Source organism: Rhipicephalus microplus, chromosome 1, assembly GCF_043290135.1.
Source record: "Rhipicephalus microplus isolate Deutch F79 chromosome 1, USDA_Rmic, whole genome shotgun sequence".
NCBI classification, from domain to species: domain Eukaryota; kingdom Metazoa; phylum Arthropoda; class Arachnida; order Ixodida; family Ixodidae; genus Rhipicephalus; species Rhipicephalus microplus.
Genome location: NC_134700.1, coordinates 83365143 through 83509321, shown reverse-complemented (window position 1 = coordinate 83509321; position 144179 = coordinate 83365143). Strand labels below are relative to the sequence as shown.

The window sequence follows — 144179 nt, the reverse complement described above, 5'->3', positions numbered from 1 at the left end:
GCTAATTACAAAAACATGGTACGATGAATGCGATGACAAATTTAAAGACTAAATTAAAAAGCAGCCCTTTTGGCTGCAGAATAAAGTAGCTATAAATAGACCTCAGCGGAATAAGCACACATCAGATTACGCTTTGTTGCACGCTTGGCAAATTTTTTTAGTGTGTTCTACTATTCGGTATTTTTTTTACTTCTCTTGCTTTCCGGAACTGCAGCGATTTTTCATCTGCTGTTGGAATTCATGCTGCATGCCTTTATTATCCCGGAAATTTTCAGCAAGTTTCATTACGCGTATACGCGTAATTAGCCTTGCTGTATACAGACAAAAAAATGGGCGCCTGTATTGTTATGCCACAGGCATGATCCTCGTTCGGGAGCACTTCTTCCCACGAGAACCAGCGCACTTTTGGCAAACTTTTCTTGCCGGAAGATTTTCTTTTTTGCCACACACTGGTTCCGTATACATACTCTAGCCTTTTATGGGAGACACGCCTCAGTTTTCCCAAGTAACACTGACGTGACCGAACGTGACGCTACCTTTTAAACGCGAAGCATTGCTTACAACACTTCGGTGACATTAAGCGTATCTATCTATCTATCTATCTATCTATCTATCTATCTATCTATCTATCTATCTATCTATCTATCTATCTATCTATCTATCTATCTATCTATCTATCTATCTATCTATCTATCTATCTATCTATCTATCTATCTATCTATCTATCTATCTATCTATCTAGTCGCCTACGACTTTTAGCTCTCCTGGCCGTTTGGATTACGGTATCGATAGCAAACTTGGTATGGCATAACATGACTGTATGACGAGCATATTTAACTAGTCATAACATGAAAATCATGACATGTATGTCGCCCCGCCGCGGTGGTCTAGTGGCTAAGGTACTCGGCTGCTGACCCGCAGGGCACGGGTTCGAATCCCGGCTGCGGCGGCTGCATTTCCGATGGAGGCGGAAATGTTGTAGGCCCGTGTACTCAGATTTGGGTCCACGTTAAAGAACCCCAGGTGGTCTAAATTTCCGGAGCCCTCCACTACGGCGTCTCCCATAATCATGTAGTGGTTTTGGGACGTTAAACCCCACATATCTATGACATGTATGTCATGAATGTAATGATTTACATTTGATAGTCGTGCTGATCTTGTGTTGGTTTCCTTCACATGACATATTACAAATCTGGTACGGAATAACGCGACTCCATGGCGAACATAAGTGGTAGACCCAAACGCGGAGATTATGACATTAATGTCATGTAAGTCATGACAACACGCTGCGCTCCTGATGCGCTCGTGGCCGTTTCGCAAGCTTAATATGTAAACCAAACTTGGTATTACGGGACTCGAACGGACGGCTAAGGTAAATGACAAGTTCGAACATGATAATCATGATATGCGTGTCATGTAAAACATAACTACATGCTACGCTCATAGCGCACTCACGGCCGTTTTGCTAGCTCAACATATACCAAATGTGGTATCACGTGACGTGAATAGGCGACAAAGGTAAATGACACGTCCAAACATGATAATTAAAACATGCGTTTCATGTAAAACATCACTAGATGCCACGCTCAAAGGGTGCTCGCGGCCGTTTCGGTAGCTTCACATATACCAAATTTGGTATTACGTGGCGTGAATACAGGGTGAATGTAAATGACACGTCGAAATATGCTTATTAAGACTCGCATGACAATTTTCATTGATATGTGAAGTTTAACGTCCTAAAACCACCATATGATTATGAGAGACGCCGTATATAGTAGAGGGCTCCAAAAATTTCGACTACCTGGGGTTCTGATGCACCTGAAGCTGAGCACTCGGGCCTACATCATTTTCGCTCTACCGAAAATGCAGCCGCCGTAGCCGGGATTCCATCCCGCGACCAGTGGATGAGCAGCCGAGTACCTTGGCACTGGACCACAGCGGCGGGGCCATGCGTGTCGTGTAAAACATGACTACATACTACGCTCATAGCATGATCGTGGCCGTTTCATTAGCTCCACATATACCGAATTTTGTATCACGTAAAATAAATATACGAAGGTAAATGACACGGCCAAACATTATAATCATGCCGGGCATGTCATCTCTACATCACTACATGCTACGGTCATAGCATGCTCACGGCCGTTTCGCTAGCTCTACATATACCAAATTTGGTATCAGGTGACGTGAATAGACGACGTAGGTAAATTACACGGTAACATGACAATCATGACATGCGTGTCATGTAAAGCATGACTACATGCTACGCTCATAATGTGCTCACGGCCATTTCTCTAGCATCAAATATACAAATTTTGACTTTACGTCACGTGAATTGACGGTGAACACAATGGCCTGGCGCAAACATGATAACCATGATATGAATGTGATATGCGGCATAATTTACGCCCGCCTCGTAACGTTGTGCTCATTTTAAAGTATCATATAAATTTTCATCACTCGTGCTTCACATATCATCGATTCACACTGTACGTGAGATCGGCCAACTTTTATCGAACAATACTTGAATGCGTCAGAATAATAGAACATATAAAGAAGTGGTTGGCATCCTTCCACTAACAGGCTTCATTTGCCTTTACCCTCTTGCGATCATTTCATTCTCATTCCTCCTTATTTGTTCCCTGTGCAACGTTTCAAAATGGGTGCTTATTTGATCGTCATCATTGAGTTTCCTATCTGTCCCTGAATTCTGTCGTGTGCCTTCTTTCTCTTCCTTCACCAATAGGTGGGATGACAATCGTGGAATATAATCAATAAATGAACGTTTAAAGGTGCAGCAGCGATTTGGGACGTTGATCGGAGAGAAATGGGACCGAAACATTAAATACAATGAGTTATCTTAATAACCAGCAGTACCGAAGAATATGTAATGCAAGCAGTAGACAACAGGGATGAAATATCATCCCTGTTGAGGCATCTAAGGTGGTGAAATTCTTTGTGAAAATACTCTGTCTTCACGGGGCACCTGCGTGTGCGCAGTGAAGTGCTTTGTCTTTCATTTCGATCAAAGATCGATGAAGTGAAGCGATCGTCCTGTATCTACCTCTAGTGTTCTTGTGCGTATTTGCTAATGACAGCAAGGCTTTCAGTCAATGCCTTGAAGAAACATCATCCAGCTGCACCTGTCAAAATTAACCAGTCATGTTTTTACGTGATTAAATACGGCAGGCATACGAGACCAGGTTCCAGGCAAACTGTTATCTTCAATGGAAGCGGACGAAAAGGTGTCTCATCGGCGGGCCGCATTCGCAGATTGCAGAAAGATAAAGGAGAGGTTGCGAGGGTACATTGCGGAAAGGAGCATGCAACGAAATAGAACGGAGGATACCGGCGCAATACGGCGGCGACGGGAAGCTTGGATGCAATTTCCTGCGGCAGCGCTGACGACCAGACTCGCACGGGGAATCCTGTTACACGCACGCGCGTTAATGATGCCATGGAGTCAATTTTGCCTCAAGGCTGAATTGCTGCCCTGTTTGCTATTGATTTTGCGATCGTGTGTTTTTTTATCACTATTTTCCTAGCTCTTGCCGACACGTGCAGCTAGGCTCTCACTGCCTTCTGGAGACCCCGAATCATTCGTAGTGTTGCCTGTTCTGTCGCTGTGGTTGCCTTCTGCAGTTCTTAATTCTCCTCGAACCATCAACTGGCAAGTCTATGAGGAGCACGAGGCGTACACCTCCATTAAGACGTTAATCACGGCTTCGGAAAACACCTCTTGCACCCAAGATCCCGGAGGTCATGAGCAACTGCAGCTGCTTGCCCACTAACAAAATGGATAGTTGGACAAGGCTATTGGCAGTCATGCCTGCTGATTGAAGCGAATACTTCAATCAGCAGGCTTAAGTTTTTCTGAATGGTTTTAAATGAGAATGCATTATTTTAGTCGCGCTATGTCAGGCGTCTGGCCACGTCTGCGCGCCAGCAGCTGTTATCTATCCGCTCTCCCTCCCTCTCTCATAACATCAGCTGTGGGTGCACGCTCTTATCCTCGGCCCTAGCAACCGGAGCAGGTGGTGCGGGCGGAGTGGCGGAGAGTGAGTGGAGAGGAAAAGCGCGCGCTGGCATGAAAGGGCACATGCATTGCGGGAGCTTGGTGGAGCTTCCGTGTGTGTGGAGGCAGTGAAGGATAGGGTGCGTACAGTGCTTCTCCGCTTCTTCTCTCGGGTTCGCTCTCTTTCCTGTCTGGGCTCCACTCTCCCGTCTGCTCGCTCGTACGTAATGGAGTGAAACGCGCGCCTCTCTTTCGACCGTTTGCTGGCTGATGAATGTGTAAACAAATGTTTACGGTACAAATCAACGTCTCGTCGTTAATTGACGCCATTAAAATTACTATGTCGTGTACTTTCGGCTCAAGAAATGCATTCGCATTTCTTCACGATTCCCTTCGGAGAAGTGGGGGCAATTTATTTATAATCCCACCCCACTTTATTCAAACAAAGCGCCAGGTGAGCCCGAGTCCACATGAGGTTGAGCACCATGCAGGCTAATCGGTTTTCACTTGGAGTACTGAGTCGCTTTAGAAGTCGCTCATTTAGAAATATCTTGCACGCTTACCACTGGCGTAGCTAAAGCAGAGACGTTAAGAAGGTTGCATGACACCGCCACTTCAAAATTTTCAGTTTTGCACGTGTTCATGCACACATACAAACGCACAGACGAACACATATTGAGTAGAACTGGGGCTACGCCTTTCACCTTAAAAACATTTCCAGCTATGCCGCTATCTGGCGTCGGTACTTCGCCACCAGCTGCGTCACCACCGGTTGCCGCAGCTACTCCTTCGAGAGCGCCAGCGTCGCGTGTACGCACATGGTCGGCACGTTGCTTGAGTCACTTGTGGGGCTGAACTTGTAGTGCGCCGTGACACATCATTAAGTTTCATACCTGATAGAGGTACTGCTTGATTATTTGAGTTTATTCTGAAAGGGGGCTTGTAGAGCGCGCGTGACATTCGTCACTCCAACTGTATGGGTGGATGAATGCTGTAACGGGGTGGTGACATGTGTGCCACCAGGCTCGCAAGAAAAAAAACGAAAAGTTCTTTTATACCAGCCTAATGCCTTATTTACTTCAATTAAATTGATCTTATTATAAGAAACAAAGATATAAATATGTGTTATATCTCTTTGCCTCTTGAGACAGAATGACCTAATTTTCCCACTATGTCTGTCCTTTATCTCCTTTTTTCTGCCACCAATACTCTAACCGTCTATTACTTGCTTCTATCGTGGACGTGTTCCACTTTGCATGTCTGTCCCTGCAACCCAAAGCCTCATGTAAGCTTGTACCCACACATATACTTGGGTGGATATCACCACATTCAATCACATCATGCTCTATCGTTTTTTTCATGAACTCTTCCACAACCCGTGCATTGTTCTTTACTGAATCTTGCTTTATGACTACGCGTTCTAAAGCAATCCGACCTCGCTTAGCTTAGTAAAGCGAGGTCGGATAAACAGTAAAGCGCTTCCCCTTCAATTACCATAAAACCTCTCCCGATTTATTTTGTTCGTGCCCTTTCGGTAGTTACTGAGAGTCGGCTTCTTTTCCATCGCGGTTATCAAATGGATCCTCTCGGCCTATCTGACTTTTCTCTTAATGCTCCTTGTTGCGGCGTCGCCCACTCTGCCAACCGTATATTTACTGGTGAGCCTCCTAGTTCTTTTTCTCCACTTTGTGTCCATGCTCTTCCTAGCTGTACACATACCTGACCACCTTCCCTGTCCATCTAGTCTCCTTCTTTTTCTTAAGTCTCTCTTCAAATCTAATGTTGCTCTGACCTCCCCTTACTTCAAGGCCTGTCCATTCCACATTCCCGTTAACAGCTTCAATCATCGTCTTCCCGTTAGCGCCCAACGCGAGACGTCCCATAGTCCTTTGATTTACGTCCACTCGTGATTACACCTCTGACTTGATGCACACCACTGAGCTCCCAAAGGTATGCCCTGAAACCATTACGCCTTTCCACTGACCTCGAAGCACTTCATACCCATTATATCCTCATAACGCTCTGTGCTTCATTATTGCAGCGCTCCTATTTTCCTTTGCTGTCTATGTGTGTTTTTTTCTGTACCTCCATATGTCTATCTCCTTCATTTACGCATACCCCGAGGTACTTTTGAACTTACCTTCAGTATTTCTTGGCCTTATATTGAGACCGCCTGTTATTTGTGATCATTGAATACCATCAATCCACATTTTGTTGCACTAAATACTAGCCCTAAATCCTTGCCTTCCCTTTCACGTAGGTCTACCAGCCACTGTATATCATCTTGGCTGCCCGCAAACAGGACAATATCGTCTGCATGAAATAGATCTGGAAGCTTCTGCTTAACTATGGCGCCAATCAGGTTGTGTTACAGATTATACCCAATGTTGCTACCTCCCAGAGCGTTTCCCATCCTCCAGCTATGTTTAGATATGTACATAAAGCATGTTGTACAAACGAAGGGGTCACTTCTGTCGGGACGTGCAGTGTGCATCTCACCCCATGGCCCTTGCCAATTTCCTGCGTCCCTGACCGCCTCGGCTCAAACGTACCCGCTACAGTACCTACGACCGTTCGATGCGCGACCGCAGGAAGCGCGCGTATAGCCAACTGAACTATCCACGCATTTCTGAAAACGCCCTTCGAACGTAATTGCGGCGCACTGATTTCACTCGGTAACGAGGCAGTTACGTGCTTTGTTTTATGGGCGAAGCTCCTTAAGCCGTGGGTCGTGCGTCCACGATGTATGTAGTAGTAGTAGTGATGGTGGTGGTAGTATTGGTAGTAGTAGTAGTAGTAGTAGTAGTAGTAGTAGTAGTAGTAGTAGGTAGCCACTTCTCGTTTAGTTCTTGCAATATCTACTGGATGGCGGTAATTCTATTAGGTGAATATATAATAAATAAAGTGACATGGTGGTACTTGGAGTGTTCACCAGATGGACGGACGGACATACAAGCACATAGACGTATGGACGGACGCGCGAACGAACGAACGGCCAGACAGACAGATGCACCGACGGACTGGTGGACGCACGAACGCACGGATGCACAGACGAACGTATGGGTGCGCGTGCAGACAGACGCGCGGACAGACGGACGCATGGACTGACGGACAGACGCACGTACAAACGCAGGGGTGGATGCGCGGACGAACGGGTGCATGAATGGACGCGCGGACGGACTGTCGCATGGATGCACGCACGGAAGGGCACACGGACGGACGGACGCATGGAAGGACGGACGCAGGGAGTGACGCATGGATGGAAGAACGCACGAATGGATGGATGGGCGCACGGACAGATGGAAGCAAGAACGAATGGACCATCTTTCCTTCCTCCGTGGAATGAACGGACGGAAGTGTGGACTGACTGACGGACGCTTCGCTCACTCACCATTACTCAGTCCGTGGATATGCCGTGATTTTTCGCGTTGTGATAGCGTGCTCAGTGCAGTGCAGCTTTCATAAGCAACAATGGTGTATGTACGCCATCTTCTGATACGAGTGCGATGATACCGGCAACAAGAATGCTTGCATAAATCCGCGCTGAAGTACAACTGCGTCGACGGGTGAATGTCGTGCAAGTGAGTTCGGTGCAGCAATGGGTGTGCCAGGGGGGAGTGGGAGGCCTTCGTGCATTCACAGCACAAGCTTATAACTCTGTCTCTCGCGTTTGTAAAGTTGAGTGCATCGCGAACCAACTGGCTGGAATGCACACACTCATGCCGGACCGAAGTGGTCGTATCTTCACCGAAGTGACCTATCAGCAGGACGGTGCTCACAACACTACGCTGCGTGCGAAGCACGAATCCACAGGACGGTCGCCCACCCTCAAATGACGCGCCTTCGCTGCAACAGACCGTCAGCTGAAAAACAATTGAGTAAAAATACGTTCGGTTTCGCTTACACCATGTGCGAACTTCTGTGGTTAAAGAGGGATTTGCGCGATGCTCTGGTGCTTGCAATGCAGTGTCTCCGAAACGTGTCGTTGGTTGCTGTGGTGGAAATTGTGTGCCACCAGGTGTCAAAATAGCCGCATCAACATTTCTCACTGTTAAAAAGAAAGTATTCCCTGCATTATGTAGAGGTTCACGGACTAAGGATACGAGACAAATTACACATAAAAAATAAGAACCAAAAAGAAAGTACAGTTACTCAGTTATATTAAAAAATGGATGACTTCAAAAGTAATTTTCGAAGAATTAGAAACAAAAATCATGGTAGAAGCCGGAATTGGAACTTGAGAGGAAAAGAGTGTGAGCCATGCGCAGGTGATATCAAAGATGTACCGATGACCTAAGAGATCATTTTAAACCAATTTACAGCGAAGAACTCAAACAATATCCAAAAGAATTAGAGGACGTTCAAAGCAAAATCTTGGAAAGAATATTGCACTAACAGGACGATAACCATTTTCCCTTCCATATAAAATAGCGGCTAATAAAACAAAAACAAGAATATCGTTTTTCAGAGTCCAAGAAAGGACAACGGAGAAGAAACAAAGACTAAATAGGAAACCAATTGATATATATTACCACCACCTCTATAAAACTTAATATATCATTTCGGAAGGAAAGAAAACAGACAGCGTTGACAAGGCAATAGATGACGACGAATGCGAAAACATTGAACTGGCCGAATTGAATATTGACTACTTAATAGATATTATTAGAAGGAAGATCTGTTCAGGGCCCGACTAGATAACTACCGAATGTAGTCAAACATTCTACCATGCACATAACAATAATTACGATATTTAATGAACCATTGAAACTCAGACATTTCCCATCAGCCTTGAAGACATTGAAGGCCATACTAAGCTTCAAAAGCATGGATCACAGCCCGCAGGTGGCCCCGAAAATAACCACCGATTGCCATAAACTCCATACTTGAGAAAATATTACAGAAGCTTCTACGCCACCGACTCTATTATTACTTTGAGAGAAATAATCTGTCTCCGGATAACCGATTCGGATTCACAAATGGCAAATCTGAAATCAGTGCTTGGTATTAACTAAAACGAGGCATGGTAAATTCGCTAGAAAACTAAGAAAATACAATAGTAATCTCATTAGATATAACCAGCACATTTGGAAATATAATAGTTGATAAAGTCAAAAAATTACAATATAAAAATATCTAAGGATCTCAGACGACTTCTATTCCACATACTAGAAGATAGATCAATCATTAAAGAATTGGGGAAAAATAAAATACATTTAAAACATTGTAAGGGAGCACCATGCACAGGACTCACCCCTAAGTCCATTTTTATTGAACGCAATCGTTTCCTAATTGTTAATGGTGGAAATGCCAGGAAGTATCACAATATAAGTATTCGCGGATGATTTAACTCCAGTGGTTAGGGGCAAAAGTAGAGCTAAACTAGAAGTGGAGGCCGCGAATGCACTACAAATCATACGCCAATGGAGCCCTCGCAACGAGCTGAATTTCAGCCTGGACAAGTGCAAATTTTAAAACCTAGGGTCTGCATATAAAATAGACCTCGAGTTCTTAACACTAATGGTATTTAAACTAAAAGAGTCCAACAAATGAAATTTCGGTGTCATATTTTACAGCAATATTTCGTTTATGCCGCTATTAAAAGAGGTGAAGCAAAAAATCCAAAAGATTACGTCTGGTTTGTCACATTTCACAGACACAGACTGGAGATGACCCCAAAACACCTCCGACTAATTTATTTTGGAGACATTGAACGTATTATAGTATATGGCTCTCAAATATGATAGCCAGCATTATCATCACGGTATAAACGTAATATTGAGAAGATAAATTAACTGAAGAAATTTCAGAGAATCCTTCTATCAAAAATTGTTGAATCTTTTCACACAGCATCGAACGCTTCACTGAATATTGCCTGCAACATTCCCTCAGTACACTTAAGAATAGAAAGAAAGAACAAAATATCTAATACCATTCATGGAGACGCGAAATTTGTATTCAGTAATAAGGCTTTTGGAAAGAAAGATATCGCCATTAAAATTCGAGCATCACAAACGCATCCAGCAAAAAAAAAAAATTACTCTAAAACAACTGAAAAAGTTGATTAGAGCTTTTATACTGATGGATCTGCTATAGAAGACAAAATTGGAGCAGCCTTCGTCATGATAGAGAAGTCCGGCAAGACAATAAAGTATAAACAGATGAAACTACCAGAATATTCTTATAATTTCGAAGCGGAGAGAGTAGCCATCTACGAAGTCATAAAGGAAAAAGGTAGCTCAACCAAACTAATGCTTACCAAATAGCGGCAGACACTTCTAAACATCAGAAGCTTTCAAAAACCCAAACAACACGAACCCATTCATCCATCAATTCAGACTACAACTAAACCAGATGGAAAATATTATTGTAAGGCTCGTATATACGCAGGCACAGTGGGGAACTACAGGTTGTGAGCTTGCCGACCAATGAGCTAAGGAGGCTACCAAACAGGGCAAAGCATACACAATTCCCAGGACAATATCTTTCATCAAACACGAACAACGAAAACAAAGCAGAGACAAATGGAACAAGTATCGGAACCTGAAAGGCGAAAATTCATACACCTGTCACTGAATCAAAAACGTCAAACTCATCCCCAAGACTTTCCCACTCGATTACTGGTTAGTCCAGGCCGTTACACGACACAGCGTCCCCCCCCCCCTTTTTTTTTTAAAAGATATTTGCCATAACTGACCACGAGCAATGTGTGTGTGGAGTTGATGCATTATCGTTTGATCATTAATTAGAATCGTGTACACTAACATCGAAAGAAATTCAAAATTAAAAAAATGAACTAAACCACCTAACTCAAAACCGGAGATAATCGGGAAGGAAAAGAGAATTCAAATAATAAAAGGAATAGCGCAGATTGTGAAAAAATAGAAATTCCAAGTAGAATCAATACAATGGGTACTGCAAAAATTAAAAGTAACAGTCATAAAAAAAATCGGGAAAGAAGAAAAAGTAATCACGTGGCTCCCACCTAAATATTTCTTAGATACAGTCCATAGGACTAATCCCCTGCACAGAAACATCACGTGCTAAGTCCTCTCATCCTTGCAATGGTTTGTTGGTAGATCTAGACCTAAGAGTCTCTCTATAGATCCCAGACCAGAAGTTCCAATTCATCGATAAGCAGGGTTGTTGCTTGATTTTGACCTAAGAGCCCATCAATTGATCCCACACCCTAATTTTCAAATCATCAATAAGTGGGGTTGTGCTAGACTACGGGCACTAACCCCATCTCAAGATCACATACCTGAGCTTCCAACGCATTGATGAGTGGGGTTGTTGGTTGATCAAAGACAGTAAGGCCACCGCATCGATACCAGGCCTACTCGAATCCTAATAGAGGCAAACAGCAATAGAAAAAAAGGACAACAGGGCACAGTCGAAGGGTAAGTAAGAGTGGCAAAGTCCCTTCTAATTCGGGGGCAACCCACCCTATGCGACCACCTATTAACTTCCTTACACAAATATTTCCCACCCTGGCACCGTGAGGGGGTGTGTGCACTCATCCCCGGCTGGTATGTTTGGGTTTCGGATGCACTAAAATATCACGCATTTAAATTAATCCCAATTAGAATATAAACTCTCTTTTCCAGTTAGCACCAGTTCAAAACACCGGGAACCTTGAGGTGAAAGGGGGTAGGGCAAAGGAAATAACTTTGCAAATATGAAGGTCCGACTTCATTAAACAGGGCGAAGTCGCATACTATGAAACCACACAAAAATCTGACATTATATGGTTCTCCCGCTACTACCAGAGCAGAGGCAGTACCCATTGCCTCTGCTTTGGGAAATAACAATCTCTTTTTGAGAGGACAGGCATAGCAGACACTCAAGAAGCAGCCTGAGGAAAACGTCGTGGGAAAAGTACGGTGGAGCAAGCGAAATGAGAACAGAAGTCAGGCACAAAGTATAGGAGGCAAGAATGCAAGGGCACCATTTACCAAACAATAAAATACACCCCCACTCTCTGGGTCCGCTTCCGTGGCTTAGGTAACTTTAGGTTGTCGATTTTTTTTCTTTCGCTCTTTCTTTGGGGAGTGAGCAGCACAGTTACCTTCGTTTACTTTTGTAACAGGGCTTGATTTTATGCTACTATGAATTCCTCTGTTTCGCCAAGCGCCTCTCAATCTGTGAAAAATAAACTCGATATTGAAAACTTGCTAGACTGGCTTATGGGCACTCAGCCAGCCCTTCAAAATACCCATCTTAGCTCTACAGCTGGTGTACCATCCAAGCGAGTGCGCTTCTATTTATCCTTTCATGTATGCCCGACTTGCCTCATTAGTTCGTTTGAGATCACGGTTGTCGTATTAGTGGCGCCTTCTCAGAGTCACTCGCGCATCTTGTTCGTCGAGTAACTACCGGGCTTCCACAGCGACGACGTCTCAGGCGGACAAACAAGGCCCGAAGTAGCTCGTTTCCACATCCTCGTCGCAAAACTAAAAAGCTTAGCTGACTGCCACCTTTAACTTCCCGTATAGACACACGGCTCAGCACTCCACGTTTCTCGCTGCGAGCTTGCTTCCATTCGTGAAACTTTGCTCCACTGCTCACGGTGGCGTAAACGAGGGCACTTCAGCCTCGGATGAAGTAGAGTCGTTTAGCATCTCTTGAGAGCGACGGAACGAGCGTAGCTCGCAATTAGAGCGCGGCTGGGTGTCGTCCACAGGAGGATACTGGCTGCTGTAGAGCGAAACGAAAGAAGGGAACCTTGAAGACGTGCGTAGAGCAGAATGCGCCTTAAAATAGAGCGAGGCAGAAACAGAAGCAAACTGCCACGTAGTGCAAACGAGACAAGTTCTCTTGTCGGCACTCAACGGTTGGCTTCAGGTTACCATGCCGCTTGACTGTTTACGAAGTAGAGATTACAAATTGGACAATTGTGCTCATTGACTCACCCGAACAACGAAGCATTGGTGAAGTAAACTGTCACACGACCCAGTCTTCCGTATTAATGTGCTTTATGTGACCCCAAATGACTCAATTTTTAGGCCGAACAACAACGTTGCGTACTTACAAACTTAACAACACTTCCTGTCTCATAATCAGTCACCGGGTGGATTCATTTCCATCCGGTATATTTAACCCTTTCCGCCCCTGCATTCTGAAGCAGTACGCCTCAATGTTGCACGTTGAAGCACGAGGAGGTAGTGGTTGAAGACCCTTAAATCTGCAACCCACAAAGTAACACGGGCAGCAACGTTGTGGAGGGAGTACGCAAGTAGCAGGGCTTAAAAGGAAGGTCACTGGAGCTTCATGACCGTTGCGGCAATAGAAAGCGTCCACCTCCATTGGCGGACGTACAGGGTTCGATTCCGAGTAGTGTGGGGCACCTGTTGGCGTTTGTCATGTGCAGAAAAGCACTCCATGGTCTGGCGCTGGATTGTGTGGCCAAGTGTTTCGAGCAGGTGACCTTTTGCTTTCCGCTGCTTCTCCCTTTCAAACACAAGGGTGTGTCGTGATCACTTACGGGTTGCAGAAATGACGGTCTATTATAAGTTCAAACTGCTCTTGCTTTCTCGCCGAAAAAAATCCAGGTGATCCCAGAGACTGTGGTAATTAGCTCCATGCGAAGCAGTCACCGAATAGCACACTGTGCCGGATTGCTTGCTTTGAGCCTAGCGTTACGAGCTGCATTGACGTCTGTGTGTATAGTCAGTAATTCTGCCCATATAGTGAGATGGCCAGGTACGTCGAATAATCGTGTGTAAGGAATAGCTCATTGTAAGACGTAATGCCGGCACAGAGACATCGTGTTCACCACCAAGAAAAGCATGGTAGTGTGCACTTCACATGTACCTGTCGTTGGTATACTTGAGTAATGTTTGACTGTAGCTTTCAGAATCTGTGTGTACATAAGTAAAACTCTTTATATATATATATATATATATATATATATATATATATATATATATATATATATATATATATATATATATATATATATATATATATATATATATATATATATTGTTTTAATACTGAAACTACAATTATCATTGTATTCACATGATACCTTATGGGGTCATTTGTAGAATCACAGGCCAATAGACAATAATAGGGAATACACTCACGAGGCTGATATACCTAACGCTTTCAGTGATCGTTTTGCCACATGCCAAAATACGTCTTCTTCTAGTGTTCCACCCCTTTTTCCGCGTAGCTCTCAGTCTTTCTTCCTTCGTCATGCTTCATCGGAAGAAGTGTTTAATATAATTTCTTCCCTAAGAGTTACAGGACCAGGGCTGGTTTCTATCCAGCCTTGTAGAATAAAACTGGTTGCTGCGGATATATCAATGGTTGTGGCAGATACCGCTAACCAAATCTTCAAAACAGGTGAATTTCCCGAGTTGTGGAAACGTGGTAAAGTGATTGCGGTGTTCAAAAACGGTGCTCGTGATGATATTAACAACTACCGCCCAATTTGTATTTTGCCATTTTTTAGTAAAGACATTGAAAAGCTTCTGTACACTCGTTTTATGAACTATCTAAACAAATTTCATATTCCCTCCCCAAGCCAGTTTGGGTTTTAGGAGTGGTTATTCGACGTAACCGGCCTTAATCAATTAAACGGACAGCATTAAACCCTTCAATGATGAAGGGTTTGTCGTAGGAGCCATATTCACTGACCTAACAAAAGCATCTGACACACTAGTGCATTCCATTCTTCCCGATAAGCTGCAGTCTTTTGGTATCACTGGTCCACCATTAAACTTGTTTCACTGCTACTTGTCTGACAGACTGCAAGTAGTCTATAGAATGACCAATTTTCATTGAGTAAATTAATTAACTGCGGTGTTCCCCAAGGCTCTATATTAGGTCTTTTGTTGTTTCTCCTATTCATTAATGACTTACGCAATATGCTTACACCTTATAATTGTTTGCTGTATTCTGATGACTCGACCATTTATTCACCACATAAATCAGTCACCGCACTCCAGGACATACCTACTACAGATCTTTAAAACGTTCACTCATGGTGCATAAATAAGCAACTTAGAATTAATCCTGCTAAAACAACTTTTGTGCTTTTTCATAGCCCTCCAAAAGTGATTACGTCTTCCATACTTGTCTCATACAATAATTATGATACACCGGCATCTTATCATGTTAAATTCCTGGGTAATACTCTGGATAAACCCTTTAAATATAATATTCATACCAAATCGCTCATCAAAAAGGTTTCATTTGGTATCCGCATTATCAATAAGTAACGTTCATTCTTCCAACCTCATATTCTCATCTCGCTTTATTATGCCTATATTAACAGCCATTAATCATATTACCTGTGATCGTGGGGTAATACATATGTCATTCATATCCAACCGCTTCAGTACCATCAAAACAAGGCGATCAAACTAATGCCATTTAGGCCATTTCATTCCCATTTTAGACCCATCTATCAACAGTTGCGCATTCTACCATTTCAAGAGTTGTTTTATCACAGATTATTCCTCGTCACATACTGTCTTATTTGTCGTGAATTATCATTTGATAGTATTCCTTACCATGCCTTTGCTGACAACAATAATACTAGGTTTTCAGAGTAAACAAACTTTCTTTTACCCAAAGTAGGATTGGACTATGGTAGATTTACAGCACGATTCTGTGGTATTCATCTTTGGAATCGCATACCTCTTGATAGTAAATCATCTCGGTCACTGCAATCTTTTAACACAACATGAAAAACATATCGTTAAAGAAACCTCTTGTTCATTCGCAATATATTTATTTTTATCGTCACTTCACACTTTTTTCTTGGTATTTTTAGCGTTGTATAATGCTACTATTGCATAAAGTTATCTTTTCTTTTTGATATAAATCGTTCTGTTCTGATTGCGTTTTCAATTTATTCGCTCTTTTTGCTGCCGTTAGCAAAAACGCTTTTGGTGCCGTTAGTAGGGCTTATTTATAGGAGGTCCCCCTGACAGACTCGTACTTTAGGACCTCCTCATTCTGTATGTATCGTGTAACCCGTTTTTTGTACTAGCAATAATAATGAATAAACTTGAACTTTAACTTGAAACCGTTGATTGCCGTGCAGAAGGCCTGGGTTTGATTTCAGCGGAAGCAGTGGTTTTTATATTCGAAGCATCTGTTTGCCTACTGCAGGTACTTTGAAAATCTATCTATCTATCTATCTATCTATCTATCTATCTATCTATCTATCTATCTATCTATCTATCTATCTATCTATCTATCTATCTATCTATCTATCTATCTATCTATCTATCTATCTATCTATCTATCTATCTATCTATCTATCTATCTATCTATCTATCTATCTATCTGTCTGTCTGTCTGTCTGTCTGTCTGTCTGTCTGTCTGTCTATCTATCTATCTATCTATCTATCTATCTATCTATCTATCTATCTATCTATCTATCTATCTATCTATCTATCTATCTATCTATCTATCTATCTATCTATCTATCTATCTATCTATCTATCTATCTATCTATCTATCTGTCTGTCTGTCTGTCTGTCTGTCTGTCTATCTATCTATCTATCTATCTATCTATCTATCTATCTATCTATCTATCTATCTATCTATCTATCTATCTATCTATCTATCTATCTATCTATCTATCTGTCCGCCTACGTCTGGGTGCTCTCATGTTAGCCCCATTAAATTGGGGGAAACCAAAATTTGTATGGCAGGGCAAGATAGTCTGCTGACGAATATGACTCACTGCTCGTAACATGAATAATGTTTACAGTGCCGTCGCATACATCGTCAAACCTTTTCCGCCAGACAATGGCACATACTCTGTGCATTGGTATATGCCACAATAAATTGGCAGCTTATATCTCTCAGGGACTGCAGGAATACGCATCGGTAGTATTAACGCGTGAGCGTTAAGAAAAAGCTGACATCGTCAGCGCTCACCTGACGAATGCAAAAAATAAATGCCGGGGTCCTAGCAGAAATCAAACCCTACCATTCTGCGTGGCGATCAGGTATTCTACCACAGAGCCACGTCAGATCTTCGACCCTTTTTTACAAATAAACACTAATGTTCGTGAAAGGCAGTTCTGGTAGGAGTGCGGGCTATGTAATTTTATAAACATTACATATGCATTCCTATGATACAGCTGCCACGTCGGGTTAACGTCATTTGTAGCTTGGCGCAATTCCGGAAGGTGATATATCTATCAGTCTCCAGGGTGATCATCCTCGCGAGCACCAGCGCTTCATATCAGCTTACCGTTTCTGGTGTTGCTAATACTCATGATTTTGTTTGCGTCATTACACAACTGTAAGCAACTGGTTATATGAAACATACGCTGGCTGTTTAACGTATGCCTTTTCGTGCACTTGTTCATGTCTTTACCACGTTTTGCCCATTGAAAAAAATGCACCTCAGTGACTTTCCATCCACATGCTTTACATAACATCGATTTCCAAGGTACGTGGGATGTGCTTAATTTTCATTATTGGCTTTCATCAGGATATTTCACCATAAACGACGCCGAAGACGCCGAATCAGTTACTGCAGAACCATATTTTCCGCGACACGGACTCCCGCGCGTGGTGCTTTAAGACTTCCAAGTCCTGGTTGGTAAATAAGCCTGTGAATAAACCATGGCGCATACCAATCAGCACACATGCTCTGTGAGGGGAAGGCAACGTACACTAACCACGATGTTACTTCGTCCACTTGGGAGGCGGCCCTTTGCAGCCCCCTCCTGGCCGACCAATATCAGGTCGTCGAGCAGGACAGTGGTGCTGCCGATATAGTCTTGACGGTACCGACGTGGGAGCCACCCGCTACGCGCTAACGTGTGCTTTGCAGAACCTCAATAAATTTTCAATCCAACCGTCCGTTCATAACATATTACCACGGGCTGCGATAAGCGGGTATACGCCACACGTGACTGGTGGAAAGGATTAGAATATGTACTAGACAAGGGAAGTTGCAATATTTATGTGTAGCCAGACGGGTCGTGGAAGAGAGGCACCATTCACAAAAGCCAGAAACAACCTAAAAATCAATAAGCATATTTTCTATGTTTCGTGCCGTCACCTAACAATAGGCATATTTGTTATTTCCCTTGTCGGTCCGAAATCACCACATATGTGAACTGTACGCGAGAAATTTTATTAACCACTTGAATTCCACGAATACGAGAAAAAACAGTTCTAATGGGCAGTTACTTTAACTGCATGCCTGCGGATGATTGGGAAACCGAGCATTATCTTAAGTAATACCTTGCGAGGTTAGTATACACAATTCTTAATGACCCACTAAGAAACAGGGACTCAGGCATCTACACCATAAAGTATCGCGTAGATTTGAATTTTGCTCTCTGATTCTGGCTGGTCATGGCTTGTAATAGCTTATGTATGAACACTTGCTGAGCACGACACAAAATTTGTGAATAAGCAAAGATGTGTTACCCATCTGCGAAATATTTCCACCATGCGAGTAAGGGGCGGTGTTTTCTGGCTTTCCTGCCTCTTTTCTTTTTTTTATTATGCTTTTTTACACTGGCAAATACGCCAAGACAAAATTATGGCAATCCAAGTGTGCGCAAACGACTACATACTTATCCTTAATTGGGTAGTGAAGCTGGCAATAGAAAGCAGGCGAATGCTTTCTAGATTCAACGAACATGCAGTAACAAAGCTTTATTGAAAATGAGAAAAAAGATGCGGAATTACAGCGGACAGATGTCTGCAGAGAATAATGAAGTACTCATTAGGGGCGCAACGTGGCAGAAGGATGGCGCCTAGAAAAACAAAAAAAAACTTGCATATTGCTGCAAGACTGCAGATGTAGGGACGTATAGTCACCAGCCAAGGACAGCCTCCGGCACAATACTTCACTTTTTATTTGGCTGCCGCTGCGCGTCAGCGGTCGTGCAAGTTTGCAACTATATACCGCGTGAGGAACTTTGCGTGCAGTAAGACGACCCTGGGCTGGGTTAATTCATGTGGCTGACTGGCAACGTTACGCCACATGTAATGAAGTTAGCTTTCGCGAATGCCCTGCTCGGTAGCTGTCGCAGCTTGTGAAAAACACAACAGCACACAAGGATAATGAAACACTTTAAACACGCAAAGAAAGATGACCAGCACGTTAAACAAATGAACGAAAATCGTTTCTTGAATCATAATGGGGCGAACGCTGGTATCGAGGCGCGTTAAAAACGGCAGAGCGCTCATCGCCGATTCAATTTTCCTGTTTTGTTCGTCTTTACTAATGAGCTCGGCAGATGTTTGCGAAACGACGACCCACCCAGCGTTTTGTTTTTTCAGATAGGTATTTCTGTTTTTGAGCTCGGAGCAATGTGGCAAGACACGCTAGAAACAGTGATAACAAAAGGAAAACCAGGCGAAATGAGAAATGTCAGAGTTGCGTACACCTTTGCCTTTCATTCCCCTTAAAAACAAGTTGCCGGTTGTTTAAAAGCACGTATTCGTGCAAACATGGCCCATTATTTCTGCGTCATTCCCTAAAACAACCGAGATGGCGCTCCCATGGCTCCCGAGAAGTTATGTGTGCGCATTCGAAAAGCCATTGTGGTGGAATAAAACGGCGCAATACGATTCCAATCAGAAACGCGGGTCGTTTTCTCTACATCTCATCATGCAATGGTCGGCCGTTGTGTTTTGCCCTTTCTCTTGATCCTTCTCTCCACTGCTCGCCAAGTTGTGTGGAGCTTCCCGAGCAGGACTCGGGACAGGCATCGCGTATACCGTTTCCTTCCTCGTCGTTCCCACGTGAACGGCGCAATCAAAGTCATCATTGCCGCTGTATGCACCAGGGAGAACCGTCGTGGCATTTCCCGACCGACGCGCCCAGGGACTACGCGCCGGTGTCCTCCCCTCCCCGAATTAGACTGCCTTCCCGATCTCACTCTTCCCTCATATCCCAGACATCTACGACTGCTTTTGGTTTCTCGTCACTTTGCATAAAAAATAACTCGATTGTAGCCGAAGCCGGAGCAGATGTGCGCACCCTTGTGATTGCTGCTGTCGTCCCCGGGCATTCTTCGCTCGTTATTATTTTCGTTCTCTCTCCAGAGCCACCATTGCGTCGGTTATTTACAGCGTGATCGGGCGTTCCCTTTACGACGGATTACGGCAGCCGCCGTAAGCGAGCGGCATGCGTCTCCCTAGGGAGAGCTTTTCCGTTCCGAGGCGCCATCGGTGCTCGTCGTAAACCAATAAAAACGACACGCCGTTCTTGAAGTCTTGTGCGCAATAGGCTTATAGTCGATAGGACGGCCTCCTTTGTCTCGGACGTTGGCGCTGAAAATTATTCCCGCCGTCGACCGAGTGGCGCATACACCTGCACACGTGTACTTTGCCGCCCCTGTCGTGATTTTTTGCAGAACGGTGCGTCACATATATGAGCGCTCGTGCGCTCATACTAGAACCACTATATTTCCTAGGCAGGAAATTCGTTATTGTAAGACAGTGTTTTAAAGAGTTAGCAACTTGTTTTGTTTTGTCGCCTAGAAGAAAATGACTCATACCCACAAAGGGTTTAGCCACATTGTCTAATGTAAAGAAAAACTTAAGGCTGCGCAAAAAAAAAAAACAGCTGGATGGAATGCAACGTAAAAAAAATCCACAAGCTGAAATGATTTAAAGATTCATAGCTAAAGATCGGAATAAAAAAACTGAATTTTCTGATCAGCCCGTAACACTATCAGCGTAACCTTCCGTTTTCTCGTGAGAATTCAAGTAGCGCTGTTAGAACAGCACTACGACTTTTACCAAATTGACCGGCCCCAAACGATAACAGATTAGCGCTAGTAAACACTTATTCTAAAACACCAGTGAGGATTTCCAAATTATTCGGCGGAGTGGGCCGAAACGGCAAAATGGGAGAAGAAAGTGATCTATGGTTTCTGATTCATTGGCAATTGCACAGGTGCTAGTTAAAGAGAAGCAGTATTTGCGAAGGTAAAAATTTTCATCGCAAGATGTTTTTGTCTTTATTTTTTTTTATCATCACACTGCTGCTGCCTTGCTTTCTGTTATCATCTTCGACGTAATGTAGTCCTTGTCGTGGAGCTATGTATTGCGATTAGTGGCCGCATACAAGATTTCCCCTTTCAAGAAGGCCCTCTCCAAATAGCTTGATTGATTGATTGATTGATTGTCCCTTTTATTTTTCAGGAACCCACTATGAGGTATTTGACATGAAACGAGCGGCGCCTTGCTATATAAAGAAAGTGTTCGTCATTTTTCCGTCCTGAGAAACGTTCTTGGTTGGCTTGAAGTACCTGGTGAGCGAGGGAATGTCAGCAGCCCCCTGCCTGCTTCCATGATAAACTGGGGGAGTTAAAAATAAGAAAAGATGACGGTGTGTTTGGCGCTCTTTGGCCTGAGTTGCCCTTGCGCCACTAAAATCTACCATCATCAAGAAAAGATGACGGGAAGAGCGGGAGAGGCCAGACACCCAAGAACGATGAATATACCAGTGTTTACTCATCTCATTTAACACCCTCATACTTTCATCTCAAGGTATTCTTATTTACTAAACTATTCTCCAGCTTTTCGTGAAGGAGTTGTAAATTTGAATAAGATTGGCGCTAAGCGCACTGCAGAAGCCAAAATTATCCGCCTCTTTCATTTTTTTTTACCTTCACAGCACAGTACCGTAGATATTCCCGGCTCGATATCGGAAAGTTACCACTGTCACTAAAGCTAAAAGCGTACAACTGTTGTATTCTGACATTTAAAGCGTCTGGCGCTGAAACACTCAAAAACACGTCTCACCGGTGGTCAAACGGTTGTTACTGTGTTCGACTACTCACCCAAACGTTGCCGGATGACATCCCGGCTACGGCGGGCGCATTCCGATGGATGCACAATGCTGGAGGACCATGTACTTACATCTGGAGCATGTTGAGGATTACCAGACCACCAAAATTTTCAGAACCCTCCACTTGAGCATTACTGCTAATCACAATGCGGCTTTCAACTTCAATTTCAATTTGACTATTTTAAACATATATACAAAAAATTACTTCCATAAGTTAAGAGAAAACGAGACTCATATGTCTCCAGACGAAGTCTTTACACCAGACTTACATGTCCGACAGCAGGAACAAAAGTCGGAACGAAAGCAGGGAAAACGTAGAATCATAGAATAATCAACTCTTCATTACAGGGTGTGCAAAAAAAGAATAAAAATGAGAGACACACTTTGACATATTCATAACAGAAAGGTTTAACAAAGTGTAATGAAGAAATAATTGTATATGAAGCACATACAATACGAAGCAAAATGTAAACATCACAATTTTATTGTACATCATTGAAAACTTATATATTTGTACGCTTTCATACGTAAAAAACTAAAAATAACTATTATTATCAAGAAGTACAATAACAGACACATGTTAAGGAACGCCAAGCGTGCCATCGAATGAGAAAACCTAAAAATAAGTATTATTGCCAACATGGAGAATAACAGACTCATGTCAAGAAACGCAAAGCATGCCATCGATTGTGCATAACTTTGAGAGGCATAACGTTCGCAGAACGAACCACAGAAATAACCAACGTAGACCGTATCCTAGTAAACACTAAGAAAAAGAAATCTCACATCGTGAGAAAGATGATTAGATCCTCGAATGGACGTCAAGAGACGGCAAGCACGCCCGATGGGCCGCAAAGGGGTGAATGGAGCGAATAAATGAAGAAATCTGCAGGCATAAAATGCAGTCACATGGTCGGTTGGAATAAAAAAGAGAGAGAAAGAGAACACAAGGAGAAAGGCTGGGAGGTTAACCAGGGCTGAGCCCTGGTAGGCAACCCTGGACTGGGGAAGAGGAGAGGGAAAGAAAAGTTACAGAGGAGGAGATAGGTCACTGATTGGGCCGACACGTAACAGTTTCACCATCACAAACGATGAAACAGGCTAGTGTTTTTGAGAAAATGCAACAGTGCTTTCGTTGCCTTTCGGAAATTGGGTGGGCCATGGTCCCAATACTTTTTAGACAATTCACTTTTTAGACAGATCACTTCTGTCCACTTGATTTAAAACACTGCGCAGGTGGAGCCTCTCTTTTTGTATGCCGTACAGTAACATAAGATGTGTTCAATAGTCTCATCGAAGGCACAGTCGTTGCACTCCATGCTGTCGGCCATCCCTATCTTAAATGAGTAGGCATTGGTGAAGGCTAAGCCCAGACACAGACGGCACAACACTGTACCTTCCTCCCTAGAAAGACCAGAGGGTAGCCACAGTCGTAGATATGGATCGAGAGAATATAGTCGATGATGTGCGAACTGTGATGACTGCCACTTCTGGAGTGACATGTCCTGCACCAGCTTACTTAGGTATCTAGCCGAGTCAACCCTAGATGAAGGTATGGACACAGGATTTGCTTGTACGTGTGCATTTCTGGCTGCTTCATCGGCGAGGTCATTGCCGTAGATACAGCAATGACTTGATATGAAATGGAACACAACGCTGTGTGCTTGTTCGGTCGCATAGTGCAGCATTTGTTTGATCTCCCATACCAGTTGTTCGTAGCACCCGCGGCGAAGTGCCGACGAAAGACATTGTAGAACCGCCTTGGAGGCACAGAATACTGCCCATCCATTAGCCGCCTGTTGCTTGATATAATCGATGGCACCTCGCAGGGCAACAATTTCCGAACCAGTCGATGTGCTCACGTGACAAAGTTTGTAAGTGATATTGATGTGTCGCGATGGAACGACGGAGGCGTCGGTTGAGCTAGTCTGGGTGGTAGAGCCATCTGTGTATACACGTGGATTCTGTCAGCGTAGAAGGTGTATAAACAGTCCAGAGTTGCTGGCTTCAAGGCCAAGGTAGAAATGACTTTTCTATTTCTTATTCCTTGGACGGAAAGGCACACGTCGGGTTGTCGTAGGCTCCACAAGGCGGACGGTGAACGCGCCAAGGGTATAAAACCGGATGGTAGCAAAGCGCGGTGGGAGCTGACGACCTTAGAGAACGACGCCTGCGGTCGTTGTTCTGGCAGAAATGTCAAGTGGCTCGATAACATGCGTGAAATGTGCCGAATATGTGTTCTCAGCACGTCGGTTGTGACGTAAGTCGTAACCGGATAATCCCGAGCCAATATCACAATGTTCCAGGGTAGTTGAGGTAGTTGTTATGTTCCAGCGGTTGAGGTAGTTCGTGGTAGAATGAGACAAACACGTAGTGCCTGTGCTTGCACGCTCTGAAGTGTTTGAAGGTTTGTCTTGCAAGATTTAGGAAGCAGAGGAGAACTGTAGCGCAGTACACCAATAAAAATTGCTTGGTAAAACTGTAGCATGGAACTCAATGACGGACCCCCTCTTTTTCCAACGACGACTTTCAGGACGTGTACGATAGATATCAGTTTCGCTTTCAAGCTAGTCACATGAGGGCTCCAGGAGAGGACGCGGTGAACAATGACACCTAGAAAACGATGGCTACGCTTGTAAGAGTTGGGCTGGCCATTAATGCTTATCGGGTAACTTGTCATTGCCTAACACGTGAAGGCCACCAGTGCACATTTTTCTGTTGAGATTGTTAGGCCTTGCGTGCGAAGATAGTCAGATGCTTGCGATGCTGCCCTCTGTATCCTTGCTCGAACTTGTAGGCGTGTCAATGCAGGTGCCCAGACACAGATGTCATCAGCGTATATTGAAACACTGACTGTTTCAGGAAGAGCTTCCTCCAGGCCAAGCATGGCAAGATTGAAAAGAACAGGGCTCAAAACACTACCTTGCGGGACGCCACAGCACGTGTAGTGGTCTGAGGTCGGGCCATCTTCAGTATATAAAAAAGGATCTTCTTGTCGGGTAGCTTCGGATCCATCGAAACATTCGCCCTCCCAGTTCAATTAACAGCAGTGTGTCTTGTATAGCTTGATGGAAAACGTTGTCATATGCACCTTTCACATCAAGAAAGAGCGCAAATGCTAGTCGTTTCGTAAATTTCTGCTGTTGTACTGATCACACCAAATCGATGACGTTGTCAATCGATGAACGGCCTCGTCGAAATCCCACCATGGACTCGGCGTAAATGTTGTGCCGTTCAAGGAACCATTCCAGGCGCGTGAGAATCATGCGCTCCACGAGTTTTCCAACGCAGCTGGCGGGAGCTACAGACCGGTATGATGTCAGCACCAGAGAAGACTTCCTTGCTTTTAAATCTGGCACAGGGCAGCCCCGTTTCAATTCTTGAGGTACGATGCCATCTTCCCGTGACCGATTGAATAAATTTAGCAGTTGTCGTCTAGCTGCTTGGCCTAAGTGACGCAGAGTCATATACGTTATCCCATCGGGCCCTGGTGAAGAAGAATGCCTACACAGTGTCAGTGCAGCGTCTAGCTCTTCCATAGAAAATTGAGCATCCATACTTATATCTCGTGGACCGGGTATATCGCATAAAAGCACATCGGAGAATTGGACTGTCTCGCCGGTGATGTTCGCGCAAAAATCCTCTGCAACGTAAATTTCGCGGCATTTGAGACGAACTGCGAGAGCCTTGAAGGGATAACGTTGCATGGCGCCTGAGCAAAGACCCTGTAGAGTTCTCCATACATAAGACAATATATTGCGTGGGTCTAATGGCTCACAAAAGCTTTTCCATCTTTGATTCTGCAGCTGGTCTATTTGGTGTTGTATTTTTTTCTACATACGCCTTGCTACTATGAGATCAAGAATCGACTTGGTGCGCATGTATCTTCTCTCAGAACGTCTACATAACGCCCGAAGCCTTTCTAATTCAATGTCAAGCTCCGTGCGCTTCTGTGAGCGTATGAAGCGGCGCGTACAATTTTTCATTGCATCTGCAATTACTTCAAAGCCACATGAGGAATCATTTCTGCACGTGTCCTCCACTTGATCTTCATAACGTGTCCAGTCTATATACCGATCGACCGGCGAGGACGCAGTCTCTTGGCCATCAATGCTGACATAAGTCGGAATGTGGTCGCTAGCATGGGTTTCGATATCTGTAAACCACCGCACTTTTGAACTTAGGCCACACGACACCAGTGTCAGGTCGAGGCAGCTGCTGTACGTCGTTTCTCGCAGGTACGTCGGGCTACCATCACTGAGAAGGCGCAGGTTGTGGTCTGACACAAACGATATCAGTGAGCGCCCCTTCGAGTTTGTCCTCGAGCTTCCCCATATCGGATGATGTGCATTGAAATCATCTGTTATAATGCAAGGACCTGGAATAGCTGCCATAATGTCTGTTAGTCTCTTACAATCAAATGGACTTGCGGGGGATATATATACACCAATACGTGTAAAAGGCAACCGCTTCTTCTTCAGAGTAATGCACAGGTACTGGTTGTCGTCATGTGGCGGTATAGTATGGGCGAAATAAGCAAGGTCCTTGCGAATGTAAACAATAACTTTGCTGCTACTTCCATTTGTGGTTGAGGCAAAAGACTCGTATCCTGATATTCTTATAGTCGATGAATTCGGCTCACAGATTACCATTATCGGGAAGCGGTTTTTAAACATGAACTGCCGGAAGTCCGATATCCGGGGCCTCAGGCCTCTCACATTCCATTTAAATATGAATGCTTTTCGAATATTATCTGCTAACGATGGCTGTTTCCGTTGATAAGCCATGGTTCTGCTGCTAATCTTCTTAAACAATCGACTTCTGAAGGCTTGCTAAAACCAGGCTGATGGTATCCAGCAGCAGCAATGCACTTCGTGCTATTGGTGTTGGCACCTTCTCCATGAACACAAGAATGGTACTCACAAGGAAGCTCACCATGGCGACTATTTGTTTATCCTCCTCTGTTGGTTTAGAGAATTCGGACGAGGAGTGCTTCACTGCTGAAGTCTGATGCCCCTCTCGAATGGAGTGTAGTCGAGGGAGTTCCGGCCAGGCGTCAACTGTGTCGCTGTTGGCGGCTTCTTCATCCTTCGGCCCGACTGCGCTTGTTCTGGGAGGCAGAAGTGAAGGCTACTTTGAGCACGGTTCACGAGACGACGGTGTGTTGGATGTCTTGGAGCATCGTCGATGACGCGATCGTCGTCGTCTAATAGATGCGGCTGCTTCCAGGTGAGACGTGTGATCCCGAACCACTTTCTTCAGCACTGTCATTTCCCTTCGAATAATCGGACAATCCTTCAAAAATGCATCGTGAGGCCCGTCACAATTTGAACATTTCCGAGTATTGGATCGACATGCGCTAGTGGCGTGAGGTTCAGTGCATCTGGCACAAATGGTGGTGTTCTTGCACACACTGCTCACGTGACCCAACTTCGTACATTTTCTGCACTGAAGTGGCCTCTCTACGAAGGAATGAACAGCGTGCCGAAAGTGTACCACCTTCTATTGTGACGGGAGGGTTTCACCGCTAAATATGATCTTCACGCAACGTGACGTGCCGAGGCGAAAAACACTTGTTATGATTGTGCCTTCTGTAGCGGGCTTGATCAGGATTGGCAAGCCTGTGTTGACAATGGTCTCGTCAACATCATAAATTACTCCAGCGATGACTTCTTTGCCGAGCGGTATGTGAGAGCGGACTGCCACGCCATTGAGCTTTGTATCCTTGCGCAATATGTCTAGCGCAGCCGCGTGGTTAACGTCAATGGCTAGAACATTCTTGCGCGTGTTCACCCTGACGTCTTTGATTTCGTTTGGCACCAGTGCCTCCAGTTGGGCAGACACGGCTTGCCTGTTGAGGCGCCTCATATTTCCGTGCACTCTTAAAAAAAAGGTGGTAGTACTTGCTAACTTTGAGATAGTAATGGTTTGTCACATATGTTACAACCCTGGTAGTAAGCGCAGTTAGCAACGGCGAGGGTGGCAACTGTTGCTACCTCTGCTGTTACTACCAGCATTTAGTAACTGTTGCTACCCTAGCCATTACGACCCATGGGTAGTAACTTTTAAAGGTTTCAAGAAAAAAGTAGTAAACAATACTATTTCGTTTATTCATTTTGACATATTATTTCTTTACTGCTAATGTTGGTCAATCAATATCTCATTGCTAGACAACTTGGTAAGGAGGCGTAGTGTGTCATGAACGCGAAGTGTCTAGACCAAACAAATTCACAAATTTTTTACGTATACATGTAGTAAGAAGTAAGCGCGGGGTATATATAGCCCCTACTTAACAGGGGCATATCTGGCACAAGGGAGAACTTGTGTTTCAGGATGAATTATAACTCATTTAAACCTATAGCACTATATTGGACTACCTGGTTACGTGTGTTTGGCGACGTAGCACAAGACTTTTAATTAGCATTACTTATAAAAAATTATATGTTATATTTATTCATTATAAAAGGGCCACAAAAAGGCAGTATGTACAGTGGTTGGAGCAAGATACTGAACTCATTCTCAGTGCATTTGAATGCTTCACACGACTAATATATCAACGTTTAAAAGGTAATTATCATTTTTGGGGTTTGACGTGCCAAAGCTATGATAATATTTGGAGACACGCCGCAGTAGAATAACTGTGACTGTCCTCGGGCTAATTGTTACCGTCTGGTTATTTTGATCTGCCGGTCTTGATAATAGCGATGTAATGCACTAAATTTGTTGTAACTGTCTTTTACAACGCGTGTAGCACTTGCTTATGGTTCATTAACTTGTACTTCTCCGTTTCGACAATATCAGAATGACGTTTACATATGTCGATTGCGTAATTCAAAACAGAAGTATTTTCTTGATCTTCTGCGTCATTTTTCTGTTTAATGATAATACGTCGAGACGATTCCTCTCATAAATTATCAGAATCGCATTCACACAATATTTTGGATTAGATATTCAAAAGCCGGGTAGGAAAAAGGTAGTAACGGGGCAAGAAAGGCAGTAATGGCTGCAGTTACCACCTATTTCATTGCAGTTACTAACTGTTTACTAATGTAGGTAGTAAATAGTACGTTCTGTACGTAGATGGCTTCAGTGACCATAAGCTACTTCAAATAACATTTAGCCTCCCAGTCCACGTATTACATAGCACTGTTAAAAAAAATTCGGGACTATAACAGAGGTAATTACGAAAGTATAAATTATGAATTGGAAGCATTTACGATCAGGTTTCTCTTCCATCTTTCCCGTACCGATCAGTCAACGAAAACTGGATTCTCTTCAAAAACAAAATCTTTACCTTGGTTGATAAATATATTCCCCTAATTTCTATCTCTAAAGACAATAAAAATCCCTGGTTTAACAAAACGCTTAAGTCTCATAGATCAAGGAAGAAGCGGCTCTACAAAATTGCAAAACGCACTTCGAGCCCTTCAGATTGGGAAAAGTACAAGGGTTCTTTGAAAGAGTACTGATCTCTTGTAAGCAAAGCGAAATCTAAATATTTTACACACGATTTGACTTCCATGTTAAATACTAATCCGAAAAAATTCTGGCAAGTAATTTCCCCTCACAATGCTACCACATCTGTCAGTATACAAGATGCTATACAAGATGCTAACCATATGCCTCTATCAGATGTAGATAGCGCTTCAGTGTTGAACTCATTTTTTTCATCTGTGTTTACGTGTGAAGATCATTCCAGAGTGCCCGAAGTTCCCGAGTTTGATTATACATTCATGGAACCTATTGCCGTCAGCAATGAAGGGAATGCGAATCTTATTAGAAAACTTAAATTATCAACTTCTTCAGACATTGATAACATTAATTCTAAGGTGCTCAAAAACACGTCATTATGCTCAAGTAAAATCCTGTACCACATCTTCACGCAATCTTTATCAACAGGACAACTGCCGGCTGATTGGAAAATAGGTAAAGTAGTTCCCTTATTTAAAAGTGGCAATAGATACTCACCAGAAAACTATCGCCCCATATCACTAACATGCATTTGCTGCAAGATGCTTGAGCATATCATTTCTTCGCACATTTATTGTCATTTGGAAACCAATAACTTCTTTTTTGAGAATCAGCATGGATTTAGGCGAGGTTTTTCTTGCGACACCCAATTACTGGAATTTACCACTGATCTTCACTTCAATATCAATAATAATTTACAAACTGACTGCATTTTCCTAGATTTTTCTAAAGCATTCGACCGCGTACCTCATTCCCATCTGATTTCAAAATTAACAGAACTTCGTTTAGACTCGCTAACCTTATCGTAGATCCGTAACTTTTTGTCTTTTTGAAAGCAGTTCACTCTGGTTAATACCTCTTCCTCTCCAATTTCCGATGTCACCTCCGGAGTGCCTCAGGGTAGCGTCTTGGGGCCACTACTTTTTCTAATCTACATTAATGATCTTCCAACTAATATTTTTTCGTCAATACGGCTTTTTGCTGACGATTGCATTCTATACCGTTCTATAACTAGTACCGATGACCACCTTGCTCTCCAAAAAGACCTTAATCTCATTAACAACTGGTGTAGGGCATGGAAAATGACTTTAAATTTACCACAATGTAATGTAATATCCTTTAGTTGGAAAAAATTTACTGTTGAATTTGATTACTCCATAAATAATTCCAACGTGTCACGGTCGTCTTCGTATAAGTACCTCGGCGTTCATTTCACTTCTAATCTTACTTGGGCGGCACATGTAACCTACATATCTGCAAATGCATCAAGAACACTGGGATACTTACGTCGAAACCTACGAAACGCGCCAAATAACGTCCGCAAACAAGCTTACTTAACGTTTGTTCGCCCACAGCTGGAATTTGCATCACCCATATGGTCCCCCTTCCAAGCCTATCTCATTAACCAGCTAGAAGCTATGCAAAACAGGGCGACACGGTTCATTTCACGTATTTACAGTCGCCCCTCGAGCGTCACACAAATAAAACATGACCTTTCATTACAGCATCTAGACATACGGCGCACAGTTGCCCTCCTGTCTTTGCTTCATAAATATATTCACGCGTCCAGGCCACCACCCTTCCCACTAGCGGCACCATTGCGCATGTCTAAACGACTTCACAATCAGCGAAGCATCACACGCATCTTTGGAAAAACAAAATCATTCAATTCATCGGCTTTGCCTCTTGCCATAGCACTCTGGAATGACCTACCCGACGTCATTGTCAATTTAACTAATCATGAAAATTTTCGCGAGCAATTAATGATACATCTATCTCAATAGCATTGTATAACCTCCTTGAATTCTGTTTTTGTTCTTTGTGCTTTTTTGCGGCTGGAAAATTCTTGTTGTTGCTTGAAGCCCCTCTTTTTCATTTGTGCAACCACTGTTATTAGTTCCAATGTTATTACTTGCTTTGTATTTTTATTAGTTATTAGTTATTAGTTGCTCTGTAGTTGCTTTGCTTTGTAGTTGCTTTGTACTGTGGCAGATGTATCACCCACTAGCATTCTTTCCTATATACCCCCCTTACTCTATGCTTCGTAATAGAGCCTGTAAGGTATTTTTTAAATAAAAAAAATAAAAACAGGTCGCAAAAATTTAGTAGCGGTTGCAGGTAGTAACTGTTTACTAACGTAGGTAGTAAACAGGTAGCAAAAAGGTAACAACGGTCGAAGAAAGGTAGCAAGCGTTGCAGTTACTACATATTTGCTTGCAGTTGCTACCTTTTTACTAACTTTTTTTTAATAGTGTGGCGAGAACTGGCATGAACAGGACGGTGAATGCCTCGATACTACGCAAAGGTCTCATGGTGGACACACTAGAATCGGATGGCGTGCTCAGAAACCGTCTCTTCGCCTTTCGACTCCTCACTAGCTCGAAGGTGTCGTCACCAGACTCTTCACTGCTGGCATAATATATAGTTCATGGTATCGTCAATGTCAGTGTCGCTCTCGGCGCCATTGCGCTTCCTGGAGGTGGCTTCCGCGGGATTCGTGGGGTCTGGTGGACGCGTGTTGGAAGTGATTAGTATAGAGGCCTTCGTCCTGCTGTAGACATAAGCGGACGACAAGGACGATGATGATGGTGAATGAATGTACTCTACCAGGGCATCTTAAGGGCACAGATTTCGGTACCAGTCTCACAGATATGGTGTTTTCGTAATCGCGCCAAGTTGTCGCGCTATTCGATGTACCCTTCCGTGCAATTCGATGCCCTGATATATCACTTGACTAATTATGCCGACTGAATGAATGTAGCACTGAATTTCCACGTGGAAAGCTTTATAAGAAACGTCATTCATTCTTCAGGTGAGGAATACAATGGAGTGTATAAGACAAAGAGAATCGAAACTGTACGGTGAGGAAGAGGGCTCTTGCATAACAAAGCGAAAGTCACTATATATAATACCACGAGGAGAAAGTTTCTGTTTTAGCAGGCACTCTGCAGAGCAGTGACGATAGGCGGACTGTGTTAGGAACTGGTGTAGCGATGTAGAGAAGCACACCTATAGAGACTTCTAGCTGCATGTCATACCATGCTTCCAACGTCACATCTCGTGAGTAAAAATTGGCAGATCCCACGTACAGTGGGAATCGATAATATGCCAAGCACGAATGAGACATGTGGATATGTCACTTTAAAATCAGCATAACGTTACGAGGTGGAGGTAAATGATGCCGTACATGACTTCCGTGTTATGATTGTCATGTTTGGATGTGCCGTTTACCTTAGTCATCTGTTCACGTCACGTGATACCAAACTTAGTATACGTGGAGCTAGTGAAACAGCCGCGAGCACGCTAGGAGCGTGGTATGTTGTCATGTTCTTACATGACACGCGTGTCAGGATTATCATATTTGCACCAGTCATATATTTCGTCATCCATCGACGTCACGTAACACCAAATTTGGTAAGCCAAACGGCCACGAGCGTATCATGAAGGGCCCAATATACTCCAATGTAGCATTGATGTGTACTCAGATTTGGGTGCACGTTAAAGAACCCCAGGTGGTCAAAATTTCCGGAGCCCTCCACTACGGCGTCTCTCATAATCAAATAGTGGTTTTGGGACGTTAAACCCCACAATTCAATCAGTCAATGTAGCGTTGACGCACGCACACTGGGCACACGACATTACGTTAGCAAAACGCGAGCTGTTCATTATCTTGACGCCAGGCGGGACCAGCGACCGTCGCCGTCGCCCAATGGCCACTGGCGCGAAATGCGACATGCTGCATTTCACGCCGATTCATCTCCCTCTTTTCGTGACGGAGAGACGCTGGACGCGCTGAAACGCGCATACGTCAAAGCAACGCAGCGCGGTGCGCGCCCGCCTGCGAGTATATATCGCAGGACCGGCGCGTGGCGTGGCAACGCCGGCGTGACGCGAGGACATGAACGCCGGCGTGCACGGGCACCGCGTCGCGTTGAAATGTATTGGCGCCTTGACTGTGGCATGTAGTCATGTTCTCACATAACACGCATATCATGATTATCATGTTTCCACCAGTCACATACCTTTGTCATCCATTAGCGTCACGTAATACAAAATTTGGCATATGTGAAGCTAGCGAAATGGCCACGAGCGCATTATCAGTGTGGCATTTAGTCACGTTGTTACATGACACGTATGTCATGATTATCATGTTTGGACTAGTATCATACCTTCGTCATCCATTCACGTCCCACTATTCCATATGTGGTATAAGTGAAGTTAGCGAAATGGCCGCCTACGCATCATGAGCGTGGCATGTAGCCATGTTGTCATATGACACGCATCTCATGTTCATCATTTTTGCACCAGTGTCATACCTTCGACATTCTTTCACGTTCCGTAATACCAAATTTAGTATAAGTGAAGCTAGTGAAACGGCCGCCAGTGCACAATGAGTGTGGCATGTAGTTATGTTGTTACATAACATGCATCTCATGATTATCATATTTGCACAAGTCCCATACCATCGTCCTCCATTCACGTACCGTAATACCAAATTTAGTATATGTGACGTTAGCGAAACGGCCGCAAGTGCATCATGAGCGTGGCATGTAGTCATGTAGTTACATGACACACTTGTCATGATTTTCATGTTAGGGTTTGTCGCTTGTGTTCGCCATGCAATCATGCCATACCATACCAGTTTTGCAACATGCCACGAGAACAAAACCACCGCAAGAGCTGCAGAACCATGAAATGCAAATCATGACATTCATGACACACATGTCGCGATTTTCATGTTATGACTAGAGAAATATGTTCTTCATACGGTCATGTTATGTCATACGAAGTTTGGTACTGATACCATTATCGAAACGGCCAGGAGAGCTAAAAGTCGTAGGCCGCTAGATAGATAGATAGATAGATAGATAGATAGATAGATAGATAGATAGATAGATAGATAGATAGATAGATAGATAGATAGATAGATAGATAGATAGATAGATAGATAGATAGATAGATAGATAGATAGATAGATAGATAGATAGATAGATAGATAGATAGATAGATAGATAGATAGATAGATAGATAGATAGATAGATACGCTCAAAGTCGCCGAAGTTCGCTATGAAATGCTTCGCACTTAAAAAGTTTTCGAGTGGTAAAGTCTTATTCATCAATACAGCCCTACTGACTTTCTCTAAGACAAATCATGTGTACGCGTAATGATAACAGAACTATGCGCCATTATCGCATTATCAATTTTCAGAGACCTGGACGACTTCCTAAAATGAAATATACAAAAGTGTTGTCAGCCAGGGGAAAGATTTCAAAGTATATATGCGAGAAATTGTGGAAGAAGCCGCGAATGAGGCAGTCAAAGACGTGCACGAATTTCTTTCGAGAGCTTACGAATGACAGCTCATTCACTCACTGCCCATTCACAATAACCTACGCATATCTGCGTCAAGGACGCTATCGGGAGTCCGTGAAGCATCGCACGCTAAAAATAAATACTCGGATTAACGTGCCGGAACCGCAACGTGATAATGATGATGGTGTCGTGGGGGTCTGTTACTTGATTATATGAGTATACCATGTGTTCTGTAAAGTAGGCCTAAATCTAAGTATATTTCGCGTCCATGAATCAGGAGTATCACAGGAGGCGGTGATCAGGAGTGAAATTGACATCCTTGAGTGCCAGTGCACGGGGCGCTGCTCCAGCATTGATATTGTCTTTAGGGTGTTTTTTTTTTCTTGCGTACACGCTTGGATATACCCGCTTTGAGTTAAAAGGTACTTTATAAAGCGAGTTTAAGTCCGTAAGAGTTCCCTTTTGGTAAGTCTAATTTTTATTTTATGTTTCATACATGCGCAGATAAACTTTTTTCCACTACACGTACCTAATAGTGACAGATATTGTTATGATGAAGCTAGTAATTTTGTATAAAAGTGAAGTGCGGCTAGGAATTTTTTCAAGATTCGAAAAACGCATGTTTTCGGAGTCTTTCTTTAGTGAGCCATTTCTATGGTGGGGAGTATAGTTTAAAGAGCAACGCATACAGAAAAATTAATTACCATGCAATTAAGCACTCCAGGGGCATCAAGGACTTTTTGCAGGCTGCCTGGAAAATGCGGATCCTTTAACGCAGTAAGTACTGACGTGCACAGCGGTGCATTGTAGTCACCACAGATAAGCTGGTGGTTGCGCTATATATATAGTCACACCTTCGGGGCTGAGAAGTGTATCACATATCTTCGCGTGGTGGCTGAATACTTTTTTTTGTACTTCGTGGGTAAAGTATACGGTGAAGATTCATGAAGTAGCGTGCGGATGAAACAATCAAACCTTGGACCGTGGCGAACCACAGCGATGACAATCAATTCCGGAAGGCATACAAGGGCTCATCGACCACTTATTTCCCGGCAGTCCGTGTAAGCCCTTCGACAATATAGCGTGTGGGCACAGAGACAAGGTTACAACACGTGTGTGGTGGTACCGCAAGTCGCATTCGATTAGCCTACTTTACGTAGATACCGTTCGCACAAGTTAACCAGGCGAAGCTGTGACCCACTATAGATCGCTTTGCACCTTTAGTTGAAGAAAAAATACACGCGTATCTCCTAGAAGCGAATGATGACGAGTAGGCAAAACTACGTCATAAGGTACATAATGTCTACGTTGAAATCTACAACTAGTATACAGGATAGAGAGACGGATGGACAGGCGGACAGGTGGACAGAAGCACGGATAAACGGTCAGACCTATGGACGGACAGACGGATGGCGCAGGTGATCACGTATGGTGCTGTCATGTATCTGAGTGATGTACACATAATGTCGGTTATTTTTTTACTCAAATTTGTTTCATTTTAGTTGTACATGCATTTAATTTCGCTTTTGGTTTGGTTTAACGTGACAGACGCCGACATTGCTAGACCATAGGAGCTTTGCACCTAATAGCAAATAATGAGGCCAAGGAAGGTGTATTGAGCATTCATTAGGCTGCCTACGTGTATTATAATTATGCTGATATGGATACGAAGAGAGTGAAGCGGACGAAAAGACAACTTGCCCCGGTCAGGGACCGAGCCTGCGACCTCCAGATTACGCGCCCGATGCTCTTACTGGATACCTCAGCTACGGCAGCCGTCGCCCCCTAAGAAATTTTCTTCCTTCAATCATTTACACCTTTGGAACGGTTTTAACCTGCTAAAACACCCTCTTGCCCAACAATAATGAGAGAAATTGTCCTATAACGTTGCCTTCTTTCCATAATAAAATGGCCTCTTGGCTTTCCTAAGGATTAATTCTTTACCTCAACTCTCCTTCGGGGGGCGAGGGTGCAGGCTTGTCGAAATAGCTGCAGCCCATAGTTCGGGATAATGATGTAAGTTCGCTGACTGGAAATGCAGCTAAAGTAATGACGGCTATAACTTACAGTTGGTCGGTGTATGGCTGTGAAGCTCGAGTGGTTGTTTGCTTTGCTAGGTTTGTCCTTAGGACTGTGTGTATGAGTGACATTATATCACTGTCTTTACTTGTTTTTTATGTTTCGTTTGTGTACGTACAAGTTAAGTGTACAATAAACTTCCCTTTCATATACTGACGCCAATGCATGTTAGTGTAGCCTAATTTTGTTTTGTTTAGAAAAAATTTATTTACAGTATGTACAGAACACAAAGGCTTCATACCATTCCAGTAACAGGGCACATATACTTCGGCACATCTATATTTCACGATTAACATCACTACGTTACAGTGAAGACATTTGCTCTAATATACATGACAATGTTGGCATATATGTACACAAGAGCTCAATGCGATATCATTATACAATGGTATAACGATACAATAGATGCATTTTGTTTTAGGGGCGAAGCTCCTTAAAGTGGCATCCGTTTGTTCCGCGTAGTCGTAGTTGTAGTGTGTAACAAGTGTTACATTTTAACCTGCAAGGTGGTGCCGGTGGGAGATTTCTCCTGTGCTTTGTTGAACAATAGAAAATTTGTGGCGTGCGCGTTAACTAAAAGCCGAATGCCCCTGTCTCTCATTCCCAGTAGCAGCCATTGTTTACCTTTAAGGTAGTGCCTGGTAAGATTTCTACTGTACGTGATAAAACAATAAAAAAGTTTTGTTCGAAACGCCGTTGATTGATGAAATAAACCAACGAAAGACGCCAGATGTTTTTCTTCGGTCACAAGGTTGTTTGGACGATTGAAACACCCCTTCGATACGCGTGCTTACAGTCTTATTTGTTTTTCTAGTTTAAGGTTGGTAAAGAAACGGAAAAAATCCTCAAAAGCGTATAGTGGTTTATTAAGTGTAATTAAACGCAACCTTTATTAAGGCTGCGTTTTTCGAGGCTTGTGATGAGAAAAACAACGCAGAAATATCTTAATTTCTGCAATGGCTTGCAAGCGTGAACTGTACATTCTACAAAACGGCATCTTTGCGACTTGTAATATCCGTGAGGTAAGCGTATTGAAGCGGCAAGATAGCGTATTCCACTACAGCCCGTAGTGAGACATGCCCTCAAGAACAGCAAACGTTTCCTGATTGAGTCTACAGCTACCGAAGGTATAGGAAAGCTCGTCGGTCACAAAGAAGCAGCCTGACGCTGTTGAGCAGAAAAGATAGCACGAATGTCGTCAGCCGAGATCACGACGGAAGAGTCGCTGTATAGGCGCACAGAGCTAGATGAATCCGTTGGTTGGCTAAGTGTCTCGATATACCGGGCATTTAATGAATTTGCTCGAAAATCAGGGAAAGACGATATTTTTTTCGATACCATGAAAATCACCTCTTCTGCATTTGAAAGCGTCTTAAGGATGCTGAAAGACCGGAATTAGGATTGTTTAAGTTTTTGCAATAATGCACTTAGGCGGTTATGTCAAATAGGAAGTACTTCGTTAAAAGAACCTATCGCTGCTTTGAGATATCGAATTGGCCTGTGGTAATTATTGCAGCAAAAAAAGAACCTTATCCGTCGGCGGCATCAAAGCCGAAGCACCAACGAGCGCAACTAGAAGGCGACCACAATGACGTCGGCGTTAATGACTGCAGAGGCGTAGATCATCCACATTAGTTCACGAGGGCGCTTCATGCCTGCTTTAATTGTAAGCGCAGCTTACACACACCCGCACAGAGTGAAGTAAGTTTATAAATGATAAAAGGACGCTGAATCATTCTAAATGTCTCAAAACAGCATGGCAGTTGCGCTCTTCTATGTTTGGTTTCACTTTTGCCACTGAAATATTGAGAATTTCATTTCTTCTAAAGTATTACTAGAGACCACTTTATTTGCAATCTTAAAGCTAAAATCAGTTCTTTGCTCGAAGGACATCAATTTTCCCAACTCAGTTATTTCCCAACTCAGTTAGGTAACCACCCAACTCAGTTATTGAAAAAGTTCATAAATTTAACTTTCCTAATTTCTGCCCTAAATAATGTCCTTAGCAAGCTCAACTCTCTTGCGTCTGCAGAAGTAGTAACTCGAAAAGCATCAAACAAATATTGCGATTACTTCGGTATTTCAAAGCTTTAGACAGATTTTTTGAAACATCCGGAAAACTTTACGCAGCATAAAGAGACGAAGACAACATACGCAAACTACAGAATGGCGCTAGATTATGTCCCTAATGGGTCTTACGTTGTATTCGCCTCTTGGCTCCGCGCAAACCTAGTACACAGTGGTACGAAGGATACCGAGAAGTATGTTTACGCCCTATGTAGGATTTGGAGACTGGCAATGCTTACGAAAGATTCTAATTTTCTATGTTGATCATTATACACCCGCCCCGGTGGTCTGGTGACCAACTGCTAATCCACAGGCAGCCAACTCACTCGTGAGATCACCCACTCGGACTCACTCATCAAGACTCAGGTCCCACTGTGAGTCTGGATGAGTACCGCTTCGATTACTTTGATGTTCCCTTCGGGGCACTTGAGAGTTTAAGCCTGTCTGGTTTGTGTTCATGACAAAGTTTTTCCACTTATAATATTGTGTCCGAGTGAGTCCGGTCGAAGAAAATATTCGGGAGTGTGAGTACGGCTGGGGAGAATTTCGGTAAGTATCAGTTTGAGCGGGCCGCCCTAAGCGCAAAATGCGTTCCATGAGCGAGCCTCGAGCTCCACAAATATTCCTTGCAGGTGATGGGATCGACTAGAGGTCACGGCGGCTGCATTTTCGATGGAGGTGAAAGAGTTTGAGGCCCATGTAAACTGTAATTTTAGGTGCACGTTAAAGAACCAGAACCCCACGTGGTCTCACTTTCCACAGCCCGTCACTACAGCGTCTCTTATATTTATTTCTGGCTTTTGGGAGTTCAAACCAGTTTATTATCATCATTGTTACTATCGTTTACCGTATAATACTAATTTCTTTAGTAATCTTAAGTTTCTCGCTTCGCTGGGAAGAAAGGACCGGTAAGGCGAAAAAGGTTTTTATGGAATGCTACTTCAAAAAAAGCTCCCGAAATGTATTTAATCTAATTACGAACCGAGAAATAGAAACTCCGGAAGTTTAAATGATAACATGGTCGTCGGAAGTATTTTTCTTGGGGTGTGCAAATGATTGTTTCGTCGTGCCAGGGAGAGCGTGAAAGCACTGGTGTAGCTTGGATGAAGGCAAGCGCTGATGAGGTTTTAAGGAGGCAAGTGCCCCTTCTGCGCGCGCCCTGCCCACGTCCATGTATAATATTTATTTATTATTTATTCAGAATACCCCTAAGGGCCCTCTCACAGGAGGGTATTACATAGGGGGGGGGGGGGGCTATAACACATACAGGTACATGAAATAATTAATAGAACCAGAAAACACGCAAACTAAACACCATACAGCTACTAAATACATTAGAATAAATATAAGGTCAATATTCTTACCGCATAATCCTAAATAATCAGAAGAAATAATATGAGTCAAACAATAATAAAGCTAAAAAAGAATATTTTAAAATTGAACTACACAAAGAAGGAAATAGAGTCACAAGAGTACAATAAAACGCAATCTAGCTTACTACAAACACACGCGCCATTAAGCATAAAGGAAAGGCAACATCACCAAAAACACGTGTGAATAACTGAATTAGGCAAACGCAGCAATAAATAACACGAACTATGAACATACGCAGTTTCTACAAAAAACACGGTTTGCAGAAAAAAGAAAAAAGAGGGGGGAATACCGCAAAAGGTTCACACGCTTGCACTCATGTTTAGTAGGTTCTGAAATTCAGTGATATCGGTGACGGTTGCAATGTTTGAAGGTAAGTCATTCCACTCGGTTATTGTGCGCGGTATGAAGGATCTAGCATAATGAAAAGTGCGACAAGGGAAGCGTTCGATTTTAAAGGGATGATCGCGGCGCGGAAAGATGGCAGGGGGTGGCCTAAAGAAGTCCTCGTGAAGTGATGTGTGTTGGTAGAGCTTATGAAGTAGTGATAAGCGAGCAATTTTACGGCGACGTGATAAGAGTTCCAGTTCGGCACGAAGTTTCAATGAGGTGACGCTAATGTGACGTGAATAATCAGAAAAAAAATAAAACGTACAGCACGGTTCTGCAGGGCTTCGATGTTTTCAATAATGTAGTCTTGATCGGGATCCCAAATGACTGAGACATATTCTATTTTAGGACGTATTAGGGTGATAAAAGCCAGTTTACGCAAGTGCGAGGGGGTGTGTTTCAAATTACGTTTAAGGAACCCGAGTGAGCGATTTGCTCAAGCAAGGGTGACGTTAATGTGGTGATGCCATGACAGGTCAGACTGAATGTTAACCCCAAGGTATTTATAAGAAGTCGTAAGCTCCACTGAAGTATTATTTAGTAAGTAAGACGTTGGAATACGGGACGCTTTTTTAGTAAAACACATTAGCTTAGTCTTTGAAGGATTTAGTGTCATTTGCCATGCTGTGCACCACGAAGTTAAAGAGACAAGATCAGATTGTAGAGATTGTCGATCAGTTTCAGATGAAATGGTACGGTAAATGACACAATCGTCAGCGAAAAGCCTAACTTTAGAATCGACTGAGGAGGGTAAGTCGTTAATATAAATAAGGAAAAGCAAGGGCCAATCACACTTCCTTGGGGAACTCCAGATGAGACTTCAACAAAAGGAGAGTTAAAGTTATTGACAGACGTGAATTGTTTTCTACTGGAAAGAAAGGCTTGTAGCCAGGCGAGAACAAGTGGGTGAATATTAAGCTGCCTAAGTTTTAGTAAGAGCCGATGGTGAGGGACACGATCAAATGCCTTTGAAAAATCAAGGAATATAGCGTCAGTTTGAATGCCGGCGTCCAATGATGATAATGCTGTATAATTCCATCTTTCGTAAAACAAAAGACCTCGCATGCTTGCGTGGCACGACAATTCTTTGTGGCGCAGGGTATCTTAGCGACCACATCATAATCACTGGCACTAGATATCAAGGTAACAAAAATCACGAACTCAAGTTGTTTGCAAAAAAATAAATAAAAATGCTTTCTCGTCTCAATGGCGAAGCACTGACTGCGATTGCAACAAATGAAAATGACATATACGAAATGAGGCTAGCAGGTAATTCTTGTGGATACGGTCTCACGTAACTCTGCAAAACTTTGATGTAAGGGAATACAGCTGCTCAGGATAGAGAAGTGGTTTTCGTGCTGTCATTGCAATGTTAAGTGGTGTGAGCGCAGCATGCGTGAAGGCTCTACGAGCCGTTCGATGATGACAGCTCGTTCCCACCCTCATAGTTCGCGGTTGCTGCTTGAGTGATGCCCCCCCCCTCCCTTTCACCATTCACCACACCTAATACCCTGGCTTCCCTTCATGCTTCTTACGAAAGACGGGTGAGGCGTTTCCTGCCTGCTTGAAAGAGAAAGAGAGAGAGATGCGAAACTTTGTTTTTTTGTCCTTGCAGGGGTCAAGGGAGGTGGGTGCCAGAAAAGTTGTTTTACCGGCTCCCCAATATCTTATGCGGCAGCCAGACTATCATTCTTGACGGCATATTCGGTCAGACGGACTGCCAAAAGTTGGTCCTGCAACAAGAACTAGCCTGTGCTTGATCACGTATCAATAGCTGGCTTCGCACATGGGAGGACGTTATCGCATGAGCCCTCCTTGCGGCGGAGAGGGCCGACGTTTTTTTTTTCTGCTTTTGACATGGTCGACGCCAGCGCTCGTGTAATTTCACTCGCGGGTAGTACACACTGATTTGGACTTTATAAAAAAAATGACGGCGATGGTGACGCCAACCCCAACAGCGACGGCAAGAACCCGTCAAAAGTGTCTACATTAATTCTATCGTAATAAAAAGTCACAGCTTTGCCACAAGGGCGAAGCAATGGATGTGATAGCAACAAATTGGAAGGTCACATGCAAATTGGGAAGCAGGTCGAAATGCTCCCCGCGTTTCTAACCCGCAAGTGACGCACGAAACGTACTCTCAGGTACAGATGAATGTCATTAGCGTCTCAGTTGCTACTTCGCTGTGTCTGAAAAGCGCACCCTTTTCGAAAACGGAGACTGTGCAGTGATTGCAGTGACATTTGTGCGCCCGGTCACTACAACAGAATCGTTCCGATTAAAGTACAAGGCCAGCCAAGACGTACGATTGTCCCCACCGCGAGATAAGCGCGTGCTTGAGCGTCCACCCTGCCCCCTCTCTGCGGTGCAAAGTACGCGTGAGAAATAAGACAGCGTGCCGCCGCGTCGTGACGATGTGGCGACGCGCAATCTACGCGCAATCTCGCTGGTAATGCTGAAAACACGATAGTTCTCCCGTTATGGCTTCAGCAGTGGTAAATGGCCGATATAAAATGCTTGCAGTTTGAACGTCGAACAAGGTGCTCCTTCGTGGCTCAGTGGTTAACCCGTCACCCTCACAATTCAGAGATCCGACGTTCTAATCTGTGCACCGGACACTTATTGAATTATTTTTTCTGGATTATTTTTCTTTCTTGCGTTTTCATATATATAGATACATGTACATATACGGCGAGTGACAGCGACACTGGCGGCAAAATCCAGCTGAGAGTGTCCCTATAATTGCTATCGCAATAAGAAAATCCTGTTAGGGACCCTTGAATAAGGTGATATATAGGGCCAAAAAAGCAAAACTGAATTACACTCGATATCTTATTCATTTAACACATTCACAGAAAGTAGAGTTCTTATTACATCTCAACTAGTTCATCGTGCGCCAAGTCACGGAGCCACACTAAGTCTTCTGCATGGACGAACACAGGTACGGACACACAGATGGACGTGCGGACGCATGAACAGACGCACGCGCTGACGCACGGACGGTCACACAGACGGACGCATGGACGGACGGAAGCAAGAACGATTGGACAGACGGATGCTTCGTCCCACTCTCCACCATTCACTTCGTTGATATTCTGCAATTTTTTTCTTAGTTATTTATTTCATTTGCAGTTTTCTCAATTTTTCAGTCATGCAGAAGCTGATGATTTTCCGCTCACAACCAACGACGCCGACACCAACGGCGAAATTTCTGCGAAACGAGCTCCTTAACGCTGTCGCACTAAAATTGTACTCTGCCTGGTACTTTCGCACCGAGTGTCTGCTACGAGTGCTAGGCATGATTAGCAATTATAAGAAAGGGAGAAAGAAATTCACAGCATATCCACGGAGTGAATGACGATGAGTGCGCTGAAGCGTTCATCCGTCCGTCCGTTTGTCTGTCTGTTCGTATGTATGTTTCTCTGTCTGACCATTTGCCCATAAATCCATCTGTCTGTCTGTATGTCGGTACGTCCGTTCGTCGACTATACGAAATCGCCAACAATACAAAAACCACCAATGTCATCTGAGATATTATATTCAAGGACATACACAGAACGTCGTCTATTGAGCGATTCATAAGCTATAGGTGGCTACATACTACTACTGCTACTACTACAGAGAAAGAAACGACCCATACTATAACGAGCTTCGCCTGTAAAGAAATTTTATTTATGCAGAACGAAAGAATAGTCCTCCCTGGGTGGAGCCCTTAGTTCAAGGCCCCGTTGGCTCACGCCACACCACGTGCCCGCTGGACTAGCAGACGCTGCTCTTACGGCTCTGAGCTGGTCAGAGCAGCCTTCCAGGATTAATGCAAGGGTGAAGGAATAGGGCGGTAGCCAGGTGGCTGTGGACATTCCCAGGTGCAGTGGTACACCATGGGCTTCGCTCCGCAATAGGGGCAGTATAACGGATATCGACAGATGCGGTGCAGGAGTGCCAGCTTGAGCCTTCATATAGCGCTACGTTGACGCAGGCTGAAGGCAAAAATTTTGCTAACCGATAATGAACACATGTCGCAAAGTTGTTTCTCCCACTCTCTTTCTCTCTTAAGGCATGTCGTAGTCCGACTGAGTCTGAGTTGGAAGCCACGCTTTCCAGTGTTCATGTTCATTTAATTCCCGGCAGTACGTACCTGATAAAGTTGCTTCCGAAGACTGCAGTGCACGTGCTGTAGACATTCCACACTGTAGAGGAGAATCTTCACACACACACACACACGCACACACACGCACACACACACACACACACACACACACACAGACGCGCACGCACACACACACACACACACACGCACACACACACACACAAACACAAAATGGCAGAACCCACGTAGAGTGGGAATCGATGATAAGCGAAGCACGAATGAGGAAGCTTGATATGTCACTTTAAAATCAGCATAACGTTACGAGGTGGAGGTAAATGATGCCGTACGTGACTTCCGTGTCATGATTATTATGTTTGAATGTGTCGTTTACCTTCGTCATCTATTCTCGTCACGTGATAACAAATTCAGTATATGTGGAGCTAGCAAAATGGCCATGAGCACGCTATGGGTGGGTTATGTTGTCATGTTCTTACATGACACGCGTGTCAGGATTATCATGTTTGCACGAGTGATATATTTCGTCATTCATTAACGTCACATAACACCAAATTTGGTATATGTGGAGCTAGTAAAACAGCCACGAGCGCATGATGAAGGGCATATTATACTCCGATGTAGCGGTAACGCATGCGCAGGCTGGGCACAGCGACGCTACGTTAGCAAAATGCGATCACTCTATATAGTCTGACGCCAGGCGCGACCAGCGCCGTCAGCGCGGCCCAACGGCGACCGGCGCGAAATGCGACATGCTACGTTTCGTACCGATGCCTTACCCAGACAACACTGCTTCTCCCTCTTTTCGTGACGGAGGGACGCCGGACGAGCTGAAGCGTACATGCGTCAAAGCAACGCAGCGCGGCGTGCACCTGCGAGTATATGGCAGGACCGGAGCCTGGCGTGGCAACGCCGGCGTGACGCGATGAAATGAACACCTGCAACCACGCGCACCACGTCTCGTCGAAATGTATTGGCGCCTTGACTAGACTCCTCTGCAAGGCAACTTTCATATCATCTGAGCAATTCGAAGAAAGGTATATTATATGGTTCCCAGCCCACACCCGTGTGCGTCCCCCATTCCCAACCTCAATGAGGAAGCTCACCGCGTAGCGTAAGGTCTCACTTACCGCACTCGCGACGGAGCTTCACATGAGGTACAGAGGGACAGAATGTTTAGGTTCTGCGACATTACCCAATTTTACCAAAAGTCGAGGCCCAGATTTCCACCACCTAGCTCCACATAACACAGATCTCAGGAGGTTGACTGGAGGCGACTTCAAACTAGAACATTTCCCAACCCGAAGCAAGTAAAATCCAATCTACCCCGATCTATACCCAGATGACTCGTGTAAGCTATGTAGCATGAGGCGCGCCACCCTAGAGCATATGTTAGGGGAATGCACGTAGATCATCATCATCATCATCATAATCAGCCTGACTACGTCCACTGCAGGACAAAGGCCTCTCCCATGTTCCGCCAGTTAACCCGGTCCTGTGCTTGCTGCTGCCAATTTATACCCGCAAACTTCTTAATCTCATCAGCCCACCTAACCTTCTGTCTCCCCCTAACCCGCTTCCCTTCTCTGGGAATCCAGTTAGTTACCCTTAATGACCAGCGGTTATCCTGTCTACGCGCTACATGCCCGGCCCATGTCCATTTCCTCTTCTTTATTTCAACTATGATATCCTTAACCCTCGTTTGTCCCCTAATCCACTCTGCTCTCTTCTTGTCTCTTAAGGTTACACCTACCATTTTTCTTTCCATTGCTCGCTGCGTCGTCCTCAATTTAAGCTGAACCCTCTTTGTAAGTCTCCAGGTTTCTGCTCCGTAGCTAAGTACCGGCAAGATACAGCTGTTATATACCTTCCTCTTGAGGGATAGTGGCAATCTACCTGTCATAATTTGAGAGTGCTTGCCGAATGTGCTTTACCCCATTCTTATTCTTCTAGTTACTTCAATCACGTGGTTAGGCTCTGCAGTTATTACCTGCCCTAAGTAGACATAGTCTTTCACAACTTCAAGTGCACTATTACCTATATCGAAGCGCTGCTCCTTTCCGAGGTTGTTGTACATTACTTTCGTTTTCTGCAGATTAATTTTAAGACCCACCTTTCTGCTTTCCTTGTCTAACTCCGTAATCATGAGTTGCAAGTCGTCCCCCGAGTTACTCAGCAATGCAATGTCATCGGCGAAGCGCAAGTTACTAAGGTATTCTCCATTAACTCTTATCCCTAACTGTTCCCATTCTAGGCTTCTGAAAACTTCCTGTAAGCACGCGGTAAATAGCATTGGGGAGATTGTGTCCCTCTGCCCTACACCCTTCTTGATTAATATTCTGTTGCTTTCTTTATGAAGCACTATGGTAGCAGTTGATCCCCTGTAGATTTCTTCCAGAATGTTTACATATACTTCATCTACGCCCTGATTCCGCAGTGTCTGCATGACGGCTGATATATCTACTGAATCAAACGCCTTCTCGTAATCTATGAAGGCTATGTATAGTGGTTGGCTATACTCTGAGCATTTCTCTATTACCTGATTGATATTATGAATGTGGTCAATTGTTCAGTAGCCTGTTCTAAATCCTGCTTGTTCCTTTGGTTGATTGAATTCTAATGTTTTCTTTACTCTGTTAGCAATTACCTTTGTAAATAGCTTGTATACTACAGAGAGCAAGCTGATCGGCCTGTAATTCTTCAAATCCTTGTCATCTCCTTTCTTATGTATTAAGATGATGTTAGCGTTCTTCCAAGACTCTGGTACCCTTCCCGTCAGGACACACCTCGTAAACAGGGTGGCTAGTTTTTTTAACACAATCTGTCCTCCATCTTTCAGCAGGCCTGATGTTACCTGATCCTCACCAGCAGCTTTGCCTCTTTGCATGCTCTTCAAAGCTTTTCTGACTTCTTCTATCATTACTGGTGGGGTGTCATCTGGGTTACTGCTAGTTCTTATAGTATTAAGGTCGTGGTTGTCTCGGCTACTGTACAGATCTCTGTAAAACTCCTCCGCTATTTTAACTATCCTATCCATATTGGTAGCTATTTTGCCTTCTTTGTCCCTTAGTGCATACATCCGACTTTTGCCTATCCCAAGTTTTCTCTTCACTGCTTTGACGCTTCCTCCGTTTTTCAGAGCATGTTCAATTCTCTCCATGTTATACCTTCTTACATCGCATACCTTACGCCTATTAATCAACTTCGAAAGCTCTGCCAGTTCTATTTTGTCTGTTGTACTTGAGACTTTCATGATTTGACGCTTCTTAATTAGGTTCTTCGTTTCCTGGGAAAGCTTGCCAGTGTCCTGTCTAACTACCCTGCCTCCAACTTCCACTGCACACTCCGTAATGATACTCGTCAGAATATCATTCATTGTATCTACGCTAAGGTTGGTTTCCTCACTAAGAGCCGAGTACCTGTTCTGCAGCGACACTCTGAATTCCTCTACTTTCCCTCTCAGTGCTAGCTCATTGATTGGCTTCTTGCGTATCAGTTTCTATCGTTCCTTCTTCAAGTCTAGGCGAATTCGAGACCGCACCATTCTATGGTCACTGCATCGTACCTTGCCAACCACTTCCACATCCTTCACGATTCCTGGATGTGCAGTCATTATAAAGTCTATTTCGTTCTTATTTTCGCCATTAGGGCTCCTCCATGTCCACTTGCGGTTTTCTCGTTTTCGGTAGAAGGTATTCAAAATCCGCAAATTATTGCATTCTGCGAATTCTACTAGTAGCTCTCCTCTGGCATTCCTAGTACCGATGCCATAATCTCCTACTACCTGGTTTCCAGCCTGTTTCTTCCTTACCTTCGCATTAAAGTCTCCTATCAGTATAGTATACTGTGTACTGTGTTTTTACCTTACTCATTGCTGATTCCACGTCTTCATAAAAGCTTTCAACTGAAGCGTCATTATGGCTGGATGTAGGCGCGTAAGCCTGTACTACCTTCATCTTGTATCTTTTATTCAGTTTAATTACAATACCTACCACCCTTTCATTAATGCTATAGTATTCTCTATGTTGCCAGCTATGTTTCTGTGAATTAGGAACCCCACTCCCAGTTCTCTTCTGTCTGCCAAGCCCCGATAGCAAAGGACGTGCCCATTCTGTAGCACAGTATAGGCCTCATCTGTCCTCCTAACCTCACTGAGCCCTATTATATCCCATTTAACACCCTCTAGCTCCTCGAATAGTACAGCTAGACTTCTCTCACTAGATAAGGTTCTAGCGTTAAATGTTGCCAAGTTCAGGTTCCAATGGCGGCCTGTCCGGATCCAGAGATTCTTAGCACCCTCTGCTGCGTTGCAGATCTGACCACCGCCGTGGTCAGTTGCTTCGCAGCTGCTGGGGACTGAGGGCCGTGAGTTATTTGATACAGGACGCCAATACAGGATACAGGATACAATACAGACACAGGACGCCAATGCAGTCTCCCCAGAACAGCTTGGGGCGCGGTGGAGAGCCGCGCTGATCAGCTCAGATCGGGCAGATCATATATCGCCCATCCAGCGAGCACGGGAGGCGGCTGAGAGACAGGGTCTCTCCACCGCCCCTGGCGTGGCTTAGGGCCCATGCCTCAATCCGCTGGTTAAATAAAGTTTGCTCACTCACTTGACTGTGGCATGTAGTCATGTTCTCACATGACAAGCATCTCATGATTATTTTGTTTGCACCAGTCACATAACTTCGACACCATTGGCGTCACGTGATACCAAATTTGGCATACGTGAAGCTAGCGAAATGGCCGCGAGCGCATAATCAGTGTGGCATGTATTCATGTTGTTACATGACACGTATGTCATGATTATCGTGTTTGGACTAGTATCATACCTTCGTCATCCATTCACGTCCCGCTATTCCTTATGTGGTATAAGTGAAGTTAGCGAAATGGCCGCCTACGCGTCATGAGCGTGGCATGTAGTCATGCTGTCATATGACACGCATCTCATGTCTATCATGTTTGCACCAGTATCATACCTTCGTCATTCATTCACGTTCCGTGATACCAAATTTAGTATAAGTGAAGCTAGCGAAACGGCCGCGAGTGCATCATGAGCATGGCATGTAGTCATGTTGTTACATGACACACTTGTCATGATTTTCATGTTAGGGTTTGTCACTTGTGTTCGCCATGCAATCATGCCATGCCATACCAGTTTTGCAACATGCCATGTGAACGAAACTACCGTAAGAGCTGCAGCACCATAAAATCTAAATCCCGACATTCATGACATACATGTCATTATTTTCGTGTTACTAGCCAAATATTTGATTTGTGGGGTGTAACGTCCCAAAACCACCATATGGTTATGAGAGACGCCGTAGTGGAGGGCTCCGGAAATTTTGACCACCTGGGGTTCTTTAACGTGCACCCAAATCTGAGCACACGGGCCTCGACATTTCCGCCTCCATCGGAAATGCAGCCGCCGCAGCCGGGATTTGAACCCGCGACCTGCGGGTCAGCAGCCGAGTGTCTTAGCCACTAGACCACCGCGGCGGGGCTACTAGCCAAATATGTTCTTCATATAGTCATGTTATGTTATACCAAGTTTTATATTGATACCATTATCGCAACGGCCAGGCGAACTAAAAGTCGTAGGTGGCTATGTAGATAGATAGATAGATAGATAGATAGATAGATAGATAGATAGATAGATAGATAGATAGATAGATAGATAGATAGATAGATAGATAGATAGATAGATAGATAGATAGATAGATAGATAGATAGATAGATAGATAGATAGATAGATAGATAGATAGATAGATAGATAGATAGATAGATAGATAGATAGATAGATAGATAGATAGATAGATAGATAGATAGATTGCCCATGCGTGTTCTGGTCATTCCTGGGTAGTTGAATCAACCGTGGCATATACTCGCTTACCAGAGGCACACAACCACCCGCGGGTATGTGCCACTGTCTTGCGGGAAGTGTTTCACGATGTGCACAACAGGATTAGGCATTATTCATGTGTTGACCAGCACCTCATATTCATCATTAGCCGTCTTACCTTTCGAAACTACTCTTGGATCACGCCAAGTTAGGGGGTGATCACGGGACGACTAGATGTGGATGGACGGACGGACAGACAGACAGACGGGCACAGACAGACAGACAGACAGACAGACAGACAGACAGACAGACAGACAGAAAGACAGACAGATAGATAGATAGATAGATAGATAGATAGATAGATAGATAGATAGATAGATAGATAGATAGATAGATAGATAGATAGATAGATAGATAGATAGATAGATAGATAGATAGATAGATAGATAGATAGATAGATATGCTCAAAGTCGCCGAAGTTCGCAAAAAAATGCTTCGCATTAAAAAAAACGGCACAAATTTCTATGAAAGGAAAAGCGTGAGAAATGCTTACAAGCCGGACTCGGATTTGAAGAATCGCGTTTGAGTTGCGGAGCGTCTGCTATCATGGCAGCTCAGGGTGTTGTTTCACCACGCTCGCGACAGATACCTAGATATCACGGCATTCGCTGAACTCGCTGTGCTCTGGCGTACACGAACGCACCTTTCATCTCTCTCACAGTGCTTTAGTTCGCAGGGTAGTGTCACTATATGGACCCGGAAATGCCAAGTTATGTGTGGTTTCCCTGATTATCGCAGGCAACGTGCCGTTGCTACTACCGTCCCCTGTAATAGAAGTGTAACTGCGACTTTTCAAGTATGAATGCACTTAATAAGCGACCCTGAATGTGCCGTCCGTGGTGGGCCTCCTCCTCTCCCCTACAACGGCGCGAGGAGCGGAGAGGAGCGTTTAGCAACGGCGTGGTGACGTCACACACCACGTGATTGCGCGCACTCCGCCCTCCGCTCCGCGGCTGCGCGCGCCCGCGCAGCCACGACTTGCTCGATATCGGAAAGTCGTCATAGGTACGGATTGATTGATTGATTTGTGGGGTTTAACGTCCCAAAACCACCATATGATTATGAGAGACGCTGTAGTGGAGGGCTCCGGAAATTTCGACCACCTGGGGTTCTCAACGTGCGCCCAAATCTGAGTACACGTGCCTACACCATTTTCGCCTCCATCGGAAATGCATGTCATAGGTATGGATCCATCGCAGGCATCAACCTCGACTGCAATACCTCCAACAACGAGTACAACGGAATCGAATGCGAGCATTGCACGCGTCGTTGAAGATGTCGCGCCGGTTGAAGACAAGGCAGCGCGGCGAAGCGCCCGTGATGCCGAGCACAAGCGGGCGAAGCGGGCCGTGGACATAAACATCATTATAGTGCGAATTTACTCTCACATGTACGCGTAAACTGAACAATATTCCCCGAGAGGGTCTGATCGTTCCTGGGAATCACAATGTGACCACACGGGGGAGTTTACGTTTACTCACTGGCGAATGCCAACGGATTTTAACTCTACTTCCCCTCATAGCATCACCCCAGGCATTCGCACTTGACCATGTTCACCCTTGGGGAAATGCTTTGGAGTTTTTTTGTTTTTTTTAACACCACGTGGACGCGGCTTTCATCCAAGCCTTAGGAACATTAAAGCATCACTCATAATCATGCTAATAACATTCATTCATATTAAAATATAACTCCCCAACGCTCGCCTGTCCATAGCGTGGAACGTTGCCCTGCGTTCCGCGCTCACCTTGTGGGAAATCCCGGCAGACCTATAGAGGGTACACGTAATGTTCGTTGCGCTTCTCTTCGCGTTTCAATACTCGATGAAAAATTGTATACCGAGAACCAATATTTATTATATGTTTGTTGCAGCCAACTATGCTCGTGATTCACCATACGTGGTGTTTTAGAACATCAGCTACTTCTAGGGTTAAATTAGGACCAGGGGTGTTAATCATGGAGACGGCGATGTTCCGCTGTTGGCCGCGAGATCAAGCGTATCGCCGGCTGGCAGCTACTGGCTGTATCGCGCAAGTGTGGACTGCTCCGTGCATCGTCCGCTCGCCAAATCGTTACAGTGTACTACAATTCTAGTACACTCCTGTTTCTATGTGCGCATATCTCATGCACGTTCTCAATGAGTGGTTTGTCCAGTTATCTCAGCGCTAGTCTATGCTTGTACGTATGCCTGAAACGACGTACGAAAGCATTTGTTCTTGCTCGGCTGCTAATGCATTGCAAGAAGATAGGCGAGTGCAACTTTCCAGAGTGCTGTTTATTGTCGCCGTAGCCTCCATTCGCCGGAACAATTTCAGAGTGGGTGCCACTTTCTGTTTCAAGCACATCGCAAAATGCTTTTGGCATCCTACCAATGATTATGATTTTTAAATGGTGTGTGAATGTAGCGTTTTGGCGACTCGGTTGTAAAAAAAAAAGGGGGGGGGGGGGGGCTCTAGGCCACGCTCTCGTTTGCTGTTAGTAGGTGTACAACTACGGCAATGCCGTCGATTGATTATGCGAGGAGACTTAGTTATGTTTATCTGGCCGAGGTATACCTCTACATAGAAATATTACTATCACATAAACTATGGTATTTCGGCACTTAAATTGTACTTCAAATGGAGTGGCCGAGCGCAACCATGTGCTTTGATTTAAAAACGCTTTAAAGAGCTCAGACGTTCAAGATTAATTCATACGGTAAGCCTAACATTTATTCTTGTACGATTTGACTGAAAATCTCATCCGGTTTACAATACCTTGAGTGTTTATGTGGCATATTTAATGACCGACGGAAAGCAGTGGTAATTTTCGTTTTAAAAAAAATGGCAGCATATCCACGGAGTGAATGATGGATAGTGGGGCGAAGCATTCGTCCGTCCATGCGTCCGTCTGTGTGACCGTCCATGCGTCTGTTTGTGCGCCCGTCCCTGCGTTCTTTCATGCATCCGCCCCTGCGTCCGTTCATGCGTCCATCCATGCATCTGTTTGTGTGTCCGTTCGTTAATCTATTCAACACTCCAAGTCCCACCATCTCGCATCTTTTTATCATATATTCCTTATATAGAAGCACCGCCATCCAGCGGACATTCCAAGGACTAAACGAGAGGTGGCACACGCACACTTTCTTACGGCCTGCGCTTTGGGTCCACTTCCCACCTTTAACCACCTCGAGTTCATGGTATATTCTAGTTCACTGTATTCATGGCACTGCGACCAAACGCTCGCTAAACCTTTCGAAAACCAAGGAGGTTACGCCCAGCGAGTATAACGTAGCAACCTTTCCCTGTCAGATAGGGCTCAATTTACATGCCAATGGCTGCTAATGAGAAATGAGAGACAGGATAATTCGGCTTTTACTTTCTTACGGCTTGCGCTTCGTATCTACTTCTCATATTTAACTACCTTGAGTTCATTCATGGTATATACAAGTTCATTGTATTCATGGCACTGCGGCTCAACGCTCGCTAAACCTTTCTAAAGCTAAGGACGTTACACCCAGCGAGTATAATGTAGCATCCCTTTCTTGTCCGATAGTGCTCAATGTACATGCCAATGGCTGCTAATGGGGATCGCAGCGTGCGCGTTGACTAAAAGCCGAATGCTCATGTCTCTCATTCCCCATTAGCAGCCATTGGCATGTACATTGAGCACTATTTTTTATTATTAAACAACGCACAGAAGAAATCTCTCACTGGCACCACCTTGGAGGCCAAGTGTTACACCTATTTCGGGTATGTGCCACTGGTGGTTACATACGAGGGACGCCCAAGTCACGCCATAAGGAGCTTCTTAGCGTCTCACGTCGTCGTTAGCGTCTCACGGCGTCCCTGGGCTGGCGGGCGCCCGTCATGGCAAGCCAGCCCCCGAAGAAGGCGTTAGCCTTCGACGTAGTCGTCCCCGAGGGGACTAGTCCCGAAGACGTCGTTGACGCGACGTCTTCAATAGTAGGAATCGAAGAAGTATACTGCGTTCAGCACTTTGGAGGCCGGAACTACCAAGTTACCGTCAACAGTGAGGCCGCACTGGCCCAAATCGTAGACGCGTCGCACCTTATCATCCGAGGAGAGCGCGTCGCCATCGTACCCCTGGGACCCCAAGTGACCCAAGTGACCGTCCTGTTCCTGCCGTGCCGCGTACCCAGAGAAGTCCTCGCACAAGCACTCTCTCCCTACGGGAAGGTGCTGCACATCACCAGAGGACTCATGGGATCGCGCCCAACCGTGACCACTGGGACGCGATACGTCCGCATGGAAATGAAGGCTTCGTCACCGGTGCCCAACTACCTCAAGGTCGCGGGCCATCGAGTAACCTGTAACTATAAAGGCATCCAGCGAGTGCGTCGTTGATGTGGAGACAGTGGGCACTTCCGCATGAACTGCACAGCTCCGTTTTGTGGAAGGTGCGGCGTTTATGGCCACGACGGGAAAGGCTGCTCGCTGCCGTGTCGCCGTTGTGGGGACCCGCATGCCACCGTGGCCTGCACCATCAGGCCATCGTATTTCGAGGCGGCATCCAAGGATTTCCCTCCACTTCAACCAGAAACGCCATCTAAGAACAAGTGCGACGATTCGTCAACGCGAGCCGTGGTAACCGACCACGACCAATGTGTGCCAATCGCGACGCTGCACCAGACGCCCACTGCGTTCCCAACGATTCCGGGCCTAGTAATCCCTTCAGGTACTGAAAACTTAAGTTCCCCGCGTCCCGTGGCCATTTCTGAGGAATCGCAGGCCAAGCCCTCGTCAGACGAAGCGCCTCGTGAGGATGGCGTCTCGGATAGGAATGTTGCATCTGAGGCTCCTCGCGTTGCTGCTGTGTCGACAACAAGTTCCGGTGTCATCGAGGATTCTACATCTCAAGACGACGACGCCTGCATTAACGAGGACTCCAACAGCACCGCGAGTGAGGCACCCCTACAAATTGACGAAGACACCAGCCCCAGTGACTTAAGCCAGGACAGTGGAGACGTCTTTGTACCATCCTCGCTCAAAAACCCAGACACCAAACGCCACCGGATAACTACTCGTGACTTAGAAGCCCCCACCAGAGACAGAAGTCCCCTGCGGACTTCGACGCGATCCCGGAGGCCCCGAGCCTCCAGTGGATCGCCTGGCCGGAAAAAATGACTCAGCCACTTGCGGGGCATTGGCTCCCGCACCTGATAAAGGTACCCCTGCATTTGCGTGATCCTATACTATGTTTTCATTTTCCCCATGGCTCTTACTCTAAAAGTTATTACTTTTAACGTTCAAGGTTTCCGAAATCCACAAAAACAGGCTGAGGTATTGGCTTTTGCACGTTCAGTGCACTGTGATTTGCTGTTCCTGCAAGAAACAAATTTTTTCAAGCTTTCTGATGTACTCGCTTTCAAGCGCGCGTTCAATATTGATTGTTTCTTTTCGTACGCCAGCACTCAATCGACTGGCGTCGGAGTTGTTATTTTTAACCGAGGTCTTTTACGTGACCATCATGTTTCCTTCGATGCCTTCGGACGCGTGCTGGCGTTCGACTGCACCTTTTTCTCATTAAGAATAAGATTTGTTGCCGTGTGTGCCCCAGCGGCACGCGAGAACTTCAACGCGTTCTTCCAATCTCTTGATGTGTTTCTTTTAAATTCCCGACATTTGGTACTTTTAGGGGATTTCAATTGTGTCTTAGACTCACACGCAGACGTTCGAGGTCCGGGTCGCGGCCGGTCAAACTGGAATGCCAGAGAACTCGAACGTCTAGTGCAGCAATTGGCATTGAGTGACATTCATCAAAGTGTGCATGGCAGTAATTATGCCTATACTTGGCGTCGAGCAGCGTCGAGCAGCCGAATTGATCGCGTGTATGCATCCCCTAGTCTCATTACCTACGTTCACGACACCGGGGTAATGTCATTGCCACCGACACCAGTATACATTAGCGACCATCGGCCGGTTATGTTCTCTCTCCGCCTGCCAGCGGGGACGCCAACGTTTCACAGACCATGGCGTCTCGATTGCCGCGTCCTCCAGGACTCTCAGGCTACGGAGAAATTATCCCGAGCGTTACGCGCATCGCTCATTGGGGCCGATGTAGCTGACTGGGATCGCCTCAAAGAACAGTGGCGGCATCATTGCAGTGCGTCGGGCAGAGGACTTTGCACTCGTATGTCGAAAGATGCGTCATTGTTAATCCAGAAGATACGCATTGCCAATCGAGATCCCAGTCCTTCCACTGTAATGCGGGCATGGAAAGAGGAGCTCGTTGAACGGTACCAGCGTATTATGCGTGCTTCTTCACTCTCGGCTGCAGCTTGGCGCTGTAGACGTGCACCCTGTGCGCACCCTGAGGTGCTAAGGTATGCACGCAGAGCTCTGCTTTGTCCACCAGGCTCGCCTGCCCACTCGCTGAACTCTATCACCCCAGCTGCTGCGGGTACGCGTGACTTTCAGGAATTCACTCAACACTTTGAGTCAATGGCTAAATCTGGTGCTAATGTCTGTTACCCAGGATCCGTTTCTTCGCATCCTCTGCTGAATGATTTACCTCATGATTCCAACATGTCAAATGACGTCCTCCTATCACCGCCATCCGATGACGAAATCAAAGGCGCATTAGACGCAATGAAAAAGGGATCGGCCCCAGGGCCTGACGGACTTCCTGCAGAGTTTTATGCACAGTTCTGGCCTATCATTGGTCCAACTATGTCACGCGTCATTCGCAAGTGTTTCCAAGATATTACACTTCCAACTTCTTTCCACAAAGGCCGTATAACACTAGTTCCCAAGAAAGACCCAATGTCCACGCGACCAGAAGATTGGCGCCCTATTACCCTGCTCAATGTAGATTAGAAGCTCTTGGCTAACATTTTGGTGCGCCGAATCAGTCCATTTCTTGCAACATTAATCACTCCCCACCAGGTCTGTTCTGTTCCGGGCCGAGAAATACACACCCATACGTGGTTAACGCGGGACATCATTCAGTACACCATTAGCCGATGTGCGCAAGGACTGTTGGTTTCATTAGATCAAGAGAAAGCTTTTGATTTCATAGAACATGGCTACATACTAAATGTTTTACATGCATACGGATTCCCGGATAAGTTCATTGACCTTATCAACGCGATATACACTAATTTAGAAAGTACCCTTTACTTAGATTCCCGTGAGAGTCACGCATTTAGAGTCACGCGTGGGGTCCGTCAAGGGTGTCCCCTCTCCCCAGTGTTATTTATCCTTGCATTAGAGCCCTTCTTAAGGGCCGTTGAACATCACCCGCAGATTCGTGGCTTACCTCTACCCGGTAACACTTAAGTAAAGGTCGCTGCATATGCAGATGATATCACTCTATATGTACATAATGAACAGTCGCTGCAGCATGCTCTTGATACATTCCATGATTTCGGTATTATCTCCGGTGCAAAGTTAAACTTTTCTAAAAGCCAGTATTTTTTCATTGGCAACCCCAGCGGTCGTATCAGCATCACGTCGCCTTTACAGTGGTCTCCTGCGATTTCAATACTCGGAGTTACTTTCACTGTATTTGGTATACAAGATAGCATCTGGTCATCCGTTGTACAAACTCTTCTAAATGATATCAAAGCAGCCAGGCACTTCGAATTCCCCCTCTTGGAACGCCGATACTTAACTCAAACGGTGTACCTAGGAAAATTTTGGTACCTTTGCCATTCTGTTAAACCACCGCTCCACGTCTGCAGGAAAGTGCAAAGCTGCATCAGTTCATTTTTTTGGTCTGGTGGTACAGAATTGTTATCGCGTCCAGCGTTAGCTCAACCGCGAGATCAAGGCGGTTTTGCATTCCCTGACGTTTCCGTCGCGGCTTCTACATTGTGCCTCCGCACTCTATTGCGAATACTAAGCAATGATGACATGCCCGCTCAGACACTGGCTCGCTACCATCTGGGGCCATCACTACGTGTCTTCTTGCCGGATAGCCTAATAAACAAAGGTCCCCAATCAACTGAATTACCATCTTTGTATCGAGCCCTTCTGGCATTTCACCGACGTTTGGAAGCTACGTGCCCAGAGATAGAGGTGGCCGATTCTAAAGTGGTGGACACAATGGCCGCCCTTCTACGGCCCTTAGTGCCCCAGCATCGTCGATCTGTATTGAACCGCGCTTGGAAACCAATAACTGCCGCAGTGTTGCCAGGGCATCTCAGAGACTTTGTCTGGAGGTTGGGTTGGGGCTTGCTCCCCACGCGAGATCGGTTGCAGCGATGGCAGGTAGTTCGCACTTCCACTTGCCCCAACTGCGTCATGGTAGAGACCAATCGACATGCGACGTTTGAATGTGTGGTTTCCCGCCTTTTTTGGCGTGCGGTTAATGCTGGTTTTCGGGGACAGGGTGTGTGAACTTTCGTGTCCAACGGACGATTTCCGCGTAGCCGCTTCTCCGCTCTCTTAATAGTTGCGGGGCTGTTCAGCCTTTGGAGAAACCGATGTGAGGCCGTAGCTGCCAATTGCCGCCGGCGTGCCTTGTGGCCGATACTGGGGAGAATGAGACGAGAAATCCTCGCGTTCCTCTCCGAAGAGCTTTTCTTCCTAGGGGAGCAAGAGTTTCTGCGGCATTGGTCGTGCCCTTTCGTCAAGGTGGAACACGAAAGGATACAACTCATTTTTCGACCGACTTGGTGCTAAGCAGCGCCCGTTGAGTTGTTATATATGATTTCATGTGTTACAAATTGTGTTTCATTTAGCTCTATTGTATCATTATACCCTTGTATCGTGATATCACATTGAATTTTTGTGTACATGTATGCCACATAATCATGAATATTAGAGCAAATGTCTTCACTGTAACGTAGTGATGTTAGTCGTGAAATATACATGTGCCGAAGTGTCTGTGCCCTGTTACTGGAATGGTATGAAGCTTTGTGTTCTGTACATGCTGTAAATAAACTTTTTCTAAACAAGGAGCTTCGCCCCTAAAATACCTGCTTGTGCAAAAAAAATACCAAGATCGTTTTTTTTTTGTAGCATAGTCATGCACGTAATCCATCGATGAAAGCTTCGTGTTGAACTCTTACAAGGTTTCTTCATCTGCGTATACGTGGGCAACACAATGTAGCACATTGTGCTGTCAGCCACTTAGGTTTCTTGACTAGGCTTATTGACTGTCCCACATTTCGTGGTGATCAAAGCGAGAAAAACAAATGCATATGCGTTATAAGTGCGAACGGTGGTACTGAACTCATCGCACAGATACGGGGACTTTCTACGATCTTTCTTTCTCTTTTTTTTTGTTGTATGCAGTTGAGCAAAAAAATAAATACGTAGTTTAGTCATGTTACAGCAGTGCGTAGCAAGTGAAACACAAGCTAATCACGTTCAAACAACACAGCAAAGGCGTGATTTAGTGCGAAAGCGCGCAGACAGTCAACCATAGCGAGCATGCTTTTGAAAGGCAGAATACGCTTTACTATTCTGGTAGTAGTAAAGTTACATAAGCTTCGCGCACCGATTCGGTAGGAGTGTGGATACTACAAGTAAACTGCAGTCAAGGCATTTTATTTGCCGACAATCGGCTCAAACCGCACACAACGAACCGCCGCTGCGTGTATTTGTATACGTACCACCGACTGCATATCCGCACTACTGCGGACATGGTGCTGCCACCTATAGCCCGATCTCGCTACGAATAGGAGCCAACGTGGGTGGGTCCACATCAGACATAGACATTCTACTAGCTTTCATATATCAATGCAGCATAAACAACGAACTACTTCTGTGAGGGCACGTTTCACTTTCGTGTTATACGGTGGGGTGGTGTTAAATGAGACATCAGGCAAAACGCGGCATTTTGGTTTTGCCGGCCTCTATAGCTAATACAAACTGCACTTTTCTCTCTTTCTTTTTCCAGCGATAAGTGCTGGTCCTTGTCCATTTTTTCACGTGTAAAAGTTGATGACTGCTAGCAGCTTTCACGCGGTTGAAATTACGCGTCTGGTGTCAGTGTGCTCATGATCCGTCAATAAGGGGCGCAATTTCGCTCGGCCAAATTTCTGGATTCGTGCATAAATCTGCTCCCATGTCAGTACAGCAACGCAAATATTTTTATTGTTACTTTAGACTACGAGCTAACGGTTATAACAGAAAGGTTATAACGAGGACGGTTATAACAGAAATGTAGTTTGCAGCAATTTGCGATAATGCAAGATTACTTTGTGCCAGATGGTGCTAGTGTACAAGGGATGAAGTAGTATTATGGTTAGAGTCTGAAAAGGAGCGTTTTAGAATTCATGAAAAAGGCACCCTATAATTAGGCTGTTGTACTTTCAAGTTCATAAGATGACCTCGTGCTTTAAGCTCGTTACCACTCAAGCAATAACCACTATCAATGTAGGCAAACCGAAATGTACGATTTCGATTTATTCGAGTAAGTTGAATTGATAAGACTGATGAGGATTTCAAATTGAGCAAGTGCATCTTAAGTTAGGTCGAACCGACCCAAAGTGACTTACTCATTTCATTAAAGGGGCCCTGAAACACTTTTTCAAGTAAGCATGGAATTAATTCACTGGAAAAGTCTATTGCCTCACAAATTCAACGCCGCCAAATTGTTAAGAATCCGTCAAGTGCGAGTCGAGTTACAAAGGTTTCTCGCCAGCTGTAATTGCATTTTCTCTTCTCTCGTCCCGACCAAAGCGCTGGAAGCTAAGCAGGGAGGTATAGAAGGGCCACAGAAAAACGTCACGCATGCCTCACGACCTTGAGCACTTTTTTTTTCTTCTTTTTTTCTTCGAATGCGTGGATATTTAGTGCGATCGCGCGCGCACGCGTGGACAAGTAGCAGCCTCCCACGACGATCGCCCACGGGCGAGCGCGCCATCTTCAAATCAGCCAGTGGTTTGATATATGGGTCGTTGAAGTTTGATTTTTGGGCTTATAATGTGATTTGTCGAGAGAAGAGAAAGCAACTTTAGCTGACTTTGGTAGTCTATTGTGAATTCTAGGACGCGTGCTGCGCTGTAATATTTGGCTCGCGTGTTGTCGGGAGCCTCTACTACCAATCGGCAGCGTTTTCTGACCATGCTCAAGAAGTGTTGCCGGGCCCCTTTAACGGTGACAAAAGTCGCTGAGAAGAAAACCGCAAGATACGATTTGCGGACTCGGTTATACTAGTCAGGAAAGTTGGTCAGAGCATTTTGCTTGAAGATGTTACGCCAAAACACGTGAACATGCGACGAATGAAACTGCAGAGATAAAAAAGGCATGTTTTGCTGCCTCAGAATGTTGCCAGAGAAGTTTGAAGACATTGACGAAAATTCGATAACGGTGAGACCGTGTCGACGCATCATTAATAAAAAAAAGGCGTTCCTCGTGGGATGAGATACGGCACTGTATTCTGCTAGTAGGCGGATTTCAGACTGAGAATAAGGATCAAAATTTTATAATAAAGGTTTGGTAAAGTTACAAGCATTTAGTATACAGAAGGAGGTCTCGTAGTCAGTAGACTGCATCGGAACCTGCTTTACTAAGACGACTAAGATAGTTAACACTTCAAGGCAATCGTAACAAGAGATAGGCAAGCGAAAAAAACATAAGAATAGCAGAACAATAAAATAATGATTGCATAAAATAGCATAGATTTACAATATCACTTACAAATTGTAAAAGAAAAAATAATAGAAAAGTCAAGCGTACAGCGTTTAGAAAATCTTCATCTATTGTGCCCTGAAAAACAAAGTATACAATAAATCAAGCAACATTACTTCTGGTTAGCCTGCGTGAAGTAAGTACATTATTAGCTCTTTCTTAAAATCATGTAATAGTCTTGTTTCATGATGAGTGAAAGAGTGTTCCATAATGCAACGGAAGTGAATGTTGCGGTTTGCTTACCATAATTAGAGCGAATTTAACGCAAAAAAAGCACTGTTCACTGCAAGTCGAGCAGTACTATAAATCGTCAGATTAGAAGACGGAAAAATGTCCGGTGGAAGTTCGTTATTATTAACACTTTAGAAAAAAATATCTAGGTTTCAATTAGTGAGCTGAGTTATTCTCTCTTAGTAGAGATTTGACATTGAAAAGGTGTGAGCTGTATATAATTATTTTAATAGGATGGTTCTAAATAATCTGCAAAGACGGAATATGAGTATTGTAAATATTTTTCCAGCATATTATGCTACAAGTAAATGAGAATGGACTAAACAGTGATATATACAGTCAACACATTAATTTTAATAGAGCTAGTTGACTATCACATGGTCTTCTATGCTGACTACGATAATAAATTAATAGCAACCAAAAACTCGACAATACTGGACAAAACGACATGTTCCATGTGTTTAGAGTAAACACCATTGGTACTTTGCATAGGGTGATGACTTCCTCACACGGACGAATTACCTTAGTTATGACGCGTGGAAACTTAGGTAAGTTGGTGTTATCAGCGCTGTGTGTATGATCTTTTTCAGTCCTTTAGTGCTCTTCTTACATTCAATTATGACCATATTTAGCCACGGCGACCGCTATTGCAGCCATAATTTGTGCCTGTCTGGAATCAACAAACGCGATCAGACGACCACAGTTAAACATAACTGAACAGAAATACTGTTTATATAAATAGATAATACTAATAACACTACGTTTTAAAGCTATAAAAATAAGAGTAAATCGATGAAGTCAGGTAACGATGTCTTCTTCTTGTGGGCTGTGCAATGAACCACGGCTTGTCACACACTCTCGATGAAGCGTTGGAAGTCGCCCCTGTAGATGTAGATGGCGTTTGCCAGGTGCACAGCAGCGGTCAGGAAGGACACCGCCTGAAAGGAGAAATATAAGCTAGAGCCCCCCCAAACTATTAAAACAATTCGAACACAACGTGACAGCAATCTGTACTAATGATTTCGCACTCTATCCGAGCATTCTCTGTTCGGAATCGCCAAATATGAATATACTAGCATACAAGAGTGATAGAAAACACAGCAGTTGATGCCATTTCGAGTGGTTACTCCGCATGTAGGGGTTTCCTCGGTTCAGCTTCAAAAACACCAAGGGCCCGACACACAGCATTTCGTTCGTAGGTGTTTCTTTACATTGGTGAGCCGGTTTAAATAACGATGCACACAACGTTAACGATGGCTTATTGTTTCTCTTACGAGTGATCGTTACGTAAAAGCTATCATGGCCTATGAAGTTGGCAAGAAAATGAACGGGGTAAGAAACTGCAGTTCAGCGATTTCTATCTCTTTATAAGTGATAACTAGCTTTTAAGAAGCCTGTATGCAAAACTTGTCTATATTTTTCATCTGCTCGCGCTCCGTGCACTTTTATGAGCTATTTCGCAAGCACACGGAGTGCTCGTCCATATATTTTTCTTGCATTTGTTTGGTTATATGAGATTTAAAGTACGCAACTTGATCGTAGTCTATACATTCGTTTACGAAGTAAACCAATAACACTCACTGAGGCGAAAATAGCGTTGGAAGCGTCGAAGTATCGGGCGAGCACGTAGATTCCGCACACCAGGAAGACGAAACTTCCACCGCCGTGGTATAGGAGTTGCTGTCCCACCTGCAACAAAAGGGAAAGGTTTGTATTAAAAGGGTATTATGATATAACAGCCATAGTGTCCATATCGAACGCAATTTCAATGTGTTACGCAATGCAAAACAGCACTCGAGGCACCTACAAACAAATGTCGAGCAAGTTCAGGTTTGCTTGCCGAAGTTATTAGCAAGACAAATAAAAATAAAACACAGTCTCACCATCTGGACAAATCCATGAATGTGATAGCAACAAACTGGAATGTTATGTGAAGTAAGGCCATACGTTTAGCATCAGACCTGACGTGATTACTGCATTAAGGAAACGTGGCAGCGAGTGCAGCAACCTTCCTGCTGTTTATTGCTTCAAAGAAAACTGAGCAGCAAATACACAGCGCGTACAAAATTGTCAGCCGTCAGCTGACCCCTCACTCTTAGGGTGGCCACGCTATAAAGCTCGAAAGACAGCCGAGCGTGATTCGAGGTTTATTGCGTGAGCATCGGCCAAGAACTGCAACAGAACCAAGATCTAGAATTTTCTTTTGAGGAGAGGGAGGTATTGGGGCCGGCTTCATTCGCTCTTTTGCTGCTCCTTAAAGGTATAATGAACAAAAGTTTGAACCACTGATGGAAACATCAAATTTCTTGTCGGAAGACACTACTGTCAAGATAAACAGGGTTTATTTCGCGTATTTTAGACTGCTTTCTTCCGGCTGCATTGCTGGTGGATTGTCAGCATGCGGCGACTACACACGACAGCGAGCCGTGACGACACATTATCCGAGGCGCATGAAGGGTGCACATGAAGGTGCACGTGCATAAAGGGTGCACTCTGCCTTTGCTCCACCTTTCCTTTCATCCCACTCTACCCCTTTCACAAGAGCGCTGATGCTTCATCCCAGCCGCGAGTATTGGTCGCGGACGTAGTGGTTCTGCAGGAACCAAGGAGGATTAAAAAATTGCTGGAGTGGAAATGATTTCCAAGATGTGAAGCCGTTCCTCTGGCAAGATGGTGGATGTTACGACCATCTTACTAGGGGCATGATAAAGTATCACCGTCCAGCGATTAGAAATGAAGCATTTCTCTCGGACGCCCATCGAGTTTAATGTGGGAACATTTTCGGGTCATATAGTGCTCGAAGTGCGTTTTACAGTTACTAGTTTTCTTTAGTGAGCCTCTCATTGGAGGCAAAGTTTATTGAAGATTTAGTCATTCATACTTGTTTCCGTGTGTTATTTCGTTGGGAACAACTATCTTTTCACATATAACTAACGTAGCATTTACATAACATAACGAAGCCACTTGATCTTTAAGTGGGCATCATCAGAAAAGAGCATGTTTCCGCCATCTTGGCAGTGGCAAAAGGTGGCTACACGTCTGCTGGCAAGGCATTGCGGGAACTTCCACTCCAGCAATTTTTGATTAATCCTCCTTGGCAGGAACCAGCTGACCGGGCCGCAGCAGCCGCTAGACGCGGCGGTTTGTGGAAAACTCAATAAGCTCATCACTTTTTTCTAGTTTCTGCTTAAAATGAAAGCTGTGTCTATTGATTTCAACACCCAATATTTCAATATGGCTGAATGTTTATGCAGCGAAAACTGCTCAGAATCTCTAAGCTGAGATCACTCCCGCCTGAGAAAGGCACAATTTCATATCTTTTCTTTATCATGACAACGCAATACATTTTGTTCAAGTGAACAAGCCGTGACGACGAAACAGTGCCAAGCACCAGCTTTACCAGACTTTACTAGCAATTCTGCTATCGCCAGCGGAGATAACAGCCAACGAGTACTACACTTCGTCGCAAAGATGGAAAGCTTCAAATACAAAGGATGTAGAGTTTGTTGTAGGGTCGATTGCTGTAACACGTAAGAGCCTATCAAGGCAATGAGAATACTTAATCTTGATTTTCGCTGCTTCCACTTATGCTTCTAACCTTCAAATCGCGGTCGACTGTAAGCAGTTCCTGCCGAAGCCATGCGGTGCCACACCACCTTGATTAAAACGCGCCTTTGGAGCACCGAAAGGAACTTACGCGCTTTCTCTCCTCTTGTCGTGATCGTCAGCTGCCATTGCACGCTTTGACTCGCACAGAGACCATACGACGCGCAGGGTGATGTTATCGACATCGGACTTTTGATGGAACCTGACAGCGATGCATATACCGATCGCAGAAATGCTCCTCGAGTGTTCATACAAGCGCCATCAATATAACTTGTCATAAACATGCCATATTCCCGCAAAATCTTTGAGTGAGGCTATATTCCACGCCCAGCCGAGGATGAATTAGAGTGGGCCACCGGCTACCCGGTTCATGACACCTAAAGTGCGCGCCAATCGGTTAAGGTTTGTCTGGCCTTCAGGGGGAGAGAACACTTCACAAGCTGCGTAAGGTTGGAGAACAGGTGGGCTGCATGGTCCACCGTGTCTCTACCAAGAGGGGAGGTCTCAAAAGCAAGGATGCGCTTCGTCTCGCACATGCTTTTGTCACTAGTCGCATCTTGTATGTGACTACATACCTGCACTTAGAGAAGCATGATGAAGATTTTTTGGAAGTCACCCTCCGCGATATTATTAAGAGAGACCTAGAATTTCCGATCACTACTTTCAATGCAAGACTTTTTGCCTTGGGAGTGGTAAACAGCTACAGGGAGCTCTGGTAGGCTTGCTGAAATTTTCAACTGCAGGAATAAATCTCACCCCTAGCAGCGAAAATTCCTAAATCTTGTCCGCGGGTAGGTTACCCCTCTCCCTGGTCACTAATCTGGAATCCTGGCCATTAGGGCCTCACTGGCAATGAAGAGGCACACGCTGCCGCCCACGCACTTATTGCCCTGGCCACTGCCTCGCCAACGGATGACCCCTGTGATCCAGAAGACAACATTCCTTTCCTAACCTATAGAGAGATAATTACGCATTACCGGGACTCTCACCGCCGCTTTCCTACGCCCTGCAAAGGACTCCAAAAGGTGGACGAGAGAATTCTTCTCCGTCTATTTACCAACACGCTATGGTGCCCGGCACTCTTCCTTTTCCGACCTCTGCCAGAACTGCGCGGAGGTGGCTGACACCTACCACATGGTATGGGCGTGTCAGCTCAATCCTTATTTACTACCGAACCCAAATCCAACCAGAGAGGACTGAGAGGCGGCCCTGCTTGTTTGCCAGGACCTTCTGGCCCCACAAATTATGGTCTACTATGCCAGGGCAGCGGCCACTGCCAATGGGGTTCCTGACTAGGGACTCCACCTAGCACTGTAGGGAAGTTGACCAACCATGGGCTGGTTTCCCTGGCAACCTCTTTGTTTTAATAAATGTTTACCACCATGCACCACCACCAGGTTGACAGACTGCTTCCTTTTCAAGTTTAACACGATCATAGTCATTATTTATCTGAAATATGTTTTAGAATAATATACAGGAAAGGTGTTCGCGAGGGGAGAAACAGTATATCTAATCAACAGTTTCATCCACCTTATCAGGAACTTGACAATAAGTGCCAGGTGGTATGGTATAGTATAGTATAGTATAACTTTATTTTGGTCCCGTTGGTTAGTCCAAGACTGACGCTGGCTGATCCCCGGTATGGACAGAGAGGTCAAGCCCTTCTGCCACTAGACGACCCTCTGGGCAGCCCTAAGTTGGTCCACCGGCGTTTCACTGTGGAGCAACTGTGGCCACCCCTGTTCCCCGTGAGAAGCATCTCCGGCCAACTCTGAGCCACACCAGAGCATATGGTCTAATTCGAGCAAGCCCCTACACTTAGTACAATAGACCTTAACCCCGCAGTCCGGATTAATTTTATTCGCTACGAACGGGTTAGCAACGTCCGAGTCTGCAGAAATCCTAATGTAACCACCTGTGGTCTGATTACTCTAGAATGGGGCAAGGGGAACGCCCTGTGCCCTTAATACTGCTTGGTGATCTTGTTATAAGTTAATGATTGGTTCCTAAACATAGGAGTGGGAGATTCAGCCACCTCAGGGATTGCACGGCGCACTAATCCTCGTGCCTCCCATTGAACCACCTCGTTGAGGTTACGCGGGGCTCCCTTTACTGATCCCACCTGCGCTGGAATCAGAATCAGAATCAGAATCAAATTTTATTGTTACTACGAAGTGAAGTCATTACAGACAGTATACAGATGGAGGTCCCGTAGTCGGAGACTGAATTGGGACCTCCTGTGCATGATGAACATAAAAACAAATAAAACATAGCTTCGACAGGAAGGGAAAATTTCAATAATCATAATGATATGGGTGACCAAGCACATTTCATAATATAAAGAAACCATGTAAACACGAGATGTAAAGAGAAAAAAGAAAAAAATATATAAATATATACACACATATATACACCATACATATATACACACATACATATACACATATATATATATACACACATATATATACACACATACATATATGTGTGAGAGCATGCTTTAGGGGCTATGAGAATGAAGTGCTACGTGTTGTATTGGTTGACAAAGAGCTTTTTTAATTCTTTTACAAACGAGTGTGGATTCATTACTTTTAAGATGAATGGAAGTGAATTCCATATGGAAAGTTAGCTAAAATGAGCGGTTTGTTTGCCATAGTTAGTCCGGGCTTTCGGTAAGATGAAGTTTTTGTGGTAAGCAAATCTAGTGTTGTTGGTATTGACAAGTGAGGAGGATGGGATGATGGAAATGGGAAATAGCTCATTGATATGCTTGGATAAACATATGACTAGATTATACTTAACCATATCGCGCACTGTAAGGATGTTGTAGCTGTAGAATAGTTGTTTTGAATCAGTGTAATGTGAACTAGAAGTGACTATTTTAATTGCTTTGTTTTGAACAGTCTGTAACGGTGCGAGGTGAGTGTTGTAGGTAGTGCCCCAGGTAGTTATACAGTAGTTGATGTGAGAATGAATAAATGCGTAGTATAGTGACAAGAGAATGGAACGTGAAAAAAAAAGGGCGAGACCGAATGAGGATGCGTATACCATAAGACAGCTTTTTCTTGACATCTAAAATATGAGAGTGGAATTTTAAGTTTCTATCTAGTTTGACGCCCAAGTAAACACAATCATTACTAGCGTGGATCGAATGATTTGGGATACTAATTGAGGGATCCGTTACTTGCGATCGCTGATGTGATGAAAAGAGAATGAATTTGGTTTTTTGAGGATTGAACTGTAATTTGTTTAGCTTACACCAGTGTAGTATATTGCGAAGATCTGTGCTCAGCTTATTTATTAAACAGTCTATGCTATTATCGGAACTAAAAATCGTCGTATCATCAGCGTAGAGCAAATATTTACAGTGTATGATAAAATTCGGTAGATCGTTGATATAGATTAAAAACAAAAGTGGGCCCAGAATGGACCCTTGTGGTACTCCTATGTTCGTTGTTGTTTGTTTGGAGTAGGTACCGGAAATACTGACCGTTTGGTTTCGATTAAGGAGATAACTGCGAATAAATAACAGAGCAGGACCACATATTCCCATTGCTTCCAGTTTTATGAAGAGTATCTGATGGTTAATAGTATCAAATGCTTTTGTTAGGTAAACAAAAACAGATCCAGCTAAACTGCCATCGTCAATCGCCTGCTTTAGAAATTCAGTAAGATATAATAAAGCGAGATCAGTAGAATATCCTGTTCGAAAACCAAACTGAAAATCAGTAAGAATGCTAAACTTTCGAAGGTAATTAGTTAGGCGCTTTTCAAATAATTTCTCAATTACTTTGCTGAGGAACGGGAGCACACATATAGGCCGGTAGTTCGTTACCAATGATCGGTCTCCTTTTTTAAATACTGGGGTAACTCTAGCACGCTTAAGTTCGCGAGGAAAAGTCCCCTTTTTAAATATTAGATTAATGACATGTGCAAGAATGTCATATATAGATAGAGCAATCAGCTTTATGTGTGATGGACTGATGTCGTCTAGACCAGCGCTAGTGGTTTTTAGATTTCGAATTACCGCGGTTACTTCATCGGCAGAAGTGGGGAACAAATAGAAGGACTGGGGTGAGCGAGTGATTTCGTAATCTAAAACTTGGTCCGATGGCAGATTGTTCGAAAAAAAGAAGTCACTAAATGTATCAGCAATGTCACGTGGATTTGAGTGCACAATGCCTTGAATTATTGAAGTAATGCTTCCTCGGTCACCGTTTCTATTTAGAAAGGAATTTACTAATTTTCATTTTTTATCAGAGTTACTTCCACATTCCGATATTTTCTGTTCGAGGTATTTTCTTTTTGCTCTTTTTAAGTACGCACAGAGATTGTTACAGTATTTCTTGTACCTTGCTCTTAGCTTAACATTGAAAGGCTGTTTCTTGGTTTTTTTGTAAAGATTCTCGCGTCTGCGCATCGCTTTAAGTAATTTATCTGTTAGCCATGGGTTTTGAGGTGACGCAATGGTCTTCTTGCATTTTTTCCTATGCGAATGGGAATGGAAGTAATGTAAAAGTAAAGAAAAAAAGCGCGAGAATGCTTCTTGAGGGTCGTTGGTTTCCCTTACAGTAAGCCAGTCTGATTTCGTAATGTTCTCGATAAGCGCTTCCTTATCCAAAACAAGTTTATGAAAGCATGCGGAACGACAAATAGGAGTTGAAATAGTTTTAAGAATAATGGGATAATGGTCGGTGATATCACTGGTAAGAATACCTGCTTCAGGAGCGACCAGAATGAGGAGTGATGCCCTTACCCTGCAGCAGTCAGTAAGCTGGTTTTGTAAGCTGGTTCTCCTCTCGAAAAGGCTTTAATCGCAGAGTGAGAGTCACTGAAAACTAAAACTCTACCCGAATCAATGAGTGCCAGGGCAATACCCACCTGCTCTGCAACCCTCGGATATTTGGTATAAATGGAACCGAGATTCGAACACGCCCTTTGCCATTCATACCACCACTACCGAGTAAGCATTGTCATTTTGCCATATTACATGAAGAGTGTGAAACCTGCAAAACATTGACCGATAATTCCGATACTGTCTAATGCGCATTCTGAACGCAGCTTTGTGTTGGGGTGTTGGAGCAACGCTGCGTTCGATGTTTTGGCTATTCGCAGTTGTATCAATGTAACATTCGTTTCATATTGTTACGCGCGTTTCGTGTTTCAATATTGCTGTATTAAATGCGAAGCATTTCTTAGCGAACATCGGCTACTTTGAGCGTATCTATCTATCTATCTATCTATCTATCTATCTATCTATCTATCTATCTATCTATCTATCTATCTACCTATCTATCTATCCATCTATCTATCTATCTATCAATCTATCTATCTATCTATCTATCTATCTATCTATCTATCTATCTATCTATCTATCTATCTATCTATCTATCTAGCCACCTATGACTTTTAGCTCTACTGGCCGTTTTAATAATGGTATCGATACCGAACTTGGTATGGCGTAACATAACTGTATGAAGAGCATATTTGACTAGTCATAACATAAAAATCATGATACAGATATCATGCATGTCATGATTTACAATTCATGGTCTTGTAGCTGTTGCGGTGGTTTCATTCCCATGGCGTGTTACAAAACTGGTATGGTAGGACATGACTGCATGACAAACACAAGGTACACACCCTAACACAATAATCATGATATGCGTGTCATGTAACATGACTACATGCCAAGCTCATGATGCGTTCGCGGCTGTTCCACTAGCGTCACATATACCAAATTTGGTATTATACGGTACATGAATTGACGAAGGTATGTGACACGTGCAACATGATATTCATGACATACGTGTCATGTAACAACATGACCACATGCCAAGCTCACGATGTGCTCGTGGCTGTTTCGCTAGCGTCACGTATACCAAATTTGGTACTACGGTAGCCCCGCCGCGGTGGTCTAGTGGCTAAGGTACTCGCTGCTGACCCGCAGGTCGCGGGTTCAAATCCCGGCTGCTGCGGCTGCATTTCCGATGGAGGTGGAAATTTCGTATGCCTGTGTGCTCAAAGTTGGGTGCACGTTAAAGAACCCCAGGTGGTCGAAATTTCTGGAGTCCTCCACCACAGCGTCTCTCATAATCATATGGTGGTTTTGGGACGTTAAACCTCACAAATCAATCAATGGTATTACGGTACGTGAATGGTTCACGAAAGTATGTGACTGCTGCAAACATGATAATCACGAGATGCGTGTCATGTAACAACATGGCTACATGCCAAGCTCATGATGCGCTCGCGGCTGTTTCGCTAGCGTCTCATATACGGTATTACGGTACGTGAATGGATGACAAAGGTATGTGACTGGTGCAAACATGATAATCACAAGATGCGTGTCATGTAACAACATGGCTGCAGGCCACACTTATGAAACGCTGGAGGCCGTTTCGCTAGCTTCACTTATACCAAATTTGGCATAACGGGACGTGAATGGATGAGGAAGGTATGATACTGGTGCAAACATGTCAACATGAGTTGCGTGTCATCTAACAACATGACTACATGCTACGCTCATGATGCGCTCGTGGCCGTTTCGCTAGCTTCACATGTACCAAACTCGGTATTACATGACGCGAACGGACGATATGGGTAAATGACACATACATACATGATAATCACGACATGTGTGTCATGTAACAACATGACTACGTGCCACAGTCATGATGCGCTCGCGGCTGTTTCACTAGTTTCGCACATGCCAAATTTGGTATTACGTGACGTCAATGGATGACGAGGGTATGTGACTGGTGCAAACATGATAATCATGAGATGTGTGTCATGTGGGAACATGACTACATGGCACAATCAAGGCGCCAATACATTTCGACTTGACGCGGTGCGCGTGCTCGCCAGTGTTCATTTCCACGCCTCACGCCGGCGTTGAGACGCCAGGCGCCAGTCCTGCCATATATTCGCAGGTGCGCGCCGTGCTCCGTTGCTTCGATGCATGGGTGTTTCGACGCATCCTGCGTTCCCCCGTCACAAAAAGAGAGAGACGCAGTGTTGTCCGGGTAACGCATCGGCGCGAAAAGCAGCTTGTTGCATTTCGAACCGTTTGCCGTCTGGCCGCGCAGACGGACGCTGGTCGCGACGCTCGCGCCTGCCGTCAGACTATAGAGTGCTCGCGTTTTCATAAAGTAGCGTCGCTGTGCCCATGCCCAGCGTGCGCGTGTTAGTGCTACATTGGAGTATATTGGGCCCTTCATGATGCGCTCACAGCAGTTTTGCTAGCTCCACGTGTACCAAGTTTAGTGTTAAGTGATGTCAATGAATGACGCAAGTACATGGCTGGTGCAAACTTGATAATACGAACACACGCGTCATGTTAGATTATGACAACATACCACGCTCATGGCGTGCTCGCGCTCGTTTCGCTAGCTCCCCATATACTAAATTTGGTATCACGTACGTGAATAGATGACGAAGGTAAACGACACATCCAGACATGATAACCATGACACGGAAGTCATGTACGGCACCATTTACCTCCACCTCGTAACGTTGTGCTGATTTTAAAATGACACATCTTTTCTGATTCGGGCTTCGCATATCGTCAATTCCCACTGTACGTGGGGTATGCCAATTTTTTTTTGTTTACACCCACAAATAGTTCAGCAATGCTCGGCATAGACCATGCCTCAGTGTTCGCTATGCTTCACCATTGCTGTAGAATGTTTTTTTTACAGCTGTGCGCAGGACGCAAACAACCTAAATTACTCCACACCTTACGCGACCACCAATGATAAGACTGGAAAGTTCGATGCGACATGGATTAAAGACGGCACTTACCATCCATGTATATTTTATTGATAGCGAACGGACGTCCGTATAAGTACGGACGGAATTTCACTTAGGCCCAGACGAGGGCTAAGCATTCCCGCTAGCGATGGAATCATTTTTTCCGCATTCGACAGAAGGCGACTAGCGTTAGTGCCATTCTGCATCTGAGCGAATATAGCACCAATTCCATGGCCACTTGCATCGGTCCGAGCTCTGTTCGAGCGGCTGGATTGAAATAAGCCAACACAGGTGGTCATGTAAGAGCGGTAATCAGCGACGCGAAGGAATGTTCTTGGTCCTCGCTCCAAGAAAATGCCGCATTCTTTTTGAGGAGATCTGTGAGGGGCCTAGCGATATCCGCGAAGTTGACAAAGCGGCGGAAGTATGAGCAAAGCCCAAAAAACTGCAAACTTCTTGTGTGGAACGCGGAACCAGAAATTTGTGGACTGCACGGACTTTTTCAGGGTCGGGTTGGACACAAGTGGCGTCAACAAGGTGGCCGAGTAGATCAATCTGCCGGCGTCCAAATGTGCATTCCGACGAATAGAGTTGGAGGCCATTGCTATGAAAAACGTCAAGAATTGCCGAGAGACGAGGCAGGTGGCTCGTCTCTCGGCAAAGGAAGGCGAGAAAACGATTACATCGTCCAGATAGCAAAGACAGGTCGACCATTTGAAACCGCAGAGAAGGGGTGTCCATCATACGTTCAAAAGTAGCTGGAGCATTACACAACCCAAAAGGCATGGCTTTAAATTGGTAAAGGCCGTCGGGTGTGACGAATGCTGTGTTCTCGCGGTTGCGGTCGTCGGCTGAAATTTGCCAGTATCCGGATCGAAGGCCAAGGGACGAGAAATACTTGGTACCCTGGAGGCAGTTGAGCGCACCATCGATTCGGGGCAGAAAATAAACGTCCTTCTTCGTGATCTGATTCAGGTGGCAATAGTCGACGCAAAAGCGCATGCTTTTGTCCTTCAATTTTTTTTATTGAAATTGAAAATAAACGAAGACATTTTTGTCGCCGTTACTTGGCGACGGCTACCCCTTTCCACTTGATTGGCAGAATTAAAGAAAATAAAAAACAACGGCATATATGCATATATACAATCCTACATGGGTGAGAGCAAATGTTCTCCTATGGGCAGAACAAACACACAGACGCCACGCTCACTTTTAACTTTAGTCCGCTCAGTAGTCACAAATCTTCGTTTCTTCGAAGAAGTGTTGCAGCACCTTCATTGCTTTGCCATTTGTTTTGGATGGCCATGGACCTAGTATTTTATTCAACGCAACTCGGGATCTAACTTATGGAGTTCCTGTTCTAGTCGCTTTCGGTATGTGTCACGTTTTGGACAGTATAGCAAGAGTTGACAGACATCCTCGTCGTCGAGGCCGCATGAACATGCTGACAATGTTGCACGCTGAATACGAAGTAGGAAGTGCTTTGTGTAAGCAGTGGCGAGTCGTAGGCGATGTATGAGTGTGTCAATACGCCTGGGGAGATCACTGTCTACTTGGTATTCAAGATCAGGATCAACAGAATATAGGATCGATTGCTTTGTTTTATCTGCGAACCAGGTAGACAGGCATAATTCACGTTTTGTTGTTCTTAAAATTTTACTTACATCATATTGAGATACCGGAATTAGGCGCGTTTGCGTAGAAATATGAGTGGTTTTTGCCAACTCATCCGCCATTTCATTTCCCTTAATTTCGCAGTGACTGGGAACCCACTGAAATGCCCCTCGATGATTCGACTTCGTAGCTTCTGAAAGCTCTTTTAGTATAGCGTATACTATGCGAACATCAATGTGTCTTGAAGTGTCATTTTTCACACATGTGAGTGCTGCCAGAGAGTCTGTAATTGCCACCCACTTTTTGATGTCGTTGACTGTTTAATAAATGTTATGGGTAGTAAAATCACTACAAGCTCCAACGTTATTGAAGAGGAGAGGTGGCTCAAACGACATGCCTATTCTTCGTGCGATTCCGGAATTATAAACGCTGATGTCATTGTCTTTTTGGTGACGGAGCCGTCACTGTACACGTGAGTGTTTCTTTGGTACTTGTCAAACAGATGATGTGATGCCAACTGTTGTGCGGCAACGATTGGCACTTCATTTTTGCCGCGAAGTCCTTCTATTGACGTTTCAATAATTGGTAGCTCAAGCAGCCATTGCGGGTAGTTTTGGTCCAGTGGCCAATCTGTCGATACAGGAAGCCGGGAAGTGTACTGTTGGTACACATGATGTATTTGCGCTCCGGCACGGTTCACGATTTCGGATATGAGCGGATGTGAAGGGTGTTGCGTGACTAGTCGAAAGAGGTGCCGGCATGTCTCCACATTTGTAATTACTATAAAGTTGGGTCCTTTTGCCTCTGTCAGTATCAGGAAACTTGATGTTGCCTGTGGAACCCCGAGACATAGGCGTAAGCTTCGTGCTTCTAACAGCTGAAGTCGGTGTAGAGACGTTTGAGAGATGTTGTGGAGAACTGGCGCAGAGTAGGCAATTTTCTGTTGGAATAGTGCACAATGGACACAATGGACTAGAGACACTGATGTACCGCCCCATTTTGTTCCCGAGATGCGACGTATAACATTTATAGTGCAGTTCACTTGATTTTCTGAATCAGCAATATGATGACTCCATCTGAGTTGGCTACCTAAGGTAATGCAAGGGAAGCGATGCTTTCGTGTGATTTTGATTCTCTGGCCATCTACAAAAAGCTTCAAAGTTTTCACTCTTTTTCTCGTGAATTTTTTCTCGTGAAGTTTCACTCTTTTTCTCGTGAACTACAGATTTGGCGTGAGAAATCTGCATGCCTCGCTTTTTGAGGTAATCACTTATTGTGTCTAGTTGTCACAGAACGAGCGCTAAACAAGAGCGCGCCGCCAAATCCTTGCGACAACGGGCGGCAGAAACGCCGCGAGGTAAAAAGAAAAAAAAAAGAAAGCAAACATCCAGGGCTCCCGGGCGCGCGCTCTCCCCGCAGAAGCACGGCTTCGCAGACGATCCTCCTCACCCCACATCTGCGGCCCAGCAAGACCGCGATTTCTCTCGAACGAACGGGGCGGGGTCAGACCGAGCTGAGTCATCCGACGCGGAGGGCAGACAAACCGTCTCGCCTCTCCCCAGCCTTCGCTGCGTATCGCGCCGACGAAATGACGAGAAAGATCTGGAAAGTCGCGCGCAAGGTATTTAACCGAGCAGCCGAGACGAGAAATCAGGAGGTGACGGAAGTTAACGCCAGAGCGCGTAGGAATTCCGCCGTGGAGTCGGCGAAAGTTCTGCCCGTAGTGACAGAACAGGAGGAGACGGAAGTGAGCGCCAGAGTGCGTAGAGAGTCCGCCGTGTAGTCGGCGAAGTTTTTGGTCCGTAGGGACGGCTCGAGCTACAGGCAAGAGCGTGGGTTTACCGCTATCGAGCGAAGACGCGGGCAACAGCTGCGTGTGTGAAGCCGACGGATTTCCGGCGAAGAAGTTTGAAGCTTGGAGAGTGGCCTATTGAAGACGGGAGTTTTCCTGGAAGAGAAACTCCGGCGAGGTTTCCTGGAAGAGAAACTTCGAGGACTGCGGAACGACAACAACGCTGGACTTTGAGTGAGTGATTCTCGGAAGAGTATCATCTCGACTTTGGTTCCAAGAACTTTGGACTGAATAGGTCTTCTATCTCTTTAGTCTTTAAGTGTCTTGGTTGTTCAATGCATGCGACTGCATTGTAGTTCGTATTGTTGTCTGTGTCCGTTGTTTTGAGTGTGGCTGATTGTATTGTGTAGTACGTTGATTGATTGGTTTGATTGGTGACATATTGTATGCAACTATTGTGGAGTGTGCATTTTTGTGTATTGCTTTCGATCTGCCATTATTGAGAATATAATTTGTTTGTTTATCAACTCTCGGCTCTGACTTGTTCTTTGGGCCACAGCCGGCGTCCGCTGGCGCGCCAAAAAGGACCACTTCTAAATTGTCCACGCTTTCGTGGTGCGGTTCGGGGGACCGATACATCGGCTCTTGGAATTAGCCCGGCGATTGCCTCCCTATTTAACGGGACAGGTGTGACAATTAATCTGGCGTCCGCGACAGGACTTTTTGGTGCACAGTGTGTCCAAAGTAGTAGGAAAGAGCCTCGAGTTGTTGATTGTGCTGTCGGAACGATTTTGTGTGTTGTTCAGTGTTCTCGTTAACGAGTGCAGGGGAGTGTTCCGATAGACTGATTTAGGCAGATACTTTTTGCACGCGGCAAGGTTTTATTTGCGAGTTGCGAGACACAATGGATCTCGAAAAGTTAGTTGCGCTTGGTGAGAAGATGGGTCTTTCTGGCGCCGAACTACGGAAGTGGGTAAGCCAGAAGGAGAAAGAGGCGGTGGAGAGAGAGAGGTTGGCAGCGGAGAGAGCCAAGGAAGAAAAAGCCGCTGAGTTAGAACGAGAGAGGTTGGCAGCTGAGAGGGCCAAGGAAGAAAAAGCAGCTGAGTTGGAACGAGAGAGGTTGGCAGCTGAAAAGGCGAAGGAAGAAAGAGAGCAGCAATTGAAGTTGGAGCTGGAGCGAGAAAAGTTGGCAGCCGAAAGGGCGAGAGAAGAAAGAGAGGCAAAAGAGCGCCAGCTGAAAGAAGAAAGAGAGGAAAGGGAGCGGCAGCGGCAGCACGAGATGGAACTCGAGCGGCTCCGTTTACAACAGCGAAGCGAAACTCCCGTCCAAGTTAGAGTTGAAAGCAGCGAACGGGAAGATCACGGCTTCCGCTTGAACCCAAGCAAGCTGCTCGTAGCGTTTGATGAAAGGAAGGACGACCTAGACGCGTACCTCCACAGATTTGAGACGATTGCGAGGAGCCAGAATTGGCCGGAACAGCAATGGGCAACTGCTTTAAGTACCTGCTTGAGTGGTGAAGCGCTCAGTGTGTACGGTAGGCTGACGCCGACCGATGCAGCCAACTACGCAAAGGTGAAAGCTGCTTTGTTGAAGCGATTTAGATTTACCGTGGAAGGATTCCGGGACAGATTTCGGACAGGAAAGCCGGCTGATGGTGAGACAGCTACGCAGTATGCTGCCCGACTTTGCCATTATTTCGACAGATGGATTGAACTTTCAGGGACAGCACAGGAGTACGATGAGCTTAGAGAGCTGCTAATTAAAGAACAATTTCTTACTAGTTGCCACCCAAGCCTGTCGCTGTATTTGAAAGAGAGGAGAGCTAAGTCACTTGAAGACATGCTTGAATTAGCTGATCAATTCTTGGAAGCGCAAGGTGGCACTAATTTGGCCAAAGTCAAGAAGGAGGGTCCCGAGGATTCGAAGAAATCGGCTCCTGAGGAAAAGAAGCATGCACCGGAGAAAATTCCGCGATGTTTTCTGTGTAACCGAGTGGGTCACCGTGCTAGCCACTGCCGAACTAACTTCACGAGCCCCACGGTTGTAAAATGTTTCAAATGTGGTCAGACTGGGCACAAAGCAGATGCATGTCGGAACGGAGTGAGTCAAACTCACCAGGTATCCTGTGTGCAAGCAGCACCGAAATCTGATAATAATGCCGTCACTGATGGATTCGTAGAGTTGAAGAATGGGGAGAAAATTCCTATTGTGGGGGCTGTAATGTCAAAACAGCCAACCGGTGTTACGAAGGGAATGCCAACGCTTCCTGGAAAGATTGCAGGCAAGAAGATTACGGTTCTAAGAGACACCGGTAGCTCCACGGTTATCGTGAGGAGAAATTTGGTACGGGAAAGAGAGTTGACAGGCAGAACGAAACCGGTTTGCCTAATTGACCGTACGGTCCGTATGCTTCCCGAAGCAGAAATTGAGGTTGAAACCCCGTACTTCAGCGGGAAGGTTACTGCGTTATGCATGACGACCCCGCTGTATGACCTTGTCATCGGAAACATCGACGGGGCGCGAGGGCCAAGTGATCCAGAATGTTTGGGAGAAGACCCGAAGATCGAGCCCTCGCCAACACAGCGGCCGCGAGATCCAAGGGAGGAGCATCCCGTGACGGATCTCACTAGAGCCCAAGGCGAAGCCGCGGCGCAAGAGACAGCGAAGGAGAAGACGATCGTGTCGAATAAGTTCACGGGCCGAGCAACCGGACTTACGTCGGCACAACTTCAACCGACCGACAGTGTAAAGGAGACGGAGCTGGCCAGCCGGGCAAAATGTAGAGGCATGATCAAACGGGAAAATAAACAGACAGGACCCGTCGAAGGTAATGACGCGTTAACGGTGTCGGAAGTGACAACGATGGCTGAGACGACGCCTCAGATATCGTCGTTGGAAAGGGCTCGCCGAAAAAGAACGTGGAAGCACAAGAAGAGATCGAGCGAGCACCGCAAAAAGGGGCGCAAGCGCTGTTCGAAGTACTCAAGATAGGTGCTGAGGTGGAATCAGAATGTGTTCGGCAGGGCTGAGTGACATATGTTGAGTTAATGTTCTTGTTAACCTGTGTCTCAAGTGTATGTCGAGTGAGTCAGTGTTCTGTGCGATGGTGTGATGTATAGTGTTGTATAATTGTTGGATAGACAGAACTTTGTACGGTTGTATTGTTTAGAATGTGTGATGAAGTGTTTTAGGCATGTACCTGTGGCTATATTTCATGTGTTGTGGAATTGAACTACAATGTACGATTGTATTGAGTGATATATTGTGAATGTAAAGTGTCATGAGCGACGGATTGTGTTACAGTCTGTGAGAATGTGTGGTGACTGTTCGCGCTCGTTTGTGTGGTTTTGAATATTATGAGATAATATTCTTAAAGTGGGGGGCAGTGTCACAGAACGAGCGCTAAACAAGAGCGCGCCGCCAAATCCTTGCGACAACGGGCGGCAGAAACGCCGCGAGGTAAAAAGAAAAAAAAAGAAAGCAAACATCCAGGGCTCCCGGGCGCGCGCTCTCCCCGAAAAAGCACGGCTTCGCAGACGATCCTCCTCACCCCACATCTGCGGCCCAGCAAGACCGCGATTTCTCTCGAACGAACGGGGCGGGGTCAGACCGAGCTGAGTCATCCGACGCGGAGGGCAGACAAACCGTCTCGCCTCTCCCCAGCCTTCGCTGCGTATCGCGCCGACGAAATGACGAGAAAGATCTGGAAAGTCGCGCGCAAGGTATTTAACCGAGCAGCCGAGACGAGAAATCAGGAGGTGACGGAAGTTAACGCCAGAGCGCGTAGGAATTCCGCCGTGGAGTCGGCGAAGGTTCTGCCCGTAGTGACAGAACAGGAGGAGACGGAAGTGAGCGCCAGAGTGCGTAGAGAGTCCGCCGTGTAGTCGGCGAAGTTTTTGGTCCGTAGGGACGGCTCGAGCTACAGGCAAGAGCGTGGGTTTACCGCTATCGAGCGAAGACGCGGGCAACAGCTGCGTGTGTGAAGCCGACGGATTTCCGGCGAAGAAGTTTGAAGCTTGGAGAGTGGCCTATTGAAGACGGGAGTTTTCCTGGAAGAGAAACTCCGGCGAGGTTTCCTGGAAGAGAAACTTCGAGGACTGCGGAACGACAACAACGCTGGACTTTGAGTGAGTGATTCTCGGAAGAGTATCATCTCGACTTTGGTTCCAAGAACTTTGGACTGAATAGGTCTTCTATCTCTTTAGTCTTTAAGTGTCTTGGTTGTTCAATGCATGCGACTGCATTGTAGTTCGTATTGTTGTCTGTGTCCGTTGTTTTGAGTGTGGCTGATTGTATTGTGTAGTACGTTGATTGATTGGTTTGATTGGTGACATATTGTATGCAACTATTGTGGAGTGTGCATTTTTGTGTATTGCTTTCGATCTGCCATTATTGAGAATATGATTTGTTTGTTTATCAACTCTCGGCTCTGACTTGTTCTTTGGGCCACAGCCGGCGTCCGCTGGCGCGCCAAAAAGGACCACTTCTAAATTGTCCACGCTTTCGTGGTGCGGTTCGGGGGACCGATACATCGGCTCTTGGAATTAGCCCGGCGATTGCCTCCCTATTTAACGGGACAGGTGTGACACTAGTCCTTGTTGAAGGTGATGTTCCATCACTTCCAGTGATTTGTGAGAGGTCCATATGCATATGTTGTCTGCATACATGGATATGTTCAAGGCTTCGGGCAGTACTTCTGGAAGAACTGCCATTGCAGCATTGAAAAGAAGCGGACTTAGAACGCTTCCTTGGGGCACGCCTCTGCTCATGTTGAAGCGATCGCTGTCTCCATTATTGGTTGAAATGTATATTTGTCTGTTACGTAGGAAGTTGGCAATCCATTGAAGGATACGACCGTGAACCCCTAGTGAGGTAAGCCCATGCAGCACAAAAAGGTGGCGCAGAGAGTCGAACGCCTTCATAATATCTATGAATGCAGCAACAGCCATGTTTCCACAGCTCGTCTCATGTTCTACAAATGTAACGAGGTCGAAGACGCAGTTCATGGTGCATCGCCGTCGTCTGAAGCCAGCCATCTGTTCTGGAAGAGAGTTGTTAGCTTCAATCCACCACTGTTATCTTCTGTCATTCATTTTTTTCATTACTTAAGATACACAGCTAGTGAAGCTGACTGGTCGGAATGAGTCAAGCGAAAGCGGTGATTTAGCGGGCTTCCGCTGTGGGACGATTCTCGCGACCTTCCAACCCATTGGAACGTACGCCTTCGTCCGCATGTCTTTATATATCCGTAGAAGAACTGGCATGCCGTTGGGTCCTAGATTTTTCAGAACACTGTACGATACGTGGTCGGGACCGGTTGCCGTTGTTACGCGGGTTAGTGATAGAGCAGCACGCAACTCTAGTACAGAATACGTGCTATCCAGTTCAGCATGTGACAAAGCGTGTGCATCTTGGATTTGCTGCTCTACTGAATTAGGCAGTGCACTAGTGTTGCGAACAAATTGCCCCGTTCCAGTCAGCATTGTGCAAATCTTATTAGAAACATCACGTTCGGATAATCCGAGATATGGCCAATGCTCTGAATGAGTTTCGCTGGGATACTGGATGACTTAAAGCAGTGATTGTTTGCCAGATTTTCGGAAGTTGAGTAAATGGAATCAATGAATTGCAGAAATCGTGCCATTTTTTCTACCTAACTTTCGCATGTGCCGGTTACATTGGATGTGTGTGGCCTGACTTCTCTTGTAATCTTATAGCCTCCCAGTGCGGCAATAGCGACGTTCTGCTCGTCTTCTAATTGCTCATAGGCGCTCATAGCTGGCATCTGCACTGGAGTGGCCTGCTGGGACAGCTGTAAACCTTGTCGCACGGGAGTAACTGCTTTTAATGCGGGACATAAGTGTATCCAGTTCATTAACTCCCATCAAGTCACGTCCAGTATGTTCATGAAATAGTTTCCAGTCAAATAGCTTTGAAATCAATGTGGACGTTTGTTAGCCGCCTGTTGGCAGGTAGCCGCCTGGTGTTTCGGCACTTGCATTCTTGGGTGTTGCATGAGAACTGGCTAATGGTCACTTCCTCGTGTTTCGAGGTCTGTACACCAGTTCATATCTCGCGCAATGTCAAGGGAGGCTGTAGCCAAATCTAGACAGCTGGCATAAGTATAACCTCTTAAAAACGTTACTGATACATCATTCAGTACAACAAGACCACATAGATCAATTGCTTTTCCAAGTGTTCTCCCACGTGAATCGCTATAAGTACGGCCCCACGTGGTATTGTGCGCATTAAAATCTCCATACATGAGGGCAGGTCCCTGGGCTTTACCCAATAAATGAACCAGGGATGATTCGGAGATGCATGTCGGTGGTTGCAAATAAACACAAATTACGGTAATGGTAATTTTCTGGAATTGAATTCCGCACCCTACGAATTCTGGCACGTCCGAGTCCGACGAGTATAAAACAAAAGAGGGTATGTCGCGCCGTACGCATAACAGTGCTGCTCAAGCCTGGACTGCTAGAGGCTCTAATGAAAGGACTGCGCTCACCTCTGGAAGGTCATTGGCCTGTGAAAATACACGCAGGGTCGCCTTCCAATCAGGGAAAAGCATCGACATAACCATATCCACATCACTTGTTTTTGGTGCAGGTTGCTCTTGTGCCTTTGGCTTTGACGAGGTGAAAGGTGTAGACGCTTGGTTCTTACGGTTTCGGTGTCCTGCTGTCACTTGTCTGCCTTTGAACGCTTGGTGATCACCCTCTATGGTCTGTTTTGGTTGTACTTTAGTTTTTCTGAGCTGAAGCACGCTTGGCTACCGTCGCATACGATAGAGGTGATGTACTATTCTATGATTTTGAAGTTATAAGGAGTGGATGTACAGTTTCAGAATTTGGACAAGGCGGTCCTTTTTTTGAAACTCTTCCAAGCGAAATTTCTTATCGCTTTAGTCGAGTAGCCGCCTGGTGTTTCGGACAACCAGCATACGGCGCTACGTGGTCTCCATTGCAACTAGCACATTTGGGATGATTCCTCGATGTACATTCTTTGTAATCATGTGCTCCTGCATAGATTTTGCAGTGAAGTTGTCCAGGGCACGATTTGGCAACATGCCCATATCGTTGACAGTTGTAACATCGTCTAGCGGGCTGTAGGTTCTCTTCCACCAGATGACTTGTGAAGTCTAGGAGAATACGATGCGGCTTGTCGGGGGAGAACTCAAGAATTACTCTGCCGGGTAAATGTGGCTCTGCTGAACCATCTTCACGACGGAGCTATTTAGTCTGTTTCCTGACTGAGATTACACCGCTGTCTGTTAAATATTCAAGCAGTTGGTCTTCACTGTGTTGCGCTGGTACTTGTCTAATTTTTCCTAGGTTCCCCACATACGACTGCGGTATATACGGTGCCACTTCAAGACCAGCGACATGTGTTAACTCAATAGGTCTGGAGGATGCAGTAACTGTAGAGACACTTACGGGAAAGTTGTCATCTCTGTTGACACGGAACGACTGCACTTTCTCTTTAGCAGCAGATACTACTTCACTAGCCAGTTTGTTCGGATTGACTTTCCAGAATAAGCGCGCTAGAGTCTGTCAGCTTGAACATTACCGGTATCCCCGCTGCTCGGGCTTTCTTGTACGTGACTGTTGCGAAAGGCCCGTCTTCTGCTTCTATATCACAGTTCATTTCCGTGGAGTCGATGATCGTTGCATCACTGTAATCCTCTTGACTATCAGCTCGCGCCTTCTTCGGAGTAACGCACTCATCGTTGGCGCTAGGGGTCCTCGAGGGGCCGCCACAGTCCTCCTTGGGTCCACGAAACACGGGATTATCTTGCTGTTCGGACGCATTCATCACTTCGTCTCCATCTGATGGGCGCTTAGAAGAACGGCCGCCACCAGTATCCGAAGCTTTCGGACGTTGTGGCAGCCTAACATAAGGCTTCGGTGCCTTGGAGACGTGACGCCTGGTACACCGTGAAAATGGTGGCCGAATATTGGCAGTAAGATACAGAAGACGAGTAAGAAATGTTACAAAATAGGCAAAAAACAGCAGCATTAGGAAGCTTTTAACTAAGACAACTGGGGATGCCCAAGGACTCGATGAAGGCTCGATGACGTCTTTGCTGAGCATTTTATCCACCTCCTTTTGAATTACTTGGCGCTCAGCATGAGACACGCGGTAAGGGCGTTTGTGGAGTGAACTGGCGTCACCGGTGTCGATGCGGTGGGGTAAGGTGCTTGTGCGGCTCAGAGGGCGGCCTTCGACGTCAAAGATATCCAGGTGAGGAAATAGAACATCCCGGAGCGCTGCAACTTGGGAAGGTAAGAGGTCATCGAATATCATTTTGACGAGGAACGCCTCATATTGCAGGGTGATGACAGGTTTCGCCACGGTCTTAGTGTCAGGGGTGAAAGAAGAAATCGAACATTCATCCAGGGTAGAAAGTTTGGTTAAAGTGATGCCTAGAGGAAGAACTTCGGTCGACATAGAGAAGTTCAGAACAAGAAGTAGCGTCGTGTTTTAGCAACAATCACTATAGTATGTGGTAGTGCGGTGTCGTGCATAAGAGTCAAATCAGTGAGGGGAGCCACCATATAGTCTCCATCAGGAACGGACGGGAAGGGCGACAGAGGAATGTACATAGCAATCTGGGGTGGTAGCCGTAGAGACTCCACGGATCGTAGCCGAGTGCAACTTGGAGGAGTGAAATCAGAGCACAAAGGCAATTCGAGCTGTAAGATACCGGTAGAACAATCGATGAGGGCGGAGTGGGCAGTTAAGAAGTCAATTCCAAGGATGACGTCGTATGGGCAAGCATCGAGGACTGCGAATAGAACGGTAGTGTGGTGGCCAGCAACAGTAACGCGGGCAGTGCACATACGAAGCACCGATCTTCGACTTTCGTTGGCAACTCAAACAGTAGAGAACATAGCCAGTGTGAGAACCTTTTTCAGGCGAGACCGAACTGTAGAACTCATAACAGATGCTTGGGCACCATTGTCCATTAGAGCAGTAACGGCGTGGCCATCGACGAACACCCGCAGTAAATTGCGTCTTGATTTGTAGCCGGTTGAGGGTTTTCGTTCCAAGTCGTCAAGGCAGCGCCACCTCCAGGAGCTGCACTCGTCAGTTTCCCGGGGAATGGCCAGAATAAGCCGGTGACGGAGACCGGTGGCGTTGAGGGGAGCGTGACGGCCGACCCTGAGGTGACGGCGAGCGGCTTGACCAGTTTTTTTGGGCGACGACGTCAACGTAGGACGGTTCGGAGCGTGGAGATGAACGCCGAGCTGAAGGGTCCTGAATATGGTCATCCAAAAAAGTGGGTTGTGAATAGCGTCCGCGGTCCTGACGGCGGTCGACATTAGAAAAGCTTGGCCGGAAATATCACCTGTTGTTGCAATGGTGGGAGATGTGCCCAACACGAGAGCAAGGGAAGCAGATGTGTCGGTCCCCTTGCGTGCGCCACTCAGATAGATTTTGGTAGCGTGGTGGAAACCGAGGAGCCGAAGCTGCCGCCGCGACAAGTGGAGCAGGGTGGTGGCCAGCGTTGAGAACGGGAGTTCTCATGGGCTGCGGCATATGCCTGCCAGGCTGAGGAACCTGGACGCCCAGGTTGACAAACTCCTGACGTATGACGGCTGGAATAAGTGAGGCTGTTGCACAGTTGTCTTGCGCAGAGGGCTAATAGGAAGCGGGTGCCAAGACCTCCAGCTCTTGGCGAACAATTTTTGTGATATTGGCAGGAGACACAAGTCGACGCGGCGTCACAGAAACCTCGCAGGATGAAGTGGAAGCGGTGTTCGGAAGTTTCGTGAAGTAGTGGGTTATTCACCTCCTTTTATCCTGTTAAAATCGTCGGCATTCCGATATGATGGAGTCGACAGTGGTGCAGTTCTTACACATAAGTATGTTGAAAGTAATGCATTTCAACACGTTGCTGATCTTGTCCACCTCCGTCATGTCCTTGTCAGTCTCCCGGCACAGTGCCAGTACGTCTTGGATGTATGCGACGTACGACCCCATTAATGATCGAAGACGCGACGCGAGTTCCTGCCTGGCTGCCGTCTGACGCGCAACTGACCGACCGAACAATTCGCGAAGCTTCTGCTTGCACACGCCCCAGCTGGTTAATTCTTCCTGATGCGTCTCATACCAGGTGCGTGCCGTATCCTATAGGTAGAAAAGAATATTTGCGAGCATGACGGTCTTGTCCCACCTGTAGTGCTTGCCAACGCGCTCGAATAATGCGTGGCATTCTTCAACGTCCGTGCTGTCCGTACCGGAATGCGTGCCAGGGTCGAGAAGATGAGGGAGAATCACGGGTGACGGAGCCGGCCGGGATTGCGAGGTCTGAGTGCCGGTTTCAGGCATTGTGGCTGAACAAAGGTGGGGTTCACTGTGGAGTTCCAGAGCCGGGTTGTGTGAAGACCCCGCACCTCCCCCCATCCCGACACCCTGTTGATACATCTAGCTCCACCAATTTGGAATCCGATGGCTGCGTTTCAGCCATCACTGATTTTGTGCACGTGGCGGACTAACAGCGCCGAGATCCATCGCTGCTCTCCATCATTGACCGCCTTCAATCGCGCCATACTGACCCTTCACCTGGTAGATTCCTGCTCCAAGACAATACTTTGTACCACCGCAACTTACACCCCGACGGTGCGGAACTTTTACTCGTCGTAACACATCAACCGGGCAAGGATGATGCAACAATTTCACGACGCCCCAATTCAGGGCTTTTAGGCGTCTTCAGAACCTACGACCATGTTCAACGACGGGTGTTCTGGAAAGGCCTTTATCGCTTCGTTCGCTCTAATGTTGCAACTTTTGATCTCTGCCAGCGCCGAAAGAAGCCTACGACTCCCCATGTATATGTCTCCTTCATCCTATTGAAGTTCCAGTCGAGCCGTTTTATCGAGTTGGATTGGACTTGCTAGGTCCCTCTCCCACTTCAACAACTGGAAATAAATAGATTGCAGTGAGCACAGATTATGCCACTTGGTATGCGATCACTCGTGCGCTACTATCCAGCTGCGCGACTGACGTTGCCGACTTCCTGCTCTACGACATTATTCTCCAGCTTGGCGCTACGTCTTACCTGCTCACCGACCATGATTGCTACTTTCTATCTCGTGTGGTTGATGATCTACTTCAAACTTGTGCTACCCCTCGCAACTTTACCACATCTTACCACCCTCAGACTAACGGCCTTATGAAGAGCCTCAATCGCATATTGACTGACATGCTTTCTATGTATGTATCTAGCGACCACACTGATTGGGACATAGCTCTGCCGTTCATCACCTTCGTCACGATTCATCGCGTCATGAAACAGCCGGCTACTCACTATTTTATCTACTTTTCGGACGTCATCCCTTACTGCGTACTCTTCGACACCCTGCTTTCATGTGACCAACAATTCCTCCCCTTCGTACGCTCAGGATGCCATCACCCGGGGCCTCATGGCACGCTAGGTAGCCCGCGCTCGGTTATCTTTGTGGCAGACAGCACGAAAGTCCCTTTACGACTGTCGACTTAAAGATTCCGGTTTTTCTGCGGGCTCTCTTGTTCTCCTGTGGCTCCCATCTCCAGGTGTTGGCCTCTGAGAGAAACGACTATCGCGATACGTCGGACCCTATTGAGACCTTCGTCAGGTCACACCAGCGACCTCTGAGATTTCCGCGACCACAAGCTCATCGGTTGCTACACCCAGAATGGAAGTAGTCCACGTTTCTCGTCTCAAGCCCTACGAAGCCGAATTGCTCATATAACAGGCACTGAGACAGGGCCTTACCAGCCGGGGTGTTGATAAGTGCATGGAACTGTCGCTCCGGAAGAAGCACTGAAATGACACCCAAAAGGAGGAAGACGACAACGTGCTTGTTGTGGGCTAGACTCTCGAGCTTCCCCATTGGCCTGCATGACTGTGTACTCTGTATAGCGTTAGCAAGACCCACTTCCGATGAATAAATCTTCCTCGTATCAATATGTACCGTATAACGTCCCAAAACCACCGTATGATTACGACAGACGCCGTAGTGGAGGGCTCCGTAAATTTTGGCCAGCTGGGGTTTTTTAACGTGCACCCAAATCTCGGCTGCGAGATCGAATCACGTGCGGGTCAGCAGCCGCGTAACTTAGCCACTAGACCACCACGGCGGGGCGAAACGAGTGGTGATGTAAGAAGGTGTGAAAACATTTTTTAATCTGCGTGTTAACCGTGCCTGTAAAACGTTGCTAGAGGAAATAAGGGAGTATATACCACAGAGTACTGAGTTTTTACTTTGTAGGAAACCTAAATCTATACAACACGTGTTTATAGGCTGCTGAAATGCGATTTCTTTTGATATATTTCACAAAGAACCCCCAAAAAATTACCACTTACACTACATGTTATTCGTTACTTGACTGCAAATCAAGACTTTGTACCCTATGAAATCTATTTTTTTCTTTGGCCTTCGTAGCGTTTGGAGAAATCGCATGGTTGTATGAAACTGTGATGTGAATATTATATTAGTGAATTCTTACTTTACCAAGTCTGTGAGCAAACTACGGGGAGTGTTTCGGAAATTGGAATATGGCGAAATGTTAGCATTGATGGCTGCTTTTGTGAAAAGAAATAGTGTCGTAATATCAGCCGCAGTCGGGAAGTACTGCGGTGCAAAAGTGTGCAATGTCTGGCATTGAAGAAAAAAGAAACGACATGGCTCAGTGGTAGAATACTGAGGCTGGTACGCAGAGGAACCAGATTCAAACACCGTTATATCATAGATTCTTTTTTTTTACTTCGTGCGATATCGGTTACGGACACCGACAGTGGGCAGCTACTACAGCGCCCTTGTGATCTCATAAAAACATTTGCAACATGAAAAGATGAGGAAAAAACAATTTAGGGGGAACGGGGTCACAACCTGCGCCCTCTCCATGCTAGCCCAGTATTCTAGGACTCATCTACCCCGCTTTTTTTTTCTTCATTGCTCAAAACTTCAGCGCACAAAAACCCTCTACAAACGTTATGTCGGGCAAACACCGTCTTAACATACGTAATATAATGTGATAAGAAAATAAAATAACCAGGTGTCAAAGAATGCGAATTGTCTAAATTGGTGTCGCACATTATGAATAGCATTACGAGTGGGTCGTTCAAAGCTTCCAACCCATATTCAGTACTCAGCCATATTTCTGCATCTTGATCGGCCACCGAATCCATTAATTGAGCATTGGGCATGTACCAAACAAGCATACTTTTATTAGTAGCGCCAAGATAGTTTGTGACAGGTTTTCTAAACAGCGCTCTTCTAGCTTCCGCTCTGTCTGCTGCGTTTTCCGTGAAGATCTGGCGTTATTTAGGGGCGAAGCTACTTAGGGTGTCGGTCGTTCTCTCCTTCGTTTGTATGTAGTATGCATGCAAGGAGGTTCTATACTATAGAACCTTCTTGCATGCATGTAGCCATCTCTACTCAATGAATTGCTCAATAGATGGTGGTGTTTGTATATGTATTTCTATATAATGTCACTAAATGTCATTAGTGATTTTCGTATAGGTGACGATTGAGGAGGATGATTAAAGAGGATAGATGAAGCTGTCATAAGAAATTCACAAAATACTAATGGGGTGAATGCTTAAGAGTGGGGTGAAGCATCCGTCCGTCCATCCAGCCGTTCGTCTGATGCGTGCTCTAGGGTTATAAAAGCAGGTGGATGGGTGAGCAGACAGACAGATGGATTGAAAGACGGACGGACGCTTCGCCGCACTCATCCTCATCCACTCCATGGTAGGCTGTGAATTTTCGCGGCATGCACGTTTTCTCACTTAACTATAACAATTAGGAGACTTGTCACAACAGTAGTTGTGCTTTAGGCCTAGTTAAAGGCTAATCTACTTATTACAGATAGATCATTCTTTATTATGAAATATTATAAATTTATTATGAATTAATATAAAGCCTTACCATGCATATATAGAGGCATACGTTAAGGTTCAAGCACATTGTTCTGCACTGCATGAATGAATTTATACCACTGCGGCGTACACGGCCGCAAAGACATAACCCCTGGATCACAAGAGAAATTCTACACGCAAAGCGGAAAGTCAAACGACTTCGGAAAGCGGTAAAAAAAACAGTGCTGCAGTGCGAATACATCAAAATTAAAAACAGCTATTTCACACTTTAAGGCCAAAACAAAGCAAGCAAAACAACATTACTTTGAAGTAACGCTACCGTCATTCATTACTGGTAACCCACAAAGGTTCTGGAAGCATTTCAGCCCTAGAAAAAACAGCAGTCCTGAACTTTCGTTGCAACAGAAAACGGTGAAATCTAATATGTACAACAACTACTTCCACTCTGTTTTCACAAAAGATGACGGGAAAATTCCACAGCTTGTACACATGAATAATATTGGAATCAGCTCTATAGATGTAGTTGATGAAGGAATATTTTCTCTTTTGCTCGACATAGACCCCAAAAAATCTTCGGGACCAGATGACATCCCCAATCCCTTTCTTAAGCGATATGCTGAATGGTGCAGCAAATCCCTTGGTATGGTTTTCCGCAAATCTCTCGCCGTAGCAAAACTTCCAGATGACTGGAAAAAAGCTAAAATAGCACCGATTCCCAAAGCAGGAAATAGCGATAATCCTTCAAACTTTAGGCTAATATCTTTAACGAGCACGTCATGAAAATATAAGAACATATAATTTTGAAACACTTAACCGTTTTTAGAAGATAATGGCGTTTGTCATCTTGCCAGCACGGGTTTCGCAGCGGATTATCGACTACCACGCAACTAACAGAAGTTGTTCATGATTTAGCATTATCTATTAACAACTGCACGCAAACGAATATCATACTATTATACTTTGCTAAAGCGTTTGATTCCGTATGTCACAACAAATTAATTGCAAAACTTCGAAGTATTATTGGAGATGGAATATTAACAAATTGGGTTAAGGACTTCTTAACTAATCGTTCACAATATGTCCTGTATGACCAAGTACCATCGGAAAACTTGCCTGTTACGTCCGGAGTACCACAAGGCTCCGTTTTGGGGCCTTTGTTATTTCTTGTTTTTATTAACGATATCACAGACAGTATCTCTTGCACCATTAGGCTATTCGCCGACGACTGCATTATTTACAAAGAAGTTAACAGTCATTCAGATCACCTTGCACTAAGCGATTCTTTACACCATCTTTCCAACTGGTGCGACATGTGGCAAATGTCGATTAACCCCCAAAAAACAGTGTGCATGACGATAACCCGAAAAAAAGAAGCTATCCAGTATGACTACAGCATTAAAGGCACCAGGCTTGAAAAAGTGAATGCGCACAAATATTTAGGCGTCACGATAACGTCAAGCCTCAGATGGGATGCGCACATTTCTAACATTACTTCGGTTGCTCTGCGCAAGCTCTTTTATCTTCGCAGATGCCTTCGGTTGGCCCCTCACTCAACCAAGCTTTTAGCCTTTACTACTTACGTAAGACCGGTATTAGAATATGCTAACACAGTATGGTTTCCTTATACAGTCACTAACATTCAAAAGCTAGAAAATGTACAGAGGAAGGCAGCAAGATTCATCTGCAACAAATATAAGCGTACTGATTCTCCTACTAATATGCTAGCAAGCTCTGGCCTCCAAACACTTGCGATTCGAGCAAAACAAGCGCGCCTTAAATTTCTTTTTCAGCTACTTCACAACCATTATAAAATTGACCCATCATTGTACATCCGTCCATCAGACTCCCTGCGTTATTAGGCACAAACATTCACACACACTGAAAGAGTACTCTTACCGCAATGACACGTTCAAGCACTCCTTTTTTCCACTTGCCATAAGGGAATGGAACTGTTTGGATTCCTCCATAACTAGTGCGAAATCGCTGTACGACTTTGCACTAAAATTAGAAAATATGTTCTCTTAATGCGGCAATACTCGCATTACCAGAAGCATTGCGCCACCAGTGAAAGCTTATTAGTGGAGTGTACAAGTGTTAACTGCAGTGTTTGGAAGTTTGCTATTTGTTTGCCTGTGTACCACTGCATTTCATGCAAAATTTCTCTTCTTTTTGGTGATGGTTTCTTTGACTTTGCAGATGTAAACAATTTGTATATTTTTCGCTCTTATACTTTGTGATGACTGTCGTTTCACTACATTCCTGTTTCTGTTTTCTGCGCTGTTAATGTACCACCTGCATGTACAATCTGTACGCCCAACTGCTATGGTCTCGGAATGAGACTGGCAGTATTGAAAATAAATAAATAAAATATGGTGCCAGTTTTTTTTTCTACGTAATTGTGGCAAACTTTATTTTGGCGTATGCATGACCAGCAGCTCGTAGACCTGCTCATCAAAAGTGCGCTTCTATATACTGCAGCCTATAGCACACATATAATTGTGCATCATGCTCCACCCTGTGAATTGTAATACGTTCGGTGCACCCACCATGAACGCAGAAGGGTGGCTGGGCATGTCAGACGAGGGCGTGTTGAAGATGCCGTTTAGCAGCATGTAGAGACCCGCGATGGAGTAGGCGAACGAGAACGTGAACAGTGCCGCCGAGAGGGTCTCCTCCGCGTGCGAGCAGAGCGTCTTGTAGAGCACCATCGACAGGCACTGCGCATGCGTGTGGAGGTGCTTGTGACAATGTATGCGGACAGTGTGTAAATGGTTTTATGCATTACAAAAGCGAAATGACTCCATCAAGTAATAAGACGGAACAGGATGGCACTCGAAGTCATTCACTAATTGCTTAAGCTACTCCGCTGGAGTAGTCGGGAATAGCTCCGATGACTTGATGCTATTACGCCAGTTACAACAGGTAGGAACATAAGTCCCAAAACAGCAATAAATGCATGGTTTGATTCTTCAAGCTACGTCATATGAAACTGAAAGTACACAAGGAAAAGATAAACAAAGCAATTTATTTTTCTGCCTATCACAAGTGTCAACCTTCAGCTCTTATATGCTATAGAAGCGCGGTTCGCTGCTAAATTTGAATTGAATTGAATTGAAGTGACGTTTATTTCGTCCTGAAATTCTTACAGGATCGGGAGCAGAGGCTAAAGGCTATATAGCCTGACATGGGGCCTCTGCTCCTAAATACAGTTTGGCACGCAGGCCGGTCAATCTGTCGCATTTGTTTTCAAAAATAAATATATAACACAACAAGTAACACACAGAAATAAATAAATAACGCAATAAATAAACCATAACACAACAAAATTTTGCATGGTCTTGTCACACTATTTCAGAAAAAAACATTAGAAAAATCACTTTATCACAAAAGCGTTATCTGAAAAGAAACTTCAATACAGAATATAAAATAAAGCATAAGAAAAGCAACTACAACACATAACTCAAATTGATAGATAGGATGTAACGAATCAAGTAAAGAAACTTTAATAAGCATACTCAATATCATGGTTCATTAAGATGGACTTGATGATGGTGTTCGAAGGTACGGAATTGAAATCTATGAGACCGTGTAAACGATTTAACATTGTGGGTATTTGACACTGAACGTGTTGCTTGCCATAACTTGTCCTTATTGCTGGGATTTTGCAGCGTTGCTGACGCATAGTATGAGTGTTGTCAGGCGGGTTCTGAGGACACTGTGGCTTGTTTTGTTTAATCCACTGCAGAAGTTTGACATAATACAGTGTTGTTATTGTTAGTAATGCGTATTTTTTTTTAATTTTAAAATTTAAAATTTAAATCCTGAAGTCTTACGGAAAGTGCTTTCACTAAGCTTCACTAAAAGGAAAGACGCTTTCAAACACATTAAAGCAGGCGGGAGCTGCTCGAAAACTTTGTTCCTATTCAAACAATGATTAGAAAATTGAAGAGGCACGGTCGGGTGCAACAGCAGGGCTTGTCTGCACCCACAGATGATTGACCAGCCACTCGACCTCACATCCTGAGGTCCTGCAAAAAGGTGGTGAGACGGCGTAATCCAATAGCTGAACAGCGGAAGACACTGCTGCTCTACGCAGGACAAGAAGAACAGCTTTGGTCAGTTTGATGAGACGAGGATGCAACCAGCCCCTGAGGGCTGCCAGCTTACGTGGGATCCACACCACCGGGGTAACCGAATGATAATAATTTTCACGCCCCAAACCTTCGATGACACTCCATTGGAGTTCACCGCACCTATAACATCTACATGCACAAGAGTCATTTCCAAAGCTGTTCCATTTTTCTTGACACAAAAAGGAGCGTGACAAAGGAATGGCTAAGTGGCTGGAGCTACTGGCATGGGTGTGTGTGCGAGCGTTCATGCGCGTGTGACATCATTCATAGTCAAATTTCCTATCCCTTGGTCAGTTCAGTTGTAAGGTAGCTAAAGAAGTGTTATAAACATTTATAAGGACACATATCGTCAGCTATGCGTAAAAGAGGTGGGTGAAGTCAGGAATGGTCTACGATTCACTCACAGTTTCTGTGAGATTCAGCGCACCAGGAGCCGTCTGGACGTACTTCAAGCTGAATATTAAGGGTGGTCCCGTCAGCTGATGGACTGGCCGCAGGTTCGGCGCCGCGTTTTCCTATAGGATAACAACAAAGCACGACAACTCTAATCGACAAGAAGAACAAAACTTTCAAAAGACAAAGTAAGGGTCATTGCGCCACAGCGCCACAAGACGGCTCTCAGTTCTTGTTACTAATCGCTGTCAGAGAATGCGCACTCTGGGAAACGGGGAAGGGAAGGGTTGTAGTGAATATTAAGTTGGTAAATGAATACAAAAGTGCACCCGGCAACTGTCCCTCACAAGGGACAGCACCTATGCAGTAGTGCACAGGGGTAAGGGTATGAGTAGTGAAATATATGTGTCCAGGAGAGAGGGTGGGAAATAAAAGTAAAGTAGGCCCCTTCCTTTTGCGAAGGCAAAAAGAGATAAAAACGAATTGTAAGTAACAACACAAGATGTGTAACTTCAGAAACACTAGTAGCCTTCATTCTCCACCTAAACTTTACCGATAATCACAACGCCAGGTGGCTATAGCCCCTTTTGAACCAGCAGTTACAGCGTAGTGTTTGCTCGGGAGCGACATGCAGTTTCAAAGCCTCATGGCGTGTGTTTACATTGTATATGTTATAGCACGTCAGCTCAATGTCCCCACCACCCACCAGAGGTGCGAAAGGTGGCGGCAGTTGTGTGATCTGAGAATGGCGTTTTAATTACTGAACACTGCATTGTCAACAGTAAATATTTTCCGCGTACGATATCTAGAGTAGCCCCGCTGCGGTGGCCTAGTGTCTAATGTGGCAACGGCGGTGTCCCTTGCCACCTTTGTTATTTATGCTCTATCTCCAGGGACTAGAAGCAAAATTAGAAGGGAGTCGACTCGGATTCAGCCTCCCTTTTGCCAAGCAAGGGAAACAAATTAACCAGTCATTACCAGCATTGATGTATGCAGATAATATAGTATTAGTAGCCGACAGCAAGAAATATCTGCAGTGATTGATAGACATCTGTGACAATGAAGGCGATAGGTTAGATTCGAAGTTCAACAAGGGAAAATCGGCAATCTTGATTTTTATTGATAACAAAGGCAGTGAGAATAAGATACAGGAAGTCACGCTCGAAATAGTGGATAAATTTGGGCGTATGGATAAATAACGGGGCTTAGTATCTAAGGGAGCACGAAAGATACGTAACGACTAAGAGCACAAGGAATGCCGCTGTAATGAAAAATTAGGCACTGTGGAACTACAATAGGTATATTGTTATGAGAGGGATTAGGAAATGTCTCATGGTCTCGGGTTTGACGTTCGGCAATGCGGTCTTGTGCGTAAAACCAGAAGTTCAAGCAAGATTGGAAATTAAACAACGTGGCATAGGTTGGATTGCTTTGGGAGCACACGGGAATACCCCAAATCAGGGGGCACAGGGAGACATGGGATGGACATCGTTTGAGTGCAGGGAAGCTAGCAGCAAGATAGAATTTGAGGAGCGATTGAGGAAAATGGGTGAGGAGCGTTGGGCTAAGAAAGGATTCAGTTACTTGTACATGAAGAATGTCGATACTAAATGAAAGAAACGAACTCGAAAATTGTCAAGCAAGTATTTAGACAAGAACAGAATACCAAGCAAAAAGGAAACATTGGTTAGGAAGAAGGTGAAAGAAACAGAGAGGGACGTGTGGAAGATGGTAATTCTTACGAAACCATCATGGAGACCTACCAAACTTATAAGCAGGAAACTGCAAGGGAAAAGATCTACGATGATTCTCGGGGTAGTTCTCTGTTCTTCGAGGCTAGAATGGGAGTATTCCGGACCAAGACGTACCGAGCAAAATACGAAGGCACAGGCACAATATTTAGTGCGTGTGGAGAGGAGGAAACGGCTGATAATGTTCTGTAAAGGGCTCCACCCTATAGTAGAAGATAATGACACCAAAGTTTTCGAAGCATTGGGGTTTAGGGACAGTGAAGGCAAACTACACTTTAAACGGGTAGAAATAACCAGGAGAAGGCTAACTGATTGGTGGCTAGAATCAAGGTGCGAGTGAAATTCAATCCTTAAACACACAGTAATAGTACTTAACTTTATGGCTAGGTGGCTTGAGCCACTGCCCGATCTAAAGGGCACAGCAGGATACATCTATCCATCCATCCATCCATGCCAGCTTCGGCTGCGTTGTCGGGCCGTCGCAGACTCCTGCAGAGCTTCGGATGTGGTTACTTCTAACACGCGTTTGCTTTCTGATTCGTGCAAACGTACAATAAAGAGGTTAGTTACTGCATGGGCAGCCTGTCAAAAGCCTTGGCACAGCATCAGGAACCAGTGACAGTTTTCCTCGGGGAACGCGCACGTCACAGCCGTTTATGACGTGCACATATTTTCGCAGGATGAATCCTGGCTCGTTATTATGATTAAACATCGCTGAAGTTTCGGTCAGAGACTTTTGAGCCCTCCGGAGGGTGCGTTCCCATTTTCAACGGAGATCGGAGAGGGCACGGCGGCACTCGTCGGAGCAGCATGTTTGATTCTGCTTGGCTTGTTGTGCAGGTTGTATTTTTGATCCGACCGCTGCCATGTGCCAAACAACCCGCTCATTCTGGGCCTGCGCTGTGCACTGCCGATTTATCGCACAAGTGGAAAACGCCTGCACGGACTGATCATCTTTTCATCGACTCAGCGGACGGGACACCGAATTGGCTGCACAACTCGGTGACGCCAACCATACAGGATATAAAGTCTCCGGTCGAGCCCTGTCCTCTCAGAGGGCGCGGCGGCACTCGTCGGAGCAGCATGTTTGATTCTGCTTGGCTTGTTGTGCAGGTCAGTTTTTACAACACACTTTCTGGATTTCGTTCAAGTTCATACATTGTTATAGTGCTACCGTGCCCTCAAAGATGTATTCATGTTGTCATAGATTGCTGGTCTGTTTTTCTGCTCCTGTTATGTGGCGATGTGGAAAGTAACCCTGGTCCCGAGATAGAACAAATGTTGAAGAATATTATGCTTCAGTTAAAAGAGCTAAAGGAAGCGGACACAAAGCGCGATGCCACACTTTCTGAGGTAAATGCGAAGCTGTCAAAACTAGACGAGGTTCTGAAAATATTGAAGGAATACGAAGAAAAGATACAGAAGCTGGAAGGAACAGTACAGCGGTTGGAGAAGGCTTTGGCTGAGCAGGACCGGAGACTGAACGATTATGAAAATCGTTCATGCAGAAACAATGTAGTCGTCTTCGGAATTCCTGAGGAACCAAAAGAAACTAGGCAGGATCTAGAGGATAAGGTTTTGCGTAAGGTTTTCGGCGAAACACTTGGTGTTTCCGTCAGGTCTGTAGAACGAATTCACCGAATAGGAAGGCTGCAAAAAGACCGCCACAGGCCAGTTATCCTCCGGCTGTACGACTACAACGAAAAAATGGAATTGTTCAGGAACTGCCCAAAGCTCAAAGGTTCTGAAGTGTCGATCTCCCACGATTATTCTCAAGCCACACAGCGCATAAGAAATAAGTTGTGGCAATCTGGATTACAGGACAAGCGTACTGGTGATAAGATGCAATTGGTGCATGACAAGTTGTTTTTAAACGATAACGTTTATGGGTGGGACGACCCAGCTGGTCGCAGGGTGTTTCTACGTAAGTCTTCCCACGCGGAAAAATGACAAACCCAAAATAAAACTGAGCATGCGCAAAAGACTTTCTGATTGCTGTGCCTGAATGCTCAAAGTGTATGCAACAAGCAAGAGCAACTCGAGCACCTTTTGCTTTCTTACGACCCGCACGTAGCAGTAATATCGGAGACATGGTTGCACCCTCAAATTCCAGATAATTGCATATTTCCTCCTTCACACACATGTTATCGGAAAGATCGTCAAAAAAGAGGGGGCGGAGTTGCTATCCTTGTTAAAGGCGAGGTATCGTCCGTTTTCTTGCCTGATAATAATAGCTGCCACTAAAGTGTTTTTTGTAAAGCTGTAATTGCTGGTAACCCTATTATTATTGCGGGAGTCTATAGGCCCCCTGGCGCCCCACCGGCTTTCTTGATAGACCTGTACGAGCACTTAGAAAAATACCGAAATCAAAACATCATTATTGCAGGTGATTTTAATATGCCAGGCATGCATTGGGAATCGATGAAATGTGGTTCTATTGATGTGCAGAGTGCTGAAATATTACTAGACATGTCGCTTGCTTACTCCCTTACGCAAACAGTCCTTGATCCTACGCGCGTGACAAGTTCAGCTTCTTCAATACTAGATCTCGTTTTCTGTTCCACAAGTTTTGAATCCTGTATAGCAACAGTTTTAGATGGCATTTCTGATCACAATTGGTCAATTTCAATTGTTCTTTACCTCGTAGAACAAGGTCATCTAGACCTGAGCCCGTAGTTGTAAAACAGTATTCTGCTGCAGACGATTTCCAGATTGTTCACTACCTAGAAGAAGCTTTGCTATCATTTTGCGACGACAGTGTTAACTCGCTATGGACACGATTCAAATTTTATTGCCACTTCTGCATTCGCAATTTCGTTCCAGATAAACTTAAAAAAGTTGGCCGTACAAACCCCTGGATAACGCGCGATCTAATTCACCTAAAACGCAAAATTAAAAGGCGAAGAAAGCAAAATATAGCTAATGATGTAGTTCTGCACGATCTAAGAGATACTTTAGCATCCAAGTTGAAGGAGGCTAGGGAACATTATTACACCGAGACACTAGGCCGCTTTGCGGCAGAGAGTCCACGAAAATTTTACCAGTTTTTGCAAAACAAAGACAACCGTATCCCTGATGAAATAATGAACGGAGAAACCGCTGTCACAAATAAAAACGAAATAGCAAACGCATTTAATTCCTACTTTCAGAGCATTTTCTCAAGACCACAAAACTTGAGTATTATGACGTTGCCAGGTCCTTCAAGCCTAAGAAATATATCCTTGGAAGGGGTGACAGAGCTATTATTGCGGCTAGACGTAAAAAAATCGACTGGCCCTGACGGTATCCCACCTGTTTTTCTAAAGAAGTATGCTGAAATTATAGCTAGATTCCTAGTAATAATATTTGATGTTTCGATTAAAACTAGTTCAGTGCCCGACGATTGGCTGCTAGCACGTGTAATTCCAGTATTTAAGAAAGGTAACAGATTATTAGTCAGCAATTATCGACCAATCTCCCTTACCTGTATTTGTTGCAAATTACTTGAACATATTATAGCGAAATATTTAAATACCTTTCTTGAACAAAATAAAGTAATTCAACATGGCTTCCAACGGGGATTATCTACCACCACACAATTATTAGCAACTGTTAACGAGTTCTCCAAAGTTCTGGACAAGTCTGGACAGGTTGATGTCATCTTTATGGACTTTTCCAAGGCCTTTGACAAGGTCCCGCATATCAAGCTAATAGATAAGATGAAGGTTATTGGCATTCCTCCGGAAATAATTAACTGGGTCATAGCATACTTAACGAACAGAAAACAGTACGTAGATATAAACGGTTTCACCTCTGGTTATTTGGGGGTGTTATCTGGAGTCCCGCAAGGGTCAGTTCTCGGGCCTATACTATTTAATATTTATATTAACGATTTAGTTCAAGCCATCCGACCTGGCGTGTCTGTTAAGTTATTTGCAGACGATTGCATAATTTTTAATACCATAAATTCTATCTATGACCAGCATGACTTGTGTGAGAACTTAATCTAAATAAAAGAATGGTGCAAAAAGTGGGAAATGGTAATTAATTTTGAGAAAACTGCATATTTATGTCTGAGTAACAAAATCCGAAAACTGGAGTTTACTTATAATGTAGGTGGATACGCTATCAGGCAAGTAGAAGAATTCAAGTACTTGGGCGTAACGATTACATCGAAGCTTAGCTGGACAGCACATATTGATAATATATGTTCTGCTGCCAGGAGAAAATTAGGCTTTCTAAAATATAAATTGGGTCGTTCTTCTAGTTCACTAAAACTTAGAGCCTATAAAGTCATAGTTCGTCCTTCTCTTGAATATGCCAGCATTGTGTGGGACCCCCACACAGCTGGTAATATACAGAAAATAGAAAAAATACAACGATTAGCTGCTCGATTTATATACAACCGGTATAGATGTCGCGACTCGCCGTCAGCCCTGTTGCAGGATGCGAACCTCCAACTTTTGGCCGATCGAAGGAAAACTGCACGGCTTAACTTTTTCCGCCTTTTATACTTTTCCAGATCAGGATTTCATGCACCAGATTACATAACACAGGACACAACCAGGTCTTTACGTCATAAACATAGTCGTAGCATTACACCTATATTTGCACGCACTAACATTTACAAGTATTCATTTTTCCCGAGAACTGTCTCTGATTGGAATGCTCTGCCCCATGATTCCCCTATGCTCAACACGCCGAGATGAAACTATACCCTTTTCTTGTTGCTTAAGTCTGCTTCTTTGCCTGTATTTGTCCCTTGTTTTTCACGAATTTTTAATGTACATGAATTTTGTTCTGCAGTGAATGTATACTGCAGCGGAAGTGTATGTATGTAGAAGAATTTCGAACTGTATTGCCCTCTCCTGCATGGACCATACTTGGTCCGCAGTATGTGATAAATAAAATAAATAAATCGTCATCCCTGGAAGTTGCTAACAGCGACGCCTTCGGAGCGGTCCCGGTTACCGATTGGGCAACCCGAAGCAAAGTAATGAGAATCCATTCTACGCTTTGACATGTCGCGAGCTAAATGTTTGTTCGTGCGGGATATCTCGCAAAGTAGAGACTCCACCCCGGTACTGGCGAGAGAATGCAGCAGATTGCACCGGTACACGAGCAGTAGAGAAGCTTGTTAAAGTAGAAATGCAATAATCCGGCCTGCAAGAGACGCTCATCGTCTCCGCTCTCTTACGCAGCCCGCGGCCCACAAGAGAGCGGTACGCGTCCTGCAAGAACGTTTGCTGAGACGCATGCACACGAACGGAGGAATAAAAAATGGCAGCATATCCACAGAGTGAATGATGGAGAGTGGGGCGAAGCATTTGTCCGTCCATGCGTCCGTCTGTGTGACCGTCCATGCGTCCGTCTGTGTGACCGTCCATGCGTCTGTTCGTGCGCCCGTCCCTGCGTTCGTTCATGCATCCGCCCCTGCGTCCGTTCATGCGTCCATCCATGCATCTGTCTGTGTGTCCGTTCGTCCATCTATTCAACACTCCAAGTCCCACCATCTCGCATCTTTTTATCATATATTCCCCATATAGAAGCACCGCCATTCAGTGGACATTCCAAGGACTAAACGAGAGGTGGCACACGCACACTTTCTTACGGGTTGCGCTTCGGGTCTACTTCCCACCTTCAACCACCTTGAGTTCATGGTATATACTAGTTCACTGTATTCATGGCACTGCGGCCCAATGCTCGCTAAACCTTTCTAAAACCAAGGAGGTTACGCCCAGCGAGTATAACGTAGCAACATTTTCCTGTCAGATAGTGCTCAATGTACATGCCAGTGTCTGCTAATGTGAAATGAGAGACGGGAGGATTCAGCTTTTAATTTCTTACGGCTTGCGCTTCGTATCTGCTTCCCCCCTTTAACCACCTCTAATTCATTCATGGTATATACTAGTTCATTGTATTCATGGCCCTGTGGCTCAACGCTCGCTAAATCTTTCTAAAACTAAGGAGGTTACACCCAGCGAGTATAACGTAGCAACCCTTTCCCTTCAGATAGTGCTCAATGTACATGCTATTGACTGCTAATGGGGATCGCAGCGTGCGCGTTGACATAAAGCCGAATGCTCCTGTCTCTCATTCCCCATTAGCAGCCATTGGCATGTACATTGAGCACTATTTTTTATTGTTAAACAACGCACAGAAGAAATCTCTCACCAGCACCACCTTGGAGGTCAAATGTTATACCTATTTCGGGTATGTGCCACTGGTGGTTACGTACTACGAGGGATGCACAAGCCACGCCATAAGGAGCTTCGCCCCTAAAAGTGCGTCTCATGTGCGCTAGGATTTCCTTCTGACCATTTCTGGCCCTCTTGTCTATATCAATCGGGCTAAAAATCTGCGAATGACAAACAGCGACAGCAATATGATTCCCGTTTATGGTACTGGCCTTAACACGTACTTCGAAATGGGCGCATGGAATAAAAGTGACACGGAGTAACATGGTAATAGATGTAACACAATACACGAAACGAAATACAAGCAGCACATCTACATTTTCGTGTTTTGTTGGCCTTGTGAGAAACGAAGAAGGGGACCCGGACCCGATAGTTTGGTTGCGTTGAAGGTCAAGGAATCAACTGAGCGAGCCAGCGCCCCTGGCTCGTGCCCGCCGCCCCTTCTTTCTATTTTAATTTTAGAACACACTCCCGTGCCCACAAAAACTTAAATACTGCCTGCTTCGAGAAGGTAAAGTTTTTGCACCGGTCACCTGATGATGGAGCCAGATGCCAACCTCAGACAGCACGATCACGCGATGTTGTCGTGGCCGGGAAATAGTTCGGTTACGCGAGCCATCTTGAGTCGTCATGCACCAGGACAACGTCACCGATTTGACGTCACGGTGGTGCCTCGGGTGCCACTTCGTGGGCTGAACGCAGAAGCAACAATTACTCCTTTCGCCCGTGTTTCCAAAGATGATCCGTCAGCGCTTGTCGATGGCACGCTCGACGTCGCAGATCGGCGCTCGTTGACTGAGGTATAGCCGCGCCTAAATGTTGCGGGAAGCATGTTGCGCATTCGCCAAGCAGGAAGTGTAAAGGGGTGAATGGATTAGGGTCCTCGGGATCGTTAGGTAGATAAGTCAGTGGGCGGCTGTTGATGTTAGCGCCTACCTCACAGAGAACTGCCATTATATCTTCGAAGGACCGATGGCTGCGACCCAGAGCACGTTTCAGCGTGTTCTTGGTGATGCCTACAAGTCGCTCCCGCCATCCAACCCACTATGGGGCTCGCTCGACACCGAACTTCCATTCGATGCGAAGGTTACTGCAGAAAACTGCTAAAGTCGATGGATTTCCGAGTTGTTTATCGCTGTGATTGAATGTCAGGGCGTTGTCCGAGTAGATGGTGGGCGGTAGTCCACTACGGGCAAAGAAACGTCGAAAGGAGGCAATAAAACTGGCTGAGTCATGCCCGTAGTTCAAGGTGTAGAGCACGTATCACAGCGCACAAGAAAATGGCTATGTAGGCCTTCGAGCAAATATTCTTTACCGTATGACAGTAAAGGGGGCCACGGAAGTCAACGCCGACGACCGCAAATGGGCTTACTTCGGTGATTAGGTCGCGTGGTAACGGTGCTGTAGGCGCCATTTCTGGTAAAATTTTGCGCCGTCGGCACATAAAACAACCTCTCAGTGCGGACTTGACGACTTTTTTACCTTTCAGCCCCCAGAAACGCCCTCCTAATTCGAAGAGAGTGAGCTCGATGCTTGAGTGAAGCATTCTTTCATGAGTTGACTGAATCAGTAGCTCGGCGACAGCATCGTGAGGAGGGAGTATGGCAGGGTGGCGAACCGAGATGCAGCCGGGCAAAAGCTCGAGATGCCCTCCTACTCTTAAAGACCCGTCGTCATCCATGAATGGACACAAGGGTATGAGATGCGATGAAGTAGGTAGAGGTATTCCGACCGACAGCGCCGCAAGCCCATCCGGAAAGTGCGAATGCTGGACTTGCTTGACCCAATAATGTTCAGTGTATATCCACGCCGTTACTAAGAAGGCGCGAGTACCGGCTGAAGTCGGTGACCTTTATTAACGCTTGTTGTTGTGAAAGGGTGGCGACACAAGCAGCCTCAAGTACCAATTCCTCAGTGGGTGTTTCAAGCCTTGTGGCTCTTGTGTCAGGTTCCCAGGTGTGCTCGGGATGAGAGAGCCCTAAGGACCTTTCCACCACAGAGATGAACGCAAAATTGTGACTGCCGAGACACCTCTTGTAAGCAGATCGGTCGGATTTTCCTTGCTTTTGCAGTGCTGCCACACGTGGCCCGACGTGTGCTTCTGTATTTCTGTGACTTGGTTTCTGATATACACCTCGTGATGTCCTGCATCTTGTGATATCCAGTGGATGGCAATCTGGAAGTCGGTGCAAAAGAATGGTCTTGTGCCTAAGAAACATGGAATGCCCTTGATGTGGTTGTAGATGGGGGCTGCTGTAAGACAGGCAAGCAGCTCCAAACGAGCCAGAGATAGAACCTTCAGTGGTGCGATTCGTCCCTTGTTCATGAGAAGGTATGTACTGCGTTCTTGCGAGTGCTGCGATTCAGTACATACGTAGACAGCTGCAGCGTGTGCCCGTGGGCTGGCATCCGCGAAGACGTGTAGCTCAGTAGTTCACATTGAATAACCTAGCGCCGCCGCCTTGCCTTGTCGTGGTAGGCGATGCTCGTTAAGCGTCGTAAGCTCGGTACACCAGGCATTCCATGCTGTGTGCTGCTCTTGTGGTGGTGGACAATCCCAAGCATTCTTTAGTTTCCAGAGATCTTGGAAAATCAGTTAAGCTCGAAGAGTGAGTGGCGTAAGAAAGCCGAAAGGATCGTACAACTTGCAAATGCTTGAAGCGTTATTTCTTTCGTAGTAGGCATTGTCGACAGTAACCTGAGGACGTTGTCGGTGGTCACAATAACGGAGTCATCGCTTCTTTCCCAGCAGAGCCCGAGTACCTTCGTTGTATGCGGATCAGTATGCAGTATCAGTATGCAGCAAAACCAACTAGGCCGTTTTTCCGTAATACTGTTGTTCTGGTAAGATTACGCGTAGAACACGAGTAAACCTATTCACACTAAAGGTAATGCGTGAGTGCCAGTGATAACACTGGAAGGTTCGATAAATAATGGGTAAGGAGTCAACGCGATTCACACATGAGCACACTATCGACAATGCACAGCGTATCAGTGTGCAGCGCACGTCGCCCGCACTTTGACTTTTTTTAATGCGAAGAATTTCTAAGCGAACTTCGGCGACTTTGAGGGTATCTATCTATCTATATATCTATCTATCTATCTATCTATCTATCTATCTATCTATCTATCTATCTATCTATCTATCTATCTATTTATCTATCTATCTAATATATCTATCCATATGTCGTCCAGCCGCCTACTACACTTAGCTCTGCAGGCAGTTTCAATCACGACATCGGTACCAAAATTGGTGTGACATAACATGACTATATAACGAACATAATTGACTAACCATAATATGAAAATCATCACACGTATGTCATGAATATCATGATTTACATTCCGTGGCCCTGCTGCTCTTGCGGTGGCTTCGTTCACATGACATATTGCAAAACCGGTATAGTATGACATTACTGCTTGGTGTACATAAGTGGCAGACCCTAACGTTTAAATCATGACATGCATGTCATGTAAGTCATGACTACACGCCACGCTCATGGTGTGCTCGTGGCCATTTCTCTAGTGTTACAACCGGATGTTGCAGGCACCAGAGGTCCGGGATGAAGTTGTCGAGGCAGGAGGAAGAGAGACTTGAAGAGGGTTTATTTACATTATATAGAAGATGAGCTCTCGCACATGACGAGCTATTTCTTACATGGCGAGCTTATGAATCTCGTGCTCCTCTACATGACGCTCCTCCGAATGAGCCGGGTGGCTCAATATAAAGGGTAAGTTCTCCCCAGATCCCTAGACAGGCAGCACGTGCAGATGGTACTGTCCAATCACAGATCACACACAACTGGCGAGGGGACGAACATGCACGGCCCACGTGAACGTCCAATATTAAGGCGTGGTCACTGTTCTCCAGGGTGACACCAGCGGGGCTCTTCCTCGTCGTGTGTGTGCCGCTGGTCGAGGGGTCCCAAGCTCATGACAGCATACATCAAAGGGTCCGTCGATCTGTTCGCTTAATTAGCTTGGTGATTTGCGGGGGCCGCCACGGTCTCTTCCAAGGCAGATGCTGTATTTGCTGTACTCTCTCGAACGGCTTACGGCGTCGTGGCGACACGACGTCTCATTCTCCGGCTAGGAGGGGCAATACCTGGTGGGCATAGGCAGCCGGATGGTCAGCTACTTGTTTGAGGATTAAAAGAGCGCCGCTCCCTCGTCAGCTGTGGCGCCGGACTCAACACTAGCTTAACAAATACCATATTAAATATTACGTGACGTGAATGGATGACGAAGGTACATGACACGTCGAAACATGATAATCATGACATGCGTGTGATGTAAAACATGACAACATGGTACGCTCATAGTGTGCTCGCGGTCGTTTCGATAGCTTCGCATATACAAAACTTGGTGCTACGTGACGTCAATGGATGACAAAGGTATATGATTGGTGCAAACATGATAATCATGGCATGCGATTTATTTCATTGATACCTGTGTTTTAAGTCCAAACACCACCAAATGACAACGAAAGACGCTGTAGTGGAGGGCTCCAGAAATTTCCACCACCTGGGGTTCTTTACGTGCTCCCAAATCTGAGCGACAGCATTTTCGCCTCCATCAAAAATGCAGCCGCTGCAGCCGGGATTCGATCCCGCGACCTACGGGTCAGCAGCCGAGTACCTTAGCCACCAGATCACCACGGTGGGCGTGATCACTAGATGGCGCGGAGGCATGCGTTGTGTGTGATTTAGTTTGAAGGGAGTTTGATAGGATCATGATTCAGTTCATGTATATGTTGTAATTTTTTTTAGTCTGTCCGGTAACGCAGAGCACGAAGGCCCAATAACATGCAACGGCACTGCCACATAGTCGTGTGACGCTAGCTATTGATGGTAAGCAACAACTTACAAACACAAACTATATGTCCACCGAGATTGAAAAAGTGCCACGCTAAGCGTTCAGCATTAAATATTTAAGTATGTTTTTTTTTTTGAAAATGGGCCGAGTCCCCGCAAATACTTTGCTGTAGAAGCTCAAGGGCATAGATCTGAAGCCAATAAAAGCTCCAGTTCGTAGCTAACGAGCTACGGAGCGCACAACAGTCACTTGATAGATTCCATGTGGACGGCGAATGCTTTCGGCAGTACGGCCGCTGCTCCAGCTTGTCTGCAGTGCATAATTGGTAGCAGTGTTGGAAACAAATTCGTAACTCTGCTACCTAGAGGTAGCATATACAGTAACTCTATAGTTGCGCCATCATGCGAGCGCTCCTGGTGACAACCTGTCCTTATATTATTCTGTATTATTAAATAATAAAATCAAGACGATCGCAGCCCAAGATAACTGCGTACGCACCCTTGCTGCCTTCGAGTGTAGAAACTTACGTGCTGTAGGTGGTAGGAAAGAACCTGACCGAAAGAGGACAAAATGCCCACGAACACGCTTGCGGGAGGCACGTGTTCAGTTGGCAAAAAGATAGCACGACAACCACGTTGATGTCACTGCACAGTTGAAATGTTCACTGAGTGACCATAGAGATACATACTCACATAAAGAGTGGACACTCACGTAGGGCCCTGCGCCCAAGCTATTGAGCTGCTTTCAACGCCACGAGTGGCTGGTCCACTCGCTATGTCTTAAGAATAAATAAAGTAACAAAACGTTTTCATTCCGATGTTGGGATTTCATCTCGCACCCTCACGCTCCGAAAGCGAGGGTCTTTACCACTAGGCAACACACGCATGCTTCCACAAAATGAAAACATGTACAGTACATCTAAACCACATGCAAGAAGGAAGGAAACTAGGAGGAAAAGAACGGCAGGGAGGTTAAGCAGCACAAACAGGCACATGAATGTGCCTCTTTGTGCAAAACAAATGCAGAAAGACAACGCTTTTCAGTCATACTTTATTGTTTTTGTTGTAAAGTATTAAATGTCCTCAGCGGGATATGATGCAGAGCGGATATAGAAAATTGCAAAAATCACTTGAATTTATTTTTTTGCAAAAAATTGATGTCAAACTTGGGTATTTAATATCCTCTTGAGGAGGTTATTACACGTCTTAACAAAGGAGCAAAAGCAAGGATGTTTACGCCATCTAGCGGTCAGTCGGACCCCTAATGGATGGGTTGTGAAAAGGCTCCACTGGCCACTCTTTATATTGCTACGTCCTAGTGCATGTAGACGAAGCAGAAAGGCATATAGACTGGCGCGAGCTAACCTCTGCGGCTGGCGCTGCTTGCTTAACCGGCTGAAAATACATCTGTGACTACACCTCCGAGTCGGTCTCCTTTTCGTAACATATTTGGTGGAGTTGTGCGATCCCCGTCCTCCAAGAACCCCCGTCTTCCCACGAGGTTTTTCGACGGAAAGCTAAGTGTTGCAGCCCCAGGGGGTGGTGCTGCATTCCTGGGACGGACAGAAAATCCTCTTGACGATACAGACAAAACAGAACCTCTTGCACAGCAGTCGAGTCATTTCTGCCCAACGAGACATGCGCGCCTCCCTCCACAGACAATGACCTACGTAAAGCTCGTCTCAATACCACCAGTTCCCGACGGTGACTATGATCTGACCCCTATCACCGATGTCTTCATAAACCGCGACATTACATTACCGCACTCCATTCTATCCGTCGCAGGAAATTGCACGTGTCTCCCAGTTGTCAACTTTAGCTTGACACCTCAAGTGCTGCCACAAGGGATCTCTTTGGCGTTGCTCTGCACCTTAGAAGACAATGCGGTAGATGTTTTCACGGTGACCGCTTCTTCTGACACCCCTCCCCCCCCCCCCCCCACTCAACATCAATCTGACACTTGCTCCGACAGCGCTATTACGTCGATTTTTGCTTCCAGCTTAACGCGGCAGCAGACTGACGAGCTCCACCGGGTTCTGCTGTCCTACATCGACGTTTTTGACCTCAGCGGCCATCCGTTGGGGAAAGCTACTGGTATGACCCACCGCATAAACACTGGTAATGAGCATCCTATTCACAGGCGTCCATATCGGGTGTCGGCGGCCAAGTGTCACATTATCCAAAATGAGGTAAAAAAATGCTCACCAAGGACATCATTGAGCCATCCTGCAGTCCTTGGGCTTCTCCTGTAGTGCTAGTTCGCAAGAAAGATGGTACATGGCGTTTGTGCGTTGATTATCTACACCTCAACAAAATTACCAAAAAAGACGTGTACCCTCTGCCACGAATAGAGGATGCTTGATTGCCTCTATGGGTCCCACTATTTTTCCTCCATAGACCTTCGTTCCGGCTACTAGCAGATAGTGGTAAATGAAATGTAACGTAAAAAGACGGCATTCATCACCCCCGATGGCCTATATCAGTTCAAGGTCATGCCCCTCAGCCTTTTCAACGCTCCAGCCACCTTCGAACGGATGAGGGACTCCCTGCTCAGAGGATTTAAATGGTCCACCTGTTTTGCTACTTTACGACGTCATTGTCTTTTCACCAACATTTGAAACCCATGTAGAGCGCTTCTCACCTATCTTAGGCATCTTCCATCGTGCTGGCCTGCAGCTCAACTCGTTCAAATGTCACTTTGAACGCCATCAAATCACAGTACTTGGCCATTCAGTAGACGCCAACGGTGTACAACCAGACCCGGCAAAAATAAGTGTCGTCAAAATCTTTCCTGTACCACAATCTGCGAAGGATGCACGCAGCTTTAGCGGACTATGTTCTTACTTCCGACGCTTCATGAAAAATTTTGCGCACATAGCGAGGCCATTTACTCAGCTCCTCAAGAAAGACGTCCCGTTTTCATGGGGCTTCGAAGAGGCTTCTGTGTTCTCGACTCTCAATACTCCTCCAATTTCGGCACACTTCAACCCTGCTGCCCCTACTGAAATCCGTACAGATGCAAGTGGACATGGCACTGGTGCAGTGCTGGCTCAGAAACAACATGCTCATGATTGTGTTATTGCATATGCCAGCCGCCTTCTATCCGCCCCTGAACGTATTTATTCGATAACAGAGCGTGAGTGCTTGGCTCTTGTATGGGCGGTGGCGAAAATCCGACCTGATCTATACGGACGCCCATTTCCGGTCGTTACTGACCACCACGTGCTCTGCTTACTCAACTCTCTGAAAGATCCATTAGGCCGCCTTGGTCGCTGGGCTTTGTGCCTGCAAGAGTTTTCCTATTCAGTGGTCTACAAATCTGGCCGCCTACACCATGATGCCGATTGCCTCTCCCGGTACCCTGTCGATGATCCTGAGGACACTGACGAGCCCACAGAAAAAAAACTTCATCTTGTCAGTGTCCAACTTCCTTAACATTGGGGAAGAACAGAAGCGCGATCCAGTGCTGCTTGAGATCATCAGCCGTACAGAATCCTCCCCAAATGATGTTTCCATACGCTACTTTGTCATCCAAAAGGGTGTGCTATACCGCCGCAATTTCCGACCAGACGAGCCCGACCTTCTCATTGTTGTGTCTAAGCATATGCGCCGCTGTGTTCTCACCGAACTTCACGACGCCCCCACGGCTGGACACCTTGACGTGTCCCGCACGTACGAGCGCGTCCGGCGCCGTTTCTTTTGGCCAGGCCTTGCTCGCTCGGTACGCAGATACGTCGCCACGTGTGACCTATGCCAACGTCGTAAAACACCGTCGCTGCTACCCGCTGGCCATCTTCAACCAATTGACATACCCGCAGAACCATTTTACCGTGTTGGGTTAGACCTGCTTGGTCCTTTTCCCACATCAACATTGGGAAACAAATGGATAGCCGTTATTACAGACTACGCTACACGCTACGCTATTACGCGAGCTCTACCGACCAGCTGTGCAACCGACGTCGCTGACTTCTTGTTACGGGACGTAATATTGATTCACGGTGCTCCGAGACAGCTTATCACAGACCGTGGCCGCACATTTCAATCCCAAGTCATCGCCGACATTCTGCGTTCTTGTTCCACGCAACACACACAGACAACCGCTTACCACCCTCAAACAAACGGCCTCACGGAACGATTTAACCGCACTTGACCGCATTTAACAACATTTAACATCTATGCTCGCTATGTACGTGTCATCCGACCACCGAGACTGGGACCTTGCCTTATCCTACGCAACTTTCACGTATAATCCATCCCGTCACGACACAGCGGGCTTTTCAACATTCTACTTATTGTATATACGGAAGAGAGCCGACTTTATCACTGGACACAGTCATCTCAGCTCGCACCTCGTCCACCAGCGAGTATGCCCACGACGTGATTGCGCGTCGCGGGCATATTTGCTGGTCATGCACACGACGCGCAATCCGATAACAGCCGATCATGCCCGTCAGCTCGCTCACGCTCGGCTGATGGCGTCGCAAACCAACCAATGCCGTCGGTACGATGCGGAACATAGAGACGTACTATCGGCGTCAAATGAAACACGAACAGCGGAGGGTGTGTTTCAAGCATTAGAAACAGTATAATAAGGTTGGCCGTCCAGTCATCACCATTGACAGGCGTGCACATCCGGTTTGGCAGCACTGCGCGATCCACCTACAGTGCATTATCTCCGTTTCTGCTATAGTTTTCCTATGGTGGTAATGGTGGCCATAGTGGGCGTGCCAAGCACTTTTGATCGTATCACTTGCAATTCCTTGCTTTTACTTCAGTATCGCAGTGCAATAGGTGACTTGGCAGGATCAAACGAAAAGATAAATATAATCGGTTTGGCATTGATTTTCAAACGATCGTCGTATCTCGTTCACCAGCGCTGCTTCACCTGCACCCTTCTTTCAGAGACCGACCCGAAAATGCATCACTTTAACTGTAAATTCCGAGCGTTTGTTCGAAAGAGAGAGCGCGAAACGTTTCGCTCCACTGGCACGAAGTGAAACAGCGTGAAATCTCAAGCATTATGAACCGGCTTTTGCCTACTATAAATAGAATTAGCCAGGAATTCCATGTTGATGAACTCCGTGATGACAAACCATGCTACAATACTCACCTTTGGCTGCAATAGCTTAACCTCTGTTTTTTTTATTTGGTTTTTTTCAAATACCATACCTGGAACACAGGCAGAAATATTGCACTATAAGAAATCGCGCAGTGCTGCCACACCAGACGTGCGGGCCTGTCTGGGCCAATGACTGGTCGACGGCACGCACTATGTCATTGATAAGGCTTGTGCCACGCGCTCCGCTGTTCGAGTTTCATTTGATGCCGATAGTACATTTCGCTCCCGGTACACTCGTTTTACTCTGGTCCCCTCATCGTAAGTTGGGCCTATCAGAAAAACTTTTGTCTCATTACACGTGACCCTACCGTATATTGCGTCAAGCAACACCTTTCACCTACGAGATCAGCCCCAACTATCCATCATCATCTGCTGTATCGGTCCAATGATGTTGTACACGTCTCGTGGATCAAGCCCTACAAAAATGCGTCAGATAACGACCTTTAAAGCACCGGGACGGTGCCTCCGCCGCCGGGGGTCATGCTACGTGCCAGTGCATGGAGCTGAAGAAGACAAAGCATATAGACTGCGCGAGCTAATCTCTGTGGCTAGCGCTGCTCGCTTTACCGGCTGAAAATACATCTGTGACTACCCCTCCGAGTCGGTCTCCTTCTCGTAACAATATAGTATATTTCTCTATGGAGTGGCTGCGCTGACGTGTACGCACGCGGCGTTTCTTCGATGACCTGCGCAAATGTCCCGCATGCGTTTGTGACACGACGCGCGTTCTTGTAGTCATTTTTTTAAGCGCTGCTATTACACACTCGCACTGTCTTGCACTCGGTGCGACGTCGTCTACTCGAGAAGATTGGGCCATCTTACATAGCACCGCATGCCTTGAACTTAAAAACTGCATGTTATCTCTTGGTTAAAAGAGAGCACGGTGACCGCTCGTTTCGATTCCGCTACCAATATCGGAACAACCACTTGAATTATGGTGATTCGTGTGCAGTCTGCAATTTCCTGCTACGTTAAAGGAAAATGGTAATGAACGTACGGCAATAGAAAGCGCATCCACTTTTCTTAATGTTACTTCACTTTCATCTGTAGCGCAGCCGAAATACCTTATGTATGTTCATGCGTGCGTTTGTATGCGTTACACACATGCAAAAGCGAAACATTTCGAAAGGGGAGAGGGAGGCAAGACAGTTTTGCACCCACCCCACTCACTGGTTGTACCAGTAAGTGTGTGAGATGTCTATGTACTGTAGAGAATTATGACAGCTATCAATGATTCTGCGCATTCTCGTCTGCCGACAAACATGTATAGGTCGACTAAACCATATAGTTTGCTTAAATTAACTATAGAGATGACTCCGGCGCTACGATCGTTCACCCGCCATGGAAGCGATGAGAAGTACATGGACGTGCCTCATCTTCGTGTTTGTGGGTTGGGGCTCTTTTTATTGTTGTGTGTTGGTTTTGATTCAAAAAAATAAAAAAACGGACTATAGCGAACTTCGTAAGCCAACTAGAATTTCTGAACCCAACAAGGTCCGAGCACTGAAGCGTAACTGCTGAGCTTCTGCTAAACTTCATCTTGCGGCAAAGCGAATTTAGGCCCCGCCACGCCAAACAGAGCCTAAAGAACGGAAATTATATAAATCGGTGCACTACCCATCATACCCATGCTGGCTTAAGAGCCGTGCGTTGCAGCTTCTATAAACACTAGTGCCAGAGTTCCGCCTGGTAAATATTTAAAGAAATTTAATGGAAGAAGCCTCCGTCAAGTTTATATACAGTGCTATAAAACATGTGTGATGAGCAAACTGAAAGGGCAGCTAATCGGTGGGGATTTTTGAAAAAGAAAAAAAAATAATTTAGGAATCCATAATTGGTCAAAAGTGATAAAAATTACTTACAACAAACATTTTTATGATTACAATTGATGGTAAACACTTCGGTGCATTTAAAATGTGAATGTACAGTATACACTTACTTTACTTCTTGGAGCCGTGTTATACAACACCTGACGTAGAATTTACCTATGGTTCCGTCCTGAAGACTTTAGATTAAGATTTGTTTGTACTATGGGCCTGAACGAAACATATTCGAAACATTGGAAGTAGACAACATTGTGTTATTCGACAGCAAAACAGAGCCATGTAAACGTGAAAAGCTCATTTGCTGCTGCAGTGTCAATTTGCATTTTAGTAAGTTTAAACATCACTAGAGCACGCATACGTTTAAGTTGTGTTCATGAAGCACAGCTAGTTGCACATTCACTGCCTTGTCTTACAAACCGTGATATCAGTACAATAGCTTATCATATTGTTACGGCTAGAGCACGAGCGCGCGACATCAGTACGCGTATAAATAGAACGCTCATTCACGCACGGGAGATTCTTCGTCGATGTGCTCGCTCGAAGTACTCGTCGGCGACAAGCTACGACGTATCCAGCGGGCACACGCCGCCACGCGCTCTCGCACAGAGTGCAATGCTGTGGCTGCCATTTCTGGACGTCCAGTATCCGTCTAGATGGCCTTAACCTTTTGGTGGCCACCTGAACGTTCCTGCACGGCCGCACGTAGCTGTAGCCTGTAACATACGCGCGTACACACGTGCATCTCATTCGCATCGCAAACACGCCCGCATATATACGTCCCTTTTCAAGGCACACTCGCAAGCACTCACCGGAGTACGATGCCCAACGAATGCAAAGAGGGACAACATCTTCGACAAGATAACGATAAAATGAAAACTATGCTTACGGTTGCGCATATAGGAGCGCTCATGTTCAATCTTTTCTGGCCATCCCGGTACTACATGCGTCAAATTAAAAAAAGGAGCCCAGAATACCTACCTGAATCTCATAGCAGTAATTATTATATTATTATCATTATCAGTATTATTATTATTATTATTATTAGTAGTAGTAGTAGTAGTAGTAGGTAGTAGTAGTAGTAGTAGTAGTAGTAGTAGTAGTAGTAGTAGTAGTAGTAGTAGTAGTAGTAGTTGTAGTAGTATCACCGAATTCTATATATCAATTCATTAGAAATCTTGTTGGGAAAGTAGCCAGCTTGGCGCACAGGCACGCACACGCCCAGAAGCACATATCTATCTATCTATCTATCTATCTATCTATCTATCTATCTATCTATCTATGCATGTGTGTGTGCGTGTATGCGCTGTCTAAACAAATACTGGTACAACCAAGGACACTTACTTATTGTACGGATGTATAAGACGTGCCGGGGTTACTTAGAGGAAGATGATACCGCGATGTGATCGCGCTTGAGTGTGACCGGTTCCATCTGTTAAAAATTTTCATTTATTCACACTGCTTCCTCAGCTTCCTCTTTACCATGTCCCCACTATGAACTGTTATCATAAAAGTAGGCCCAATGGAGAACAGAATACAGAATACAGAATAGATTGTACAAATGTACAATCTATTCTTCTACAGGCAAAGTACAGCTAGCTCAGCATTAACTATACTTCTTTTTTTTTCTGTGTTTCTTGCGCAATAATTGAATGAATATAACGCTTGACCAGATACGTCCTTTCATTTGCGGTGTGACAGGTTCACGCAGTTCAACACTCCTGTGCTGCATTTCAAAGACTGCGGGTCAGCACAATTCAATATTAACAACTTAACTGCAACGTAAGCAACTACTCCACAAAAAATCAGAAACTACAGCAACCAATATTTTGTTCTCTGGTTGGCTGTAAAGCGCCTTTCAGTTGTTTTCTAGTACACTAAAACGTGACATTGAATGGTGGCTTTCATCCATACACATTAAAATCACCTCTCTTTGTCAAGGACGAGGAGCAGTCGCGAGCTTTCGCATGTCTTAGGTGCTCTCAGTGAAAGGCGCTGTTCAGCCTGCACTCGATACGTGTCTGTCGCTTGTTATTTCTTGATAGGAATAGCTTAAATATTATGGCTATACTCATGCATTCCACTTGCTCTTTTTCAGCTTGTGACGCTTCGAGCAGCTACATAGAGTCGTCGGCAAGCTTAACACGAACGCTCCGACGCATGACCTGGACTGCTTCAGCGAAGCTATGGCCGCTCTTGCCGACATACTAATTCCGTATGGTAGGATATTATGTCGGCATGCAAGGGTAACATCTCGGCAACAGAACCCAGAGCTACGTGGCACTAGCATCAATCAAGCTGTTTCGGGACACACTGTGGATCATTCGTGTTAAGCTTGCTGATGACTGTAGACTGTACATATTGTTCTTCCTATAGGTTGCCGTTGCTAACAACAACTTGGTATTTTTAAACACAGTTCTTTCTTGGTCAAAAAAGAGAACGTTGTTCTCGAATAGGCTTGCAAATGTGGAGTATGATAATTTAACAAACAATGCCACTAGACTGCCACAATCCATCCAGCTTTAGAACGCAAGGATGGGGAAGTAGCTAACAAGTTATAATTCAGCGTCAAAGAAAAAGACGGATTCATGAAAACGAATATAATACTGCGAGAAAATGAACGTCCGAAGCTTACCACAGACTATTCTTCCTCTTCTTCTTATCCTTCTGTATATGGACGGAGATGCTAAATATGGTCGTTGTTACCGCCAAAAACAGCTCAAACTAAATTTAGTGCGTTGCTTAACATTTGGGCAAGCTGGCATAGTTTCTCACACGCAAACTTTATCACTAATGACTAAATCGTCTTGTTCTTAACCAAACATGGCTTAAAACCCCTGCGGAATATTAGCTAATAATATAGTTTCCGTTTTTCATCTTCCTTGCTTTAAAAAGTACAAGAGTCAACAAAGAATAAGTATTGCTATCGCACATTTTAAATCTTCCCAGGGTTTCTGCACAATGGCCACTTTCAGGGAAGGATTTCTAGGTGATAGCACGTGATATTTCTATGCTCCACAGACAGTTGTTGAACGATTGATATGTGGGGTTTAACTTCCCAAAACCACCACATGATTACGAGAGGCGCCGTAGTGTAGGGATCCGGAAATTTCGACCACCTGGGCTTCTTTCACGTGCACTCAAAGCTGAGCACACGGGCCTACAGTATTTTCGCCCCCATCGAAAATGCAGCCGCCGCAGCCAAGATTCGATCCCGCGACCTGCTCGGCGGGTCGCTGGCTGAGTACCTTAGGCACTATAACACCGCGGTGGGCTCCTCGTATAGTTCTAAACTTGTAGTGACGCTTCCTACATGCATATTGTACAAAAGGTTACGAGGTTCGCCGCACGCTACGCTTACTAGCAATAATAGTACAGCATTATCTGCTGAGAACTCATTCCCCCGTGGCATCCGTGGTAACAGTTCAGCTGACGATGTTCATGTTATCCAGTGACCTTGACCATGTGTTTTTGTGTTTATTGCGCAGTTGAATTTGATATTTGACATCATTTGTCGAGAGAAAAGTCAGTGAATTCTAGCTGATTAAGTGCATCGTAAATCTCATGCTGCGTGCTGCGCTATAATGTCTTGCTGACATGTTAATCATATGCTGGTTTTGAGACGGTAAATCGCACATATCAATCAATATCCTTAGCTCACATGTTCGAGGGGGCATTCACTACTGATCGGTTGCATTTGATTACAAGTTTCACGAAGTGCTGCATGGCCCTTATAAAAAACACACTGTCTCTTACTTTAAAAACTGATATTGCATATGTGCGGCTTCCCGGACCCTTTTATGCATCCCGCATGTCGGCAACCTTAAATTTTCAGAAAAGCAACACATCTTCTCGACAAATCCCAGAAATGGGTTTGCCGTACAGAAACAGACGAAAACGAAGTATCAATGACAAAACACATGCACTTTACTTTTAGGCACCTTCGCTCATTTGTGTCTGGTGACATACAGCTTTTCCTCCAGTTCAACCTTCTGCATAGTTTGATGTTCTCAACACGCTCCAATACATTAGTCACGCGAGCAACGGATTTTATTGATGCTCTTTTTTCCTTGTGCGTAGCATATCTGACAGTTCACAGAGAGCAAAACTGCATGCTCGTCCCCTTTTTTAGCCAAACGGATTCAACTCACTGATATGCTTTTTTCTGTTATAAAAAAGAACGTCGCCTGTGCTCACAAACTGGTAGCGAAGAGCCGTAATGTTTGCCAGTCCAATACTGTGCTGATAGGCTAACCGAATTTTTGCGGACGCCTTCGGCCAATATCGCAGTGTTCTCAACTTCGCCGTCCTCCCCATGCACTGCCGTTCTTGGCTTCTACCCGCGGGGCGTATCGCATTAACGCTTCTCGAGAAACGCGGCTAGCCGCTATTGTGTGCCCGGTATGTGCGCGTGTGTATGTCTTGATTATGCAGCGCCTCGGCTCGATCGGCGGCTGGCCGTGTGTGTCCCCGAGTGGACGACGATGGTGCAGCCTCGCCGCGTGTGACCACTCGCCTAATGCACTTCCGCCGTTGGGCGCCACAGCCTCACCGCGAGGGGGCACCGCACGACGCCGATAAACACGCCTCGGGGTGGCGGCCACCGCCCGGACCTTGCACACCCGGACCTTGCCTACGATCATCAGTGGCATCGAGGCACACTTCGGTGCAGTACCCTGACAGGGTATGTCACTTAGTGCCGACAACGCGTCAGCGCCCCGTACAAAGCCAATCACTTACCATAATTAAAATTTTCTCAAAAGATTTGTGCAGCTTCTTGTCAGAAGAGTCTAATAAATTATGTTCCATTGCTGGAAGGTTGTATTTATTCCCGACTATCCATGTGCTTTTGGCATTAGACATTCACAAACGCCTGTTCACAACACTACATGTTAGTGAACATTAATAGGCGCTGTCTTGTTACCCTAATCGCAGTTATGTACCGAACAGCAGTTTGATATGAAGGCAGATAACGTGTAATATATCTACTGTACTGGCTGTGTTGCATTACGCCAACACTTCACTGCACTATATGAAGTCGCAGTTGGTAAATATTTTGGCAAAATCACCGAAGTTGACACTCATACAGCCAGAATTATCGAGTCTCAAGTACTGAGTTTCATTACCTGTATTCATTATTTTGACTTATATATACTGGAAACTGTAATCACGCACGCGCTATCGGCAGTCGTCAAATCTATTCCAACACCAATCATTTTTCTTTTTGCGCCCTACGGTTAATCTTTCAAAAAAGATCGATGACTGTTTCCTTTTCTAGCAATAAGTCCTAGGCAGCGTTTTTACCTACAGACGCATAGATATGTGTTTCACGATGAAGTTGATCGCTTTTCAAGTCAGGTGTTAAGGTCGCTATAGTCACCTCAAATTTACATCTAGCGCTTCAGTTGCCGTGTGGCAACAATTAAGTTAAAAAACAAAGTGGCTCGACAGAGTTTACTCATAAACATTGCCGAACGCCCTAAACTAGGCGGATCTTTCACAAATTTTTGGTGCATTCTACTAATGATCTAGAATTTATAAACAACGCGAAGGAAACGAGTGATCGCGGCTTCGCAAACAGGGGCTGTCAGGACCACTAACTTCGTATTGCTAGTGTGTTCACATGTCAGTACTCGATAGCACAAGAAGACAAGCCCGAGTAGTCTACTATGGGGCATGAGACCGCACTGTTAACACGACGTTTTGATGCTTCACCCAGTTGTGTGCGTGAGTTCTTGATGATTTTACAACAAAGCGACGAAACATCGAAACGGCCTTGCTGCGGCATTGTTCGTCTTGTATGAAATTTCAACTTTATGTTAATGACAACGCAAGCATGATGACTAATGTACATGCATATGTGCTTGAAAGTGTACAGAGAAGAGCTGGTGTTTGTGCACCGAGTGAGTAAATTAACTAGTGTCGAATCACCAATTTACGTATCCCTTTGTTGCGTGGCTTTTGTGCTTCGCCGATACTGCAGCCAACTAAACTCGAGAGGCACACAGAAGAGGCAGCTCTTGAGCCATCTGCGTTAGCGTTCTTCGCAACAAAGTTCACTTTAGCACTGTACTTTTTTCACTCTTCTTTTTTTCCTCTTTCACGGCGATCGCAAAACTTTGTAATCCCACTTGTCTAGGTTTTATATACAGCCCATCGACATAAGGCACTTAGGGAAAATATTGCCACGACGTGACGAGGGCCTGCCATAGGCAGTGTGTATATATGAGGACGCAATATGCTGGACTTGTTGTCTCCCCGTCGTATGCAAGTTGGCAAACAGCCGCACGCAGAAACAGCAAATTTACTCCGATGAACACTTTTTTGCCCCTCACGTCTGTCACAGCTATTTTAGATCATAATATGCCTGTGCAGGAATTGTAAAAGATGTAGGCAGCCCGACGTCCCACAAAGCTTCTGCATAATAAAACTGGAACTCTGGAGGCTAAGTATATATGGCAAGAGTTTGATATTGCAACATATGCAAGGACGCGCTGTCCACCCAACGGGCTCCACTTTTTGTGCTCCAAAATTCCAAGGAAATATTCAAACATGCACTTTGACGATGATCTGCTAGGCTTCCTGAAAATAGCAGCGTTAGAATCGAAGCTTTTTGGTAGTTTAGATGATGGTGCGACGTTGATGTGATTCGAGTTAGCCTCGATTACCTTAGTTTTTATCAGCGAGTACAGAAAACATGGCAGCTATCCGACGACACAGCCCCATATCTACGAACTGTCTTATGCCGTTGATCTATGCATGCCTTGCTCCGCCGCCGTGGTCAGTGACTAAGGTACTCGGCTGCTGACCCACAGGTCGCGGGATCGAATCCCGGCTGCGGCGGCTTCATTTTCGATGGAGGCGGAAATGTTGTAGGCCGTGTGCTCAGATTTGGGTGCACGGTGGGTTAAAGAACCCCAGGTGATCGAAATTTCCGGAGCCCTCCACTACGGCGTCTCTCATAATCATATGGTGGTTTTGGGACGTTGAACCCCACATATTATCATCGATGCATGCCTTGTAACTTAATCATGAGATAGACCATTTCACAGGAGAGAAAAAATGCCGCCATGGTGCGCTGAACGGAGGAGCACCATTACTGACGTCACAACCTCGGCAGCGCATTTTTGAAGGGTCACGCCTATTTAGTGCAGCCAAGAGAGGATTATTGCGGCGCCCAAGAAGCGGTTTATCAAAAAGTCTATAACGATAAGAAATGAGTGGCGAAACAGTGAGCAACAACTTGTATATACCTCCACTTGATTGATTGATTGATCTATTGATTGATTGATTGATATGTGGGACATTACCCTACCCCCACCCCACCCCCTTAAGTCCTGTGTATATGGCAATGTGGTCTTTCGCTAGAGCGTTCAAACACTCTACCGGCATATTAGAGCCAATTTATTTGTTTTTTTATTTGGTCATATTGTTGACCCTCACTTGAGGGCCATTAGTCTCATTACAGGGAGGGTGAAGTATTGAGTTGCACAATATTACATAAATATTTGAAGAGCATTTGTAACATAAATTCCATAACACATAGCACACTTGTGTGAGACACACAATCACATGCTTTTCACTCACAACATTTGCAACAAATTATTTATGACTTATGGAACATTTGTAAGGAAACGCATACAAGAACACTAATAATCTATACATTTTCAACAAAGTGCCTGCCAAAAGTAACCTCGAATTCCCTCAAAATACTTTTTTTCTACCACATCATTCGGTAGTCAATTTCACGTTTTTATTATCATCAGGAAAGAAGGAAAAGTGGAATACAACTGTTCGAACGCGTATTGGTTGTATCAATGTATTGCGTGTTCTTCTTGGAAACATTTTGTAAGAGCACGTCAGATAATCATCCTTGTTTATTTTCACCCCTGCATGTAAAATCTGGAAAAGCATTTTCCATCTTTGTTTCCGCCTTCCTAATTCTAGCGCTTCTAATTTACATACTTTCAACATTTCAGTTACAGAATATTTTTTTGATATTTCGAGCGTTATAGTTGTTTTTGCGTTATAGTTTATTTTTTTAACCATTTAATGTGCACTCCACACAGCGCTAGCGTATTCCAACTTCGCACGGACATACGTTTTGTAGGCAAGCAGCTTGATATATTTTGTGGTTCGGCCTAATTTCCTTCGTATGAAGCAAACTTTTGATATGCTGATTGACAAATGTTTCCGATATGAGTATGCCAGTTCAATTTATCCGTTATAGTTATACCGAAGTATTTAAAACTACATACATTCACCAGCATATTATCTCGTATGTTATACGCAAACGAAAGCGCTTCCTTCTTTTATTTTTAATATGTGTGTAGGCAGATTTCTTAATGTTGATTTACATACCCCATTTAGAACACCATAGGTTTAATGTTTGCAAGCACTGATTGAGTTTAGGTTGATCTTTTCTGCACTATATTAGAAAATAGATTTGACAGTGATCTGCAAATAGCTTCATTGTTACTGTTGGTTGGATAACTGATGAAATATCATCTATGTATAACAGGAAGAGTCGGGGCCTTAACACATACCCCTGAGGCACTCCCGAATTCACCTCCCAATTTTCCCACATAGCCTCTCCTACTCTAACTGCTTGTTGGCGATTGTCCAGAGAAGCTTCGATCCAATTGAGAACATTCTCACTAATACCGACGTTGCCATGCTTCAACAGGAGTTTACGGTGTGAAACTCTGTCGAACGCTTTTCAAAAATCTATACATATAACACCAATTTGCATACAGGTATCTACATCAATACACAAGTTATAAATAGCTTCAATCAGTTGTGTGACAGTTGAAAGGCCACTGCGAAATACATGTTGAAAGGGGCATAATACTTCATTTTCTTCCAAATATTGTGGAATATTTTTGCCACTATATCTTCAACTAATTTTCAACACACTGAAGTGAGACAGGCCTGTAATTGTTCGGGGTGGTTCTATCACCACCTTTAAAAATCGCTACAACTATTGCTCTACGCCAATCTTGAGATAACGTGCTGCTTTCTAAAGATTTCCTAAAAATATTCTCTAGGTAGTGCGACAGCCACTCCGCAAACTATCTCAAAATTTGATGTGGTATATACCGTCAGGTCCACAGGACGTTTTTGTATCTAAGAAAGTAGTTGATTGAAGATGCCTTCTCGGGTAATATTTATGTCATCTTTCTGAAGTGTCACTGTCCCTAACTCATATTCTTCGTTGTCGCCCTGGTCGTTACAGAAAACCGATTGGAAAAACTGATTGAGTCTTCCGGCTATATCTGACTTTTCTGTAATTACTTCTTTTCCATCTAGTATAACATCAATTCCCTCAGTCGCTTTCTTACAAAACAGCTAAAACTCACGAGGCGAGTTCTTTAGAGAGTTAGTGAGTGTGTTAATTTTTTTAAATGTTTCTTGGATGGCGCAATCTCTACTTTCAAGTTTTTCTTGGTACATTAACAAAGTGCTTGATTGATGACCCCTGTCGAATCAAAAGCCCAGTCACCGTAAGTGATTACCTTTGGACTCAGTGCCCGAAACGAGTAAGCGCCTTTTCTGTTGATGTCAAGGGCTTGTTTTGTTTTTTACCTCATGACCTTATGTTCGAGGAAGTTAGCCAGTGCATTGAGCGTTACGGCTGCACCAAGTTTCTAAATGCATGTGGAATTCATGTTCAAAGGTTTTTAGAACTACTGCGCTTTTATCTACTTTCGACCTTTCTACTTCACAAGGACACCTTCGACACTAAGCGGGAAGGAGTGTGCATTGGCTCGTGTTTAGCTCCGGTTCTAGGTGACCTTTTACTCACGCCGTATGACAGAAGTCTCATGGCTAACCTTCATTAGACAAGCACAGTTAAAGTGTTCCGCTACGTTGACGACATTTTAGAGTTTCATCGCATAGATCAATGTGACCCTCGGCGAACCACCGGTGAGATATTTCGGCGTGATATGAAGCGACTAGAATTAACGTCGGAGCTTATTTCTGATGACACGCTACGATTTTTTTTTGGTAGACCATGTCTGTTGGCGATACGAGCCACGCTTAAAGAAAAGCCTTATTCCTTTTACATCCACCCATTTTAAGCTATAGCGAAGCATCGTTTTTTCCCGCCTAAAGGCAGCTCTAACTCGCTCTTGTCACCACTAGATAGAATGCAGTTTTTAAGACGATGGTATTCTTGGGGACCTTCGACGCAAAAACTTTGGTCTGTCTGTCTGTACATTTCTCTGTTTGTCCGCCCTTAACGATACCCTAAACGGCATAAAAAGATACTCCAAACGGCCGACGCCATCCGCAGCGCCCACCAATATTGCTGAAGGTTTAGCATTCATACTTGTTTCATTGTCGATTAAAAAGCAATTATTGCGCCTATCTGAGGCACAATAACAACACGTCAGTATTGTTTCTGTATTTCTTTATACTATAAAAGGCACACATAAGTAATTCCAAGGACCGTAGCACTTATCACGCTGCGCTGACGATGCAACGCTTCCACAAAAAGGCAAATGTTTCCAACGCTTTGCTAAGACGACACGATGATGACACTTACCCGTCTCTTTGCGTTCTACACCTTTAAGGAAATAAACTGAACTGAACTGAACACCTTATCGCCTCCGAGACGGGCGCGCACGCCGTGCACTTCGTTTTCCAAGACAACTACCAGATAGCACTCATGTCCCACGTGTGACGTTACTCGATGCGCTTGTTCGCCTCCGCTACACGCTCCTCGAGGCACTCTAACGCGGTGCCTGCAGAATACCATTCACCAATTTTCTTGAGCAGAACATCCAATAAACGTTTTGTTCACTCTCTCCAGACGCAAGACTATCCTCTTTCGATGACACTTGCAGTGTAGCATGGAGATACGGGGCTAATTTTTCGCACAAAGTTCTCCTCCTTCAAAAAGCAGCTTTTCCAAATCGCCTGCTAACTTCCATCGCCGAGACTCTCCTTACGTCTCTAAGAGTGCATTATAAGAAACAAAGCAACAGCCAACTCAACAAGCCTCATTCTAGCATGGCTGTTATTCTCTGCGTACACGAGTTTTCCTGTGGGCTAAAGAAAGTCACTGGCAAAAAGGTGTAAGTGTAGTGTTCTGCGCACGCGACAAGCTCACTGGGCTATGTCGCAGGGTCAATAGCGAAGGACCTAAAAAAGAAGCATGCACTAATAAACACGCTACGCGCTATGTTGAATGTGTTTTAGCGATTGTATACAAGATATTGTTCACTTGTGGGCTCTGTTACATTGGCCAAACAGACCTATGCATAAATAATCGGTTGAGGGAGCACGCTTACTCTCTAAAAGGCTCCGTTCCCGGCCACTTGGCAGACCATTGTAAAAAGTGTGGTTGTCAGCCAATTCTTGACAAGCCCCAAATGGTCGAAATTTCCGGAGCCCTCCACTACGGCCTCTCATAATCATATGGTGGTTTTGGGACGTTAAACCCAACATATCAATCAATCAATCAATCAATTCTTGACAAGTGTGTGATCATGGGGTGACATAAAAATCAGCGCCAGTGCGAGGTTAGCGAAGCCTTCCACATTCAACAACTTGGTGCTTCCTGTGTTAGCGTATACCCTCGATTTTTCTTCACGGCTGTGAAATTAGTTATGTGGGGTCCACCAATATGACTGGCTCTTGATAAGGTAGGCCGTTTGGCACATGTATGTGTGGTTTTGTTGATGTTGCGTGCTTATGCGCAGATTCTGTTTTCCTGTATATTGCAGTTGGTTTGCAATAAACTTTGGTTGTTAGTTAAGAGCTTTGTCCTCGTCTCTTCTATCCCCTCCTGTCGTTTGCACTGTTAAGCACTTTCTTGGTACATGATATTTTTGTCGAAGCCTTATCAGTCCTGTGCAACCTTTTTTATTTTACGCTTCATGTGAAAAAATAATGACCAGTGATCTGGAAACAACCGTTTCCAGAAGATTCCAAAAAAAAGGAACATCACAGCATATCCGCTGAGCGAATGATGATGAGTAGCGTCTGACCCAGGTGAAGACCAAGGAAGGGAAGTGGTGAGTGGCTGGGCCCAAAAGTCTCGGGGTGCTTGCCGCCTGCGTTCGTCGTCGCTTTCACGTGGCGGCGATGGGACGACGCCTTGAGCGTCGGCCAGACAGTGGGTTAGGTGTTGCTAAGGTAAGCGTCGTTCGTTAGGCTTTTTCTCATCACGATGGCAACGATTAGATTGGCGACACCAAATGCAGGGAGAGACGCGGGCGCTTCGCGAAGTGACCGGACGCGACGCTCATCGGCTCCGTCGATTTTTGGCTGGAACCGTGCTCTTTTCAATGTGGCTGCTCTAAAACTTGTATTACTGCATCTGCCAAGTCAGCAAAATTCTGGAGACACCGATCTTACCCAGGTACGCCCAATTTTCGGCCACTTCGAGCAACTTTGCATCACAACGTAGCGAACGAGCTAAGCCTCACGGCGGCGGCTCCGCCGCTGCTGGATGCTGTTATGCCAGCGAGTCCCCGTCAAACGTCCGTGCCTCGGAAAAAGGCAATCTGGGTCAAGGCCAGCCCGCAGTCTGCCGGGCGCGAACAACTCCACGGCGTGAACACGCGCGGCGCATCTCTGGCCCACGTGCATTGAGTCAGTTGCGCACGTGACAGCGAGCCGGCGTCCTCATGTCTGGTGGTCTGACGCATCGCGCGGCGAACCCCATTGGAGGAGTCTGCTCTGACGACCAGCGGCGCTTCTGATTGGACGTTTTGGTTGGACCCGGTGTAAATAAAAGAAGCCCTGCGACGCGTCGCGATCGGCGGTCCTATGTGAGAGGCGTCCCCGTGTCGGAGTGCCGACATGTGTGTGAGTCAGCGGTCTTAGGTGAAAGACTGACCTATGTGTTAGAGAGAAGAGCTCGGCTCTTCGAGTCTCTGTCGGCCCCAGTGCCGAAATTGTAACGCCTCTGTAAATATGCTGTACATAAACCTTGTTTAACTCACCGTCGTCTCGTCCGCTCGTCTTATCAGCTCTGCGCAGAAGCAGTCGCGAGCTGATAAACATACGCTACCAAACGGCTGGTGACCTTCCCGGCGGAGTTGAAAGCAGTGGCGCCTCCGGGGCCGTGTTGGCGTCGCCGTCTTTCGCAACAGTGGTGGCTTCGGCGGGATCGGTCCGTCGTTCGCAACAGTGGTGGCAGCGGTGGGATAGGCCCGGCGCTACGCAACAGTGGTTGGCAGCTGCGGGATCGGCCGGCGTCAGCGACATCGATGCGGTGAGTGCCTGATGTTTTCCCCTCAGTTCACCAGACTACTCTAGCTCAGGTTGTAGTAGTTTAGAGAAGGGCTGTGTGAAGCATTGAAGTGAGCTTTGATCGTTTCAAGCCAAGTCGAAGCGCTTTGAAACCAAAGTTAATGCGGAGGGGGTAAACACGGGAGTGTGAAAAATTGCTTGCGCGTCTTGCTAGTTGACTTATAGTGGGTACGGCAAGTAAATTGTTAACAGGGGCAAACAGCAAGAGGCTAGTGTGAACGATGGAGAACCTTAAAGTGAAGGAACTCATCGAAATTTGTGAGGAACTCGGCATTACTTTAGGCCGTGCGAAACGAAAGCAAGCGATCCTTGAGATCATGAAGGATGAGGGAGTGTCGGCTGAGGAAGTCGATGAGGCCTGGGTGGAGATCAAAGCACGCCGCGAGGAGGCTGAAAGGCGAGAAGTTCGCGAACGTGAAGAAGCTGAAAGGCGCGAACGTCGCGAGCGCGAGGAGGCCGAGAGACAAGAGCGCCTAGAGTTGAAACGACTAGAATTGGCAATCCTACAGTGTTCGCAGGCGCCTAGCGTAGCTTCTCCGACGATTCAGGTCAGCGGTTTCAGAATTCGGGACCAACTGCCACCGTTCGTAGTAGGCGAGGACATGGCGAAGTATCTCGTCAAGTTTGAACACGTCTGTGAGCGAAACGCTTTGGAGCGGCCTCTTTGGGCGCGGAACCTGCTAGCTCTTCTTCCCGGCGAAGTGTCCGACGCGATAACTTGCTTGTCGAGGGAAGCGTTTGAGAGCTATGACGAGGTTAAGGAAGTGCTCTTAAGACGTTATAAATTGTCACCCGAGGCTTTCAGGCAAAGGTTCCGGTATGCTGAAAAGGGGAATGAGTCACATGTTGACTTCGCGTTTCGTCTTAAGGCCGATTTAATTGAATGGCTCAAGGGCGAAGGTGTTTATGACGACCGCGATAAAGTGGTGGAATGCGTTGCATTGGAGCAATTCTACCGCTGCATCGAGGATAATGTCAGGCTTTGGCTGCAGGACAGACTTGGTGAAGTAAAGCTAAACAAGGCAGCAGAGTTAGCTGAGGAGTATTATACTCGCCGAAAGTTGCACAGCAGGGCAGTGCGCGTTGAAAAGGATGAGAGAAAAGAGGGCTTTTCAAAGAAACCTGATCAACGGAGACCCGCTCCGCACCGTAATTTCAAAAAGGACCCGTCTCTTACGAAGGACAGTGTAGGGGAAGGGCAAACAGAAGCGGAGAAATCGAGCGAGGTTTCTACCACACAGGCATTAGAACCGGAAAACAAACGGAAGCCGCTAATTTGCTACAACTGTAAAAAGGAAGGGCACATCGCGAGAAACTGTCAGGAAAAGTTTGCTTTCGCAACGATCCGAGAATCAGAAAAAAACATTCGGTTGTTGGAGCCGTATCTCCAAGAAATTAGGGTGAATAAGAAAACGTGCCGAGCACTTAGAGACTCAGCGGCAACCATGGACGTTGTCCATCCTTCATTGGTGTCTCCGGATGACTTCACAGGAGAATGCGCGTGGATCAGGCAAGTCGCCGAGGAGCAGAGTGTTCGCTTACCAATCGCCACGGTTGTCATTAAAGGCCCGTTCGGTGAGCTTCGCACCGAAGCGGCTGTGTCTGCCGCGCTGAATGGTCGTTTTTCTTATCTTTTCTCCAACAACTCGGAGCAGCTTCTCAAAGAGCAGGGCAAATCGTTCTTCCCCAACTTAGCGTGCATGGCTCTCACGCGATCGCAAGCGCGAAAGCTTTCGCGGAAGCTTGACTTGGTTCCATGTGGTGAACTCTCAAGTGACCTTGTCGGCGGGTCGAGGGAACCCCAGAAAGGAAAGTTTCCGCATGAGTCATGTGAGCAGTCACGCGAGCGGCCCGTCGCCGAACCTAGCTGCGCGGTTTCCGGAGAAAGGGGAGACGACATGGCGCCATTGAGTCAGAGCGAGAGGGTTGCAACGCTCTCGCCTGTAGCGGAAAGTTGGAGCGAGCTGCCGAGAGTTGATCGAGAGACGCTCATTCGAGAGCAGCGTGAGGATTTCTCGATTGAAGCGCTAGTGGAAGGCCAAATTGAAGCGCAAGTGGAAAGCCAGAAAAACGCGGCAAAAGTGCTGTCGAAGGAGCACTACGAGAAATCGGGGAAGAAGCGCGCTTTTGAAGTTGATAATCAGGTAATGCGGCTGCAGCCACCCAAAAGGAACAAGCTTGAGGTTGATTGGGAAGGGCCCGCCAAAGTATTATCGAAGCCTTGCGATACAAATTATGAGGTGCAAGTAGGAAGGCGGCAGCACAAAATTTACAACTTGATGAAACCCAATGTTCAACATCAAGCGGTCGTAAATTTACTTTTAAGTGCTTCAGGGGAAGAGGAAGCAGAAAATTTGAGTTCTAGTGAGGTAATTGAAGGGGGATCGAAAGTAATCCGGGAGCAGATAAACCTAGAGCCTAGCTTAAGTGAAGGAGGACCTGAGAAAGAGGACCTGAGAAAGATTGGTTCCGAGTTTGAAGACGTGTTTTCGGACCGCCCCGGAAACACGAGGGTGATCGAACACGATATCGAGCTAAGCGGTGAGGAGTCAATCCGTAGCAAGCCGTATCGTTGTTCCCATGTGCAACGTCGAAAGTGTGAGCCGCTCTTGGTGCCGCATAGGTATCGTCGCCTAAAAGTGGCCGGTTACTGAGGTGGAGCATGTTGCTCCACAGCGCAACTTTGACGTTCGCTAAAGAAAAAAAAAGGGAAAGGTAAACGCTAATGCAGGTGCATTGAGCAGTGCGTTCTAGCTAGTAACTTCTCAACCTTTCGGTTTCTCGCTGGCGATTCGGGGCAAAATTTTGACCTCATCACGACCTGGGCTGAGCGCTCTCGTTCAGAGTGATCTCAAGGGGCCAACTTTATGTGGTATTCTAATTCGTTACGTTGTTGTAAGTGGAAAAAAAAAATTGAGTTGTCATTTTAAGAGTCTTGTGTCCCACATGTGCCTCTTGATGTAGAGGGAACAAAATTCCGATAGACACGTAGATAGGTATATGTTGTACTATACTTTGTCTGGTGTTCTGTCGGGTGACCGAGGGCACTTGCGTGTGTCGTGTGTTGTCTGTTGTCGATCCGTTCTTGGCAAGTTGCAGAACCATCGACAAGTGCTGAAACCGAAGATGGTCAGAAGAGACGAGTGAAGCTGGTCAGCAAGTTGTGGCGACAAGCCAGTGGGGCTGGGATCCGTCGTCAAAAATGGGATGTGTTCCCGGAACAGTCTGGAGCTGTATTCTCCCCATGGCCCTGGAGGCGAACCTGGAGGGACCTGGCGAACGAGCGCACCTGACATCCGAGCCCCGTGGAAGCAGCTCGTCTTTCCGGTGCATTGTCTGGCGGCGGGGGTGCTGTTATGCCAGCGAGTCCCCGTCAAACGTCCGTGCCTCGGAAAAAGGCAATCTGGGTCAAGGCCAGCCCGCAGTCTGCCGGGCGCGAACAACTCCACGGCGTGAACACGCGCGGCGCATCTCTGGCCCACGTGCATTGAGTCAGTTGCGCACGTGACAGCGAGCCGGCGTCCTCATGTCTGGTGGTCTGACGCATCGCGCGGCGAACCCCATTGGAGGAGTCTGCTCTGACGACCAGCGGCGCTTCTGATTGGACGTTTTGGTTGGACCCGGTGTAAATAAAAGAAGCCCTGCGACGCGTCGCGATCGGCGGTCCTATGTGAGAGGCGTCCCCGTGTCGGAGTGCCGACATGTGTGTGAGTCAGCGGTCTTAGGTGAAAGACTGACCTATGTGTTAGAGAGAAGAGCTCGGCTCTTCGAGTCTCTGTCGGCCCCAGTGCCGAAATTGTAACGCCTCTGTAAATATGCTGTACATAAACCTTGTTTAACTCACCGTCGTCTCGTCCGCTCGTCTTATCAGCTCTGCGCAGAAGCAGTCGCGAGCTGATAAACATACGCTACCAAACGGCTGGTGACCTTCCCGGCGGAGTTGAAAGCAGTGGCGCCTCCGGGGCCGTGTTGGCGTCGCCGTCTTTCGCAACAGTGGTGGCTTCGGCGGGATCGGTCCGTCGTTCGCAACAATGCGGAGACGCCGCTCGGTGAACTCCTCAACATGGCGCTGCCTGAACAACGTGGCTACGACCCTACGACTCTGTCGTGGTCGTATATCCCGACAAATCTATCAGACGACGGCCCATCCACCATTTCGGCGGAGCAAGCTGACATTTTTCAACTCGTCAAGGGTCGGCGTCACCACCGAAAAAACGCGGAAGGAGCGTCTGCACTGAAAACTCCTCTCAACAATTCAGCCACTGGAGACGCTCGCGCTCCATCCCCTAAAGCTCCACAAAAGACTTCACCAGTCTCCAAGTGGACGCCGAAACCAACGGTCAGGATGAATCCTGGCGACTACGTGATCGTGCTCAAGCCACGCATCACAGTAGCCCTCAAGGCAGCGTTTCAACAAGGTGAGCTCGGCGCTGCCATTTCCCAACTCATCGGAAGGCAGCACATGAATTACATCACCATTCCTCCCAATTGGGAGCAAAACATCATCATCTGTGGCACGCAGAATAACGAGGTGGTTCAGAAACTGCTGTCGGACTTTCAAATCAACACCAGCAAAGGACCGCTGCCGCTTCGCGGTCACCTCAAGCTCACCGGTGATGTGTGTCGCGGCGTGATTTCTGTGCACAGCCTCGAAACCAGTGCGTCTCTGAAACATAGTGTGCAGTGGCGTGGCGGTGAACTAGTCTATGCGCGCAAGCTGGGGAACTCCAACGTAGCTGTGTTGACTTTCGCTGGAAGGAACGTTCCGCGTTTCGTCCACTATAACGCAGAACTGACTCCCGTCAGGGAGTACAAGAAGACAGTGCCAGCGTGCTACCGCTGTGGTGCACTGGGGCACCGGGCGGATATCTGTCCCAACCCGGTCACCGAAAGATGCAGCGCTGCCTTTGTGGCCAAAACGTGGGCGCTGGTCCTGAGGGGATGGTCCCCCACGAATGCAACCCAACGTGCATAGTTTGCGGGGGTCCGCACCTCACCAGCTCCCGCAAATGCACTGAAAAATTCATCAGGCTTCAGCAACCAGGGTCCAGGACATCGGGGACCCCAACAAAACCAAAGCGCCGGTCAACTGGCAAAGCGCCAATTCCTGGCAAAGCAGCAACGGCAACGCTACCACCAGGCGCGGCGGAATCTCCAGCTTTCGGCGCTCCATCTGGCAACGCTGCACGCAACCAACCCAAGGTAGGCAGTTGGGTGGAGGTTGCCTCCTCTCCCTCCTGTCTCTCCTCTCCACCTTCTTCTGCCACAAGCACTACCGAAACACAAAAACTCAGGCATGAGCTCGCCCTTTTGCGATCTCAGAATGAAAAACTAGCCAGCGAACTTGACTCGCTCAGAACCAATCTCACTACTAAGCCCTCGTTGAGCGACGAAGAGGAAAATATAACAGAAAGGGGATTCCTACTACTGTAGATAGTCGCGTCGCGGCCCTGGGGACCCAGGTGAATGCAATAGAAACACAATTGGCCGACCTCCCCAAAATTATCCACGACACGATCGCGCGTCATATGGAGACTGTCATCGCACAGGTGACACAAACAGTAACTCACATTATGCAAAAGTGGATACAAGACAATCCACGCGTCCTCAAGCGCGTAGGGCCAATTAGGGACGTTAATCGCCCCTCAAAATTTAACAGAGTGACTCCAGATGAGTCGAACTTTTCTGAAGACTCCAGTACGTCAGCACGGGGTGCTAGTTAACTGAGTAATCTTAACAACACAACCCCACCCTCTATCTCCGAACATGGCCTCCAACCCTACGTCGCGAGCCAGAGCAACCCAGCCGTTGTTACTAACACAGTGGAACTGCAGAGGTCTCAAGAACCACAAGAAGCGGGCTCATTTCCGCCTCTATCTTGAGACCTTTGAGTTCCTAGTTGCCGTGGTTGCCCTTCAGGAACCCGGCACGGACGTCAAACTCACAAATTACACTACATTTCAACACAACCCGGAGACATGTATACTTGTTCACAAGCAATATAATGCCCAGGAAGTCACACTCCCCACAACACCGCCTTTCCCATACACGATGGTGTCGGGGCTGCCTATAAGGCGATCTGACCCACCTGTTCATATTTTAAACATTTACTGTCCCCCAAAGCTTAAGAACGTCACGTTCAGCGCAACTTTCACACAAGCTATGCAGGTGGCAGGACGAGACCCCCTCCTGATCGTCGGCGACTTCAATGCCCCAAGCAGGTTATGGGGTTACCCACGAGAGGACACGCGTGGAAGGAAGCTTGCGGAACTTCTTTCTACACTTGGACTCACCCTCCACACTGATCCCGCCAGCCCAACACGTGTAGGCAACTCTGTTCAACGAGATACTTGCCCGGACCTCACAATTACACGCAACATACGCCATGTCGACTGGCTGAACACACAGGACACTCTCGGTAGTGGTCATTGTGTATTAAACACAACCGTGTACATGCGTCCCTTAAAACGCCCACTTACACAAGCTCGTATCCCCGACTGGACAACTTTCCGCACCACTCTACCTATTGCGGACCCTCTCCAGTCGGGATACGACACCTGGTCTAAATCACTGACGTCTACACTGAAACAACACGAACAGCTGATACAGCTCACGGAAACTCAAACGGACGTGGACAACCACCTCCTCCATTTTTGGCAGGCCTGCCGCAGTCTCACCAAACGATGGAAAAAACAGAAACATAACAGACACCTCAAGAAACGCATCCTAGAACTCACAGAGCAAGCTGCGGAATATGCTGCTCAGCTAGCCGACACTAACTGGGTGGACATGTGCAACACGGCTGCACGCCAGATGTCTGGTCGCAACACGTGGCGCCTGTTTCGCGCTCTCATCAATCTAACACAAACACGCACGGAAACTCAACGTCACTTACATAAGGTCATGCACAACTTTACAGGAACGACAACACAGCTGGCAAACACGCTCAGGGACCGATACGTGTGCACCACCAAGGGCCCTTGGACGGCCGCATACTCCTACGCAGGCAAAAAGAACACGCAGTTGGACACCCCGTTCCAGCTCCACCACCGCCAGGCGGCCTTACGCAAGATGAAGCGTGGCACTGCACCAGGGCGTGACCAGGTTACGGTCAAACTGTTGGCCAATCTTCCCGACGCAGCCTACGCCACGCTCCTCAAATACATCAATAGCATTTGGGACCGGGAAACTCCTCTCCCTCTTGAATGGAAATCAGCTCTTGTGACCTTCATCTCGAAGGCAGGTAAACCTATTGACGTGGAGAACCTTCGCCCCATCTCCCTCACGTCTTGTGTCGGCAAGCTGATGGAAACGATGGTGCGCGACAGATTCTCCAAGTTTCTAGAAACACAGCACACTTTTGCGGACACCATGTTTGGATTCCGCCCTCAGAAGTCAGCCCAGGATATACTTCTACAGCTCCACCATGACATATTAGATCCTGTTGAATGCCCCCACAATGACAAGGTAGTCCTGGCCTTGGATCTTAAAGGGGCATTCGACAACGTGAAGCATGAGGTAATCCTTGACCACCTCAGTCAGACCAACTGTGGTTATAAAACATTCAATTATGTTAGACAGTTTCTTACAGACCGTCAAGCCTACATACGCATACAAGATGAGGAACATGGGCCTTACGTCATCGGCTCGAGGGGAACTCCTCAAGGCGCGGTCCTCCCTCCCCTCCTATTAATATAGCCATGCTTCATCTTCCCCCCAAATTGGCTTCTTTACCAGGGATACATCACGCTCTTTACGCGGATGATATCACGATCTGGGCCACGCAAGGTAACCTGGGTCACATGGAGTCATGCCTGCAAGCAGCAGCGACTGTAGTCGACGACTTCGCAACCTACTGCGGCCTCCAGTGTGCCCCGGCTAAGTCAGAATTTGTGCACGTACGTCCCTCCCCTCAGGACACAACTCAGCTCCATATCAGCCTTCCCTCGGGACCGATCCGTGGGGCCAAGGAGATCCGCGTCCTTGGCCTCTTCATACACCACCAACGCAAGGCCGACACCACAATAGCCACACTTCGCACGGTGGGAGACCAGGTGGGCCATATGGTCCGCCGGGTCTCCAACAAGCGGGGCGGATTACGAAGCAGGGATGCAATGCGGCTTGCCCATGCTTTCGTAACGAGTAGAATACTCTACTCGACTCCCTACTTGCACCTACGCAAACACGAGGATGATCAACTCGAGGTCATCCACCGTAAAATTATCAAGCGGGCTCTCGACCTCCCTATCACCACGTCCAACCAGAGACTTCTGGCCCTAGGCGTGGTGAATACCTACCGGGAACTTCGAGAAGCCCACCTCGTTAACCAATACACGCGCCTTGCACAGACCCATTCCGGTCGCCGCCTCTTGGACCGAATACACATCAAACACGATTACTATATTGAGGAAAGGGTAAGAGTGCCAGAACCTCGGAGACGCGCCCTCCGGGTCCGACCCCTTCCACGCAACATGTCCAAAGAAAACCACAGTGGTCGCCGCCAGGCGCGCGCGGAAGCGTTGCAGCGACACTTCGGTCAAGAGGAACACGTGTGCTACGTGGACGTTGCCGGCCCGCACCATGGGGGGTGGTATACTGCCGCAGTCATACACAACGCAAACACCGTAAACGGGCTCACTTTCAAAGCCTACAGCGCAACACACGCGGAGGAGATTGCCATCGCTCTGGCTCTCACCTATCCCTCTTCTAAACATATCATCACCGACTCACGAGGGGCCTGTCGGAACTATCAGCTAGGGTAAGCTTCACCGCTTGCTCAGCGCATACTGGAACCTAGCTGCCGATACGTTAATCCAACTCCGCGAAATCTGGTTTGGGCACCCGGTCACCGAGGACTCAGGGGTAACGAACAGGCCGATCAGGCCGCCCGCGCACTCTTTTTCCGGGCTATCTCACTGTCTTTGGAAGCCTACTCGCAATCAGACAATTCGGCCCTTTCATTCAAAGATATTACCAATTACTACAAGGAGGAGCACCGGCGCTATCCAGACCCCTGTAAGGGACTGAATCGCGCTGACGAGCGCCTCCTTTTAAAACTGTTTACCAATACTGTACTGTGCCCGGCGGTGCTAAAACATTTCAATTAATCCATTGATGGCACGTGCCAGTTCTGTGGTGAGGTGGCTGACATCTTTCACATCGTCTGGGCGTGCCAGTCTAATCCATCTATCCCCCCAACCCCAATCCCACGAGAGAGGACTGGGAGGCGGCCCTGCTCGGCTGTCAAGACCTGAAGGCCCAAGAGGCTCTGGTTCAACGGGCGCGGGCGGCGTTGCTTGCCAAAGGAGCCCCGGAATAGGGGTTCCACCTAGTGCTGTGAGGGTAGGAGGCTAATAAGGCCCCAACCCAATCACCTCTCTGTAACCATTTAATGGTTATTAAATGTTTTCACCACCACGCCAAATGCACGTGGGTTTTGCACTAAACGGTGGCAAAACCAGCTTTACCGCCTGATTATAGAACAAGATTTAGACATCGTCGCTGCACAAAAAACTAAAGTAGAGAGTAAAGAGCACGCTGAGCGAGTGGTGCAGCCTTTCACGAGACTATTTGATGTGTGCGCTTATTACCCGGTGGGTACGTCTGCAGGGTGCCTCCTGTTAGTTCAGCATAGCCCTAATGCGAAAGTCGAGTCTGTAACTACCTGGGAGGTGGGTCATTTTATTATATGTGTGAGTTATTATACTAATATACTTATACTTATACTTATTATACTTATTATATATGTCATTTTATTATACTTAGTGCAAAATGAAGAGTGAACTGTGTGTACGCAACCACTATGATTCAAGATCGAAAGGAGTTTTTTTGAAAAACATGATGTGTATTTGAAGTGTGAACGTACAATAATTTTCGCTGGGGATTTCAACTAAGTTTGTACGAGCACAAAGTAATTGAGTTTGAGGCCATACAGGCATTTAAGCACCGCCGTTCTAATCGATATAGTGGCGAAGGCTCAGCTAAGACGTAGGTGAATGTTTTTGCAGTAGAAATTGGGTTATGTTTACCCACTTTCAGCATTCAAGCCAAGCTAGACTTGACAGAGTATACGTGTCTTCTGAAATCATCCCTTCGGACCATGATAATATAGTTACACCTGTTACGTTTAGCGATCGTTGTTTGGTTTCGTTCTCACGGTGGGTAAACATAAAAGGAATAAGAAACATTTCTCGTGGGAGCTCTGGAAATTAAATGTAAGGCTTTTAAAAGATGAAGAGTTTTTTCGCATTTTTTAAGGCCATAGAAGACTTAGCAAATAGAACACTTGAATCCTGGGGACACAAGTGGGAACTATTTAACCAGACCATTAAAATGAAAGCACTTGAGAGACCAAGTATCCTGAGGCATGCTGAAAAAGAACTTGCAGCGCGCTTGCGTGGAAACTTGCAACAGTTAGGGGTGGAAGAATGCACCCAGGCAGGTTCATTTTATTTATTTATTTATTTATTTATTTATTTCAGGTACCCTCATGGCCCAGAGGGTATTGTTGAGGGTAGTGGTACAGGATCAGGATGTTGAAAGGTGTTCGAATTGTACAAACATTGCACACATATGAGCAAATATACAAAAGCACTGAACAAACAAGTATCCAGCGGTGCGTAGAAGTATACAAAAGTTTAACACAAATCTACACAGGTATTGCCTCTAGCATGAAAAGATAACAAAACTAACTTTGACAACTGCATGCATATGACACATTATAAGGTAAATAAACACTGTGAAGTTCAAGCTACACAGAAGTGAAGTAATCAGACACTTTTTTCCTAAACTGGTCAATATTGTTAGTAAGCACTAGGGATGGTGGCAGGCGATTCCACTCTGATGTAGTTCTAGGAATAAACGAATTTGAATATGATACAGTGCGACATTTCGGGATACCAACTTTGCAAGAATGATCTATGCGCAATGAAACATGAGCAGCGGGTAAGATAAGAGCAGTTTTAAGGGTGGCGTTCAATTTATAGATTTTAAAGAAAAGGCACATGCGCGATATGTTTCTGCGCAGTGTGAGTGGTTCAAGAGATAGAGTTGCTTTCATTTGCGTTACGCTTGATAAACGGCCGTAATCGTGAAGGATGAAACGCGATGCTCTGTTTTGGGTTGATTCAAGTGCATTTATTAGTGATTTATTGCATGGATTGCATACTGAGGACGCGTATTCGAGTTTAGATCGAACAAGTGACTTGTACAATAACAGTTTAACAGAAGCGGGGGCTAGAGAAAAATGTCGCCGAATAAAACCAAGCGTCCGGTTAGCATTTAAGATAATACAGGAGACATGCATATTCCAACTCAGGTCTGCTGTTGAAATAACCCCGAGGTATTTATAGGACGACACTGGTAGCAATGGGGAGCTGCTTATACTGTAAGAGGAAGGGTTTAATTTACGTTGGCGTGAGAACCGCATTACTTTACATTTATTAATATTAAGTGTCATATGCCAAGTCGAGCACCAATTATCGATAGCGTCAAGGTCCTGTTGAAGCAAAGAAACGTCAGTAGCATTTTTTATTTCGCGGTAAATAACACAGTCATCGGCAAAAAGTTTCACAGAAGAAGTCAGATGGCTAGGCAGATCATTTATATATATAAGAAAAAGCAGTGGACCAAAAACTTAGCCTTGTGGGACGCCTGAAGTGACAGGTAGGGTTTAAGAGTTGAAACCATTAACATGAACAAATTGAGAGCGATCTGTTAGAAAACATTTAATCCACTTAAGAACGTTAGGGTCGATATTCAGTTGGCTTAGTTTGTGAAGAAGCAGGCTGTGGGGAACTTTTTCGAATGCCTTACAAAAGTCTATGAATATGCAATCAGCCGCGGAACCATTATCAAGTACAGATTGAAGGTTGTTTGTGAAGGCTACCAACTGCGTTTCATACGAAAATAATTTTCTAAAGCCATGTTGCTCAAATGAAAAAAATGAGAATGATTCAAGAAATTTTGCCAAGTGGGAAGCGATGACGTGTTCAAATATTTTACAAGAAATACTCGTTAAAGAAATGGGGCGATAGTTCGAAGCAGAATGTTTGTCACCAGATTTGTGGAGTGGAATCACTTTACGTATTTTCCAGTCATCTGGAATCTCCCCTGACTGAAAAGACTGAATAAATATTTTGGACAATATTATAGCAGAATTAACCGAGGTGTTTTTGAGCACTTTTGTATTAATGTCATCGGGACCACAACAAGAAGATAATTTTAGGCTCTCAATAATGCGTACAATGCCATCAAAATCAAAATGAACAGGGTCCATGGGGAAATCATAATGAGTGTGACAGGTAGGGAGAGACGAGTTAGTACAACTGGAAAATGCTTTTGTAAACGTGTCATTCAGAGCGGCGGCGCAATCAGCGTTGCTAATTCGGTTTGACTGCAAATCAACAAGAGAAATTGTCGAATCATCTGTATCCTTAATCAGACTCCAGAATTTTTTAGGGTTTGCGGAAAGAAGTTCAGGTAATGTAACATTCATAAACTTATGTTTTGCTTGCTTGAAAGCTTTCTTATATGTACATACGACATCCTTAAGTGCTGACCAGTGCTCCGATTTTCGAGACCGCTTTGCTCTGATGAAGAAACGCCTTTTTTTTTTGTTAGCAAGGCGTTTTAATGCACGGCTGAACCATGGAAACTGACGGTTAGTGGTAATGACCTTTTGGGGAATATGTTGTTTAATTAAATTGTGAATTGTACTTTTAAACAGGTGCCAGTTTTCAGAGACCGATTTCTCGTCGAAACCAACAAGGAACTCATCCAGAAAAATCTTCAGCCCATCATTAATGGCCGAAAAGTTAGCCTTTCCGTAATCGTAAATAACCTTAGGGTTATTATGGGACAAACGAGTTGGGACAGTCAACATTACGTGTATTACGGAGTGATCGCTAATTTTCGGTAAATAGCTGATGTCGGTGACAAGATCGGGAGCTGTTGTTAACAATAGGTCAAGTGTGTTAGACGTGGAATCAGTTATTCTTGTTGGCTCAGTGATAACCTGAGTCAAAGAAAACGTTGAACAGAGTGCTACAAAATTTGATGATTCGCATGTTTCTTCACTTGAGATAGCGGGTGACTGCCGTTAACATCGGGAAAATTGAAGTCACCGAAAAGAAATATCTGCTGATTCGAAAACTTTGTGTGAATGGTGTTAAGAGTGTCGTGAAGATCATTACAAAAGCCTAGTGGCGTAGACGGCGGACGATAACATACACAGAGTAGAAACTTCGTGAAGTTGATTGATTGATTTGTGGGGGTTAACGTCCCCAAACCACCATTTGATTATGAGAGACGCCGTAGTGGAGGGCTCCAGAAATTTTGACCACCTGGGGTTCTTTAACGTGCACCCAAATCTGAGTACACGGGCCTACAACATTTCCGCCTCCATCGGAAATGCAGCCGCCGCAGCCGGGAATCGAACCCGCGACCTGCGGGTCAGCAGCCGAGTACCTTAGCCACTAGACCACCGCGGCGGGGCAACTTCGTGAAGTTAACAGATATTTGGACGCAAGTGAACTCAAGATTTGGTGTGACATTGACTTGTGAGCATTCAAAATTGTGGTTAACAGCAACTAAGGCACCACCGCCACGCTTTGAGGAGCGATCGCATCGGAAAATATTGTAGCACTTTTGAGCAGAAAAAATTTCACTGTCCCGTACAGATTTGTTCAACCAAGTCTCAGTTAATACAATAATGTCAGCGGCAGTAGTTTCAGCAGCACAAGAAATAGAATCGTGGTTACGGACTACACTTCGTATGTTAGTGAAAAGAACTGAAATGTTACTTGGCGCCCGCGGCACGTTATGTGGACGGACGGTGAGCTATTCTGTGGATGCATGTGGAAAGAATTGAATGCGGAGCTTTAGAGGCACTGGGGTTTTTGCATTTCTCCTTTACTTCACCGCTTACCTCGCAATACTCATAACACTTATTGTTTAAAGTGAGTTTGTTATGGCGGAGTTCGAATTTTTCATCTGGCGCTGAGCGTTTCGCAAAGTCTACTAGAATTTTACGGGCATGTCGGGTAGCTGACGAGAAGTCTTCACTAATTGTGATGTCTGATCCTTTAAGTTTGGTTTTTGCGCTGAGTACTTTTTCTTTTGTTTTGTAATTTGCAAACTTTACTATTATTGGTCGAGCTTTGTCGCGATGCAGTGTGCCAACTCTATGCGCACGCGCGATATCGCTATCGACAAGATTAATCGAAATTTGGTCAAGGACAATCTTCTTGACCTCCTTTTCCGAGTCCGCCCATGTTTCCAAGGGGTTATCAGGCACATTAAAAAATAAAAGGTTGTCCCTTCTCGCTCTATCTTCCAGGTCTGACAAACGTGCTTTTAACAAAGTATTTTCGTTTTGAAGTGTGCCAATAGATTCTTTTACTGTAGTTATGTCTTCAGCATGCTCTTCCAGAACTTCAAACCTGTTTTCCATGGAGCTTAACCTTTCAGATATGTTTGTGACCGTCGCGTTCAGTTCAGCGTGTTTTGACGTTAAGCGTCGGATGGAATCGAGTATGCGCGCCTGACCATCCTCGATCAGCTTTGAACGGGCTGTGAGGTCCCTCAGCATTGTTATAACAACATCGGTCGTAGGCTCCGGTGGTACTTCGGACACCTGCGTGCCACCCTGTCGAGGTTTAGTAGGCCCCGGGTTAAGCTCCACATCCCCCGACAGTAAGTTTCAACACATGAAAGTACTCATTAACATGTTGTAAGAGCACTTGTGGGCTGGGAATACAACAAGAAAAGCGTTATTGGAGCGCTTAGAAGGAGCTTCACTAACCTGTAACAGGCAGAGACGAAAAATATTCGTGAGCCGCATCGTAGCGTTGCTCCCATGCCCACTAAAGTGGCACGGCTGGCCCGATGCGCTTATATAAGGCGGCGTTGCTGACGTAATCGAAGATGTCCAGGTTGATCCAGGGGGAGCCACAGGAACTTGCGACAGGGTGGTCTCCCACGGCATGTCGGAGCGTGCGTCATGTAGCGCTGGTTCGGAGACGATCGGCGTTAAACGATAAGCGTCACCGGGAAGCCACTCGGGCAAACCGACAGCGCATGCGTCGACAACGAACGGCAGCTGTAACAGGCGGAGACGAAAAATATTCGTGAGCCGCACCGTAGCGTTGCATTCATGTTCACTCAGAGGAGATAAACCAAACTAAACAAAAAAATTTCAGAGGAGATAAACCGAACTAAACAGAAGATAGAGTTGAGAGACCAAGAACGATATCGCGGAGCATTGATTCGAGCTCGAGCAGAAAACTTGGTAGCGGGAGAAATGCCAACAAAACAAGTTCGGAGCTGAGAAGATGCCTGTAAAAGTGACATAAGGGAAATAGATTATAAAAGAGCAAGGTACCATACGAAAGAAGCAATACTCGGTGAAATTTTCAAACATTACAAATAGTTATTCACACCAACCTGTGTACACGCAGATCGTTTGAATAGTGATTTGATTTCATTAATGCCAAGACTGATGACGAAAGGAAGTAAATATTAGAATTGCTTATAACAGAGCGAGAAGTTGAAAACAATTGATAAGTTATACAACGGTAAAGGCTGGTGCACACCGGCGACTTGCAGTGGTCGCGCGACCATTTGCGACTGGTCGCAAACGGTCGCAAAGCGACTGCTTTGACTAGTCGCTTCCTGACCGATTTTTCAGTCGCGCGACTGCAGCCGCAAGGCTGCTGGAACCAATCAGCGATGCTCAATTT

At 45.6% G+C, this 144179-nt stretch overlaps 1 protein-coding gene across 1 annotated transcript; it reads right to left on the bottom strand.

Moving 5' to 3' along the window:
- Nucleotides 1–61873: 61873 nt before the first annotated feature.
- LOC119177951 (uncharacterized) lies at nt 61874–143516 on the bottom strand. The gene is made up of 5 exons (XM_075870401.1): nt 143243–143516; nt 95502–95612; nt 93511–93681; nt 63908–64015; nt 61874–63264 (listed from the first exon to the last, which is right to left on the bottom strand). The coding sequence occupies exons 1-5, from the start codon at nt 143423–143425 to the stop codon at nt 63175–63177; spliced, it is 663 nt and encodes a 220-aa protein (XP_075726516.1). The 5' UTR covers nt 143426–143516; the 3' UTR covers nt 61874–63174.
- Nucleotides 143517–144179: the final 663 nt, after the last annotated feature.

Excerpts from the sequence above, each read along its gene's own strand:
- LOC119177951 (XM_075870401.1), bottom strand. The coding sequence starts at position 143,425 with ATGCCGTGGGAGACCACCCTGTCGCAAGTTCCTGTGGCTCCCCCTGGA. Across the intron at positions 95,613-143,242 it reads TTCGTCTCTGCCTGTTACAG|GAAAACGCGGCGCCGAACCT; the intron begins GTTAGTGAAGCT and ends GTTATCCTATAG. Across the intron at positions 64,016-93,510 it reads GCCACCCTTCTGCGTTCATG|GTGGGACAGCAACTCCTATA; the intron begins GTGGGTGCACCG and ends CTTTTGTTGCAG.